The sequence below is a fragment of the Panthera pardus genome, unplaced genomic scaffold (genome assembly GCF_024362965.1).
Source record: "Panthera pardus isolate Hobbes unplaced genomic scaffold, ASM2436296v1 HiC_scaffold_6, whole genome shotgun sequence".
Lineage (NCBI taxonomy): Eukaryota > Metazoa > Chordata > Mammalia > Carnivora > Felidae > Panthera > Panthera pardus.
In genome coordinates this window covers 31,086,305-31,230,483 of record NW_026526991.1, presented here as the reverse complement: position 1 = coordinate 31,230,483, position 144,179 = coordinate 31,086,305, and the positions used below count along the sequence as shown (strand labels likewise).

Here is a 144,179-nt window from a genome sequence, read left to right as displayed (position 1 = left end):
CTTTCTCATGACTCAAATATCTCCTGTGCTTCTATCACCACACCTCTCTGTCTGCAGCTAGAAAGGTTCTCTGCTTTTAAGGACTGTAGTGATTACATTGGGCCCATCTAGATAATCCAGAATAATCTCTTCATCTCAAGGTCCATATTCTTAATTGTATCTGCAAAGTCCCTTTTGCTGTCTAAGGTAACATAGGTTGCAAGAATAAGAGTATGGCCATCTTTAGAAAGCCATTATTCTACCTACCACAGTGTTAATGCCCTGACAGCCTTCATTTCCATGAAGAAGTAAATGATTATGTCATCCCTGGAGAGCAAAGTAGGCAGTGGTGTAATATAAAGAGTAAGATTTAGAATAGCTATGATGAGGGGTAAGAATAGGAGTAAATTAGGAATTGTTAAAAAAAAAAAAAAAAACCTGTGGAGGGGATAAGGGATTAAATGAGGGCTAAGTACCTTTTGGCAACATGCCATGTAGAACCAGGAATCATGCAATTATTACACGTGCTGACCTGAGAAAGCATCATTAACTTAAAATTATATATACTTGCTCTTCTTAGGGAATTCATTCGTATCTGAGTAATTTGCATCATGAATTCTTAGTTTTTCTTAAATGGTCACACTCATTAACTTTCAATTAATACATAGCTATGGCTGGTGACGTACAGAAGTAATCCTATTTTCCATCTGATAACCAGAACATTGATTTTCAGCAGAAGGAGAAATAATACCAAGAGTCAGGGGAGAACATAAGGTGGAGTTAGAATCCTCTGAATCTCTAGGAGACTTACAAGGTTGAAAAATTGTGTTCAGTACATAGGTTAATATCATATTTTAAGAAAGGAAAAATGATTATAAAATTTAAAATATGGAATATAGACTGGAGAGCAATCGAGATTCTTACATTTATATAAAAAAAGATTTTTTTTAATTGAAAAACAGTGATTTAGAGAAGACCCTCTAGCTTTCATTAACTTTTGTTTATTTGGCTAGGAATGTACAGGTCTCTGTGTTGAGTCTGGATCAGCAGCCTAAGATCACCCTTTCCTGAAGTTTAGAGTGTGTGTGTGCATGTGGGTATATTTGCTCATTGCTACTGATTTTATTTTTTTTAATTTTCTGGAGCCACAGTCTTTTGTTTGGCCACAAGTCATAATCGGGCCTAACTTATGATTGCCTTTGTCCACCCCAACAGGTTTTCCTAAATTCAGACTGGCACAGTATACAGCTAATACTAGAAGTTTCTTTGATCTCAACTACCTTGTCCCAGTGGTTATAGTTTGATCAATAATAGCTGACTATGGAAAAAGTGAACTAAGAAGGGCAATACACTCAAAGTTCAATGTGATACACCATTGAAAACTGGGCAGGGACCCCAATCATCAGGTGCATATCATGGCAATGGAAAGGTGAAAATGCTGGAGTTGTCTAAAATAGCAACCCTATGTGATAGAAGCAATAGCTTTATAAGACAGTTCTCTCTTATTATACTCTATTAAAATATAAATTAAAGATGTTATAAATATGTTGAGAACTAAAAAAAATAAAACAGTGCTGCCATCATGGTAAGGAAAACAATGTAGACCCCCAAACTCTCCTCACTTCCCAGATCAGGATTAAAATGGTAACCTCAGTTTATTAAGCATATCTCAATATTACAAGTTGAATTTCTAGTTAGATTTTTATCTTTATTGGAGAAATAATCTCTCCTCCTTCATCTTCTCCTTCTCTTTCTTTCTCTTCCTGAAACGTTCAGTCCTAAAGCCATTAAGTGGGGTTGATCAAGATAGATGTTAATTGTTTATGCCAGAGTGAGGGGAGCTACAATGGCTCAGTATCAGAGTACAAGAAAATTGAGGAGGATTTCCTCATGGAGAGAGAGCCTGGTGCAAAGGGCCAGAGCCCAAGCAGGAGAGATTACATCACACAGGAGGGCATCCCAGAATAGGGTATCAGAGCATGGACAATTTGAGAAGGTGTCCATGTGGGGAGTGCTCAGGCATTTAATGCCAGAGGCTAGGTGGGAGTGTCAGACATGGTATAAGTGGTCAGAGCCTAGGTGGGATGAGGAAGGCATTCACATGGCAGAACAACTCAATTTAGGTGCATCAGAATTTGGGTGAGGTAAAAATTTTAAAAAAAGTTGTCTACTTGTGCAGGCAGCCTGGCATGGGGATATTGGAGCCAGCTGACATTATAGAGTGTCCATGCAGGTGTCAGGAGCAGACAGATCTGGTTTCAGGACCTAAGTAGGATGAGGGAATATCCTTACAGGAAAGTATTGCAGCCCAACAAGGTGAGGAAGCTTCCCTGATGAGAGGGGTGTCAGAACCCAGGTAGGTAAGCAGGGTGTCCATACAGGGATGGGGTCTGGTACAATGAATCAGAGCTCAAAAGGGGTGAAGAATGTATCCATGTGGGGAAGAGGGTAGAGGAGCAATGGGAGATATTACTTACTGAGGCACTGAACAAATAAGTAAATGCACGAAGATAATAGGAGCCACATTTCTCACCTTTGCAGAGGGGAATTCCAAGTATGGGGAAAAAAATAAACTAGAAGGAGCTCTGTCTTGTTGGCTTGGAATTTGATATATTAATGTGAACTCATGGTTTTCAACATATGTAGATAAAGAAATGCTTAGGTTTTAATGTGGGTGTGTGCATACATGCATGTTGCTAGGGCTGAGTAGCAACTCTATTTCATAGGCTCAAAGACACTTAGCAGCGGCATCTTGATTTCTAAATACCACCCTTCAGTATATGATTGACTCCAAAGCTGAGGCAGGGAAAAGAACAAAATAATTCTGGGACATCTGTTTGTGCCAGAAAGTGCTGACAGAGTGATGTGGGCACATTAAAAGGAGAGAAAAGCCAGTTTGAAGGGTCTCACACTGGGCAAATGGGGGACAATTTGAACATAAAATACCAGTTACAGTATACATCTTGAATAAAATAGGAAACCATGAATCCATACTCTTAGCTATCAACAGTCTCAAAGTAACTCTTCATAGAATGCCTATGAATGACAAAGGAAAAATTAGAAATTCTACAGTGGAGAATTCTGTAAGCTACCATTTTACCTAGGTGATCAGAGAACATGATCAGCAAGGTGACAAGTTGAATTGTATATCACCTGATAGGTTGCAATGAGAAGAACACAACATTTCTTTTTTACTATTCTTACCACTTACGCACAATCTGACTCTAATCGTAAGGAAACGCTGGAATAACCCAAACTCAGAGTAATTCTACAAAATACCTAACCCGTAATCTTCAAAAGTGTCAAAGTCATGAAAGTTGAGGAAAGGCTGAGGAGCTGTTCCAGATTTAGGAGTCAGGAAAAGTGACATTGAACTGCAAAGTGTGATTCTGAACTGGATCCTCTGCTCTTTAGGAGATTGTTAGGACAATCAGTGAAATTGAATGGATTAGCTGGCAATGGTGTATCATTGTTAATTGCCTGATTTTAATGGCTCTATTGTGATTTTGTAGAAGAATGTCCCTGTTTGTAAGAATTACACACCATATTAGTTTCCTAGGGTTGCTGAATCAAATTGTCATAAACTGGGTGGTGTAAAAAAATTTACTGGTGGTGTAAATTTATTCTTTCATGGTTTTGGAGGCCACAAGTCTGAAATCAGGATGTCAGTAGGATTGGTTCCTTCTGGAGATTCTGAAGAAGAATCCATTCCAAAGCCTCTCCCTTCAATTCCCATGGCTCCCGCAATCCTTGGCATCCCTTGGCTTATAGATGCATCACTCCAATCTCTACCTCCATCCTTACTTGGCTTTTGCCTGTGCCTCTCTTTTGTATCTGTGTCTCTCCAATCTTCCTGTCTCTTGTTTTATCATGAACACTATTCATGGAATTTAGGTTTCACCTTTAATCGAGAGTGATCCCATCTCAAGATCTTTTACTTAGTTATATCTGCAAAGACCCTATTTTTGAAGAAAGTCACATTCATGGGTACTAGAGGTTAAGACTGGACCAATTTTTTTGGAGGGGGTCACTATTCAAACCACTGACACACACTAAAGGATTAGGGGGTGATCAGGACATCATGTTGGCAAATTATTCTCAAATGGTTTGGGACAAAAGTTATTTGTATTGTACTTGTGATCTTTTTATAAGTTGAGGCTGCTGCAAAATTAGAAAAATTAGAAACAAAGTAGAGGAATAAACTCTCTTGAACTAGTTTAGTAACAAATAAGACTGATTATACTGAGTTTGTCTGGGTGTGAGCTCCACCATTTACTGTGTGAATTTGTGCAGGTCACTAAACCCATTTCAACTTCAGTTCTTTTGTCTACAATGGGAATAGTAGTACTTTATAGATTTGTGAGGATTGAGACAACGGTTGTAAATAGCTTAGCAAAGTGCTCACCACTTAGTAAACAGTTAATAAAAGTTAATATTATTACCTTTTTAACATCATAAATATCATTAGAATGATCTAACATTTTCTTTTATGCAATAACTGAAGGTCAGAGATGTGCTTTCAGCCTGATTAAAAATTCCTGAATTGAGTAGGTCGGTAAGACTTGTCCTTTCCATACTAGTTTACCAAAGCCATATATCCTTGCTCTCTGCTTGTAGTTGCAATCAATTGTGTCAAACTATTATGTGTTGAATTTGTGGGGTTTTGACCTTTAAACGTCTTAATATAGCCATTCAAAGATCCGGAAATTCTCAGAAGTCCAGCCTTATTATCATGGTTAAGTATCTCTGTCTGTGTTGGTTGTGGTGTCATTTAAGAGTACATTCAGCTACAAGGAACATAAAGCAAAAGCAGAGTTTGCTATAACCATTCATCTCAGATAACATGAGATAAAGAGGGAGGCAGCCCAAGGCAGCAAGACAGTTCACTGATGTCGGCAAGGACAATCACAGGCATATTAGCATCCATTCTTTACTGTCTTATTGTCACAAGATGGTTACAGGATGTTGAGGTTTTATATCACTACAAGCATGAAGAGAGGGGCACAGATCATAGAGCACACCAACTGAGTCTTTTTTTTTTTAAAGACAGCACAATTTCTCAGAAGCTTCTGTTCACCACACCATTCTTCTATCACTTTGATCAGAACTGAGTCACATGATGCCCCAGAAATAAATCACTGATGGGGCAGGAGAAGTGAGAAGAGGGATGGTATTACTGTAATTAATTCAGGTCATTTTTTATTCATCTTCCAAAACTGGGACAGGCACCAGCTTTCTCAGTAGGACCAACCATGTATGTTAGCTGAACACACCAGGGTTCTATTAGCAGGGAAGAGGAGGGAGGCATGTAGGTGTATAGACAGTGGATGGTTTCTGTCATAATTGGCCACAGCTGTTTGCCAATTACATTAAAATGTAACGTGTCAGTCTATCACCAGATCCTTCTGAAAATACCAACCTAAGATATACTAGTAAAATATAATTCTGACTTGCTTACCATTTAAGTGATTATGAGATACAGGTTTTTTATATATTAGCACATTTTTTTGGATATGAATATAAAGTAGGAGCACATAAAATCCCTTTTTTTTTAATTGAAGATGCAGTAAAATCTATTGTTAGTCCCAGATTGTTATTAAACACTCTCAATCTTGGAAAGCAGAAAGAGTTTTCCACTGCATGAGTCAGATGAAATTCAATATAAAATCCTTTTTTTAATTTTTTATTGTTTTATGTGTTTATTATTGAGAGAGAGAGTGTGTATCAGTGGGGGAGGAGCAGAGGGAGAGAGGGAGACACAAAATCCAAAGCAAGCAGTCTCCAGGCTCTGAGCTGTCAGCACAGAGACTGATGCAGGGCTGGAACCCTCAAACCATGAGATCAGGACCTGAGCTGAAGTTGGACACCTAATCTACTGAGCCATCCAGGCTTCCCTCAATATAACATCCTTAAGGAACACAGGGGATCGTGTTTCTGTCTTCATGATCTGGGAAAGACCTAAAATAAGTAGAATACAAATCCAAAAACTATGAATATGATCTTATAAAGATCATCTAGTCCTCCTCTTTGCAGTTATGAAAGGACTAGACCCAGAGGGAGAAGGTTAGGCATGTTGCCAGAGGTTCCTCAATTGTTAGGGGATGTGGAACTAGATCTCAGACCTCTTTACCCCAATCTAGTGTTCTTTTATCTGTATCCCTATGAGGCTGAGAAAGCCCAATAATCTGGAAAAAGTAATATGTAGTGAGTTGTCTTGATTTTTGTTGAGAAGAGACAGAAAATTAGAGAAATTTCCTGGATAGTCCAACCTCCTAGCTAGGAAGAGAGGACCAGAGCTGAAGGATTTTTACATCATAAACAGAGAGAGAAAGAACATAGATATGAATGTTTGGTTTTATGCAACCAGCAAGTCTGTTAAAATTCTAAACTTGTCTCTTCCCTCCCTCCCTCTCCCCACCTCCATGTATTTATTGAACACCTATTTTCTATCTGGCAAAATAGGGTATAAGACGAAGTCCTATCTTCTGTACAAACTAGGTTTTCAAATCTGCCTCAGGATTGTACCCATGATCACAAAGAATCAAAATTGTGGTTCACAGTCCACTAGGAATCAGTTGTATCACCATAGTCCAATGCAACTAGTTTTGCCTCCAAAACTAGAAGGAATTTTTGATTTCTCAGATTAGCGCTGGATGAAGTAGTTGTCTTTGGTTTACGGGCCATGGTTGTTAACAAATGCTATCTTTACAAACTCACATCATGCTCATTGTTGTGAAGCACATGCACAGTAAGACAGAAATCAAGGCATATTTTGAGGATTAAATACCAGCATCCAATCTCCCATATCAAATTCAATCTGAGGCCTGTGTTTATTGAAGAGAATAGTGTACAGAATCACTATTTTTTGGTCCTTTTTTCTTTGTAAATTCTTCTTAATAAAATATACATAGTTAAATGTGTATACATGCCACACTGCTAAATATAAACTAGTGTGTATGACTGAAAATATAACTCAATAGCTTGTGGGTTGCTAAAAACAAGTGTGAATTTAGATCTGGAATAAGAAAAGGTAATAAGCAATTAGTCAGTAAATGATTGCTTAGAGATCTATGGGAAGAGGTGATCATTTATTAGGAGAAGAGAACTAATGAGGTGCGTCTCCTCCCTGCCAAATGTTTTACAGATCTTTCTTCTTTTAAGCCTCATAAAAATTGCATGAAGTAACTTTTATTATCTCCAATGGAACAAAAATAGAACCAATTCAAGGAAATTCTCCAAGTTGGTAAGTGGTAGAGCCCAGATTTGAACCTAACTTTGTATGACTCCGAAATTTGTGTTCTTAAGACAACAGCACAGCATCCTATTCCCCAACAAGACAGTATAACTTAAGATCCAATGCACGAGATTTCCTTCTTTATGTACAGACATGGGAGAAATATCTTTCTTTGTCTCTAGCCAGGAATAACATTTTAAGAGCCTTCTGAGCAAATGGTATGTTTTAAATTGAGGATACTCTGAGTATATCTTCACATTCTGAGATTCCTGTTACAATCCTTAGCATCAAATTTGTGGACCATCAATAACAAGCTAGAAGATCTACTCTATGCAAATTTTTTATTCAAATCTCACTCCTGCCTTCATGTTAACTTTTCCTTTCCTCTGTGCTGTGTCCCACTTTCATATGCAATTATTTTATGGTGGTTTATTTTATTTCATTGTTATGGAATAATTGCTTTAAACTCTGCCTGTAACAAGGCATGAGCTCAAGAGTGAAATAAAAACCCAAATGTAAGATCATTAATAGGCAGAACATGACTTTAAGAATGAAGGAGTAATGTAACAATAAGCTCATAAAGTATAGAAGTGTATTTACCAACTTAATTTCCTGGCAATTTTCTTCATTGTTGTGATATTAACCAAAGCATGTCCCTGCTATGTGTTAGGAATGAGAGCACCACAAAGGAAGGATTTGCTTGTTTATAGAAATAAATATTCATTTTTTCCACCACCTATAATATGTACTATATGTCAGGCATCATGCTAGGCCTGAGAATAAAAAGACGAATAAGACATAGTCTTTCCCCTTAGTTATAGATAATTGCCATAAAGAGTGATTAGTGTTGTAATAGACACTGGTACAAAACCTTCTGAGATTAATGCAATAAAATTGACTAAAAGCTTAGCCTTTAAAGTCAGACAGACCTGGATTTAAGATAGTCCTTTACTGTAGTACTTTCCTAGGGCTTCTGTAAGAAATTACCACAAACTGGGAGACTTAAAACAAGATAAATTTATTCTTTCAGTCTGGAGGCCAGAAATCTGAAACCAAAGTATCAGCAAAGTTACTTCCTTCTGGAAGTTCTGAGCCTCTTCTAGTTTCTGTGCTCTAAAAATCTTTGATCTCTCTCGGCTTGTAGATGCCTCATTCCAATGTCTTCCTCTACCATCACTTGGCTTTATTCCCTTTGTGTCTCTGTGTCTTCATATGGCCTTCATCTAGGACACTAGTCATTGGATTCAGGGCCCACTCTAAAATTGCAACTGCAAAGACATTATTTGCAAATAAGGTCATATGCTAAGATTCGGAGTGGACATGAATTTTGGAGCAACACTGTTCAACCCAGTACGTTCAACTAGTTACATTAGTTTAAATAAAACTTCTCTATTCCTCATCTGTAAAATGGAGATGATAATAGCAACTATCTCCTAAATTGTTAGGGTATTTAAAAAAAAAAACTTACATAATATGTTCTGCATACTGCTTGGCACAAAATAATTGCTAAATAAGTGTTAGCTAGTAGTAATTTTGAGAACAGTTGAGTCCAGTTTTTCCTTGCAGCGGTAATGCTTTGTTAACTAGTTTTCAAGAAGTGAAACAAGTTTATTTTCCAAAGTCTATGATATCTACCCCATCAAATAACTCAGATTATTTCTAAAACTTTGCAGAGGAAAACTGTTGTATGTGAGCACAAGGTCTCTGAGGAGTATTGGTATGCCAAGAATTTTACAATCCTAAAGATTGGAAATATCCAAGTCATGTATCAAAACTGTGTACATTTGGAAATAGGTCATTTAAACTTAGAAAGGGTACAGCTATCTTCAATATCTCTAGTAAATTTTAATTTACTTAAGCAACAACTCTTTAAGTTGATAGGATAAGGTTATAGATAAGAAAGTCATTCTGATCTCTAAGATCCAATTTTTTATTAAATCAGGAAAATTACTTCCTGAATATTTTAGTCGGCCTTTTTGTTTGTTTTTTAATTGGCCTTATTTTTAGAGCAATTTAAGGTTAATATCAATATTGAGCAGAAGGTATGGAGATTTCTTGTATATTCCTACCCCGATGTATGCAATACCCCTCATCAACCTCACCCACTAAAGTGGTATATTTGTTACAAGTCATGAACCCACATTGAAACATTATCACCCAAAGTGTGTAGTTTACATTGGGGTTCACTCTTGGTGTTTTACATTCCATGGGTTTAGATAAATTTGTAATAACATATATCCACTGCTGTAGTATAAACATAGTGTCACTGCCCTAAAATTCCCCTGTGCTCTGCCTATTGATCTCTCCCTCTCCCCTAAAAGTGATGACAAACACTCATCTTTCTATTGTCTCCAAAATTTTTCTTTAATACCATATTTCAAATCACACAATATAGAGTTTTTTAGATTGAATTCCTTCACTTAGCAATATGCATTTTTCTCCATGTCTTTTACTGACTTGATAGCTCTTTTTTTTTTCTTTCAAGTGTTGAATAATATTCCATTGTCTGAATATACCACAGTTTATCCATTCACTTACTTAGGGACATGCTTGGTTGATTTGTCAATTATGAATAAGCTGTTATAAAACATCTGTGTGCCAATGTTTGTGTGGACATAAGTTTTCCTTTGGGTAGATACCAAGGGGCACAATTGATGGATTACTTGGTAAAATATGTTTAATGTTATAAGAAACCATCATGCTGTCTTCCAAAGTGGCTGTTCCATTTTGCATTCCCACCAATGATGAATGAGAGTTCCTACTGAGCCACATTCTCACCAGTATTTGGTGTTGTCAGTGTTCTGGATTTTAGCCATTCTAATAGGTATATTGTGGTATCTCATTGTTGTCTTAATTTGTATTCCTCTGATGACATATGATTGGAACATCTTTTCATATGCTTATTTACCATCTTTATATCTTCTTTGGTAAGGTGTCTGTTCATGTCTTGGGCCCTTTTTTGATAGTAACTCTTTCTCAGATGTGTCTTTTGCAAATATTTGCCCTCTGTGGCTTGTCTTCTCATTCTCTTGACATTGCATTTCACAGAGCAGAAGTTTTTATTTTTTAAAAAATGTTTATTTGTTTATTTTAAGAGAGAGAGAGAGAGGGAGGGAGGGGCAGAGAGAGAGGGAGAGAGAGAATCCCAAGCAGGCTTCATGCTGGCAGTGCAGAGCCTGACGTGGGGCTCGAACTCACGCACTGTGAGATCATGACCTGAGCTGAAAACAAGAGCCAGATGCTTAACTGACTAAGCCACGCAGGCACCATTGGAAGTTTTTAATTTTTTAAAAATTTCTTTTTAATGTTTATTCATTTTTGAGAGAGGCAGAGAGAGAGAGAGAGAGAGAGAGAGAGAGAGAGAGAGAGCATGTGCGTGCGCGCAAGCACATGTGAGGGGGGAGGGGCAGGAGAGAGGGAGACAGAGGATCTGAAGCAGAGAGCCTGATGTGGGTCTCAAACTCAGGAACCATGAAATCATCACCTGAGACGAAGTCAGACACTTGACCGACTGAGCCACCCAAGCATCCCTGGACATTTTTAATTTTCATGACATCTAGCTTACTAATTATTACTTTCATGGATCATAACTTTGGTGTTGTATTTTAAAAAATCATCACTATACCCAAGATCATCTAGGTTTTTTCCTATGTTATTTTCCAGAAGCCTTATAATTTTTGTGCTTTACATTTAGGTCTGTGGTCCATTTTGAGTTAATTTTTGCGAAGGGTTTAAGATCCACATTTGATTCATTTTTGCATGTGGATGATGAGTTATTCTGGCAACATTTGTTAGAAAAACAATCTTTAATCCATTGAACTGCCTTTGCTCCTTTGTCAAAGATCAGTTAGCTATATTTACGTGGGTCTATTTCTGGGCTCTCCATTCTGTTTCACTGATCTGATTTGTCTATTTTTTTTTACCAGTATCACATTGTCTTTATTACAGTAACTGTAGTGAATTCTGAAGTCGGGTACTGCCAGTCTTCCCATTTTGTTCTTCTCCTTCAATATTGAATTGGTTATTCTGGGCCTTGTGCCTTTCCATATAAACTTTGAATCAGTTTGTCCATATCTACAAAATAACTTGTGGGGATTTTATTGGATTGCATTGAGTCAAGTCAAATCAAGAAAAGACATCTTGATAACAATATTGAGTGTTCCTATATATGAACATGGAATACCTCTCCTTATTTAGTTTTTTTATTTCTTTCATCAGAGTTTTACATGCATTTTACACATGCATTGTTAGATTTATACCTAAGTATTTAATTTAGGGGTGGCTAATATAAATGTTATTGTGTTTTTATTGTCAAACTCTACCTGTTCATTGCTAGTGTATAGAAAAGTGATTAATTTTTGTATATCAGCCTGGTGCCAAAGATTGAACATTTGTGTCTCCTCAAAGTTCATATGTAAAGATCTAACTTCCACAGTGATTGGAATTAGGAGGCAGGGCCTTTGGAGGTGCTTAGATCATGATAATGGAGCCATAATGAAAGGGATTAGTATTCTTATAAGAGAGACCACAGAGACCTTCCTTGTACCTTCTAACGACAGAAGGAGAAGATGGCCATCTACCAGCCAGGAAGTGGACCCTCACCAGCCACTGAATCCGTTGGTGCTTTGATCTTGGACTTCCCAGCCTCTAGAACTATGAGAAATAAATCTCTGTTGTATATTAGCTATCTAGTCTGTGGTATTTTGTTATAGCAGCTGCAACAGACTAAGATGTGTTTTATCCTGTAATTTTGTTATAATAGCTTACTAGTTCCAGGAGGCTAGTTTGCTTTTGGAAATTGACATGATCTACATAAGCCCATTAAGAAAATAATAATAAATTAGAACTAATGTTTAATGAGTGTCTACTGTATGCATGGTGGTGTTCTAGGCACTAGGGAATATTTGATTAATAAAAATATACAAGTTCTCTACCCTCATGGTGCTTACCTTCTGGTGGAGAAGATAGATACATAAATAAACCTGTGATGTCTGGTAGTGATAAGTGTCATGAGGAGAAAAAAGCAGGGAAGGGAATGGGTAAGGAAGCAGGTATTCCCTTTTAGATAGTTGGGCCAGAGTTGGCCATCAAAGTATCTGGGAAAGAGCATTCCAGGAGAAGGGAAGAGCAAGATCGAATAGTCTCACAGGAGAATGTACTTTTATTGCTCTAGAAAAAATAAGGGACTGAAACAGAGTGAGCTAAGGCAGAGATGGGGTGGGGTGGGGTAGAATTGACTGGAGGAAATTACATTAGAGTCCGTCAGAACCATTTGAAGGGTCCTGACTTTTTGATGATAAAATTGTAGTACATGGTAAGAACTTCCATTGTCATACTTAGTATAATAGGAAGTCATTGGAAAGTTGAGAGCAAAAGAATGCTTTTATATAGTTTGCTATGTGAGGGTTTTACTCAATTCATAATATCCACTGAATTTACATTGGCCTGGAAAAATCTATGACTAGAGTATACTATGCAATATATACTATGACACAGATTTAACAATAATAAATAAAACGACTAAAGATATGACCATGGGTTGAATGGGCCAGGTTAAAAAAACTGCGGACAAAGTAAATTAGAAGATATTTTGGAAAATATGACGTGAAGATAGAAAAGCCGTAGGAATTGGAAACTCAAAGCTACTTAGAGCCACTTGGTTAAATTTTGGTTTTCAGCTATCATTTAACAAGAACTTATTATGTGCTCAGCACTTGCTCACATCCTGGACATATCTAATTAGGGAGGAATTGTTGGCCTTATTTTATATATAGATTAATTTACGTAACGAAGGAGTATTATTAGCTGTTTTAAAGATGATGAGACAGGCTCAGGAGGTAAGGAACTTGATCAAGGTCACATAATTGTTAAGTGGCAGAGCCAACATTTTAATTGAGTTTTTTTTCTGATTCTAAAATCCATGTTCTTTATTACTGTGAATCATCTTAAAAATTTATTTTTACAAATCACCTCTTCCCCATGAAACCTCCAAATTTTGCCTTCAAAATGCAATTACCCTTAACCTAGGCATCTCACCCAAATCTCTTGTCCTTTCATGTAGCTGCTGTGTCCAGCACCTTTGCTGCGCCTATCATGAGGTCTGTATTACCTTTGTCTGTGGCCATCTCTCAGGCCAGAGAACTCAGTGTCCTCCCCATTGTCTCCTAAGCATTTGGGGAGAAGGTTTGATGATGAAACTAGCCCTGTGGAAGGGACCTGTCTGTATGGAGGTTTATTTCTCTTCATGATGTTGTGAGTCTCATATGAGCAGGCACATTATTTCATTTCAGGTAGATAGGGTTGACCTGAAGATCCAGTAAAGGGAAGGAAAAACAGAGGACAGATACAGTTACTACAAAATCAGGATTCTTCTTACAATTCTTCGTACAATCCTTTTGTGCTAATAGTCTATATGCTATTCAGTTTCATTTTTCTCTTGGCTATTATCTCTCAATCTGTCCCTTCATCACTGACTAATCTATTAGTAACTTTTTCCCCCTTTTTTAATGCAGATGTTGACACTTTATTCACCCTTTCTTCTAATAATTTTCCAACAACCATAATTGATTTTTATGGTTATAGTTCATTTAATATCCCAGTTCCATTTCCTTGACCTTTACATTAATAATCTTCACTTCTAACAATTCACATGTCTGTCTACAGCTCTAATATTTTAAACCCTGAGATTTCTCTCTCTGAATGAGCACTCTGCCTCTTTTACTTCCTCAATTTCAGTAAGTTTGATTTTTGCTTTTGTTGTGATCTTCCCTATTCTCAATTTTTTTAACTTCAGTTTATTAATCTAAGTTTATTAATCTAAGCTTCATTCCCTGCTTATTGCTTTTCAACAAGAAGGTATGCCCCTGTTTCTTGATATTGTAAACATCCTCCAAGTTTGTTGGATCACACCATATCTCATTCTACTCTAATGCCCCAAGATTTCTGAATTTATCACTATTTTTCACATTTACAGCATTTTATTACTCTCTGGGATTGTGGTTCAGCGCTGCATTTAGGGTTATAATCATATTTTCCTCTTGGATCAAAGACTGGATTTTCCCTTGGTCTGTACTCTCTATAGGCATCTAGATAAATATCTTCCATGAAATTGTTCAATCTTGAATAGGCAAAGTTGTTAGTGATTCCACACATCCCCATGTATATGATCTAGGTACCTCCCTATACAGGCAGAATCCCAAGGTTCATCATGTCAAGTATATAATCATCAACCCTCTTCATTCTTTTACTCTCTTAACTTGTTTGTGGAGTTTATACATCAATGCCAAAATCTTGATGACCCTACCGATTCACATTGTCTAATTCCATTCCAAGATTTTTAAATAATGTTAAAGAAAATTGCATAATTATGTTGGTTAGCCTCCATTAGAATTTTTCATTTTTCAGCTTCAATGAGATAAGCAATTCTTTGAGTCATTCTTAGTCAATTCCTTACACATTCATTTTAATAACTATTCCAATAAGGAAGGAAGGAAGGAAGGAAGGAAGGAAGGAAGGAAGGAAGGAAGGAAGGAAGGAAAAGAAGAAAAAAGAAAACCCTTATAGTTCTTTTCAAGCCCCTGATTAAAATAATAATAATAATAATAATAATAATAATAATAATAATAGTAACCTAGCGGGGCACCTGGGTGACTCAGTTGGTTAAGCATCTGACTCTTGATTTCGGCTCAGGTCACAATCCCAAGGCTCTGCCCTGAGTGTGGAGCCTGCTTGGGATTCTCTATGCCCCACCCCTTCTGCCCATCTTCCCCTTCGTACTCTCTCTCTCTCTCTCTCTCTCTCAAATAAAAAAAAATTAAATTAAACTAACATAGTTCTATGGAACCTAGAATTTGTATGTCTTATAAGAACATCTTCAATTTCACTATCTATTCTTTCTAACATAGTATTCTTTTATCATCTTTCTCTCTCCCTTCTGTATCAGCTAAAGTTGTTTGACTAGGGTGACACAAATGGAGTCTCCTAAGGAAAAATAGAAAATTACCAGAAGGATATTGTCATATCATATGCCAGAACATAGTGTCAAAAGGAAGCTTAGAAATGTGGATTTGGAAATTTGTGAGAACCAAGGAAGCCCTGGAGGGAAGAATGGCAAAAATAGTTTGGTGTTCCAGGCCTGACCTCTGGGATGAATCCAGATGTTTCTAGTCTCTTGTTACTCTGCCAACTATTAAACTCCTGGGAAGAGAACATCCAAGTGGCTTAGCTTGGATTACAGAAGTTGTTTCTTGGCTAAGTGGAAGTAGGACCTTGAATTACACATCCATCTGACTGTAACCAGTGGAGAAGCAATACTTTCCCCAAAGGGAATTGGGATGCTATGAGGAAGGGAAGAGTGAATGCTAAACCATTAAAACACAACAGAAATCCACTATTCTTCCTTTCTCTGAGAAATAATTGGTTCTACATTTCCCAATTCTCCCACTGGGTTCTGATTCAATCCCTTGTAGGATTTAGTCATAACTTTCTTCTCCAATATACTCATTCTAATACTGGGTCCTCTTTTTATCTGTTGAAAACCATTATATGTGCACTTCCTCCAAATTTTAGATTTCAGAGTAATCTTTGTCTTTTTTCCTCTGAATTATCAACCATCATCAAACTAACTGATGTTAAAGTTTTATTGATATTATGTGAAAAATAGCTCTCCAATTAAGTTTCTTTCTCTTTGCCTCACCTGAAACTATCATAGACTATTATAATAATATAATATTTTTTTCCTTTTTTAAAGTTTTTTTCCTAAGTTCTTATTTATATTATAGTTATTTAACATATAGTAAAATTGGTTTCCGGTGTAGAATTTAGTGATTCAACACTTGCATGTAACACCCAGGGCTCATCACAACAAGTGCCCTCCTTAATACCTATCACCCATTTATCCCATCGTCTGCTTGCCTCCTTCCACTAACCCTCAGCTTTTTCTGTATCACTAAGAGACTCTTTTGGTTTGTTTCCCTTTCTCTTTGTTTTTTACCTTCTGCTATGTTCATCTGTTTTGTTTCTTAAATTCCACATGAGTGAAATCATATGTTATTTGTCCTTCTCTGATTTTGCTTAGCATAATATACTCTAGGTCCAACATGCCATTACAAATGACAAGATTTCATTCTTTTTGATGGCTGAGTAATATTCAATTGTGTGTATGTATGTATATATAGATGTATATATGTATATGTATGTATTCATTCATAAGTCAATGGACATTTGGGCTCTTTCCATAATTTGGCCATTGTTGATAATGCTGCTATAAACATCAGGGTGCCTGTACCCCTTTGAATCTGTATTTTTTTAATCCTTCAGGTAAATACCCAGTAGTGCAATTGCTGGGTCATAGGGTAGTTCTATTTTTAACATTTTGAGGAATCTCCATACTGTTTTCCAGAGTGGCTGAACCAGTTTGCATTCCCCTAGGCAGTATAAGAGTGTTCCCTTTCTCTGTATTCCTGCCAACATCTGTTATTTCCTGTGTTGTTAATTTTAGCCATTCTGACAGGTGTAAGGTGGTATCTCATTGTGGTTTTGATTTCTATTTCCCTAAGGTTAAGTGATGTTGAGCATCTTTTCATGTGCCTGTTAGCCATTTGTATGTCTTTTTTTGAGAAATGTCTATGTCTTCTGCCCATTTCTTAACTGGATTATTTGGTGGGGGGGGGGGGATGTTGACTTTGATAAGTTCTTTCTAGATTTTGGATACTAACCCTTTATCAGATATGTCATTTGCAAATATCTTCTCAAATTCCATAGGCCGAGTTTTAGTTTTTTTGATTGTTTCCTTTGTTGTGCAAAAGGTTTTTAACTTGAAGTCCAAATAGTTCATTTTTTCTTTGTTTCCCTTGCCTCTGGCAACATGTCTAGTCAGAAGTTGTTACAGCTGAGGTCAAAGAGGTTACTGCCTGTGTTCTCCTCTAGGATTTTGACGGTTTCCTGTCTCACATTTAGGTCTATCATCCATTTTGAATTTATTTTTGCGTATGGAGTAGAAAGTGGTCCAGTTTCATTTTTCTGTATGTTGCTGTCCAGTTTTCCCAACATGATTTTTTGAAGAGACTTTTTTCCATTGGATATTCTTCCCTGCTTTGTTGAAGATTAGTTAACCATATAGTAGTGGGTCCATTTCTGGGTTTTCTATTCTGTTGCATTTATCGGTGTGATTTCCTTTGGCCAATACCATACTGTCTTGATCACTATGGCTTTGTAACATAGCTTGAAGTTTGGAACGGTGATGCCTCTCTGCTTTTCTTATTCAAGATTGCTTTGGCTATTCAGAGTCTTTTGGGGTTCTATACAAATTTTAGGATTGTTTTCCCAGATCTGTGAAATATTCTGGTGGTATTTTGATAGGTATTTCATTAATTGTGGAGATTGCTTTGGGTAGTATAGACATTTTAACAATATTTGTTCTTCCAATCCATGAGCATGGTATGTTTTTCCATTTCTTTGTGTCCTCTTCAATTTCCTTCATAAATGTTCCATAGTTTTCAGAGTACAGATCTTTCACCTCTTTGGTTAGGTTTATTTCTAGGTATCTTGCTAATTTTGAGCATTTGTAAATGGGATCAATTTTCTTGATTTCTCTTCCTGTGCTTTATTATTGAATGAATATAGAAATGCAACAGATTTCTGTATGTTGATTTTGTATCCTGAAACTTTACTGAATTTGTGTATCAGTTCTAGCAATTTTTTGGTGGGGTCTTTCAGGTTTTCTACATAGAGTATCATGTCATCTGTGAAGAGTGAAAGTTTGACTTCTTCCTTGCCAATCTAGATGCCTTTTATTTCTTTTTGTTGAGGATAGGATTTCCAGTGCCATGTTAAATAACAGTGGCAAGGGTAGACAAGCTCTCAGTTTTTTCCCATTGAGGGGGATATTAGCTGTGGATGTTTCATATATCCCCTTTATGATGTTGAAGTATGTTCTCTCTATCCCTACTTTGTTGAGGGTTTTCAATCAAGGATGGATGCTGTGTTTTGTCAAATGCTTTTTCTGCATCTATTGAGTGGATCATATGGTTGTAATCATTTCTTTTATTAATGTGGTATATCAAGTTGATTGACTTGAGAATATTGAACCACCCTCACAACTCAGGAATAAATCCCACTTGATTATGGTGAATGATTCTTTTAAAAAAATTTTTTTTCAACGTTCATTTATTTTTGAGAGGAAGAGACAGAGTGTGAGTGGGAAAGGGGCAGAAAGAGAGAGGGAGACCAGAACCTGAAGCAGGCTCCAGGCTCTGAGCTGTCAGCACAGAACCTGATGCAGGGCTCAAACTCACAAGCCATGAGATCATGACCTGAGCTAAAGTCAGACACTTAACCAACTGATCCACCCAGGCAACCCTGAATGATTCTTTTATGTACTGTTGGATTCAATTTGCTAGTATTTTGTTGAGAACTTTTGTATACATGTTCATCAGGGATATTGGCCTGTAGTTCTCTTTTTAGAGGGGTCTTTGGTTTTAGAATCAAAGTAGTGCTGACCTCATAGAATGAGTTTGGTAGTTTTCTTTCCATTTATACTTTTTGGAATAGTTTGAGAAGAATAGGTATAAATTCTTCATGAAATGTTTGGTAGAATTCCCCTGGGAAGCCATCTGGCCCTAGACTCCTGTTTGTTGGGAGATTTTTGATTACTGATTCAATTTTTTTGCTGGTTATCAGTCTATTAAAGTTTTCTATTTCTTCCTATTGTAGTTTTGGTAGTTTATATATTTTTACAAGTTTTTTCCATTTATTTTAGATTGCCCAATTGGTTGGCATGTAATTTTCTATAGTATTCTTTTATAATTATTTGTATTTCTGTGGTGCTGGTTGTGATCTCTCCTCTTTCATTCATGATTTTATTTATTTGGGTACTTTCTATTTTCTTTTTGATATGTCTGACTGGAGTTTGTCAATTTTATTAATTATTTCGAAGAACCAGCTCCTAGTGTCATTGATCTGTTCTGATTTTTTGTTTGTTTGCTTGTTTCTTTCTATATCACTAATTTCTGCTCTAATCTTTATTATTTTCCTTCTGCTGGCTTTAGGCTTCATTTATTATTCTTTTTCTAGCTCCTTTAAATGTAACGTTAGGTTGTGTAATTGAGATTTTTTTCTTGCCTCTTGAGGTAGAACTGTATTGCTATATACTGCTCTTATGACTGCTTTTGCTGCTTCCCGAAGGTTTTGGACTGTTTTGTTTTTATTTTCATTTGCTTTCATGTATTTTTTAAATTTCTTCTTTAATTTCCTGGTTGATCCATTCATTATTTAGTAGGATGTTCTTTAGCCTCCATGTATTAATGGTCTTTTCAAATTTGTTTTTGTGGTTACTTCAAATTTCATAGCATTGTGATGAGAAAATATGCATGTTATGATCTCAATCATTTTGTACTTGTTGAGAGCTCATTTGTAAACCAGTATGTTATCTGTTCTGGAGAATGTTCCATGTGCACTCGAAAAGAATGTGTTTTCTGCTGTTTTCATATGAAATTTTCTGAATATATGTGTTAAGTCCATCTGGTCCAATGTGTCATTCAAAGCCATTGCTTCCTTGTTGAGTTGTTCTTCTGCTTAGATGATCTGTACATGGCTGTAAGTGGGGTGTTAAAGTCCCCTACTATTATTGTATTATTATCAGTGAATTTAAGTTTGTTTTTTTTATTAAAAAAAATTTTTTTTCATTTACATCCAAATTAGTTAGCATATAATACAACAATGATTTCAGTCTTTAAGTGTTATTAATTGATTTATATATTTGGGTGCTTCCAAGTTGGTAGTGTAAATATTTACAATTGTTCGATCTTCTTGTTGGATAAACCCCTTTATTATGGTCTATGTCCTTCCTCCTCTCTTATTAGAGTCTTAAATTACAGGTTTAAAATCTAGTTTGTCTGACTTAAGTATGGCTACTCTGGCTTTCTTTTGACATCCATTAAAATGATAAATGTTCTCCATCCCCTCACTTTCAATCTGCAGCTGTCTTTAGGTATAAAATAAGTCTTTTGTAAGAAGTATATAGATGGGGTCTTATTTTTTTAACCCATTTTGACACCCTATGTCTTTTGATTAGAGCATTTAGTCCATTTATATTCACAATGATTATTGATAGATATAAATTTAATGCCACTGTATTACTTGTAAAGCCATTGTTTCTGGAGATTTTCTTTGTTCCTTTTTATTCTTTGTTGCTTTTTGGTCTTTATTCCCAAAGACATCACTTTCATATTTCTGCAGGGCTGCTTTAGTAGTCATGAACTCCTTTAGTTTTTGTTTATCTAGAATACTCTTTATCTCTCCTTCAATTATGAACGTCAGTTTTGCTGGATAAAGTATTCTTTGCTTCATATTTTCCACATTCAGCATGTTGAATATATTATGCCAAGTTTCTGGCCTGTCAAGTTTCTGTGAAGAGATCTACTGCTAACCTTATTTGTCTTCCCTTGTAAGTTGGGGATTTCTTTTTTCTTACTACTTTCAGGACTTTTTCATTTCTGTATTTTGCAGATTTTTACTATGATATATCTTGGTATTGGCCTGCTTTTGTTGAATTTGATGGGAATTCTCTGTGCCTTCTGGATTTGGATGTCTGTTTTCTTTCCCAGATTAGGGAAGTTTTCAGCTATGATTTGCTCAAATAAACCCTCTGCACCATTTTCCCTCTCTTCTTCTGGAACTTCTAAGATAAATGTTATTACACTTTATGGAGTCACTGAGTTCCTTAAGTCTACCTTCATGATCCAATATTTTTCTTTCCGACTTCTTTTCAGCTTCATTATTTTCCATAATTTTATCTTCTATATCACTTATTCGTTCTGCTGTTTGTTCCATCCTTGTGGTCATTACAACCAACCAGTTTTGCATCTTGCTTATAGCGTTTATTTGGCTTTTTTTTTTTTTTTTTTTTTTTGGTCTTTTGTCTCTGCAGTAAGGGACTCCCTGGTGTCTTTTATGCTTTTCTCTAGCCCAACTAGTGTTCTTATGATTATTGTCTTAAATTCTGGTTCAGGCATATTATTTATATCTGTTTCGATTAGGTCCATGGCCATGACCTTTCCTTGTTCTTTCTTTTGGAATGAATTCTTTAGGCTTGCATTTTGTTTAGGTCTCTTCTGTGTGTAGGAAAGCCTGTTATGTTTCCTGTTCCTGAGAGTAATGGCTTTATAAAGAAGAGGTCATATACTGTCCAGGGCCTGGCGCTTCAGGAAGCATTTCTGGTGTATGCTACACGCACTCTGCTGTTATGTTTTGGCTACTCTTTCACACTGGTCAGTCCTCTGCAGAGTTCTCCTTGCCTGTAGTGGGAAGGGTTTGGACGTTGTCCACTGTGTGGCAAGTTTTAACTAGGTGTGTTTTGGTCAGCTTGTTAAAAGAGGCTAGATCCTATTGTGACTAAAGCTGAAGCTTTGCCACTTTCTATGGTTCGTAGACTTGGTGCATGTTGGGGTGGGTGTTGCTGGTCTTTTGGGGGAGGAGCCCTGCTACTCTGGCTCTCAGGCATATTTGCCCTAGTAGAAAAGTACCTATAGAGCACAAGAGGGTGGGGCTTGGTGTAAGTGGCTCCAGCCTCCAGTGAGGGTGCTGTATTGCTCACTGGAGTCTCCTCATGCTGCTGGGCAGGGGAGGGTGGGAGTGGGAAGGAAATGGTATCAGCTCATTCTCTAGTCTCTGGAGGAGGCAGTTTGTACCTGCTGCTGTTCAGGAAGCCCTCACAGAAGAGCAAACATTTTGTGATCCTGGCCTCCCCCAAATCCCTGCCTTCACCCTGTGTCCAGGCTGTCTGCCCACATGGCAATGTGGTGCTTTTGTGTTTTATCTCAGGTGCACCGACTGGTTTCAAAACTCCATGTTTTAGGGACCTGGTGCAGCATGGACCCACACTGATCCTTTGGGAGAGGGTCTCACCATGCTATGGCTGGTGTTGGTTTGTCCCAGAAGGTCAGTCACATGACTGTGCAGGGGCTTGAAGTTCATGGTAAAGTGCAGCAAAGAGACGGCATCTGAGCTAGCTGCCCTCAGCAGCTCCTACACTAATAAATCGCAGCAAAATGGTGTCCCCCAGCAATTTTGTCCCCAAAGGGTCAGTGCCACCTCTCCCACTCCAGGAAGAGGAATTGTCTCTCTCAGTGTGACCCAGAAGATCCTCAGACCATGCTGTCCATTCCTGGGCCTCTGCCCTCCTTCTTCACAGGATCACCACTACACCTGCCAGGCAGCATCCCAGCAATGATTTGGACTTCTAAAACTTCAGTCTTTGAGCTCCGCTGCTTGTAAGAACTTGTGATAATCAGCCCCTCTCATTTCCCCAGTCATTGGTTTTGGGGACATGTTTTTCTTGTGCAATCCCCTGCATGCTGCTCTCTCCCTCACTCTCTCTCCTGTCTGTCATCAGGGTTCCCTCCCCTCCAGAGCACTCGTGATTCTTTTTTTTTTAATTTTTTTTAATGTTTACTTATTATTGAGAGACAGAGAGACACAGAGCATGAGCAGGGGAAGGGTAGAGAGAGGGGGAGACACAGAATCTGAAATAGGCTCCAGGCTCTGAGCCGTCGGCACAGAGCCTGACGCAGGGCTCGAACTCACAAACTGTGAGATCATGACCTGAACCGAAGTTGGTCACCCAACCAACTGAGCCACCCAGGTGCCCCTCGTGATTCTTTTCTCCCACAAATCATGTCTCCACACCTCCTACCTTCTACCTTTTCTCCCTCTAGTTGTGCAATTTGTTCTCTCAGTCCTCAGATCAATTTATTGTGTGTTCCAAATGATGTGATATTTATCTAGCTCTTTTCAAGGGATAAGGCAAGCATAGAGTCCACCTACTACTCCATCATCTTAATTCTCTCTACCAGAATCTTTTATAGGCACTGAAAACACAGAAATAAGCAAGCTGACAGAAGTTTCAGCTCTTGAGAGCTTATATTCTAGGGTGGGGGCAAAACAAAAACTAACCACTAATAAAATGGTAAGGTGTAGACTGATATAAAGTATTATGGAGATAAATAAATTGTGGCAAAAGTGCTAAGGAGTGCTAGGAAATACTGGAATGTAAAATAGGGTGGGCAGGGAAAGTCTCACTAAAAAAGTGAAATTTGAGCAAAGATTTAAAAGAAGTAAGAAAATAAGTGTTTATCTGGAGGGAAAGTAAGACAGGAATGTATGTATCATGTTAAGTGACATTCTGTTATTGAAGAGCAAGTACACCAACATGGTGGGACAGGAGCCAAGAGGGGATGAGAGTGTGCAAATTAAAATAAAAGCCAGATCATACAAGGCTTTGTAAGCCATAAATCATTGACTCTGAGTAGACAGTTTGGGCAGAGAATTGCTGACTCCCCCAACTCCACCCCTTTCTCTCTCTCCAGTTAATATGTGTGTGGTTTCATTTTTTTTTAAATCAAAGTGTAGTTGACACACAATGTTACATTAGTTTCAGGTGTACAGTTTAGTAATTCAGTAAGTCTGTACATTATGCTATGCTCACCACAGGTGTAGCTACCATCTGTCACCATAGAACACTATTACGATTCCATCAACTATCTTCCCTATGCTTTGCCTGTCATCTCCGTGACTTATTAATACTTCCCTTTCTAAAAGCTCATCCTGGTTGCTGGACTGAGAACAGAGTTTTGGGAAACATTTATCACACCGTATAATTATAAATTGTTTATTCATCTTTAGGATCTCTTCTCCCTCTGAAAGCAAAAAATATATGTTGTTTATCTTACTATATTTGTGACTTGTAAGTGTTTGAGAGACTTAATGTGTAATCATATATTTGCTGCATTAGTTCCATTTCCTTCATCAGGCATAAGAGAAATGTTTATATTCAATTCAGTCTGAAAAGATTACATTAAATTTAATTACATAGAAAAGCAACACTAAATTGATAAAGGCAATAGAATGTGGAAAGGGAAAAAGAGAAGAGAATTAAATAAACCTATGCATAGGTAAATAAACATAGGGTGCAGTTTAAAATAAAGAACAATTTGTTTTTAGATTTTTAAATGGATTAAGAGCTAATGGAATGCAGAATTATAGCTTAACCAAATATATTAAACATCTAAAATGACACTGTGTAAACTATAATGGTATATGTCTCCAGTAAAATCAAAGTATTGGTGAAATGTTGGAACGTTAGTCATTTCCACATGGCTGTGTAACGGCAGCATAGACAAATCATCAGATAAATATCCCATAGTTAAATAAACTTATCCCCTGAATCTAAGTCAAATTATGTATTTGATGCATGTGTATTACTTCCAAATACAAATTTGCAACTTCATTCAGTTTTCAGGCAATTCCTAGGTTTCCCTGAATGTATTCTTTTGCACCATCATTTGTCTGGTATTTGAAAGGCTGTATTCACAAGTTCAGCTAGAAAATGTTTATAAGCCCTATGGTGCCAGGCATTGGCAAATGTCCTCTCTGGACATGTGCTGAAGGGAACAAGCCATATAACTGCTTCCCTCCCACATAATCCCTGTGGCTCATTGAAATTGGATGACCTTCCTGGGAACTCTTTACTGTGGCCTCCCTGGGTGCCAAAAGCCCAAGAAAGCTTGCTGGGTTGTTCTCATTCAAATACTGAGCTTGCTGGGTTTTCATTCAGGCATCTTTAGACACACTTCCTTCTTGCTCAGCGACACTGCTAATTGGCACGGGAAACATCCCAGCTTTGTCTATTTTCTATAGAAGTTGGAAATACTTCTAACTCACTGTGCTGGCAGAATTATATTTTCAATGGTATGAATGCCGCAGACATTTCAATGATAACTTTGGAGATAAAATAAAACACATAATACAGTTAGTTACTCTTAAACAGCCTCATGCCACAGAATAAGTGGTTACAAGCAAGAGTCCTCCAAAATCAGGAGCTAAAAAAAATGTGTGCTTGGGATATAGTTATTTAAATTTGATAAAAAACCGCACAGAGTGACTTTGTGTTGCTTTGCTCTTTACCTTAATTGTGCCATTTGCACAATTATACATTTAATCTGTTTGCCTCTAGTTATAAATAAGAGACTGCTGTGGTCAGTTTCCAAGGACTATTTTTCCATCAGTTCAAGAAAGCATGTTACATTTCCAAGAGTGAAGAAAATTGTCCTTGTATTTTTCATTGGCTAAGAGCCTATGTCTCCCATATATATATAAAGGAGCAAAATAAAAACAAAAACCTCTCTAATCTGTATTTTAGTTCTTGCCTGCTTGTAATGGACTTGTATACAGTGACAGGCAGAAAGGAGATATAATTAGTGGTGAGAGCACTTGTTGAAATTACTGAAACCTTTTTTAAGTCAGTCTTAACATTTTGTAAGTTTATGTCAAATTGCTGAAAGCTATTTTAAATTCTTTGCATATGTAAATATGTATATATGTCTTCTTTGAATTCAAGTAGATGCAACAAGGTTTTGTCAAGTCTTTTGAGGATAATGATGCTCTTTAGTTGTGAAATTCACATTAAATATATTGATATGAGCAAGGCCCACTCAAAAATATCGTTAAATAGATTATTAATGTTTTATTCTGTGTTTTTAATTCCATATTGTGAGGTTTTGGAATATTCACTAAGAATAAGATATCAATTCATTACATCACTGTTCTTGTGTTTAAAAGATCATGACAGGATAACTGACCAGGTTGCCAGTCATGTACAGGAAAATCCAGTCATTTCTAGTTTTTGCTTTATGTATAAAAAGTTCATTCATGGTGCCCTGTTTCCAGTGCTGGAAGGTATTTGATTCATTGAAATTCTGTGTGCCCACAAAATGTCCGGAACTGTAATAAATACTTGAATGGACAAAAAAGAAGTCTCCTGGAGAACTTTTGTTTAGGTCCTCTTTGAATTATGATTTCTAACTCTTGCCAAGTTGTGTGGTTGAAATCAGCTTTTGAATGGTTTCAAAGGATAATATTTTATGCCTCCCAAAATTAAAGATTCATTAGTTTGTGAAACAAAACTAAAAACAATTTTCAAGATCACAGTAAGTCAAAAGGTTGATGCTTGAGAAGGAACAAAATGATAGCTAAAATAGAGTTGACAGTTCTAGAAATAGAGCCAAAGTACACATAGGAATTTAGTGTGTGGCAATGCTGTTATTTCAAAGCAGTGTGGAAAGATCAATTATTTAATAGACAATGTTGAGGCAGCCATCTAGCCATTTGGAAGAAGATCAAGTTGGATCTCTACACTAGAGTCCTGATAATTTTTTAGTAAAATAATAATAATAGGAATCCTAATAAATTAGGAAAAAGTGGATATAACATTTTATTTATCTATTTATTTATTTATTTATTTATTTATTTATTTATTTAGGATGATGAAATGGGCAATGTCTGTTTAAACATAAAACATCACCTAAAGGCTATAAAGGAAAGGGAAGGATTGACTATATAAAAATTTAAACTATCAATGCAGCAAAAAGTACCATAAAAATGTCAAAAGAAAAACAAACTGGAAAAATATATGCTGAATATACAATAAGCAAAGGCTGATTTCCTAGATATGCAAAAAATACTCCTAAACCAAAAACAGCACCTGAAAGAAAATTGACAAAAATATAAAGTGTTCATAGAAAAACATAAATGGCCAATAATCATTTATGTCATAAATGTGTGCTGAAAACCTACATGGTCAGGATTATTCAAGGTGTTTATAATATATCAAAGAACAAAATAGACACAAAGTCTTATACTTCAGCTCATTCTATCATGAGGGATGGTGGTGGAGAAGACCATAAATAATACATTGAAAAAAGTATGTAATAAGGGGCACCAGTGACTGGGTGACTCAGTCAGTTGAGCATCTGACTCTTGATTTCAGCTCAGGTCATGATTGCATGTTCATTCATGTGATCTCATCAAGGAACCTACTTGGGAATCTCTCTCTCCCTCCCCCACTTACACATGCTTCCCCTCTTTCTCTCTCTTTCTCAAAATAAATAAATAAACATTAAAAAAATAGTTACATGGTAAGATCGACCCATGGTTTCCAAACTTTTGGAATTACAAAAGTTTAATGCAGGTTATCTAAATTTTTAAGGGAAGCATGGCAACATCTATCAGAAAATGTACAAATTACTAGCTGAGGTAGCTGAAAGTTTCAACATGAAATCGTGCTAAATTTCTTTTGGTGACATCATGTCTTTTTAAACTCAGCTTTTCAGTGGTTGCTGTAATAACAAATACTATTTACAAAAATCAGTGTGCATCAAGAAATGAGGATGGTGTTGTCCATTATGATTCCAAGTATTGACAAGCCATTCAAAGTCCAACAGGCACACACATCCTATTATTACTTTTTAAAATGAATAGTAAGTTGTTTGGACATAAATACTATTTAGTTGTTCGGACCTTTCTGTTTAATTAATGGAATTGTTAGATATTTGTTTTGGCTAGAGGTGCTGTGAACATTTTTTAATAAACTAAGGGAACCATGAACTGATGCAGTTTGGGAACCTCCATGCTAGAGGGTGATAAATGTTATGAAAAAAATGCCGAACACACTAAATTGGTCTAAGTGCTGAGGGTAGGAAGGGGGCAGGTTGCTTTTTGATATAGGGTGTATAGGATGAACTTCACTGAGAAGGTGACATTTGAACAAAGCCTTGAAGAGGTGAGGAAGTGAGCCATATGGATGGATACCTGAAAGGAGAATGTTCCAAGCAGAGAGTACAGCCAGTGCAAAAGCCCCAATATGGTAGAGAGCTTAGAACATCCAAAGAGTGCAGTGTAGCTAGGAGCAGAATGAGCCAGGGAAAATGGTAGAGGGAAAGGTCAAGTAGGGGTCAAGTAGGCATGTCATAGAGGCAATAATAGAACTTTGACTTTTGCTCGGAGAGAAATACAAAATGATTGCATTTTAATACGTGTTTTAACATATTTACATTCCAAAATAATAGTTTAGTTAAAAAATAAGTACTTATATTAGACTCTTCTGATATTTCAATAAACTCTACACCAGGTAGAGTTCAGGTACACAAAGTTTGAACCATTACTGTGCATATCTCACAATTCACATTTTTTTAAATAAATATACCTTTTGTCTTTAGAAACTTAGCTTTATATCTGAAGTGAATCACGTAATAACATTATTGCTTAGAATGTAAAAGTTGTCCTTCAGATTGTCAGAAGCTATAAACATCTCATTCCCCATCCCATTTTCTCCCACAAAAGAAACACTTCCAGCAGTTAAGCCCAGCAGTACCTAATCTTAAATTTAAAAACACTTATGCATAAAGAGTAGAGGGAGATAATTTATTTGATAGTTTTCACCATCAAACATCTAAGGACTTATAAATAGTTAATGAGTTATTTTTGAACAGTATTCTTTAAGGTTACACTATTTTCTGAAAGTCTTTAGAGGGAGGGTTATGCTAACACGTTTTAAAATATTTCAAATGATGGGGCACCTGGGTGGCTTAGTTGGTTAAGCCTCCGACCCTTGATTTTGGCTCATGCCTTGATCTTACGGTTCATGAGTTTGAGCCCTGCACTACCCATGCAGAGCCTGCTTGAGATTCTCTGTCTCCCTCTCTCTCTGCCTCTCCCTTGCTTGCTTTCTATCTCTCAAAATAAGTAAAGAATTTACAAAAAAAAAATGTTTAATGTTTTATTTATTTTTGAGACAGGGAGAGACAGAACATGAGCAGAAGAGGGGCAGAGACAGAGGGAGACACAGAATCCTTAGCAGGTTCCAGGCTCTGAGCTGTCAGCACAGAGCCTGACAGGGGGCTTGAACCCACAGACTGTGCGATTGTGACCTGAGCCGAAGTCAGATGCTTACCCGACTAAGCCACACAGGGGCCCCAATAAGTAAACATTTTTAAAAAATAAATAAATAAAATATTTCAAATGATAAATATATGAATATTACATGAATATATTTATTACATACATGGTTTTCTTCTGAGATTAAAATCCTAGAGAGTCTTTATGATCAAACATAAATACCATATTTGAGTGAATTTATTTCAGAATGAGAATTAGGGTATTTACAAAAAATAGGCACTAAAATCACTGCTTATATTCAGAGAACAATATACCTCCATGTATGAATGTACTTAAGTGGCAGCCAAGATATTATTTGTGTCAAAATTATCCTACTGAATAGTTTTTTACTATGGCAAGCAATCAATACTAGTCATTAAATAACCTCCAGTTAATAAACCTAAGGCATAATTTTTTAATATTTCTAAGACTTCATTTGGGTAATAGCTGCAAAGAACTCCTTCTAAAATGTCCAGTTAAGCAGAGCTTTTATGGGTTTTGTTTTGTGTTTGTATTTTTGCAGTCGGATCAGAAGTTCAGTTTGGGATGCCAAATTTGAGATTACACTCAGATGTCTAAGAGGAAAGGGATCTGGGCTGGAAAAATTAATTGGGTGTACTTGATGCATCTGTGTTACTTAAGGAGAGTGTACTGAAGGAGATCATTAAGAAACGCATGTGTTCTAACAGAAGAGGCCAGAGACTGAGCCATGGAATACTCCTTCAGTGACAGGATAGGAAGATGAAGAAGGAAGAGAGTAAGAAAGAGCAACAACAAAAGAAGCCAAAATAAGACTTTAAAAGTGTAGCAGGGAATGTACGGCAAATGAAGGTTCCAAAATGACCATTAGAATTCATTCCATAAAAAATCTTGATAAGAGTAGCTTCAGTGGAAATGAAGACCCCGGTGAGTTTAACAAAGAATGTAAGATAAGATAGAGGATTTCCATTCTAGTAACCCCATAAGTAAACCGAATCAACCCTCCAGATAAGGAAAGCAAACTTGAAAAAATGGCAAAAAAAAAAAAAAAAAAAAAAAAATTTAGGGTACTAGAGAGGAAACAACAACATCAAAAAACCTCAGAGAGATAGGCAAGGCATTCAGGGACACATTTTTCTTTCATTTTCAGGGATATCCACTGATAATGGAATGGCCAGCTAAAAGGTTCAGAAGTTGAGTAAAACTTCCAACCACTCTCAGGTCTGGTAGGCAAACATTGGACTCACTGCTTGCCAAGGAGTATGAGCCCTGGTTTAAAAAAAAATCCAAGCATTATATTGGGATCTTGAAGGTGTGAGAAGGAACAGATGGACTGTTCAGTGACCAAATTAGTGTCAAAAGATCTCAATTTCTGATTAGGTTAAGGCAATCAATGCGGGGGGAGGCTGATTTTACCCCTCCGACGATATTTGACCATATCTTAGACATTTTTATTGTTATCCTGGGGGATGCTGCTGGCATCTAGTGGGTAGAGGCCAAGGATGTTGCTAAAGATCCTAAAATGCACAGGCAGCTCCATAATAAAAGATTATTCAGTTAACAGTGTCATTAGTGCCTAGGTCCGGAAGCCCTGGATTAAGGACATCTGGAATTCCTAGTGCTCCTAGCTGTTCTAGGAGACTAACAAAACCCTCTCAGAAGAAAAATAATGCTATTCTGGGACTCAAGCTGTATCTATAATTGGTTTTATTTAACATCTAATGAGAGGTTGAAAATAATCAGGTACATGAGGAGGTTAGACAATGAGATCAAAATTAAAAGAAACATGACACAATGAAATTATCTGATGAATTTTTTATTTTTAATTTTCTTATGGAAAATTTCAAACATACAAAAAAAATTGAAAAAAATAGACATGATAGAAGGAAAAATGAACACCCTTCTAAATATCTCCCAGGGATAACAATCAATATTAATTCATAAACACTCTTTTGTTTTATCTATGCTGTTTACCACCACTGAATTCTTCTAAGAAATTGTCACAATTTTCACCTGTAAGTATTTCAGCATATATCTCTAAAAGATAATCTTTTTTTTTAAAATATGTCATGGACTGAATGTTTGTTTCCCCCCGCCCCATTCATATGTTGAAGCCCTAAATTCCAGTGTGATGGTATCTGAGATGAGGCCTTTGGAAGGTATTTACGGTTAGATGAGGTCATGAGGGTGCACATTCATGATGGGATTAGTGCCCTTCTAACAAGAGATACCAGGGAACTTGTTCTCTCTCTCTCCTCCCATGTAAACACAGAAAGAGGACACATGGGCATAGAGCAACATGACAGCTGTCTGCAAGCCAAAAAGAGAGCCTTCTCCAGAGTCTCACCATACTGGTACATCAGTTTCAAACTTTCAGCATCCAGAAATGTGAAAAAATAAATTTGTATTGTTCAAGCCATCCAGCCTATGGTATTTTGTTATGACAACATAAGACAAGGAATATAATATATACCAATAATACCATTATCACTCCATGAGGAAAAAAAAAAGACAACCCTAGAATCCATTTTCCAGCTTGAGTTTTACCTTCCTAAATTGCTTCAAAGACTTTTTCTCGTCAGATTGTGAACATTAGAACCCAAACATTAAAACATATCTATAAAACAAACATATTCAGAGAAGTTTAGCTTCTTGCTTTTTCCTTCCAAAAGAGGCAGGAACTCCTTTCCCCATAGGCAATTAATTTGTCTTATGATTTAGCATTCCATATTTTAAATATGAGCAAAGACACACATACTTATATTCATAATACCTTCCCATTTAAAAAGAAATTTAATTTTTTACATTTATTTAGTTTTGAGAGAGAGAGAGAGAGAGAGAGAGAGAGAGAGAGAGAGAGAGACCGCACATGCACGAACAGGGGAGGGGCAGAGAGACACAGAATCTGAAGCAGGCTCCAGGCTTTGAGCTGTCAGCACAGAGCCTGACATGGAGCTCGAACCCATGAACCATGAGATCATGACCTGAGCTGAAGTTGGACGCTCAACTGACTGAGCCACCCAGGTACCCCAATATCTTCCCATTTTTAAGATAAATAGTAGCATATTTACATTTTCTTCTACAGCTTTTGATGTAATATATTTTTGTTACAGTTTTATTCTTACCATCAGAGTAATTTAAATGTATTTCTTCACATCTTTATTGACTTTGTTTCATATGTATTTATTTTTTTTATTTAAATAGTTTTTCATTTTTATATTTATGTATAATTGGCACACAATGTTATATTAGTTTTAGGTGTGCAACATATTGATTTGGCAAGTCTGTATAATACTCACTGCTCATCACAAGAAATGTAGTCACTATCTGTCACCATACAGCATTACTACAATATCATTTACTATATTCCCTATGGCGTACTTTTCATCTCTATGACTTATTTATTTTATAACTGGAAGTTTGTGTCTCTTAATCCCCTTTATCTATTTCACCCATTCCAACCCACTTCCCCTCTGACAACGACCAGTTTATTCTCTGCATTTAATAATCTGTTTTTTGTTTTGTTTTCACATTCCACATGAGTGAAATCATATAGTATTTGTCTTTCTCTGTCTGACTTATTTCACTTAAAATAATAGTCTCTAGGTCCATCCATGTTGTTGCAAATGGCAGGATCTTATTCTTTTTATGGCTAACATTGTTTTATATATACATTTCACATCTTATCCATTCATCTATTGATGGACATTTACTTCCTTATCTTGACTATTATAAGTAATGTTGCCATAAACAAAGGGGTGCAGATATCTTTTTGAACTAGTGTTTTCATTTTCTTTGAGTAAATTATTGGATTTACAGTAGTGGAATTATTGGGTCATATGGTATTTCTATATTTAATTTTTTTGAGGAACCTTCTATACTGTCTTCCACAGTGATTGCACCAATTTACATTCTCACCAATAGTGCAAAAGGACCCAAACATTAAAACATATCTATAAAACAAACATATTCAGAGATCCATATCCTCCACATCCTCAAAAACACTTGTTATATATTGTCATTTTAATTCTAGACATTCTGACAGATGTGGTTTTGATTTGCATTTCCCTGACATATAGTGATGTTGAGCATCTTTTCATGTGTTTGTCGGCTAGCTGTATGTTTTCTTTGGTAAAATGTCTATGTAGGTCCTCTGCCATTTTTAATTGTGTTGTTTTTTGGTGTTGAGTTTGGTGTATAAGTTCTTTATGTATTTCAGATATTAACTTTTTATTGGATATATCACTTGCAAATAACTTCTCCCATTCAGTGGGTTGCCTTTTTGTTTTGTCAATGCTTTCCTTCACTGTTCAAAAGCTTTATATTTTGGTGTAGTCCCAATAGTTTATTTTTCCTTTTGTTTCCTATGCCTGAGGAGATATATCCATAAATATGTTGCTAAGGTAAATGTCCAAGAGATTTCTGCCTGTGTTCTCTTTTAAGAGTTTTATGGTCTCAGTTCTCACATTTAGGTATTTAATCCATTTTGAATTTATTTTTGTGTATTGTTTAAGAAAGCAGTCCAGTTTCATTCTTTTACATGTAGCTAGCCAGTTTTCCCAGAACCATTTATCGCAGACTGTCTTGTCCCCATTGTATATTCTTCTTTTTTATTAAAAAAATTTTTTTAACATTTATTTATTTTTGACAGAGAGAGAGAGTGCGAGCAAGGTAGGGACAGAGAGAGATGGAGACACAGAATCTGAAGCAAGCTTCAGGCTCTGAGCTGTCAGCACAGAACCCAATGCAGGGCTCGAACTCACAACCATGAGATCATGACCTGAGCCAAGGTTGGATGCTTAACTGACTGAGCCACCCAGGCACATGCCACCCCCACCCTCCCATTGACATAGTATATTCTTGCTTCTTTTGTCATAGATTAATTGACCTTGTAGGTGTGAGTTTATTTCTAGTCTCTCTATCCTGTTCCATTGATCTGTGTGTCTATTTTTTTGTGCCAGCACCATACTGTTTTGATGACTATAGATTTGTAGTATATCTTGAAATCTCAAGATTGCTTTGGCTATTTGGGAGTCTTCTGTCGTTCAGTACAAATTTTAGGTTCATTTGTCCTACTTCTGTGAAAAATGCTATTGGTATTTTGATAGGGATTGCATTGAATGTGTAGATTACTTTGGGTATTATGGACATTTTAAGAATATTAGTTCTTCCAATCCATGAGTGTGGAATATCTTTCCATTTGTTTGTGCCATCTTCAATTTCTTTCATTGATGTTTTACAGTTTTCAGAGTCTTTTACCACTTTGGTTAAATTTATTCCTAGGCATTTGATTCTTCTTGCTAGAATTGTAAATGGGGTTGTTATTTCTCTTTCGTCTACTTTATTGTTGATGTATATAAATGCAACATATTTCTGTATATTTTGTATCCTGAAACTTTTTGCATTGGAACTTTTCAGTTCTACTAGATTTATGGTGAAGTATTTAGGGTTTTACATATATATATATACATATACATATATATATATATACACTATACATATATACATATACACATGTATATATACTATATACATGTGCATATAGTATATATACATATATATGTATAGTATATATAGTATATATATGTATAGTATGTATAGTGTGTATATATGTATATAGTGTGTATATACATGTATACACATATATATATGTATATGTGTATATATACAGTATCATGTCAACTGCAAATAGTCACAGGTTTACTTCTTCCTTACCAGTTTAGATGCTTTTTACTTCGTTTTCTTCTCTGATTGCTGCAGCTAGGACTTTCTGTGTTGAATAAAAGTGGTGAGAATGGGCATCTTTGTCATGTGTCTGATCTTTGAGGATTTTTGAGGCAAAGCTTTCAGTTTGCACCATTGAGAATGATGTTAGCCATTGGTTTTTCCATATAGGTCCTTTATTAAGTTAAAGTATATTCCCTCTAAACTCACTTTGGTAAGAGTTTTTATCATGAATGGATACTGCATGAATTCCAAATGCTTTTTCTGCATCTCTTTAGGCGACCATATTACTTTTATGCTTCCTGTTGTTAATGTGATATATCATGATTGATTTGCAAATATTGAACTACACTTGTATCCCTGCAGTAAATCCCACTTGATTGTGGCAAATGATTTTTTTAAATTTATTGTTGGATTCAGTTTGCTAATACTTTGTTGAGGATTTTTGCAATTATGTTCATTAGAGGTATTGGCCTGTAGTTCTTTTTTTTTTTTTTTTTTTTACAGTGTCTTTGTTTGGTTTTGGTATCAGGGTAATTCTGGCCTTGTTGAATAAACGTGGAAGTTTTCCCTCCTTTTCTACTTTTTTGGAATAGTTTGAAAAGAATAGGCCTTAACTCTTCTTTAACTGTTTGGTAGAATTCATCTGTGAAGCCATCTGGACCTGCACTTTTGTTTGTTAGGAGTATTGTGATTATCAATTCAGTTTCATTACTAATAACTCATCTATTCACATTTTTTTTTATTTCTTCAGTTTTGGAAGACTATATGTTTGGAAGACTATTGATTCAGTTTTGGAAGACTCTATGTTTCTAGGAATTTATCCATTTCTTCTATCCATTCTTCCAATTTTTAATATGATTTTTATAATCTCTTATAATTCTTTGCATTTTTGTGGCGTTGGTTGTTATTTCTTCTCCATTTCTGATTTTTTTTAAAATATGAGTCTTCTCTTTTTTTCTTAATGAGTCTGACTAAAGATTTATGAGTTTTGTTTATCTTTTCAAAGAACCACCTTTTGGTTTCATCGATCTTTCTATTGTCTTTTTAGTCTCTATTTCATTTATTTCTGCTCTAATCTTTATTATTTCCTTCCTTCTACTAGCTTTGGGCTTTGTTCTTCTTTCTCTAGCTATGTTAGATGTAAGGTTATGTTGTTTGAGATTTTTCTTGTTTCTTGATGTAGGCCTGTATCACTATACATTTCCCTTTAGAACTGTTTTTACTGTATCAGATTTTAGTCCACATATTTTCATTTTCATTTGTCTCTATGTATTTTTTTTGTTTCTTTGTTGACTCATTGGTTTATGATAGCATGTTACTTAGCCTCCACGTGTTTCAGTTTTTTCCACCTTTTTTTGTAATTGATTTTGAGTTTTATACCATTATGGTCAAAAAAGATACTTCATATGTTTTTAATCTTCTTGCAATTAATAAGACTTTTTTTGTGGCGACACATGTGATTTATCCTGGAAAATTTTCCATGTGCCCTTGAAAAGAATGCATATTCTGGGGCTTCTGGTTGGCTCAGTAGGTTAAGTGTCCGACTCTTGATTTCAGCTCAGGTTATGATCTCCTGGTTCATGAGATCGAGCCCCACGGTGGGCTCTGTGCTGACAGTGTGAAGGCTGCTTAGAATTCTCTCTCCCTCTCTCTCTTTCATCCCTCCCTCCCCTGCTTGCACGTACACACACTTTCTCTCTCACAAAATAAATATTTTTTTAAAAGAAAAGAATTCATATTCTGCTGTTTGGGGATGGAATGTTCTGTGTATATCTGTTAGGCCTATCTGGTCTAATATGTCATCAGAGCCACTGTTTCCTTGTTGATTTTCTGTGTGGATGATCTATTCATTGATATAAGTAGGGTGTTAAAGTCTCCTACTCTTATTATATCACTGTCAATTTATCCCATTATGTATGTTAATACTTGCTTTATATATTTAGGTGCTCCTGTGTTGAATGCATATTTATAATTGTTATAAACTTTTGTTGGATTGAACCATTTATTATGTAATGTCCTTCTTTGTTTCTTGTTATGGTCTTTGTTTTAAATTCTCTTTTGTCTGATGTAAGTATTGCTAGCTCAGCTTCCTTTTTTTTGCTCTGTTTATATGGTTAATATTTTTCCACCCTCTCACTTTCAGTCTATATGTGTCTTTAGGTTTAAACTGAGTCACTTGTTAGGTAGCATATAGATGGCTCTTGTTTTTGTTTTGTTTTGTTTTTTATCCATACAGTCATCCTATATCGTTTGATTGGCTCATTTAGTCCATTTACATTTAAAGTAATTTTTTTTATGATTCAAGGATTTATTAAGTTATACATGCAAAACATACTGCTAATTGCATTAGCAAAAGATCAATGTAAAAACACTCCACAAGTCTGAAACTGTCAATTTAAAAAATTTTGTTCTAGTGGTTAAAAGGCCCAACCTTATATTCTTGCTGGTGGGTAAACTGTACAGAATTTGGTTAGCAGCAGCAGGGGCTTACAGAGCCGCACAGACCCAAAAGAACTTAGGCAGAGCAACAGGAAGGTTGTGTGTGTCTGGGGGGTGGGGGCAGGGGAGTAAGGTGAGGAGGAGGGTCAGCATTAGTCAAGGTACAGTACTGGTGATCTGGTGAGACAATGATGTTAAGAAAGTTCATAGTTTAGGAATATCTAAAATATTTCAAAAACTATAAAGCTGCAACACGTGATTTTTTTTTGCCTAATTACTAGAAAACTAAGGAAAACACTTATTAGCTTTGAATAAAGTAACAAGGGAACAGGAATGCACTTTTACTAATCTAAAAAATAATCTAATGCATTATCAGAAAGATTTTATAATACAAGGAGGCATATTGTTCATTATGAAGGGGTTCTAAAATAAAAGCACTAAGTTAGCAACTATGGGAATGACCAGTTCAAAGATGAACTAAATGCCCCATTTTAGGAGGGATGGCAGGTCTAAGAAAAAAATCTTAAAACACTTAGTGATGATACTGACCTCTCATCATTCACTGCATCTGACAGAAACTAACTTTTTAAGATTTTACTCATGACACTTTCACTCAGTTTAATAATGATGCGCACAGTGTCGTGTAAATTAACCTCCATATTTTGTGAGAATATTGTCTTGTCCTCTGATGGCCTCCCGTGAAGCACACACCCGCCCCCGTGTGCCCGCGACCACAGCGGAGCCTTCATCACAGGGAAGGGAGTCAGAGGGCGGTTCCAGATCTCAGCCAAAGCTAATACACTAACTTAAAGAAACAAAATCTCACTACAAAATAAAAAAGATTGATCCAGAGAGCTGAGTCATTACCCTCGATCCATGAGGATCTTAATCTGAGCAACTCTTAATCTGAGCAAGAGTAAGGGCTTTTGAAAAATAAGGCTTTAAGAAAGCTTGCCATTTTAGGGATACATTTTAATGTGAAAATTTGAAGTCTTAAACTTTAAACAAATAAATCCTAAAAATTACTGATTTGTTCAAAATGGTTTTATGGAAAAACTAATCTGTAACAAAAAGATGGCATTGAGTGTGAAGGCTCCACCATATTTGAGCAAAGTGTACAAAGGTTCCGAGGGGGACAGGGCAGGAGAGGGGCCCAGATATTTACAACAGCAGGCATTTTCTTTCCCTCCTCTTGACTGGAGGGGGCCAGAGAACTGCTCGACTAGCGTCATCAAACACTGTCTTGAGGCCTCTCTGCGTGACAGCCAGGCACTCTAGGTATTTTACAGCACCCATCTAACTTCGTTATGGCCAAACCCTGCTGGTAGGTGATGGGAGTCAGCTTCTTGTCTTTCAGTTGCCCAATCCTGTCTTTGTCATCCCTGAGGTCGAGTTTAGTTCCCACCAAGATGATGGGGGTGTTGGGACAGTGGTGTTGCACTTCAGGGTACCACTCTGCTCCAACATTTTCAAATGACACAGGACTCACAAAAGATAAAGCAAATTAAGAATACATCCGTTCGCTGAGAGGATAAGGGACGTAATCTGTCATAATCTTCTTGTCCAGCTGTATCCCATAAGCCCAGATTCACTGGTTTTCCATCCACCATAACATTGGCAGAATAGTTGTCAAAGACAGTGGGATATATTCTCCAGGAAATGCATTGGTTGTGTAACTGATCAGTAGGCACGTTTTACTACAACTCTGTAGTACTCCACCACACGTTTGATGGCCTGCATCTGGGCCTCTTGCTGGGCCTCAGCAGGCTCAGGAGAGGCAGGCAGGCAGGTGGGCGGGTGGCTGAGGGTGGCGGGGTGCGGGGTGCCAGGGCTGCTGTCCATGCTACCTCATCCTCCACCTACCGGAAGACAGAGCCCAGAAGTGGCCACCACCCAAAAGCTGGAGAAAACTCTAAAGTAATTATTGATGGGTGTGTACTTGGTGCCATTCTGTTAATTGTAGGTACTTTTTAAATTATAATTAACATACAGTGTTATATTAGTTTCAGATACGCAACATAATGTTTCAACAATTCTATACTAACACAGTGCTCATCACAATTAGTGTAGTCACCATCTGTCACCAAATAGTGTTATTATAATTTCATTGACTATATTCCCTATGCTGTACTTTTCATCCCTGTGACTTATTTATATTATAACTGAAAATTTCTACTTCTTAATGCCCATTCTTTTTGTTCTTCTCTGTTCTTTTTCTCTTGTTCTCTTCCTGTGTGGTTTGATGGCCTTCTTTAGTGTTATGCTTGTATTCCTTTCTCTTTGTTTTTTGTGTATTACAGATTTTTGACTTGTGGTTACTATGGGGTTCAATTATAACCTGTTATGTGTATAGTAGTCTATATTCAGTTGATGGTCTCTTAACTTTGAACACATCCAGAAGCACGAAAGTTTTACTGTCCACTTCACATTTTATGTATATAATGTCATATTTTACATCTTTTATTTTGTATATCCTTTGACTAATTTTTTGTAGATATAATTGATTTTACTAATTTTGTATTTTAACCTCCATACTGGCTTTATAAATGATTAATCTAGTACCTTTAATACAGGTTTGCTTTTACCTGTGAAATTTTTTCTGTTCATTATTTTCTTCTAGTTATGACCTTCTCTTTCGATTTAGAGAATTCTCTTTAACATTTCTTGTAAGGCTAGTTTAGTAGTGATAAACTCCTTTAACTTATGTTTGTCTGAGAAACCCTTTTTCTCTTCTATGATGAATGATAATCTTGCTGGGTAGAATATTCTTTGTTATAGGTGTTTTCTTTTCAGCACTTTGAATACCTTATGCCACTTCCTTCCGGCCCTCAAAGTTTCTGCTGAAAAATCAGTTGATACCCTTGTGAGATTTCCCTTCTATGAAACTGTTTTCTCTTGGTGCCTTTAAAATTCTCTCTTTATTATTACTTTTTGCCATTTTAATTATAATGTGTTTTGGTGTAGACATCTTTGGGTCCATATTTTTAGGGTCTCTCTGTGCTTGCTGGACCTGGATGTCTGTTTCTTTCTGCAGATTAGGATGTTTTCAGCTATTATTTCTTTACATAAGTTTTCTGCCTCCTCCTCTCTCTCTTCTCCTTCTGGGAGACCTATAATGCAAATGTTATTACACTTGATCTCACAGAGTTCCCTTAACCTATTCTCATTTTTTTTATTCTTTTTTTTTTCTTTTTGCTGTTCAGCTTGGTTACTGTCATTACCCTGTCATCCAGATTGCTAATATGTTCTTCTGCATTCTCTAATCCCCTGTTGATTCAATTGGTGTACTTGTTATTTCAAGTTATTGAATTCTTCAGCTCTGACTGGCTCTTTTTTATATTTTCTGTTTATTGAAATTCTCACTGAGTTCTTCCACTCTTAAGTCCAGTGACTATCTTTATGACCATTGTTTTGAATTCTTTATCAGTCATATTGCTTATCTCCACTTCATTTAGCTATAATTTTTATCTTGTTCTTTCATTTGGGACATGTTCTTCTGCCTCCTCATTTTTTTCTCTCTGTGCTTGTTTCTATATATTATGTAGGCCAGTTATGTCTTCTGGTCTTGAAAGTAGTGACCTTGCATAGAAGAGGTCCTGTAGCACAATGCCTTCTGGTCATCAGAACCAGGCACTCCAAGGGTGTCCCATGTGGGCTGAATGCACCCTCCTCTTGTGACTGAGCTGTGATTGCCTTTGGCCTAGCTGGTTGCAAGGATCTGTTTTGCTTGCTGTGGGCACACTGGGCAGGGTTTCTTCCCCATATTATTAAGGACCTTCTTTGTGGCCCACTTGGGCTTATTGGTGAGCAGGGCAGGTACTTACCCTAGCTCTCTGCAATTAGCCTCTCTGTCACAGCAGCAGGTGCACCAAAGGGCAGGGCACAGCTGCAGGACCTAGAGGTGCACTGGTGTGTGGGGTTATCTCCCACCAGCCTCACCAGGGCATGAGCCACTTTGGTGTGGTGCCAGTCATGGCTGGGGCTGCTCCAGGTGAGGTGGGTGCCTGTGGAAGCAGGCAGTTGGGATGCAGTGGGTTCACAGGGGAACGTTGGGGTAAGTCGTGCAGTTCTAACAAGATAAATGGAAGGTGTTAGCACTGGTTCCAGAAAAGTGTCTGGCTATCTAGGTTGGGGGATGGGAAAAGAAATGGCAGCCACCAGAACTTTTGTTCTAGGAGAAATCTCCTACAGATCCCTGTCCCTCTTACACACATTCTAAGATTATTCAATGAATCTCCTTCACATATACCCCAAACGCTTTTCAAACTGCTGCTTCTGATCTGTGTCTGGGGCCAAATTATTTAGAATGCTGACTTTTTAAGGGCAGGGTCTCAGTTTTCTACCACCCTCTGGCTCTCCTGAAGTTAAACCTATTGGTTTTTAAAGCTGCTGGAGTTAAGCCCCACTGATTTTTAAAGTTCTTGGAATAAAGTCCTGCTGGTTTTTAAAGCTAGATGCTATGGGAACGGTCTTCCCAGGGGAGGTCCCCAGTGCCAGAGATGCCCAGTGTGGTGTCTGATCCTCTTGCTTTTCCATACTTGTGATGTCCCTCCTGTTTCTGGTTAGTCTGACCAGGGGTTTGGTTCGCAACTATGTCTCTATCTCTTCTACCCTTTTCTATGATTAGCAGTGAAAAGTCTGTTCTGCCAGTCTTCAGGTGGTTTTTCAGAGTTAGTCGTATGGATGCAGCTGTTATCTTTGTATGTCCATGGGATGAGATGAGTTCAGGATCCTCCTACTCTGCCATCTTCTTAAAACTCCTAGGTCTTTAATAAATAAATACAATGATTACAGAAAGGGATCCTTTATATCGATTTTATATGTTTGAATTAGTTTATAATTTCTCAATTATTTTTATGAACGATTCCAAAACATCTTTCCAGACTGGAGTTAAATGTCTGAGTTTTATCTTTTTTCTTCTAATGTTTTGTTTGTTTTTGTTTGTTTGTTTGTTTGTTTGGAGTCTTTAAAACTATGTTAGAAGTCATTACAAGTTCCAAGTCCTTAAAATGTCATTATGTCCCAACAGCCTTATGTTAGGGAGACCATCTTGTTACACAAAAATTCTTTAGAAAGTTTTAAAATATGTTAAAAAATGCTTGAAGCTGCCCTATGAAAGACAATGTTAAGAGAATGAAAAGACAAGCCACAAACTAGCAAATATGTGTAGAACACATATCTGACAGAGGGTTTGCCTGTAAATATATACAAGAACCTTTTAAAATTCATCAGTAAGGAAACAAATAACCCAATTAAAAATGGACGAAAGATTTGAAAAGACACCTCACCAAAGAAGATAAACAGATGGCAAATAAGCTCATGAAAAAATCCTCACCATCATTTGTCATTAGGGAACTGCAAATTAAAACAATGATGATAAACCAGTACTCATCTATTAGAATGGCTAAAATCCAACAGACTGACCATAACAATTGCTAGTGAGTACGTGCAGCAGCAGAACTTTATATTCATAGCTGCTAGGAATGCAGAATGGCCCTGCCACTTTAGAAGACAGTTTTATGTTTTCTTACAAATCTACACATAGGTGTACCATACGGTCCAGAAATCATGCTCCTGGGCATTTACCCAACTGATTTGAAAACTTCTGTGTTCCAAAAACATGAACGTTTAGAGCAGCTTAATTCATAATCACCAAAAACCGGAAACAACCAAGATGTCCTTAATAGGTAAATAGATAAACGAAGTGTGACACATTCATACAAAGGGATATTATTCTAAGATAAAAAGAAATGGGCTATCCAAGCCATGAAAGACATAGATGAGTATTAAATGCATATTTCTAGGTGAAAGAAACTCGTCTGAAAAGGCTACACATTATGTAATTTCAATTATATGATACTCTGGAAAACATAGAAACTGTAACAACAATAAAAAAAATTACTGGTTTCTAGAGGTACAGGGGAATGGAAGAGATTTTGAATAGGTAAAGCACAAGGGATTTTTTTTTAGGGCAATTAAACAATTCTGTATGTTCTATAATAGTGGATATACAACACTACACATTTGTTGAGACCAGTGTATTGAGAAGCCGAAAACATGTTATCTCACATACGGATTTTCTGGTTCTATAAACACAGCAATTTTATTAAATTCTATTGTATTTCCTCACCACTAAGAGAAAAAAAAATGTATGGTTTTGTTTATAATTGTATACTCTGTACTACTGAGCATTTTGTGATTGGGGAAAGCTATTATTTTGACCAGGCATTAATGAAACCTTAGTCTTCCACTTACAGTTTTACATATCAGGAGACTGATGATTGTGAAAATTTCCCACAAACTGGATTCTGCCTCCATTCATTTCAAAACTCATTTCTCATCCATCACCCGCATACTTCTGGTGCCAGATCCATAAGACACATTCACTAGGGCATCATGATACAACCTCACATATACTTTTAGGTCATGGTGTCCTAGTAAATTGGCACAGTGTCCAGTGGGAGTGTTTCTGGAAGCCATTCCCACATGAGAGGTACTTTAATATCTTAAAGATAAATGCAAATGGCTGCAAATTTTACAAAAATATATTACTATATGAATACATTGCTAGCTCCTCTCTATGACATATAGAGGGCCTGTATAAGTGAGGACCAGAAACCTGAATTTCTTTAGCTTCACAGAAAATCAGCCTCCAGGCATTAGGGGTCTTTGGAAGTTCTATTCTTTCAGTCTGCAGGTAAAATAGCAATCAAGCTTATCGGCTAAGAGTGGGAATGAGGAATGTAATGGGTGGTTTGGAAGAGAAAATAATGTATGAAATAGCTATGAGAATGGAAAAGCAATGGACTAGAGAAATAGAATTGTTGAGCAGCATTAAGACCCACTTGATGGGAAGGAATCTACAGAGAAATTAGTAGGCATGATGGCGTGTTGTACACCAGACGTGTTTAGCCATACGAGTGCAGACAGAGAGTGCATAGAGAACTGGATTTGAGCAGGGTTGTCATTTAACAAGCAAATATTAGGAAATGAGAGGGATTAAATAGAAGGTATATGCAGGAGAGTGATTATTAATGCTGGATTGTGGGTTTTAACCTGTATAAGGAGAGAAGAGAGGACATCAAGTTTGACAATTAGTGGAAAATGGTAGAATCGATAGATTGACAGGCCCACTGGATCAAAGAGAATAAACTGGAAAGATACAAAGTGGTGGTCAGAGATGGAATACATGGAATTGAAGAGATGAATGGATTGCAATTAATGGCAATGACAAAGGCTACAGGAAGACCATCAAACTAGGGGACTAGGATGGTGTTGAGGACTGGTTCATTAGGAGAAAAGTTCGAGGACCTGAAGGGACAGGATGTTGAAAGGATCATTTATGTGCATATCAAAATCCCAAGAATGAAGACAGGAGTACAAATGAGTGACAGTGAACCAGATGCTAACACCATCAAGAAATGAGGCCGTAGAGCCTGGGAGTTATATATGGAAGGAACAGTGAGTGGCAGTGGAAAATCTAATGAGATTCAAATCTGGGAGGGAGGAGGGAGGAGAAAGTAATACAGAAGCGGTAAGAACAGATAACTCACTTCTGGACCCTGTGATTGTTATGGAGGAAACACAGCCACCAAATGAGAGGGCTGAAGAGATAGATACATCCTCAGAAGACAGACTCACTTTAATTTTGAGTAAGATGAAGGAAAAGTTTTGAAAATACATTGGATTTTGCAAAGTATCGGCTTTGGAATTCCAAAGGGCACACATTATATTACAGTCTCAGTGTCCATCTATAATTTCCTGGCTATTGTGGCACAGTGAATAGAGGTCTATTGAATGTTACACATTCTTCTAATAAATGAAAAATGTAAGGCTACAGAATAGCATTATATACATATATATGTGTATATATATATATATATATACACACACACACACACACACACACATATTCACATATATGTATATAGTTTGCTTATGCCAAAAAGTTCTCAAAGTTAACACAAAGTAATGGTGCTCATCTGTGTGTGTGTGTGGGGGGGATCTAAATACAATGAATGTTGAAGGGATACTTTTGCCTTTATTTTATAGCCTGCTGTAGTGCAATATTGAAATGTATAATGATGAGACAATTGAAATATGAATACTTACTGACTCTAATATTAAGGAATTGTTCATTTTTCTTAAGTGTGGCAAGTATATCAAGGTTTTTTTTTTAAATTTAGAAATACATATTTACAGATCAAATATTTTTGGGTATTGGCCTAAAAGTAATATGAAAGGGGGAGTGGATAAAGAGTATAGATAGGAGACTTAGATACAAGATCATTCTGTAGTTGAGTAAAGTTGAACCTAGGCTATGGTTACATGGGGTTACATTACACTACTGTATTTTTATACATATTTCAAACTGTTCATAATAAAATGTTATAGAAAATAACTTATCAGACATTACAATAGGTAGTATCTACTCAGTTAAAATTTTGTTTCATTACACACTTTATTATATTAAATTTGGGGAACATAGTGTTATAAATATTCATGGTCCTACCCCTCACATTGTTTATGGCTTAAAAGTAAAAACAATTAGCAATCTCCTCTCCTTCCCCCAAATTATGAGATGGACCAAGGAGGGCCTTGTAAGCCATGTTAAGGCATTTGGGTTTTCCTTTGAAAATAATGAGAAACGATTTAAGTGTTCCAACCAGAGAAAAATATCAGATGTCTCCATATTATTTGTTCTAACTTGAGGAACTGATTGAAAAAGGGCTAGGTATGTGTGATCAGTTAGGAGGTTATTAAAATTGTCTAGGCTTAAATTGGTGAAATTGCAATACAAAGGCTGAACAGAAAAGGCAGAATAAGCAAAGAAGTTGAAAAGAAATGGTGGGTGAATAAATATTATGTCATAAAGCTAGGGTATATGGTCCGAAAAGTCAAATACCGACCAGAGGTTAGCAGGATAATGATTTATTGCCTAAACCACATTAGCCACCATGGTGTTTGATCTTGCCATTCCTCTTCTCAGAAACACACAGTGGTTTCCCATGGCCCCTAAGAATGTCTACCCTCCTTGTTGTGACATTCGAGGTCATGCTCTCATCTCTCTGTGTATCTCTTTTTGCATTATATACTCTGGGCGCACTGATTTGATCTGATAGAATAAGAACTTGTATAGCTTCTTGCTTTGGAAGGTGCTGCTCAGACTGGGCCTAATTCTCCTCTGTCAAAATTTGTCTCACCCTTGTAAGTCTTATTAGCCCAAACACCCAACTCCTCCATAATCCCATGTAGTCTATATCCATTCCTCCTTTCTGCATGCTCTAAGGACATTAACTGGACCTCAGCTTTATACTTAGGTAATAACTTCAGTGTGTTTTTATAAATATTATAGTCGTTTTCAGATCTTCTCCCCAACCAAGTTAGAAACCTCTTGAGGTCAAACAGTGTTAACTTTATCTTCTTCGATTACCCTACCTATTTTAGTAACCGATAAATACGTCCATATTATAACAAAATCTAGATTTTAGCTTATATGCTCAACCATTTTTTAAATATGTGTGATAACCTTGATATCAAATGACAAGGCAAACTTATGAGAGTGCATAAAATTCTTTATTTAGAACAATAAAGTATATGTATATATATAATGTAATTTCAAATTCAAACCTGTATAAAAAAGGGTCAGGACATATACCTAGTTTAAAAAGTACACATATAGTATATACACATACACATCACATTTTACAACGTTTTTTATTTAATTACACTTCAGTCATAATAAACTAGAATAGTGTTGACATACATTTACATTACAATATGCAAACTCCAATCTATGAATGAACTAGCAATGTATCTATGCATCCATCTAAATGTTTGAATACTTTTCAAGTCCATCAATTTAAAAAATAGCAACAAATGGACACTATAATCACACATTAATCCTTAGAATATAGGATATTTTTATTGAAAAATTTTGAGCCTTATAGCTGAGAAATCAAGTAGTTGAAAATACTATGTTTTTAAAACAATTTTATTTTTAAAAACATCATAAGGATGTAGTTGGAGATGGCAGTTATAAATTTACAATGCTTAGGAAACATTTTAGGATTATGAATATCCACTTTAAATTATTTCTAAAACATCTTGTTAGGAAATAAAAGTACCATTACTTTATTTGTAACAAAGGCATTTCCAGACTTGTTAATGAAAAGCAGCAAAACCATAATTTGTGCAATAAAATATCATAAATTAACTAGTTAGAATTTCAATGTTTATATTTTAATGCCAATTTTACAAAATAATACTGTTTCAAAGACAAGCTGGCTTACTTTAAAATTCTTATCCCACCTTCTAATTTTAAAATGAAATTTATGGATGACCCCTTTCCAAATGGATTATAAATTATTTTTTGGCACTCAAAAACTTTAAGCATCTTACATTTCTGTTCTAAGCTTTTAATAAAATGACAGCATTTAAATGCTTAATTTGGTGCATTTCCAAATGTTGCACATATCTTACAGTATCTCTTCCTGACTAAAATGCACTTGTGGTTTTCATTCTTCAGAGGTGATCCAAAAATGTTTACTTAAGCAAAGGAAAAAGCCATCTCTTGTGTAAATGGTTACCCAATTCACCCTATAGGAGATTGAATTTTACTTTTACTAATGGATCCTATTTACATTACAAACAAGAATAGCAATGACTTTTCGTGTTCAAACTGATTATTCACAGATCAGAATGGAATATCTCATATGGAATAGTTTCAGATCTATTTTGTTGTCTTTGTCAGTCAGATATCAATAGGTTTCACACCTAAGGTGTGACCTCCAACTTCACCGTAAATAAAACATGGAGATCCAAAGAGAAGAGGTGACTTACCAATATCCGTTAACAGCAGAGAAGTTTCTCACAATTTTTTCCAACATCTGCCTCACTATGCGAAACTGTCTTTTGAAAAATTTCTAAGAATACGTGGGAAATGGCTAAAAGCCCCATATGGGAATTACATTTTGAAACCAAAGCCTAGCTGCAGAAAAATATTGAGATATCCATAAATCATGAATCATGAATGGATTTTTCTGTTAATTTCAAACCTCAGTTGAATTAGAATACCAAAATATGCCACAAAGTTTCCCCGAAGTACTTTCATACTCAATTAAATGTGTTAATTCTTACGAAAAGCAAACACTACATTAAAAAACACATGTTTTCATTCTTCATATACTTAATTCTTTTTAAAGAGAATAGGGTACTTATTCTATTATCATATTGAAAAAAAACTGAAATTTGTCTCTGACTCATTAAAAAATGGCAGTGTGGTAAGCACGTTAGATTATAATACAAAATCCGGCAACACTTTGATATTACTGGGCAGGCACCATTTATCACAGAGCCAGTTTCTTTATAGACTTGTGTTCTACCAAAGAGGTGCAAAGCTTTTAGTATAATTTAGAATCTGCAGACTTCTGAGATCATTTTAAAAGGCAATTTTGGAACATTACAAAAGATATCAGATACATGGCACCAATTTAAAAGGTGATTTCATGATTGATAATATCAGTTGTGAGTTTTCCATGATTTCTGAAGGATATTCAGCACACATATCAGATAAAATAAAGCAAATGTGTGTATGTGTGTGTGTGTATATATATATATACACACACACACATACACATACACACACACATATTCATCTCAAAGCAGATATGACATATAATTCCCAAGCAGCCAGCATCCAAAATCATGTTCAGCCTTTTTCTACTGTTCATGCATTTTACTGAACTTTAGTGTTTTAAAAATTGGTAATTCACGTAACTCTCAATGAACTAATACATTTAATTAGGTAGAATATATCACCCCTTGCCTATGATGCCAGATTTCATAACTTGCTGAATTTGTTATTTAACTCTATTGATTAGGACCATGTCCTTGAGCGTTAAAACCCAGCTCCTGCCTTTGAGAATAAAAGTGCATTTATTGTACTCTCAAGCTCATTAACAGCATTTTCTCATGGCTAAGAAAATCAAAACCATTGGTGAAATAAACTATTAAATTGAGAAGTATCAGTCTTCTCAATCTACACCTGACCTACACACATGACTCATACTAACTTATATCTAGTTTCTTCAAAAAAATCAAAGTCACACACTGAGAGTCAGGTCCTTTCAGCAATTAAACTGATCGCTGGTTTTATTACTAAACGTTTGATCCATGGGATATTTAAGGGCCTGAGTAAGTCAATGCAGCTTCCCAAAGCACCTGGGTTGTATCTTAGAGAAATGACTACCATCTGAGGAAGCCCAGCACTTTAGAGAAGGAAGGGATCGTAGAAATCATCTGGGCTTTTTGGTACAAAACGCAAAAGCCGCTTCACTGGGGTTGTATTTGGATCTTTTAACATGAAGTCCAACTATACTAGAAATTCTTGGACTTTTGAAATAAAGGAAAGCTAGCAGTTTTTCATGCCCTTTTGTATCACTACATTGAAAATGATCATCTGAGGGGGTAGAACATGACAATAATGTTATAACAAGAATTAAATTATAATAGAAAGCTTTGGATCCCTTCATCTGTATGTTCATGATCTACTGAAAGAATCTTAAACCACAAGAAACCATTTCTTTAGTCAGATCTTCGACTATTAAAAAAAATGTCAAGGGAAATTCACAAAATGTCTTACAAGTTTTAGTTTAAAAGCATGGTGTCCATCTTGAGAATTCTTACCAAATTCACTCTTAATACAACAAACGCTGTCACACATTTTAAACAGCAAACTGACATGCGTAACTACATAAAGCTCGCTATTTTAAATTCATAAATATTAATATAGAGTGCCTGATTTTAAATAAATGGATCCCTTAAACTGATAATGGTGATTATATGAGAAATAACTAAAATTTCCTGATTCCTTTCATTCTTATAAAAGCCAAGTAACCTAATTTTCAATACCCATATTACCATGTGGGTGTGGTTTTCTAATCTTAGATACTAAATATAATTTTTAGTTTCTCTCATGATGTAAATTGAAAATGAGACCTTCATACATTCAGCAATTTCTCTTAAGTCCCTTTACATAACTCTGTAATAGTTTTAGAATATAAACATTTCATAATATATTTTGCAAGCACAATTTATACACTCTATAAGTGGTAGGGGAAAGGGGTGCAAAATGTCCTCCTCAGTGACCATGCTGTTCAGTGTTCATGGCTTCTTTGGGCCATAACTCCTTTGGAGAGTCTCCTCTCTGCAAAGGCATCAATGTTTTTTTTAGGGGGTGGTTTGTTGTTGTTTTTTTTTTTTTTTTTTTTTTTTTTTTTACATTTTTATTCAACTTACTTAAACCAAAGCAAACCAAAACAAAAACAACCCAGTTCATCCATTTCTCCCAACCACCCCCATCCCTTGCAACTACCAATCTGTCCTTTGTATCTATGAGCTTGGTATTTTTAATTTTTTTACCTAAAAATTTTTTTTAGATTCCACATATAAGAGAGATCATATGGTATTTCTCATTCTGACCTATTTCACTTAGCATAATGCCCTCAAGTTCCATCCATGTTGTCACAAATGGCAAGATTTCATTTTTAGAGCGGAATCAACTGTATGTATAATACGTGTGTTATACACACACACATGTAACACATTTTCTTTATTCATCTATTGATGGACACTTACATTGTTTCCATATCTTGGCTATTATAAATAATAATGCAATGAACATAGGGCTTATACATCTTTTAGAATGTGTTTTCATTTTCCTCAAATACCCAGATGTGGAACTCCTGGATAACATGGCAGTTCTAATTTTTTTGAGGAAACTCAAAATTTCCCATAGCGACTGCACCAATATACAGTCCCACCAACAGTGCACAGGGTTCCCTTTTAATTCTTATCTTTTTGATAATAGCCATTCTAACGGGTATGAGGGATATCTCATTGTGGTTTTGATTTGTATTGCTCTGGTGATTGATGGTGAGCATCTTTTCATGTACCTGTTGGCCATTTGCAGGTCTTCTTTGGAAAAACATCTACTCAGATCTTCCCATTTTAAGTTAGAGATTTTTTTCTTTTCTTTTCTTTTTTTTTTTTTTTTTTGCTATTATTGTAGGAGTTCTTGGTAGGTTTAGCTATTAGCCCCTTATCAGATATTTGACTTGCAATTATTTTCTCCCATTCAGGTTTTTTTTTTTCCATTTTATTGATGTCATCACTGTTCTACTACAATACTGACTCCCAAGCATGGATAGATCCAGCTAACCATGTCCATTTGTCTAGTGGGAGATAGGTTTATGTCAAGAAGAGACCAAGATCAGACCCAGACCATTAATTAGCAGCTACAAGGCTGACATGTTGCCTACTCCAATCATTTTGTTCCTACTGCTTTCTAAATGTAGACTGGCTGATGCTGTTGAGTTTTTGTTTTTAACATTTTTTCTAGATTCATTTCAGAAAAATTATCCCCACTATACAGGATGAAATCTACTTGCAAAGACCAAGATTACTATGAACTGCAGGTTGTAACTGAAAATAAAGCTATGTGACTTTTCAGCAATTAGACACTTCTGGAGGCATGCAAAATGGTGCATGCAATCGGGGACACGTGCTTTCTCTCCCAACGTCAGTTGCAAGTTCTAAATGAGACCACCAGTCCCCCAGGTCTTTAAAATAGAGTCCTGCTCCATGCAAGGTCTTCTTTATAGATGATTAATTCAGTGCCAGTTTCACAGTAAAACACTTTGTTCCAACTTGTGAATCATCCATATAGAGTCATGGGTAGCAAGAACAGATAAAAATGCAGTCTGTTACTCCAGACAGAATATGAATTTGTTTAAAGCTGCTTCATTTATGAAGCAAACATGAACTGTTACCCGCCTAGAGAGGAAAGAAAAGAGAGAGATTATGGTGTATCTGCTTTCTGCCTTCTTTCCATTCTCAATAGCTGAATTCATAGGACTACAGAATGAGTAATATACTTAAAATACAAGCTTCACTTACACAAGCTACAAGAACTTGACAAATCTTTTCCTAGATGCAATGATTAGTCACTCTCCGTGACCTCCCTGGGAACATTTAACATTATCTGAATGATCTTACTCATTGTTTGACTCTCTCCTCTCATTAAAATGTAAGCTCCATGAGGACAGAGACCTTTGTCTATCTTTTTTCCTGCTGTACTCCAACACCTAGAATAATACCTGGCAGAGGAAATATTCAATAAATATTCCTGGAACATAAGGATGGATGAATGAATACCCAGTGGCCTTCACACCCATTTGCATACTATAGATTGTTTCCATTTGTGGTAAGAGGGTTATTTTGCAGCCTTGAATTTCTCTAGCCAGGCTATGAAAAGGTAGTATATACATAGTGAGGGGAGAGGGTTTTTGAAAGACAAAGACAGTGTCGAGAGAGAAATGCAGTAGCATTAAGGAGACATCAGTGGAGAAGCTAATAAGAGACCATCAACAAACAGCAGCCTTCTGGTCACTGAGCAATGCCAGTATCTTAACTGCTAAGCCATCACTTCTCCCAACTGAGGAAACAGCAGCAGCAAGAGGGCTTTCAATACTGTCAGCCAAGAAAAGGAAGAAATCCTCCATCACATCCGGACAAAGTCTCTGGGGAGGTTCATTTGGCCTTAACATAACTTATACTTGTTGAAACATTAAAGCCAGACATTGTTTCAGTTCTTCAGAGCGGGTGCTAATCCACTGAGCTTTGGACTCAGCTTTTAGATTTTCAACTTTCACATCAAGTCTCTCTACTTACTTAACTATTTTTTTCAAAGATCGTATCTTCACAATATCTTCAATCACCACCACTAAATAACCGCGTATGTTGCTTTTTCTTCCCTACTCAATACCCTTCGTCCTTATTTCCTGACTTCAAATATCTCAGTTTTTAAATATTTGACATCAACACAAAGGTTATATATAAACTGCATAACATTCCACAGTATAAATGGTAAGAAGTGCACTATTTTTTTCTGCTCTCTCTAAATGAATTTACTACAAATTGTACTATGACAAATTATCAAACAGAGAACTCCAGAAACTAGAGAACCTGCATCTGGGAAAAGGATAATTAAATCCCAAGAGGAAAATTAAGAAACAATTAAGAGAAAACTTCAGAAATCCAAAATATATAAGTAGATGATATTTTTTAAATAAGCCTTGATTAAAAAACCAAAAGGGAATCACACAGAATAAAAAAGGATATATTTTTTAAAAAAGGAATAGCTTGAAATTCTAAACTTAAGTAGAGAAGATTGGAAATCTATTTCTAGTTTTGTTCCCAGGTCTCTTAGCAAAGAAAATAAACTTGAAGGTTGACAACAGTTTTCCCATAAAACAAAACAACAATTTTTATAATGATACCCTGGGATCCTTGCAACCACCTCATGAAATAAGCAGGGTGAGTCTTATTATCCCCTTACTAGAACTTGAAAAAACAGGGGTTAAAAGACAACTGACCCATCCAATAACCTACAGCTTAACTATTTGCAGAGCCATGGCCTGAACCCAAGTCTGATCCCTTCTTATCCTCTATGTGTGTGTCCTCAGAAAGAGCTCAAAAGCAAATCCTCTGAAATTCTTAAGAAATATTTGGTAAAGAGTCAGAGATCTTTGGCAAATCCTGTGTGTGCCAAATGATAAAAATTTGACTCAACGTTACCCATATTCCAAATCTAGGATCTATTATCGCCTATCTTAGCCCAGATCTGCAGGAAATGTCCAGGTTGTGTTTCTTTTATGAATCTCTCCACCAGCCTACTTGTAATAAGTTTATTTGAGAGAGAAAGTGGGGGTAAGGGCAGAGAGAGAGAATCCCAGACTGCACTGGCAGCACGGAGCCTCATGCAGGGCTCAAACCCATGACCCATGAGATCATGACCTGAGATGAAATCAAGAGTCGGATGCCCAACTGACTGAGCCACCCAGGACCTCCCAAAATTACTTTCAACACTTACCATGCTGGGGTGTCTCAATAACACTGACAAATGAGTGTCTACAAACTCATGTTATTTACTGTCAACCAAACAGGGCCTTCTCAGTGATGCAGTCCTTCTTCCAAGGTCTCAATTAAAATTCTTTGTAGATGACTCCCAAACCCCAAATCTATTACCTCCAGCCCTGACTGTTCTTTGAATTTCCAGTCTAAGACATTTGCCCCCATCAATATTTATTAACAACTCCTTCTCTTATTTCCTTTTAATGGCACCGCCATCTGGTTAGTCTCATAGGCTCCAAATTATCCTTGAGTACTACCTGTGATGTCAAGCCTCACATTCCATCAGTAACTAGAATGTGTTGATTATTTCACTGCATATCTCCAAACAGATCCATGCTTTCCTATTTCCATGGCCCTCACCCCAGTTTACGTCATCATTCTCTCACATCTATTTGGAAGATTGGCCTCCTAGGTGGACTGCCTGACTCCAGTTCACTGCTTCCATCCATCCGGCCACACCAACATTTCATTACTTTCATAATACTCGGTTTTGAATATATTACTCACATCTTTTTTGAAGCCCTCCCATAGCTCCTTACATTACTCAATAGAGTACACGTCCTGTATTTGTAATTTTTTCAAACTGATGCCCACATCCTTGCTTCTCAGCATTTCAGCCCTTCATGTGTGACCTCCCACTGTAGTCCAACTGTACAAATGGACTCGAACACTTTCTCTGTACTTTTGGCCTCTCTTAGTTTATACCAATTGCAGTGTCTGGATTTCCCCTTCCCTATTGCTATTAAAATGTTACCAGTCATCCAAGATCTAGCTCAGTATAAATGCCACCTCCATCACCTACATGATGAAGCCTTTCTCCTATTGCTAGTGATTTCTTTCTCCTTTCAGATAAAGCAACTGTTTATGGGTGTGCATACTACAGTTCTAAGAGGTCTGTCCATACATATCACCATCTATATCTCTGAGTCAAGGACACATCCTGTACAACCATAATCAGTGCCTTTGATCTCTTATTGCATTTTCCTTGTAAGCTCCTTTCATTGTTTTAACTTTGCAAACTTCTAGTTTGCTTTTAAAAATAGGTTATTATGCATATGTCTTACTTCCTTTGGTAGGCTATAGGCAATTTAAGGACACAAGTAGGCTATATTAAGCTTTGCATCCAACAATGTATCTACTAGAGTGTGCTGAAATCACATCTGTGGGAAGAATTAAGAGTGAAATTTTCCTATAATATACTCTTTTCTTTCTTTCTCAAACTGCTACACACAAGCTAATAAATGAAAAATTCTTGTGGAATGCCACTTATGAATACTTGGCATCAGCTAGTCAACTAAGTCGATTTTAAACTGTTTATATAGATTAGTATATTTTCTCTTAGCACCGGTTTCTTTTGTTTCTAGTTCATTACCTTATATTCCATGTTATTTCCTTGTTTTCAAAATATCAAACCTTTCCTCTTTTCACTTTCCAATTACAGGTTATTTCATTTGAAGAACTAATTATTCCGTTTTTTGTTCTAGTATTCCAATATTTGTCTTCATTTTTTTTTAGCTGGTGAAACTTCCACTTGAGGGAGAAATCCTTGCAATAAATCTGAGTCATTCCCTGTAATTTCCCCTTCCTTGTTAACCAAGAAAATGACTATAATCCAAATCATATCTAATATTTAAAATATATAACAACAACTGCATATTACATTTCTATCTTGGTACTTTTTACTACGGCTTTCTTATTTCTCAGAAAATTTCCTCTTACTGCATCCTATTCTGCTCTCCCAAACCTTTTCCTTCACCACAATCCTCTCCCCAAATTACAAAGTTCTTCATCAGGCCTTAAACCTCTGTTGGTATAGGGACAAGCAAAAGGCTTTTACTCTACACAGTGGGTACTCAGTAAATGGTAACAAATGATACCTACATATTCACACTTTGGAGTCTGCAGATTCATGATGAAACCTGGCTCTTTTGTCTTCCTTTTTCCTATCCTTTCCAGGTCTATTTTTGTTTTTATTTTCATAAATTTTATTCTCATATTATTGCAATTTTCTGAGATTCTCATCTTCTCCATTTGTCCTCCAACAAATATTTATTCATTACTGTATGCACAAAGTAGATGTTATAGAGTTTGGTGGGATTCCAAAATGAAACTCAGAAACAAACCTTGCCCTGTAAGAGCTTATGGTTTAGCAGTGGACACAAAATAACTATAAAAGTAACTGTGAAGTCCTATTAATGTGTTAATATTACATGAGTATTACATGTCATATGACATAGGATTAGAAGGCTATAAATTTGGGAAGTCAGCTTTTTGGAGGTGGTGGTATCTGAGTCTTGGAGAGATTTGCACACCTGATGAGTAAGATATTTATGAAGGAGAATGCCAGTTCATTCCTTATCCATTTCACATTGACTACTCAATAATGTGTGAGGAGTTTATTTCTAAATGATCCAGAGCTTCTTTTTAAACCTAATGTGATTGAATGTATACATGAATAACATTTTACATTTTAAGAAAAATAGTCATTTCTCATGACTATATTTCCCCTTTGGACGCTTTACTTTCCTATTGACCCAAATCAATAAGTTAAATACACACGCACACACACACCTACATGATAAAAATAAGTCCTACTTCACCTTCTTAAAGATTTTTAAAAATTTATTTTATTGAGGTACGAACACTTAATGTGAGATCTATCCTCTTACCACATATTTAAGTACACAATGTAGCATTGTTAACTAGGGGCATAATGTTTTATAGCAGGTCTCTACAATTTACTCATCTTGCACATAAAAAACCCTACTTCAGAAGAACTATCTTCCTTACCAGTGGTTAAACTTTCATTCAGGATTTATTCACTCTGTCATTCAACAAGTATTTGGTTTGAGTCTACAACACATAGGCAACAAGCTGAGTTGCTATGAGGAGATACAGAAAAACAGGCTCAATTCCTATCCCTGAATGTTCCCTGACTAGCAGACATATGCAGAAATTGCTTGACCATGGTTGTTTTCAAATGCCATTTTTTCCCTCCTAAACAGGTGCCCTGGGTTTTCCCATCATAATCCATTCTCCAAACGTCATAGGGCAAATACCACAATTAAAAACCGCATGATTAAAGACCTGTGTGCCAAAACAGGATCCCAGCGATGCAATCCAAAACCAACCAGGACATTACTTGAGCCTTTAAGACTCAATTAACTATTTAATGTGTGGTTTCTGGATGTCTAGCTTAAGGGAACTGAAATGGCAGACAGGAAAGCAACAGTCAGGCTCATGTTGGGGTTGAAGGGCAGAGGAATTATTTTTCTTAGAAAGCTAGGATTTCAACTTGGAGAGTACTGCTCCAGAAAATAAAAAGTATTGAATGAAAGGTCTATTCATTATTTGACAGAAAACATGACCTTAGAGAGGAGGTAAGATCGTGAGCAGGGGGGGGGGAAAGTGCTATTTATGGTTTGGATATGGTGATCCAGAGCACGATTAAAGGCTGAAATGAAGTCTGTGTAATAGCAGGGTTAAAATGTTAGAGAAATAGGCGACATTGTTATTGTATCATCTTATTTGGGACTGTTGGAAAATGTTTTCCAACTATCAGAGTGAGCTCCTGGAGAAGGCAAAAAGCTCTCTGGAGAGAAATCTCTGAATCTGGGACAGAAATGAAACTGGAAGGACAGTGATCTACAAAGAAAAGGCGAAGCTCACCACAGACCATGTATCTCATAACCCCGGAGAGTGGGTGATCTTCTGACCATGAGGGAGGGCAGGGAAAGAACTGAAGACTCAGGAGGATGAGAGGACATTCATACACCACTGTGATCAATGTGTTGCGATCCGGTGGCCGTAACAAAACTAACAGCCAGTTAGCACAAATAGAAATGAGAAGGGCAGAACTGACGTTGGCTCAGGTGGGTGCCATTCAGGGTGCCCTCCCCCTCCCCCACACTAATCCAGGGTCTGCCACTCAGCAGCTGTGAAAGTAGACAGGAGAGGAGGTATGAACATCAGGTATCTGTTTCTGGTGTAGGTTTACTGCATCCTGGCTCTGGACAGTCATGGGGCAGGTGGCCCTTTACCTTGACAACTTTCTTCTCCTGATTTACAAGCTATTTTGATCATTTATCCTTTTCCTTAAGATAGCAAGGAAAGATTTGTGGCATGCACTTGTTTACAGCATCTAACAAATGAGTTGCTTTTTTCTATTACGTTATGGTAGTCACGCCTAACTGAAATTAGTCTTATTTTTACTTCCTCTATTAATATTATCTTATTTTAGCCCTAATTTGTTCTATTTCCCTTGGTTAACTTATTTTCTGGCCTCAAAAATAGTAAACACTTGGCTGTTAATTTTTTGTATCCCTTCCACACAGGATGAATCCAGTAATCAGAACGACTAATCACTGTTTGCCTTTCAAAATGTAAGAACACACATGACTGCATTGTGCACATCTAATTCATTGTAACAGCTTCAGTTACCACACCAACATCAGTTTAATAGTCAACTTAATAAATTTTGTTTCTAAATTTTGGCATCTAAGATTCTGTAGGGTTCTTGCTTAATCTTTCAGCTTAAATTCTAAAAACTTACCAAGGCACAAAAGTAACAGTGTTGATATAAGCCACAATTACACCTCTTGAAACTCTCTCTCTTTTTCTTGCAGCATACTGAAAAACAACAAGAAAAATGCTTATTTGCTTTTGGACAGAGATTCTGAGGTACACCATGATCTGGGCATTGTAAAAGGCAGTTTTTTTTTTTTTTCTGTAAATACAGTAACAAAAGATGGCAAAACCGAGTGGAAAGTTTATCTTCATCAGTAATTCTAAAGGGAAGAAGGAAGACCTCAACACAGTCTTCCCCAAGTTGTTTAAAAAAATTCTCTCTCGCATATGCAAATACACATACTAAACATGCCTATCTGTACTTCATAGGTGTATCTGTATACACGAAGGCATGATACAAGAGAAAGTAACATGCCAAATGAAAACTATAAACGGGGGGTAAATCAAAGTACTAGTGCTGGAGCAATATGGGGTAAGGGAAGTCAAATACATGAAGTATGCAAGAGAAAAGTCACTCAAGTATCCTGACAGTATGCAAGAGAAAAGTCACTCAAGTATCCTGACTAGGAAGTAACCTTATGAACCAGGGTTGCAGGTGGAGTTTAGAAGGGCGAAGGGGAAGATTCTGCCGCAGCTCAGTCAAGACATCATAAAGGGGTGGATGAAGAGGATGACGGTTTCCAAAGCGCTAAGAGACAGACAGAGGAATGAGCGTGTCCTGGTTGCTAGTGTGGAGATGGAGATTATGCACAAGTGTGCCTCCAGAGCCCCATGACGGGCAGTTTAAGCAAGATTCTGCTGAGTACAGAAATAGAGCTGAGACAGCCACTATTGATACCTTAAGAGGAGTCACGAAGACGACGTGAAGGTATATTCTATAGGGAAGCAGAGATGTAGGACTGAAGCAAGTGTGAGAGGTAGGAAGTGTGGATAAAGACTACAGATATGCATTGGGAGCTACCACTGAGAGCAAACAACTTGTTAAAAGATGTATAAGCACGTGCAGGGCAAGTGAAATGGCAATGTCAAGCCTACTTATGCACATATTTAGCAAAACAAAATACCTTATCTCATTATCCTCTTCGTTAATCTGTATATTTTCAACTGTCCTTGTGAGATTCGGTTGTTTCTTCTGGGAAAAGAACAAGGACATAGATTGTAGAAACATCAACGGACAGTATAATATTCAAGAGGTAAATGGTCTCTACTTTGATCTTTATGTCAATAACTCCAACATCAGGGTTTTGTTTCCCAGCATGTAGCATGTAAAATATTTCTACAATAAAAAGTTATGAAAAATGCACCGTATTAGCGACTTAACATTTTCAGGGTGCTGGAGGTGAAAAAGCAACGAAGAAACAGAAAGATTTAAATGGTAATCAAATTCAAAAGACATTTCAAAAAGTTGAGTCGTAATGATTTAGCACATTTTAAAATCTGAGACAGGTTTCTGTAAGAAGAGAACAAAAGAAGACAAATCCAAAATAGCAGATAATACAAATGACATTTCTGTTTGGCTTTAAGTGCATCATATGTTTTTCAGTCTATTTCTTCCTTTTTACGTTTAGTTCAAGCTATTAAAACCAGTTATCATTTCTTAGGTGTACATTTAAAAACAATTTTTTTAACATTTCTTTATTCTTGAGAGAGAGAGAAAGAGAGAGAGGGAGGGAGGGAGGGAGGGAGGGGCAGAGAGGCAGAGTGTGAACAGGGGAGGAGCAGAAAGACAGAGAGAGGGACACAGAATCCTAAGCAGGCTCCAGGCTCTGAGCTGTCAGTACAGAGTCCGACGCGGGGCTCGAACTCAAGGGCCATGAGATCACGACCTGAGCCAAAGTCGGATGTTTTACCGACTGAGCCACACAGGAGCCCTTTAGATATACATTTTCAGATAGAGGGGTTTTCTCCAAAGCATGATAAGGAATGAGGGCAAAGCCTTAAGATTTAGATTTTATTGAGACTAAATTAAGGTAGGATCTTTTCTCAGAAAAGGGGTGGCTTGTTAATCATTTATGTAAATGTAGTATGAGCAAATACACATCTGAAGTTAAGTTTTGATCAAGAAATAAAAAGAGTAGCAACCCTTACCTTCCAGTAGAAGGCTCCAAAAGCAAATCCAATTACAAGAGAAAAGCACGCTGGTAATGCCATGACTGCCCATTGTATGCTGGAGTCTTCTATGGGATTTGTGGCCTTCCCTGTAAGGAAAACAGTACAGTGGTGAACACGGCATATCCATGCTAGTGGTTTGCTCTCATGCTGTGTGTGGTTGACCCCACCTGTTGCCATAACGTACTCTTGACCTATCTCTGTTTGGAATATTTGGAAAACTGGTTTTTCTGCTGAGCCTTGTTTTGGGACAGCAATACAAGTCCGTGTCGTCTCCAAAATACGTACGAGGAAAAAGAAAAGAAAACCCACAGAAGGTTATCTGACTTGGTTAATGTTGACACATATGGACCACAGACGACATTTTCCTAAAAATTATTTATACTATCAAGGAAATCTAAAACCTTTTCACTTTTTCACTCGTGACATCTTGCCAAGAAATTTTAGAGGACGTGTTGCATTCTGGATCAAGGTCGGTATGCATTATGCTGTTTGGCCTGCTGCATATATTAAGTCATTAAATATACTTTGTGGTTAGGGTCCTTTTAGGTACCTCACCCTCAGAGTCATGGCATTGCCTCACCACATCTCCGGTATACATTTACTGCACGCCAGAGAATGCCCAACACGGTGCTAAGGACTAAAGGTTTAATTTTTCAGACTTACATTGGAAAGCCCCAGAGTACCAAACACTAAGAATGGTTGAAAGAACCAGTGTCCTCTCATTGCTTACTCTAAATAAAGTAACAGCGCGAGAGAGAAAACGTGTGAGATTAAATTGGTCCTCCTCGGCTTTGATCCTGCTTGGCAGAATGATCGATGAATTAAACAAAACACATCTCCCACAAGGGTCTCTTCTCCTGTATCTCCTTACAAGGAACAGCTTAGCTGTTAGAACACACGGACACACATGCCAACTGGTGAGAGTCAAACCTGAAAAGTTTTATACATTTTCAGCAATTATAAGAACAAAATGTAAACTAATCCAAGGTAAAGTGACCATTTGGGGCTATAATATTGCGCAAGATCTGGGTTACTGGGTCAGCCTACGGTCACCTATTTAACATATTAAGTACCTAAAGTATATAATGTAAAAGAACCAAACCACTGTTACGTGTATAAACATTTATAAGGAGAAAATGAACTTACAGATTTAACCTGAGAGGCAAGAAACAAATGCGATCTACTGCAGGGAGAACAGGAATTGCCCATTTCCCCACCATTTGTAAACTGGGAGCAGGAAGTTCAATTCTAGGATTCCTGTTTCCCAAAGGCTCTAATAGGAAGTTCGTGTGTGTGTGTGTGTGTGTGTGTGTGTGTGTGTGTTAAGGGGAGGGTTAGTGAGTCATGGGTACCCCTTACACATAAGGAACAGGGAGACTATCTGGATAGGGAAGTGGGGTCATCCATCCTGAATCACTTCCTTAAGACTCAACTACTGTATCTTCTGGCCCATCCCCCATCCTACAGCCCCATGGGAAAGAAGTTTCAGGAGTTTTAAAGTGGAGTTCAACATGAATTCTTTCAGCAAAGTAAGCCAGAGTTACAAAATGGGATTTGGTAGAATTGAAGTAGTACTACTGTCATTATGATAATATAGCTATTTTAAGGGTTACAGAAGATTATGTGTACTAGTCTGGGATTTGACTACCATTTATAAAAGAGTTTTCTCTCAGAAAATGGATTCAGAGTTATAAGCAATTTTTGCCATTTTAGGCATTTTAATATCACTGTCTGTAAATAACTTGGCTATTTGTGGTTGCATTCCAGTAACAAGTTTGATTTCTCCCAGGGGGCCACTCTGCTATGGCCCACAGTGTCTATTGGGACTGCTGTGTAGTTATGACAGATTTGACAAGGTGACGTCCTGGAGGGATCCCCTAATGAAGGTATACAGAGAGAACAGAGGAAGCTTCTGATATTTTTGTCCCCCGACTCCAATGGAAAACTAATGAGCCAGGATGGTGCTATGGAAAATTCCATTACGTATGTTTGGGTAGCCAGATGCCCTGGAATCAAGGCAGCCAAACACCCTGTTTTTCCCCTTCTTTCAAAAAGCCGAATCTTGAATTGAGCCCTTCAGAGCACAGGAAGGACCAGGCCCACTACAGCAACAAGCAGAAGCAGGCTACTAGAGAAAGAGGCATCCTGGGATTCCCCACTCACAATCTTTCTCAGGTAGGACGGCCCCTAAAGAAGGTGTTCCAAACAAAGCCATGCTGGAGGAGAGATCTAATTAAAGAGAACTCACCTCACGCTTCCAGAGTATTGTGACTTTTTAACCATTTTAAAAGTCCTTCCCCTCCCTGCTCCAGGACTTTGGCCCCAAAGTCTTATCATCTAAGACATAGAAGCAATCCACTTGCCGGAGGGAGGGGCCTGGTAAAGACCGGGAGGAGAAAGGGACCAGGAGAACTGAGAGCTTCACCTTCTTATGGGGTCAATGTTACCTTGCTTTTGTTATTTCTCATTAATGCAAAGAGCTTAAGAGCCAGCCTTTGGTTCTCTCCATTGATACTGCCATCCCTCTTGCAGAGAAAGAAAAAGGATGTTGTAAGAAAAGGCTTGTTCACACCTTCATAGTTTGGCTCCCAAGAATTTCTATTGCTGCTATCTATGTGGGATCAATGAGATTTGAACTGTCTGCCTCAAGGCCCATATGGTGGGTGTCTGGGGTCAAAGCCCAAGCTAGTAACAAGGCTTTGCTTTTAGTAAAGATTGTTCCAGAAAACTTGTGAGGTAAGGGGGCTCATCTGGACAGGATTTGAGTAATCCCAAATCCCTGGGTTGTTGTTATAATGGTTCTCTCGTTATTATGAAAAGGGTCCATTGTCCAAAATTTATGGGAACTGATTTGTTTGGTTTGACTAATAACACACAACATCTGTTCAAACACAGGACACAAAAAACTGCGCTACAATTTTGCTGAACTACTATTTCGAATGATTCTGCTTATGGGCATCACCATGTCTGTGAACATGGATCTCTTGGTGCTTAGAAAACCTGTAGCTCAGTCTCCCTCCATGATTCAGATTCAAAGCTCACTGTAGGCTTGCCACATTTACTGACCCACAGGCTTGGTGTATCTGACAATTCTAACAATTAATGATGAACACATACATAAGGCATTGTGAGAAATAAGCCCACTGGCCCAATCAAAGGAGGGACATGGAGACTCGGAGCATAGTGAAGTGAGGCTTTAATCAACGTTCTTGCAAGACTGGGTGTCTGAGGGACAGGCACGCTCAGGGAAGTTGCGGCAAACCATTTTTTTCCTAGCATGCAAGTCCTTCCTCTGGTTCCTCATTGGCTGAGTAATAGAGGTTACCGCCTGGGACACAGACAATGCCTATGGCCCATGTCAAGCAGAAAGCAGTCTGACTGGAACAAATGTACATTCCCTGAGGTGACACAGAGACTTTCAGTCCCTCCTCCCTTTGCTCTTTGGCACATGCTCATTGCAAAGCCTGAAAAACAGAGAGGGTAAGAAGAACCAGGAAGTGAAATGTCTAAGGGTTTGGGTTTCCATTGTGTGTGTGTGTGGGGGGGGGGGGTCCGTACTTATTTCCAATAGGTTGTAAACCTGTTAACTAGAGAGCACAGCTTTTTTTTTTTTTTTTTTTAATGTTTATTTATTTTTGAGAGAGACAGAGACAGAATGAGAGTGGGTTAGGGACAGAGAGAGAGAGAGAGAGAGGGAGACACAGAATCTGAAGCAGGCCCAGGCTCTGAGCTGTCAGCAGAGCCTGATGCGAGGCTTGAACTCACGAGCTGTGAGATCAAGACTTGAGCCACCTAGGCGCCCCATGCATAGATAGCACAGCTTTTATTTGGTACTTCTGAAAATACTGCCCTTACTTCTCACAGGCAAGGCTCCAAGTTCATGTGTCTTAACACATTTAAAACCTCACAGAAACCTTCTGAAGGAGGTATTATTATCCTTCATTTGACTGGCAAGTCCAGAGAAATTAAGTAACTCACCCAAGGTCACACAGTTATCCAAGGGCTAATGCTGGGATATAAGCCCAGGAGGTCTGACTCAAAGACTCTCTTTTTAGAAGATGTATAAGGTAATGTCAAAGTAAGAATTTCTTCCAATATTCTTCTCAAATACTGTCTGCAAGGATCTTAAACATCCTTTTAGCTTGGTATATAAAGTTAATTACTTTTACTGTGAAAACCCAATTCCTTTTGGGTAACTTGAACACTTTTATAAGGGAGAATCATGGGATAATACAAGATATGAGAGGACACTCATCTCTCAGGACTCCTTCATAGACTTTGGTCTTCCGGCTAGCATGGCCACTTTTTGATTCTTATCCTGAAAACTAGTGTGATCACTTCAAATTTCTCTGGCCATATTCCCCCCAAAAGTCTTACCTCCTTTATGCTACAACTAAAAACATTTACATACTTCTATTATGATACATATTGTAATCCATACATGGTATATATGATAAAATACTATGAGTATTTTATGTATGTATGTGTCTTTTAGAAAGATGTAAGCTCTACAAGAGCTAGTCTTTGTGCATGGCTATCTAAGTGCTATATTGATGAGTGACATCTGACAGCAGCAAATTATGCAAGATCCATATTTTTTACAAAAAAGAAAAAAGAAAAAGAAAAACAAAAAAGAACACTGACCATTCATTCTGTAATTTAAAAAATACCTTCAGACTCAGAGGCACAGGACTGAATAGGTGTTTTATATTCAGTTGTTTTTTGAGGTAAGTAGAAAAGACTTTTGTTTCCAACCATGATAATAGCAGATTAGCCCTCCCAACCTAAATAGTTATTATCATAGACAGATTATAGGCGGCAGTTACTTTCAGACATTAGCCAACAGATAGCACAAGAATGTATTCCCTAAGAGAGTAAAAGCACACATGGTGAGTCCCACGATTGTCTTCATTTTCTAGCTAGGAGGTATGGAAGATAGAGCCCAAGGAAAGTTCAACGGTCTCACTTGAGATAGGGTATCAGAGACTGAAGTTCAGGGATGCAGTGGCCACAGTTTGTGGGGCAGGTTTATTTGTGGGAAAGGAGCGGGGCTGAAAAGAAATCTCTGGAGGAATCTCCTTAAGTCACCAGTTAAGAAATAAACTGTACATGGACAGAAAGAGACTTCACAAAACCTGGCAATAAACAACACCTGGGAAGCTATGACCTTGGCATTCAGAGACAAAGGAGCTCTGACAAGCAAGAATGGAGAGATTTTCTAAGCACTCAATATCTCAGAAATTTCACGCCTTAGAAATAAGGCTACTCTCCCTCTTTCCTCCATGAAAGCTTAAAAACAAGACTGACAAGGAAAATAGTCTGCCAGTAATTGAACTGCCTACCTGAACAAAACTCAAAAGTCTCTAAAGGAATGAAACAAAATCTGCTTTCTCAAAAACATAGTATCCATAATATCCAGCATATATTAAAAAAATTACTAGTTATTTAAAGGGAAATGTGACCCATAATCAGGAGAAAAAAGCAGTCAATATACAATAACCCTGAGATGACCTACATGGTGAGATTAGGAGACAAGAACTTTTAGAGCTTTATTAACTACAGTTGGCACTTGAACAATGTGGGGGTAGGGGCATGACCCCCTTGCACAGTTGAAATCTATATATAACTTTTGACTCCCCCAAAACTTAACTACTAATAGCCTGCTAACTGGAAGCCTTACCAATAACAAACAATCGATTAACACATATTTTGTATATCTATCCTGTATTCTCACAATAAAGTAATCCAGAGAAAAAATATTAAGAAAATCATAAGAGAAAATACATTTATAGTTCTGTAAAAAATCCATGTATAAGTGGACCCATGTGGTTCAACCCCATCCTGTTCCATGGTTCCAGGGGCCAAAAAAGAAAATATTATTATAATGAATATGCAGAATGCAAATCTCAGCAGGAAAATAAGAATCAAATGGAAATTCTAGAATGCAAAATACAGACTTAGAAATGAAAAAAATGCACTAGATCCAAACGCAAAGAATATACAGCACCAAGAGTGAACCCTATGTAAAATATGCACTTCCAATGATTATGATGTGTCCATGTAAGTTCATCAGTTGTAACAAAGTTACCTCTGGTGGGGGGGGGGGGGGATGCTGATAATAGAGGCTGCACATGTGTGGGGGCAGGGAGGGTGTGGGAAATCTCTGTACCTTCTCCTCAATTTTGTATGAATTAAACTTCTATAAAAAAATTAAAAATAGCAAAAAATAAAAATGTACTGGATGAAAAATTTAGCAGCTTACAAATGGCAGAAGAGTCAGGGAACATGAAAACAGGTAAGTAGAAATTATACATTTTGATGAATAGAGAAAAGAGATCGGGGCAAGGGAAAACAATGAACAAAACCTCTAACATCTGAGATAATATTAAACTACCTAATATATGTGTTATTGGCACGTGTGTGATTAAATATACTATGTAGCACAAAAGATATTTCTCCTATTTTTTTCTTGGTGCTCCAATATTAACTAAGTAGAACATTTCAAGTTAAGATATATATTGTAACTCCTAAAACAACCACAAAATAATAAATTTTAAATTTTATTGAAAACAAAATAATTAAAAAAAATTAACCCAAAATCAACCTGGAAAGGAGAAATAAAGAAATGAGGCAAATAGGAAACAAAATGGTAGACCCAAATCCAACCATATGTTGATATGATGATAATAATAATAATATAATAACTGTATTAAATATAAATGGATTAAACACTCCAATTAAAAGTCAAAGACTTGCTAAAATAGCAAGGCCCAACTATATACTGTCTACCAGAGATGTACTTTAAAAATAAAGACAATAGATTGGAAAGAAAAAAATATACCATGAAAAAAGTAAGGATAAGAAAAACTGGCTCTACTAATGCAGATAAAATACACTTCAAGACAGAATACTAGCAGAGGTAATGAGGAATATTTCAGTAACAATATAAAGGTCTGTTAATCAGGGAACCCATAATAATAATCAATATAACCACCTAATAATACAGCTTCAAAATATATGAAGTGAAAAACTCATAACCAAAAGGACAAATGGCCAAATCCACAATCTTAAGATTTTTAATACCCCTCAGTAATTGATAAAAAATTAGACAAAAAAATGTAATAAAGATATTGAAGATCTGAACACTATAACCATTTTGATCAAATTTGAGAATGCTACACTCCGTATTTGAATGATACACATAAAATAAGTCTCAATAAATTTTGAAAGATTACAGTGTATGTTTTCTGACAACAGAATTTAGAAACCAGTAAGGTACCCAGAAGAACCACATATGTTTAGACATCAAGCAACCATTTTAATATTACCCATTAATCAAAGAATAAATCACATGGATAATTAAAAAATATTTTTGAGGAAATGATGGAAACACAATATATCAAAGTGTATGGGATGCAACTAAAGTTGTTTACAAGAAAACTTATACCTTTAAGTGCTTATATTAGAAAATTAGAATGGTTTAAAAATCAATGATTAGATTTTTCTACTTGAAGAAAACTAGAAGTAAGCTGAAAAAACTCAACCCCAAGTAAAAGGAAATAAGAAAGATTAGAAATCAATGAAATAGGGGCGCCTGGGTGGCTCAGTCGGTGGAGCATCTGACTTCGGCACAGGTCATGATCTCACGGTTCATGGGTTCGAGCCCCGCATCAGGCTCTGTGCTGACAGCTCAGCCTGGAGCTTGCTTCGGATTCTGTGTCTCCCTCTCTCTCTGTCCCTCCCCCACTCGTGCTCTCTCTCTCAAAAATAAACATTAAAAAAATTTAAAAAAAAATGACATAATATAAACTAAGAAGCTAAAAGTTGCATCTTTGAAAAGATTAATAAAATTGGTAGTAGAGATCTTAACCCATGTAGTCCGTTCTTAAAACTTTTCAGATCTGACGTGTTATGTAATTCAAAATTTCAGATTTTACAAAGTTCTGTCTTACAAATATTGTATATAATATCCTCATTGAGGTCTGGGTAGCACACTGTAATCAAACACAGTATTTCTGTAGTGAAATCAAGAAATATTCACTTTTGGAAGGAAAAATACTATATATAAGTAGGCTTATCACGGGTCAGGTCCAGTTTTGGTGGCCAAAATTCCTAAACAAATGGATTTTAGAGGTTTTTAAAATTTTTCTGAATTGCAGATTTGTTATGGTGGATTGGTACTAAATTGATTACTCTTATTTACAGGTAGTTCTTCTATGTCCCTGATCATATGACAGTGCCCCATTACGAAGTTTTGAGGGATGATTTTCTTAGCTAAGATCACAGGATGAAGTTCTTCCTCCTACAGCTTCCATGAAACTAGAGGATCAGAATATTTAGTAAAACCCAATGATCTTTATAATGACCTTGCCTGTATTTGAAAAGAGGACATTAGACTTGCACAAAATTGGGTTCTTGGTTAAAAGGAAAGAAATTTCAGGCAAAGCAGCATATTCTCCTCTAAAATAATTTTATAGTAAAATAAAATCATCAAATGTACAAACACACAATAGTAAATACTGTGAATAGTAAATATAAACAAAACTGAAAATATCCTTGGAATTCTATATAACCAACATTTGTACTTTCAATTTTTAAATTCCATTTTTGTCAGGCAAATTTCACATAAAAATGTAAGTTGACAATGAATAAAGCTTAAAAGTATCTAAAATTAATTACATGCCTTATGTAAAATAATTTTAGAAGATTTTGACACAATTCTCTAAAAATTATTTCCAGTTATAGGGAAACCCACTTATACAAGCCTAATATTTAATTCTGAGGAAGACCATAACAGGAAGAACAGTAACAGAACAGTATTAATAGTAGTAATTGCAGAAATTTCCTTTAAAGCCCATGCAATACTCCTATAGATGCTAACTGGAGTCATGCATGCATTAAATCAGATATATGTACTTACTATTACTGCTACTGCTGTCATTCCTAAGGGAGCTGGCTGCAACAGGGGGTAACATAAATGGTTTTGTGACACTGACCCTGGAATCTAAATAGAAAGCAATAATGTGTCAGTGTTGCATGGCGATTTAATGAATTACAGAGTCCGCAAAAGCCTGAAGTGCAATACCAGAATATTTTCTAGGTCTGCTTCCCAAATCTTGATTATTAAGATCCTATTTATTTCATACCGAGTCCTGTTCTATTTTTATTAAATGCACCACAATCACGTTATAGAACAAGGATTCATTGCTTACATAGGTTAATAAGTATGAGTAACACAAATTGTTGGTAATTGGTCTTCAAAACAAAACAAAACAAAACAAAACAAAACAGAAAAAGCAATGAAATTAGATTTTGTAATACTGGGACCCAGTGGGAAAAAAGGTTCTTAATACAGAGTAACTACTGAAGATCAGAATTCATGACCCAGAGGCAGACCTTAAGGAAAAGATTTGAAAAGGGTACATTAAGAAGAGTGGAGGTGAAGAATAATATACTTGCACAATGCTAGCAAAGACCAGATAAAAAATATGAGTGACTAATTCCTATATTGTTTACTCACACACAATTCTTATATTTGAAAATGAGGAGTGTTGCTGTGGCTTGAAAACAAACAAATTAACTGATCATTTCTTTCATGCCATTGATATAGGTCTTTGTATTACACATATACACATACATCTTTCTCTAGCTACACATATATTTGAGTCAGAAGTAGATTCTTACCTAAACATTCAAGATTCAAGCTTGCTTTTGACATTTAAATTAGAAATGCTTACATGTCTTACCTTTTTCGGGACTTAATGTTGAAGAAACCACACATTCACTAGTTTTAGATGCCACCATCTCCAAGTCCTTGAAGGCATCAATGGATCTATTAAAAATTCTAAAGAATTCTTCAGGAGTAAAAAGCCTGGGTTCTGGGCTCTTAGATGATTTTTTTACATTCTAGAAGAATAAAAAAAAGGATTGTGTTTTTCAGATAATTTACAGATTTAACTGACGTCAAGGTAATAGATTATAAACATGTCCTCCAAAAACTCAAGTAAAATTGATACTTTTAGACAACTGCTTTAACACACATAATTCAATTGGTACTGCAAGGTAGTGATCCCATCCAGTTAGGTCTGGGGCTCAACTCCAGATAAAAGGAATGGGGTGCTGGTGGGGATGAGTAAGGTGACTAGACATGCTTTAAAATAATTATTCCTCAAAAAAAAAATACCCTTACATAACACATTCTCCAAATAGCCCAAAATTAACAATTCTGATGATACTAAATATTGCCAAGAATATGGAACAAAGGGGACCCATACACTGGTGGAATGATGTAAACTGGCACATTGGATATCCTCTGGTAAAGTAGGACATGTGTCCACTTTGTAACCCAGCAATTCTACTTCTAGGTGAATACTGTAGTGAAGTTCTTGCACATATGCACCAGGAGACATATAAGAAAGTTCTTAGCAGCAGTATTCTATAACCCTTACATCAAACAACAGAAGAGTGGTTTAATAAATATTGGTATATTGAATCAACTCTATAAGCAGGAAAAAAACTGAGTTTCAGCTGTATGCATCAAAGTGAATATAAGTTATAAACAATGCTAAGTGAAAGAACCAAGTTATGAAAGAATAAAGAGTATGATTAATTTCTAGAAGTTCCCCAAGAAAGCAAACCAACACTATAGTTTAGGAATTTGTAAATGCATGATTACCTATAAAGAAAAGCAGGTAATAACAACACCTATGTAGCACTTGCTATATACCACTCTAAGTGCTTTATATAGATTAACTCAATCGCCAAAAAAATTGAGAAATACCAGCTGGGTTCTTGCCAAAGTGCCATGATTAGTAAGTGTACATTCTCCAGTGTTTGGGGTACTCTTCTCGACATCACCATTTACCTAGCACCTAACTCCCATCTTTCAAGCTCCAATGGGAGCTTATTTCCTCCGTGACACTGTTCCTGATATGCCCTACTTTTGGGGTCCTTGACCTTGTATCATTGACCTCAGAACACTATTTGTACTAACAATATGAAAAGACACGTTAACTCTAAGAGGCTATAGATTTTAAGACACACTATTCAGAAATTAGAAAGTAAAGCATAGAAGTGATGAAATACAGTGAGGAGGCTATTAGTATGGTAAGAACTCTCAGTTTGAAACACAAATGGGACTGACATTGGGTCTTGAAGAGTGACTGGAAGATGGATGAGAAGGTAGTATTTGAGTTTTACAGTACAGAACCATGTTTAAAACCTTAGATTTAAGCATCTAGAAGGCCTGTAGGATAAACCCTGAACTGTAAACTCTATGCCAAAGCAGGCCTCCCAAGACCTATCTTATTATAGATGAGGTGTTCTCAAATAAGAATAAGAAATATTTATTAGGATTTATTTTGCCAGACATGGTACTAAGGCATTAATCAGAAATCATCCAATGTCAATTCCGTGAGATGCATCCTGTCATTGTCCTCATTTTAGGCATAAAGAAAGTGAGCACAGGGAGGTTAAGTTCACAAAGCTAATTAGTGACAGAGTCAGGATTTGAACCCTAACACCTCATTTTTAATCTCTGTACTCTGCCTCTTCAATATACTTAGATCTGAAAACACTGCCATGACCACATTCTGAGGCTGGTGACAACGAATCATCAAATGCCCTGGACTGGAGATGTGAAAATGCACTTCATTATTGTGACAGGATTACTATGGATAAAAGGTTAAGTAAGAGTGTTCATTATAGGTAATTTTCCATTTAAAGATAAATGAACATTTGTAACCTAATAGGTAGGTTAGAAGGACTTCACTACCTTCTGAAATAAAGGTGTTTTTTTTTTTCTTACGTTGAGGTGTGAATAAATTTTATTTTTATGTTAAGTAACAACTTTTAAGCCTTAATGTAGATTTCAGCATTGCAGGGTAACTACAAACACCTATTCACTGTGCTCATCTGAAAAGAATTTTTAATTAAAAGTCTTTAAATTAAAAACTTCACAAATAGAGACAACCCCACTCTTGCCACTGCCAAAGGGCATAGGTTTTGGAGAAAAGTAGTAAAAAAGGAATCCCAGGGAATACAAAGTTACCTCAGATGAGTGTCCTTCCACGCACTCCACAAGGTCATCCACTATTTTCACAAGTTTGTCTATGATAGAATAATTACTCAAGCCTTCAGAAATATTTGAAAACTTGTCCAGAAGATCAGTCAAGCTGACTGACAACTGTTCCACCATCACGCTTATCCAACAATGACTAGGCTGAAAGAAATTGAAAGAAAGGAAGATAAAATCTCTATGGTCAGTCACCCCTCAAAGACATCAATGTTTTAGTCACTGCGGGATAAAGAATTTCCTTATATCAGAACAGGTCAGATGTTTTGTTTACCTCAGATTTAACATCGGTTTCAAAATTTGCAAATTAATAAAGATCAGAGCCAATATTGATGATGAACAATATTGCTCTCGTATGGAAGTAAACTAAGACAGAGCCAAGTCTTACCCTTGACAAGTTTACTCACTGTTCTTAGAAAAGCTTTAGCACAGAAGGAGTTAAAAAAAAAAAAAACAAAACTGTAGGAGAGAGCCCTAGCCTTCAAGGAACTTGCAGTCTTTTGGTGAACTGAAATAATAAGCAATGGATTAAAAATAGCCTGTTTTTCCAAACTGCTTGATAGATTTCAAGGTTTCTCTACACATAAATTCATGTGGGTCTTTAAAAATCAAACAACAATCATGGCAGGAATGTGGTCTGAGAGAGAAGCACTTTTGCCTTAGCAGTAGGACCAGCCACATAACTTGTGGGTCCAAGGACAAAATGAAAATACATTTATTGTTCAAAAAGTTGTTCAAAGCTGACTAATTACAAGATGGTGACAGTAAAGCATTAAACCAAGCACAGAGTCCTGCCCATGATGCTAGCTCTGCCCATTGGTTAGAAGCTCAAATCTTAAGAGTCAGGTATAACTGGGTTTGTTTTGGGCTGAGAAACTCCAGGCAAGCCACGTAAATTCTCTGAACCTCTCTTGGATGGGAATGGGAATAATGGAACAAGGTAGTTATGGGGAGATAATGTACATAATTTGTAAGTTTTATGAAGGCAGTTTTTTTTTTTTTTTATAAAAGCTTGTTCCCCATGGTGTCCCTATGGCCTAGAACTGTGTCTGGCATGTGAAAGTTGCTCAGAAATTATTTGCTGAACAGATGCATGAGTGAAGAAAAAAATACATGAGAAAAAAATTACTCTGTCAGGGATCTATACTTTATGTAAAGAGCCAGATAATATGTTAGACTTGGCATGCTAAGAGGCAAAAATAAAGGATATTATGCAGGTACATATATAGAAAGAAAATTTCTACAAAACTTTTATTACAGAAAATATAATTGAATATAATTTCTTTTGCATAATAACCAAATTTAATCTTTTTTAGTACAGGTCTACCAATAAAATTAATGGAATTCTTTATTTTGGGTCAGCATTTGGTGTGGTTGGGCCTCACAGCATTCTCTATTATCAAACAGACCACAAATGTCCATCTGTAAAAACTAATCTCAGTTAGCTGGCCATATAAAACCAGGTACAGACTGGATCTGACCTACAGGGCATAGTTTCCCAACCTTGGCTATGAATGGTTCTGGGCCAGTAGAGGTTTAGATTATTAGGAAAAAACCTCCTTGATACATTAAAATGGATTTCAGGATTTTTTAAATTAGTGCGGCATTACTTAAAATAATTACTTAAGTTCATATATATTCTGTATTTTAATGTTATGTTTTCTCACAAGGATCTTTTAAGTAGAAGCTCTGATTTTTTTTCTTTAATCTGCTAAAATGTAACAAGTGAGGGAAAAAAGATTGGGAATGGCTACAATTGCCATAGCTTATGTGATCCTAAATTATTTAAAATAACTTCTGCTGTAATAAATATATTATAATCACAGGGAGTAACTGATGCCACATAAAATGAATCAAACCACTAAATCCGATTTCTACCAGCAGAATATCTCTAAGGGAAGGCCAAGTAATTTATCCTAAATTAGGATATTTGGGGGCCATCTATTCATTTAACAGAACAGTTTTAATTAATAGAACACAGCTAAAAAGGAGACTGGTTTATCTACAGAATGGTAAGCCCCAATTCCTGGAAGCACTAAATGACATTCAAAACTTTCAGGAGTGTTGGCTCTGGCTTCAGAAAAGTAGAATAAACAAACCCCCAAATGGGAATTAGTTCAATTAGGCCATTTCACTCAACTCATCAACCAAGTTCTCAAAGACTATGTGTTTCCAAAGTATGTTCAGAATGGATTCTTTGTTTTGTTTACTCAGTGCTTATCCCAAGCACATGCAAGTTCACATTCACATCATTCGCACGTCTTTTTCCAAGATGTCAGTCTTTCCTACAGGGCTTAATCACTCTCCAAGTCTCCCACCATTTAGGCAGTGATAATTCCCTTTTAGATAGCCAGCCCTATCAGCAAGGGGCACATTTCCTAGGATACAGGACACAGCATATCCTGGAAATACTGTTTGAAGGGTATTTATAGGGCAGGGAAGCCTTCCCCAATTAGTTCATTCTGTTGTAATTGTGCAAATTTTACTGTGGCAAGAAGATTTTAGGTGTTGGGTCTCTTCAAACTCTGTCATTATTCCGCTTTATAAATATTCTTGCCTATCCTTCCCCTCAGATCTTCTGATGTGGAAGAACCAAAATCAAGTTCCCTTAATCTGAAATAAGGTATTCATTTAGTTTCTGCAATCTTTGCCTTAAGTGAGGTTTTTTCTTTTTTGTGGTTAAAGTAGAAAAAAAAATTGTTTATAGGTTTCTTATATTTAAACCTGGGAACTCTGGGGGTGCTTATTGCTACCACTTCTGTTTATCTCTATTTTCAGCTGAACTCTAGGTTTGCATTATGCATTCAAGTTCTCATTTAGCTATGACGACTCCCTCATGGCCACCCACGTTCTGTCCACATACCTAATCAACAGCTGAGGCAATCAACTTTTTCCAGGAAAATCCTCAAGCCTAAACTTGTAATTTCTTACAGTGAAATCATGGCAATCCAACAATCTAATCTTAGCCAAATCTGCCCCTTTAACATGAATTCATCAATAGCCAATACGAAATTTCTGTACTACACTGCTGAAAAACACATCTCTAAACATCTTATAAGTTGTATTTCATTCATTATTCATTCTTGCAATAATTTTCTTGGAAAAAACTGTACAATTCAGACTTCTATCTTTTCATTAATTTGTTCAAAGAGTTACATGTTAGGATTTTAGGATTCTTGGACTTATTTTTTTTATTTAAAAAAAATTTAATGTTTATTTTTGAGAGAGAGAGACTGAGACAGAGTGTGAGTGGGGGAGGGCCTGAGAGAGGGAGACACAGAATTGGAAGCAAGCTCCAGGCTCTGAGCTATCAGCACAGAGCCCAATGTGCGGCTCAAACCACAAACCACGAGCCGTGAAAACATGACCTGAGCCAAAGTCGGACACCTAACTGACTGAGCCACCCAGGCACCCCAGGATTCTTGGACTTATTAAAGATAGATCTGAGGTTAAAAAAAATATATCAAATATCGGCCAGTTTTGACCTGTCTCCCTGCAAAAAAGAAAACCAGTTCTGACTATATCATCAAGCAGTTCCATATTTTCTTTTTAATTAAATATAGTCAATGATTTGCAAAAGAGAACAAAATACAGTAAGCTAATATTTCATTTGTGAGATGACAGACCTGTTTTTTTTTTTTTTTTGACTGATTCCAAGATTATGATTAGGAAATGGATGATTTAAGGCTATGGGGCTCCCAAATGTAATCTTTTCCTTTGCCTTAATAACAGGCATTATTGTCACACTTTCTTAGCCTTCAGAGACAATTTTAAGCTCAAACAGTTCCATATAAATATTAACTCACAACATGCATTAGAAGAATGTAAGATATAAATAATGTTCTCTATTTTACTAACAGAAGAATGTGAAGAATTAGGAAAGTTGATAAAGCCACAGAGGAGTTCAATGAAGTGATGTAAAAAGTACCTTTCAAATTCTTAAAGTACATATAACTTAATGTTCGACTCACCCATATACATACAAAAAGAAATACAATCCTTGCTTTGAAAGGGAAAATCCAGGGCTGCCTGGGTGGCTCAGTCAGTTAAGTGATTGACTTCGGCTCAGGTCATGATCTCACAGTTCATGGGTTTGAGCCCCGCAAGGAGCTTTGTGCTGACAGCTCTGAGCCTGGAACCTGCTTCAGATTCTGTGTCTCCCTCTCCCTCTGCCCCTCCCCCACTTGTAGTCTGCCTCTATCAAAAAAAAAAAAAAAAATTAAAAAAATAATAAATAAAATAAAAATGAAAGGGAAAATCTATCTGGGTTTTCCTTAACTCCATACTCTCAATTTCTTATCTTCTTTCTTGGTAGCTTCCATCTTACATTTTCTGGGTTAATTACAGCAACTCTGGATAAAACCACTGGAAAGATATGCTTTCAATTCCTATATAACACATATCATTCTAGAATGCTAAGTTAGTCTATGATAATGCATCAATATCCTTAACGGGCTACCACGCCCCTACCCTTGAAGATTTGCTTAAAACTGTGAACCTCCTGTAAGTGATTTTTTTTTTTAAGTTTAAAGTGTGTGAGCTGGGGAGAGGGGCAGAGGAAGGGAGGGACAGGGAGAGGGAGAGAGGGGGGTAGAGAGAGAGAGAAAAGTCCTAAGCAGGCTCCATGCTCAGCACGGAGCCAGATGTGGGGCTCCATCCCACAACTCTGGGATCACAACAGTAGCTGAAATCAAGAGTGGGGTGCTCAACCAAGCCATCTGGGTACCCCTAAGGGATTTTAAAGTTTATAGCATCATGACTAAGTTGATGATTTAACTAAATGATTAAATGAAAGATATAAAAACTATTATACTTAAAAACATTCTAAACATAACTAGGAATACTACTGCTTCTAAAGATCAATAATGAAAAAATCCATGCACATTCTAAAACCACACATATTTAAAATACATAATATACGAATATATGAAATAGATAACATATGATATGTGATATAACACCTCTGCAATCCCAGAACTGATACATTTGAGACCCTGGCTGAAATTGTGTGTTTTAAAAACATCCTAGTGGGTGCCTGGGTGGCTCAGTCGGTTGAGCATCGACGTGGGCTGAGGTCATGATCTCACCGTTCATGAGTTGAGCCCCAGATAGGGCTTTCTGCTGTCAGCACAGAGCCTGCTTCAGATCCTGTTCCCCACCCTCTCTCTGCCCTTTCCCAACTTGCAGATGAGCTCTCTCTCAAAAATAAACATTAAAAAAATAAAAATTTAAAAAACAAACATCCTGGGGACTTACTGAGTCTGCCATACTTTCTCTTCTCTGTCCTCTGCTTCATTCAAGAAATTGTTCTGCTTTGTTAGCTGAAAGAACTTGACACATTATTCTGCATCAATCTTGGATGCAGAGGGAGTCTCTAAGAGCAGTCACCATTAGCTTTATAGAATCAGAAGGTGAAAGTGGACACAATGTACTGTAAATTTCTTCATGCAAGCACTTGGCGCTTCTTTCCATTTGGTAGCTATTTGAAGACAGATACCTGTGTGCTTCCTTACTGGGTCTAAGGTTGGTATCTGCGTTGTGAGAGTTCCTGACAAAGGAGCTGGGGTAATGTATCTGTTAGGATTCTTACAGAGAAACAGCACTGGCTCATAACCATGAGCCCTCTGAGGAATATTCACAAGAAGCATGCACTCAGTCTTCTATTCCAACTAATCTAATTACTAGCATTACCGCCCACTTAGATTGTTTTTGTTTTCTTTTCTTTAATGTGTGTGTGCCAGTATTAGAGGTATGAATGCCCAAGGCACAAAGCATTCCTTTGTTTCCTCTCCTGTTTAAAGCATTTCCCTTCTGAGAAATCAAAAGAACCTAGAGCCACGCCATTAGAATCACAATAGTTTGGATCTGGAAGGAATACCGAAGACCACCTGGTCCAGCCCCATAATTTCACAGATGGGAATGCCAAGACTTAGAGCAATGACGTGATTTGTCCAAGGTTGTACAATAAATTTAAAACAGAAACATTACAAAACCGAGACTCCCAAGCACTCACTTAGTTCTTTTGTCAGTGATACAAAGCACATACAGCTGCAGCATTTCTTCTGCCAGGTTGTCTATGAGTCTTGTGGTCTCACATCTAGACCAGACTATACTGGCCCTTGGACTCAATTAAGACATCTCTTGGGAACGGAAATGGTTCCGTCTCATTTCAATGAATTCAGAGTCTACTGATGAAAATAAATTTCTCCGAGCCAATGGTCACAACCAAACGGCAAATGCCAATTGCCTTTAGTGGCCTTTCCTTATCCTCCTTCTGGTATTTACTCTTAAAGGCTAGAGAACTGACACTCCCCTGCTACCCACAAACATTCCACAGCAGGCAAATTTCAAACATTTCTATAAAAGCACTTTGCAAAAGCAGTGTGTGCTCACATTAGTAGTGTGGAATCTCTAAAATCTTAACTCCCTTTTGGAGGAGCCGGGTTTTGTCAGGATTTATTTTGGTCTTCTCCCTAAACAATTTGGGTCTTCGGTATTTACTTTAGGCATCTAACTTTGCATTTTCTTGCTTGAATTAAAGTGATGTAGCAACTTTAACCTGATTAAGATGGTAATCAGCCCACATACTATAAATATGTGTTGTTTCCCATGGCCTATAAATGGTCCCTGAGCCAGACACAAAATAGCACAGTGAGGAAGGAACAGCACAGAGAGGTGAGGGCAGAAAGGATGAACGAGAGGTTCGGTGTTTAGTCTTAACTGTTAACACACTTTGTGATTTCAGTCAAGTCACTTCGTCTATTCAGAGCTTCAATTTCTCCATAGACTAAAGGGGTCATAAAATACAGGGGCTATTAGCCACCTGTGGCTACTGATCGCTCAAAATGTGGCTAGTATAAAGCACTAACATTTCATTTTACTTACTTTTAATTTGTTTACATTTAAAAATCAATACTTGATTCAATGACTGAAAAATTTTTAAGTATATTTAGAAAATCTTAGGTTTGTGAATCTGCACTTTCAACTGTAAACTTTATAAAAATCTAAACATGGAGTAAATATTTCTGATGAAAATTTAACGTCTGCACTGAAATGTGCTGTAGCTATGAAATACACTGTGGATTTTGAATAACATGAAAAAATGTAAAATTCCATTAATTTATATTGATAGGGTAAAATGATATTTTGGATATATCGTAGTAAAGAGAGAGAGAGAGAGAGAGAGAGAGAGAGATAGAGAGAGAGAGAGAGAGAGAGAGAAGCCTAAGTAGGCTCCACGCTCAGCACGAACCCAATGAGGGGCTCCATACCACGACCTTGGGATCATGACCTGAGCTGAAATCAAGACTCAGCCGCTCAACTGACTGAGCCATCCAGGTGCCCCATGTCCCCCCCCTTTAACTTTTTAAAATGTGGCTACTGAACAATTTTTAAGATTATATATATAGCTTTCATTATGTTTCTACTAGACAGCAGTGGTCTAGATATTCTGAACAGCATCTTAACATAATCACTAAAGATGGACGCTGCCTGTAGTTTGAGTACACAAAAGAGCCACTTAAAAATAGTTTTGGGATGCCTGGGTGGCTCCAGAGTCAGCTGAGCCTGCTTAAGATTCTTTCCACCCCCCCCCCCTTACTTATGTGCTCTCTCTAAAAATAAATAAAAATAAATTAAAAAAAAGACAATCTTCTTAGAATTAGTATTTAATGTTATGTTTTATTCATTTGATTAACATTTTATACCTATTCTTTTTAAATAAATACTTATTCTATGGGAGATAGAAGTAGATAACTACAGTGTCTGCTTGGCTGATTTCATCTATTTCTACAGGAAGTACTTCTAACCATAGGGTTGCCCCTCAGGAATCATACTCACAACTAGTGAAGTTGCTCTGTGGCCATAACTGATTGGACAACTGGCTGGAGTCCCTTCATGAAGCCTGGCTGCATCCTTGCCCTTTAACTTGGAATGCTACTCTTCAGTATCCTTATAACCGGAACTTTTTCTTTCTTTCTTTCCTCTTTAGAATTAAGTTTGAATTCATTACTGTTAGTGAGAACCAAAGAACTCTAAACAAATGAAGATGGACCTTTCAAGATTTGGAAATCAAGACATTTTTTTGCCACAGTTAAATGCTAACTGGTAAGCAGTTTCTGAGTAACTACTATCTGCTTGAAAGGTGAGGAAATATAAAGGAGTGAAAGATTTGATCCCTAATCATTAGACAAATAAAATACAGTAAAAATAGAAAACATAAGAAAATAATAATGATAGCATCTGACAATGTATATAGATCTTATATCTTGGGCTTTTCCTATCTTAATTATTTCTCACAACACTTTGAGACAAATATATAACACATACAATTTTAAATAGCTAGGTGAGAAATAATATGATCAGGTACCCAAAATAAGTTGTTTTTGGACAAGTTCTATAAAAATTCAGAGATGATGAACTAAAAGGTAAAGTCTACAGATCAGACACCATCTTGGTATTCCTGACCACTGCATCCCCCGAGGCAAGCAGAGTAGGGGTGAAGCCAGTTTTACTGGATGATGCAGGGAAGAGAGCATGGAACAGTAGGAACTAGCCCTGGTGAGAAAGGTAGATCTCACCCTGATCTTGGACAAGAGGCCATGGAGAAGATGCTTTTAGCTGCGAGACACTGCAGGATTCTACAGGTAGAATTGGGATGGCTGGATGGAAGGGGAAAGGACATCCCTGGCCAAGGGAAGTAGCACTGAGCAAAGTCAGAGTTGAGACTAAGCAACGTAATTTTAGGAGGCAGGGATGCATCTAGCTGGGGTGGCTGGTTTGTGTTGGGCAAAAATAGGTATTAAGATGAGGTGGTTAGGAGGAGGCAAGATTATGAAGATTATGAACATTAGATTCAGGAATTTGGCTTTCAGCCTTTAGTTACTGGGAACAGTGAGAATGTTCTTGAATATGGAAATGACTCAGTGAAAGCGGTTGGACAGAAGCCTCAAGAAAACCATGATTCCTAAAAATTGCATAATACGTGGGGTGGCTCAGTTGGTTGAGTGTCCGACTCAGCTCAGGTCGTGATCTCATAGTTCGTGAGGTTGAGCTCCTTGTCAGGCTCTGTGCTGACAGCTTGGAGCCTGGGGCCTGCGGTCTGCTTCAGATTCTGTGTCTCCCTCTCTCCCCACCCCTCCTTCACTCACATTCTCTCTCTCCCTCTCTCTCAAAAATAAACGTAAAAAAACCCTTAAAAATTGAATACCTCATATCTAAGATTTTTAATAAAATACACATATCTAAAAAAAAGACAGCAATAATATTGAAGTGCAGGTATTGTGTGAGGAGTTACAGGCACTCAACACAATAATCTCATGTACTCTACTCAGGTCAAATTTGCTCCTTAGAGAAATTACATGAGATGACATGGGAACTTCTTCCTTCGTCACTTTCAGCAGAGATTTATTAAGTGCCTATTGTTCATCACGCACTGAAGACATAAGAGCAAACATCGACAGATTCCTGCCTTACAGATGTTTACAGGCGTTAAGTAGAAGGTTATCAATTAAATAAATCTGCAGATAAATGGAAAACTGCTATTTTGAAGGATGTTACAAAAAGAGTTTCCAACAGGAGGACTTGGCTTCTTCGAGGAAGAAGGGGAAGGCTCCCTTAAAGAAGTGAAATTGAAAGCAAGAGTCAGAAGTTGCCGGAATCAAAGGACTACTCAGGTACACAGAAAGCCGTGTGCAGAGGAACAGTGGCAACAGAAAACACGTGAGGATGTGCGGCTAAAAGAGGACTTGGAAAGGGGCCAGATCATGAGAATCTTGAAGGTGTTATTTAAGGAGCTCCTTTTTCTGTTTCCTAAGAGCAACAGGCACACAGACATCAAAGTGTATGAAGAAGGAGGGGTAAAATAATCAGGTGTGTTTGTTTTTTTTTAATTACTCTGTCTACTCAAGAAGAGTCAAAACCTCAAATGAGAAGTCCTGAAATGGCAAGGGAGATGGGAAGAGCCCAGAGGCCGCAGGGCCGGGTAGAGAAAGGTGGGGAGAATTGAGAATGGGAATCCTGGACACGAGGGTGAAGGTGCTAAAGGGAAGGTGGCCTGCAGGCTTATTGTTACATATTGCCAAGGGCTTCTTTGTTTAACCCTGCCTTTGAAAATAGAAACTGATGTGGCAAAGACTGGTTTAGGTAAGAATCGTCAATACATACTCAATTTATGGGATAAACTTTGATGAAGAACCGTACATGGTCTTAAAACATCTCCCCAAATATTGCTTCTGAGTTGCTCATGAGTAAACACACAGAAACAGTGTAACACCTTAATCAGGTGATCCAAACAGCGCCACGAAGGGGGAAGATGGACACTGTGTGCCTCCGGGTATGATAACCTGAGGATGCTTCATCACTTATATAGCATTCACGGCTTGGAACACATAACCTGAATATAACAGTCATCAAGAAACACGAATCAAGTGTCTCAGAGACACACGTTTTACTTAAAGAGGAGGGCTGTGTTACTCAAAAATCTCAGTGTCATAAAGACAAAAGAAAGGCTGAGGAACTCTTAAAGCAGACTGGTGGGCTTAAAACAGTACAAATTTATGATGTTACAATTGTTGAGGTCAGATCCAACTCCAGGCTGTTTAGGCTCAAATCAAGGTGTGCACGTGGGCTGGTTTATTCAAAGGGGCTCTTCAGGAGAATTATTTTCCTTGCCCTTTTCAGCCTTTGGAGGCCACCACCTGTGTCCCTTGGCCCGTGGCCCCTTCCCCATCTTCAAAGCCAATGGCGTAACATCTTCTAATCACTCTCTCTGGCTCTGATGCTTCTGCCTTCCTCATATAAGGATTCATGTGATTAGAATAGAACAATCTGGATAATTTCAGATAGCTTAAGGACTTAGAGATGGGGCATTTAATTATATCTGCAAAATCCCTTTTTACATGTAAGGTGATATGGTCACAGCATGGGACATCTTTGGGAGACATTTGGCCGTCTCACACCTGATGTAAAAATGCAAGCCATTATCCTAGCCTGGATCTTGTACTAGAGGAAAATACTAAAAAGATACAGCCAATAGATTTAAGTATTTTAGTTATTGCTAAATTTACTGAAGTTGACAACCATACTGTGGTTACAAAGGAGAAAAGCCTTTACTTAGGAAACACACACTGAAGTATGTAGTGGTAAACATCCCTTATATATACAAGTGATTCGATGAGTTCAGAAAAACAATAACACGCACGCTTGCACATTTACTTTAGTAAAGTAAATGAGGCAAAATGTTAAAAGTAGATGAATATGCATTAAAGAGTTTGTGAGTGTATTTGGAATACTCACAACTTTTCTGTAAGTTTGGAATTATTTCTAAATAAAAAGTTAAAGCTGATAAATCTATAATTAAAAATGGATAAATCTTCTTTTTACTCAAATACCATAAGCAAGTCATAATATATATCATTTTATAAACATTGGGATAACAGCAGATGTGTGGCACAAATTCAGCAATCCAATTTTTGGTCTTTCTGCAATAATGTCACTGGTAAATGAAAGGATCAGAAATGTTTAGGATTTTTAAGGTTAGTGACTTAAAATCCTAACAGTCTGGCAATATTACAGTTTCAAGAGCTTAAGACAGAATTGGTGATTATCATCAGGTTTAAATACCAACTGGCTGGTAGCACCCTGCTATTTGTGAGAAGGAAACTCCTAGGTAATTTTCTAAGAGGTCCCTTAGAAAAGTACCTCCCCTCCCCCCACCATTTTCAGGAGTACTTAGCAGAATTTTAAAGCAAAACTACAACAATAAAGCGTATTCTATTCTAGAGCCACCTTCTGCCCGGTGCTTCAAGACGGAATTTTATCGCCGTGGCCCCAGACAATCTTTCTGGTGCTCATTCTGATTCCTACTCCACCCTTTATTGTTTAAAGACAAAATATAACGCAGCTGGGTCTCTGACCACTGACAAATAATCACTGGCCTCTCCACTGGGAAACTCCTCTGGTCTTGGCAGAAACTAACATTTTAAAATAAAGGTAAAACAAAGTGTAAGACCCCGTTTCTACCCAAAGCCTTATGCACGAGCTTATTTTTCTTGCCAACTGTGGTAGCCAAGAACAAAGTTTCTCCAGTTGTGCCAGGACGGTGTGCCAAGATCAAATAATAGTGGACTTTTCTCAATTACAGAAACAAGAAAAAAAAAACAAAACGTGGCAACGAATCAGCTTTATTTTTGCAAGTTTGACTCTTGCTACCACAGCCCATACTAAAATGTGTGACTGAGCACAACCTAGGATTTTATCAGCACAAAGTAATCTATTTTGTTATTTTCAATTTAACATGAAAAGCTGCATGATTTGAGTTTGGCAATCGCAGACCTAAATGCTTCTGTCAGGAGCAGGGTGCACCTTTATTACTTACGTGTTTCACTTAGGATACCCTCCCTTGCTATTGATGACTAGAGGTTTCCTTTTAAGACTGTCACTTTTTAGTTGGATAACCCTGGGCAAATGCTTATAAACCTCAGTGTGTCATTTGTAAAACAAGAACCCATACAAATCACAGAAGCTGTCTTGCCTTCCTTGAAGGGTTTTTCTAACCATCTAAAGAAATAAATATGTGAAATCATTATGAAAGTTTAAAAAAAAAGCATTATGAAAAGGCCAGATAGTCCCCCTCACCTAGTTATTAAATTTTTTGCACATAAAGCTAATTGATGTGTTTATTCCTTAAAATGTCTGCCAAAGGGCAAATGTCCAGAACTTTTCCTAACAAATACTGTACCTGCTGCCTGAGTGATCGACTGAATAGATGAATTAACTTTCAAGCTGCTATGATTTTACATTCCTATTTGAAAAGAACTCCCCCTAATTCAGTGGAACAGACACTAACCTAAACTTGAGGATATCTGGTTCAACATGAAGAAACACATTCGAAGGAGTTCTAAGGAACTTTAGACAGCTCGTGATAAAATGTTTACTTTCTTAATGAAAATTGGCCTTTGACATTCTCTTGAAAATAACCTTATAGTCTTTGAATGACTTTTTAAGCACAAGCACTTAGTGATGTAACACACTTAAAATGGTCATCATTTTGATTGACTAAGCCACAAAAAGTATTCAAAGCCTAAGACAACTTGCACAGGGTGGATTTATAATAAGCATTTCATAAATCGTGGAAAGATGTTTACTTGCAGAGTAACCCAAATGATTTTAAATTAAGTCAAGGAACACAATCCAGTAGTTAAAATGAATCATCGTGGATCGGCACATTATTGGTCAAAGGCATGTCACAAAATATAGGCAAGTTGCAAAGTGGTATATGTACTACAGTGCAATTAACAAATATGAAAATATGCAAAAAATACAGTATCTTCTGTATGGGTGCATAGTTTGCTGTAAATATGAAAGAGCAGGCAGAGTTACTATGCACTGTTGCACTGAAACAACTCCTCAGGCCATGACTTGAAAACACATGGTAGAATGAAAGATTCCAGCTCAAAATACTTGTTCCTAAGAGTCAAATTGCCTGTATGAGACAAAGTGGGGACCACTGGAGATAGGAAAGAGGCATGGTAGTATTTATAATGTTTCATTAAAAATACACATTTATGGAGCGCCTGGGTGGCTCAGTCAGTCAAGTGCCCAACTCTTGATTTCAGCTCAGGTCATGATCTCATGGTTCATGGGTTTGAGCCCCACACTGGGCTCTTTGCTGACAGCATAGAGGCTGCTTGGGATTCTCTCTCTTTGGCCCTCCTCTGCTCTCGCTTGCTCAAAAAAAAAAAAAAAAAAAAAAAAAAAAAAAAAAAAAAAAAAGAAAGCCAAAAACAAAACTATGCAAGTCAAATTCCAAAAATACCTTCTTCAAATACAATCAGTAAACTCCTAAATGGTAGATAATTTCCTGTCTCAATAGAATGTTCTCATCTCTTTTGTCAGCTCTGAAAAAGAAACGCAGAAATGTACAGTTTACATACCAAAACATCCATCCCGGGGACATATTTGAGGGCTATCTTATAGTCTTTTGGAAGATTTGCCACCTACAGAGACCAGAAGAAAAACAAAGAAGGAAAAAAAATCCATGAGAAAATTCATATATATCAATTAATCATTATTTTTAATGGTTTGGAGGAAAACACATACACACGTGTGATATCGTTGTTAAGTTACCACTGAATTTCAATATTTACATAGTGATTTTCCTTTCTTGATTTCCCTTTGTAATCACAGGCACTCTCAAAAAAAAAAAAAAAAAAAAAAAGGAAGTGACCATACAAGTCTTTTGGACTCCAAATTCAATAATGAGTGGCTAAGTATAATCCATTGAATTTTGGAAACCTCTAAATTTCAATTTTTACCTGTGGTCTTGGAATTCCCTCCCAGGACTAGTTTCCTACTGTTTCACCAAAGAATCAATAATATGATGTGTCTTCTTTGTTTTGGGTTCTTTTGCCAGTGGTTTTCAAAGCGATGTGTCAACATCACCAGGGAACCTGCTAGACATGTAACTTCTCAGACCACATCAGACCTACTGAATCTTACTTAACAAATTCTCTAGATGACTTTGATGCAAGTTTGAGAATTTATTGATCCTAGAAAAAAATGTCAGTGAAACTTCCAAAGAACTACTACTTATGAGATCCAAGTGCTTTCTAACCTAACTTGTAAAGATTCAGTTCTGTGAGAGAGCTTAATCTGCTTCCCCAGGACTTAAGAAAGGTCTCAAATGTTTACCTAGCTTCTTTCACAGGCTTTTAAAAAATATCTCACACGTTTTTATCAGTCATTGTGGCATATGTTGACCAAACATCTGATCTGGAACCAAAGCTAAATTCTGTACTTTGGTTTCTCTCATCTATAAAATGGAGATAAAAGTACCCATGCCCAAATAGTCAATGTATGAACTAACTGAATGTGCCAAACACATCATAAACACAATCTAGATTCTTTACTGAGAGATATATTGGCAACTGACTTCTAGAATATATATCCTGGTGTCTTAGAGTTCTAGATTCCCTGATCTCCTTTCCTACAAACAGTACTAGCTCGGCCATGCCACCACTATTACCATTTCCAGCTGAATACAGCCAACAACTGATTCAGACCATGGAGTCTTAAGACAACATATGGTGGAAAAGTGTGGTTTTACACTATTACATCTTCAATACATCCCAAAACTTTGCTCTTCCCCACATTAAGCTAGGATCTTGCTCACGTTTGCTGGACTGGGTCACCTCTGACAAGTCTCCTGTAACACAATCTGTATGTTTCTTCCTGGCCATGCCAATAGCTTCTAGAATCTGAGAAAAATTTGGTGAGAAAAGAATCTAGGCACAGGCATAAGTAGTCAGAAGGGAGCCAAGGGAGCGACTGCTCCCTTGTGCTTACCACCATTCTACCTCCAAGGGTACATCTTACTCATCTTACACTCACCTTAGTCTGGAGCCTAACCTTCTCTGAATATGTAGTATGTGCCAGGCACTGTGGTCATGAAGGGCTTATGTTGCCTCATCACATCTAGTCTTCCAATCCCTGTGACACATTATCTCTATTTAACAGATGGAGAACTTGAGGCTCAAAGAGGTCACACAGCTACGACGTGAGGAGTATGGACGAGAACTAGAACTCAGATCTTGGACAGCAGTGCCTCCCTTTCCTCTTTGTTCTACTACACATTTCATCTACTATCTGCACATTTGTCCTGGGTACGTTCTTCCTCTCAAATTTCTCCCCATGCTTCCATGATTTCTTCTGTCTTTTGGATCTTCATCCCCATGTTTGAAAGGCAAAAGTACCCAGTCATTTTATGTAAGCCCTGCTGGCAAAGAAACAGTGGACACTTCCACATGTGTAAAAACTGGAATTAGACTAAGCAACAACATTCTATTATGTTATGAACCAACCTTGTAAATGAAAGCCATTCCAGATGGAAAAACTGGACAAGAAGTGGCAGGTGTTCCGAACACAACCTGCCAGCCCCTTCTTCGGGATAATTTACATTATCTATTTCCATCCATCTTTATAAAATTGACAGAATTCGTATTCAGCAAATTTAGGACCTGAGTATATATATACATACTCCTAACAAGCAGGAAGAAATATAAGGGATATGGTCAATTAATTTTATTATTAATTTATATATATAAATTGGTTCAAAGAAGTCAAAGAAACCTTACAAGAAGTTCTCTGACCAACACACTGAAATCTCTATGCCTTATTACTTGGGGGGGAAGGGGTATATAATAATAAATTCTGCATTAAACTGATTTGCTGATATTTAATTTCTGATAGGATGAAAAGTAATAGTATTTCTAAAAATGCTTCATAATCCATAACAAATTTTATATACAGTCTGCCACAACTTCATGAGACATATATTATTAGGTCTATTTTATAGATGAAGACATGGAGGCCCAGAGGGGTTAATTGGCGTCTCCAGGTAGCAGAGCTCAAGAGTTCCAGATGCAGGAAGGATACAAACCTGGCCCCACGTGCTGGGCTCAGTAAGTCATCTATAGGGCAGTCTCCCTTTATTATTTTCTCAGCTTACATTGGTTCCTTTCCAATTATATTTGGAAGAGAACTTAGGGAGAACTTAGGGAGTCAAGTTGTAGATAGTTATGGTTGCTTCATGAGTTACTGTATTACTTTCCAAGCACACAAGAGTGTGTTAAAAAGCACTCAGCACAGATAACCTTGTGATAAATTCAGCTTGATATACATGGATTATTATAGGAAGTGTGACAGTATAGAGGGAGCCTTGGGCCCGGAGTTTAGATGTTCCTTTGAGTTAGTCTGATGTAGGAGTCACTGAACAGGTGCTGGGAATATGCCGTTCGGGTTGGATCCAGGCCCTCAGCCTGGTAACTCAGAGATCTCGGGCAAGTTCCTTAATCTACTTTAGCCTCAATTTTTTCCTACCTAGAGGAGAGGTCGTATGCAAAGACAAAGAAATGGGAAAGCACAAGGTGTGTTTGGGAAATCGTGGACAGATAAATCAAGCTCCAGCAGGTAAGAGGTAGGAAATATGCCAGGAAAGCCACATGAGAGAAGGACTTGACTGTTGGGTGAAGGCAGCCCACTAGGAGACAGTGAGGTTCGGTAAGACACGTTTTACCAGAACCCTACAGCAAGTCACTTCTTCCTTAGACACATTGTTTCTTCTCTATAGAACCTCTATTTGTCTCTAAAATAAAGGGAACAAACTAGTTACTGAAAATTGAGTCTGATCTAACTTTCTCACAGAAGAAGTGGTGCTGCATTAAATGTCTAAGCAGGGAGGGATGGGATAGTAAATTCAGAAAGATTGGTCTGCAAGGATGGATTACAGCAAGGACAGAAGAGAGACCAGGAACAGTTTAGAAGACCACTAGGAAAGTGTTCAACATGTATTAAATATTCCTGTAGAGACTGGAAGCTGAAAACAAAATAAAACAAAACAAAAACAAAACCCAGGAACGAGGTTTAGAATCTAGGGAAGTAGCCTGTTGGTAGGGTCAAACAGATAAGTAATCAAAACTGTAGATTCTGAAAACAAATCTATTCTAGTTTCTAAAATAAGTTCAGGGCAAAATATAAAATAATGAAATGGAACTTAACTGATTAAAAATTTTCCTGAACGCCAAATTATCCCAGTGAGCTTTGTGATTTGGAGTATGAGGATGTCAGTACTATGCCAGATTGTAAAATGCATAAAACAGCAACACAAGTCACTTTATGATGGGCCCACTCTACTAGATGGGCCCCTTTGGCTGTATTTTTTGGATGTCTTGAGGACTGACTATACTCAGTGACACTGGGAAGAACAAAGAAAAAAATGCATAAGGGGCAGCATGCAGAAATCCTGAAAACTCAGCCAAGAAAAAGTTTTTTTTATGCCAAATTGTCACTGGCTGCATAGCAGGCCCTAAAGGTGTTTGGACTCAGGAGAAAAAGAACTCAAGGTTAGAACATTTAATGCCCTCTCTAGATCGCTAATCTAAAATCTTTGGAACTCATAATTCAAATGTCGTTGAGGTCTCTAAATCTTATGAAATAGTGGCTTCTTAAATGTCTTTGCTGAGACACATACTTGTCTCCATTGTTCTCCCCAAGTTCAAGGCAACAATCAAAATACAGGAGTGGTAACTCACGGTTCCCTTGACACTGTACATAAAATGTTGCACATAACAAAGCCTCTGGGAAAAGAGTCCACAGTTTCCAGAGTTTCAGACCCAGAGAAGTTAAAGAGTTGCTGCTGTAGAGGGGGGAAAAAATCTATGCTCATATTTAAATATCACAGCCTACTCATGTACAGCTTAGTGTAATGCTGATTTTCAGAAATAACACAGGAGGAAGCTTTTTGCTTTTCAAATTTTCCCTTGTTAAGTCATCTCCTGTTAATACTAACAATCTAATTCACCAGGACAACTGTCTTCGGTTTTCACAGGTATTTGTTTTTTGATAATAACTCAATTAGCAACTAAAACAAAGTTAAGATGGCAATTTTACAAGACTTTTCTGAGTCATCGTTTCTCAGTGAAGAATACCTAAAAGTTAGAGGACTCTTCTCCCTCCAAAAACAAAAACGAGAGAGAAAGAGAGAGAGATTAAAAGAACATCTAGATTATATTCACTCCCTCATCATGTGACTACTACTTAGGAAGTAAAATTCAAGAGGTTACAATGATAGTTCTTAAAACTGCAGTTGACATTTACATCTTTTTTTTTTAAATTTATTTTTATTTTTAATATGAAACTTATTGTCAAACTGGTTTCCATACAACACCCAGTGCTCATCCCAACAGGTACCCTCCTCAATGCTCATCACCCACTTTCCCCTCCCTCTCACCCCCCCATCAACCCTCAGTTTATTGACATTTACAGCTTAAATTAAGACATCATACATTATTAACTAGGTTCTTGTGTTCCAGAAACAGTTACAGGTTCAAACCTCTCCACTCAGCTTCCTATTTCCAGATAAGGATGATCAGGTCACTTATCACTAGGTCTCAGCTTCCTAATCAATAAACAGGGGGTAAAAATAATTACTTCCTAGGGTTGTAATGATTAAAGGGGACAATGTGCTTTGCATGGTACCTGGATACTCACGCAGTAACTACTGCTTTAAAAAGTCAAGGAGTAGGAGACATAGTACCTAAGTGGGTCATCCTGCAAAGGAAAAAATATTTTTTTTTTTCTTCACAGTAAGTTGGACATGCTTGGTAATATAGCGGGCCACATACTTGTTAGTTTTACAAATATTATTTCTAATATACTTCTGTCCTTTCTTTGAATACTGAAAGTCCAAAATTTAGTTTTAAGTGGAAAAGAAGATTTCTACTGACCACAGGAGAAGAAATTAAAATGCTAAATATAGCAAACTAATAAAATTTAAAAACTATCCAGTTGTCAAACCACTGTTTTTCAAAGCTCCAAAAAAACAAAAACCTATGCGGCGAGAATTCTATTTGAAGAACACTGCATTTGAAGAATAAAAATCAGAATTATTCAAAACTGTCCGAAGTGAAATTTATCTAAGATATTTTATGATCTCCCATTATGCTGAACTCCTATTATGTTAAAGTAAGTGCCTATCACAAGACCAGGAAAACCATAAATTCCTGTGTTTTAATTCTATTACACTGATTTGTAAACTGACCTTGAAAGAGTAATTTCACCTTTATAAGATGGGGCTGGGACTGCAGCCTGCCTTAAACATTATTCAAAAGATATTTTAAAATAAATAGGGTTTTAAAAAGCAACATGGTCACATTTAATCAAATACCCCCAAATGGAAGAACACTATGATCACAAATGAAAGAAACAGTAGGAAGAACAAAAGGAGAAACTAATTTGAACTATTTCAATATTTGTATGCCTCCTTATATTAACACAACTGTTAAAAGCTGTAGCCTAATTGTCCCACAGATACAAGTTTTTAAAGTTTGATTCATCCTCTTCCCAGACACTTGACCTTTTCTTTAGGTAGGTCTGAGTCTGCCATTTAAAACAAGTCTTGCAACATTTTTTAGAAACAAAGCAAAATGTTCTGTAAATAGATGAACTATTATGCTGAGCAAACATGCCAGAAGGATTTCAAATGAAAACCATAGGGACTGTAGGGACAGCACAAAGGATCCAAGAAGAAATAAAAAAAAGCCAAAAAAAAATGACACTAAGGTCGTAAATCACGTGCTTCTGTGACATGAGAATCACCCCAAGCAAACAGACTTCAGGTTGGTGGGCCCCAGTGCAAGTTGCCACCTAATGCCGAGGCAGAATCGGTAGAGACTGTGAAGAAATGAGTTCAGTCAAAAGAAATTACTGTGAGCAAAGGTAAAAAGGTACTGTCAACCTACTTTATTTCTCCCAAATAGAATATACCAAGGTTATGCCTGCAGAACAATTACCTCTTGTTCTAGGCAACCTCCTGGAGTCCAGGCATTACTGAATTATTCTGAAAGGTGCAACCGCACAAAGTATCATTATGGAATGAAAGAATTGCAGAGCTGAAAAGGGCTTCCAAGAAGATTTGTTGTGCTTCTCTTTGGGGGGAGGGGTATCACAGGCTTCTCTGGGAAATTAAAAGTATATACCTTCTTCCCAGAAATGTGCATAAAGCGTACAGAGGCACAGTCTGGAGCTCCACTTGTAAGAGTTCGAAGTTTATGAATCCTAGACTCAGAACTACTGATCATGTCCTTGTTCCTCGTTTTAAAATCCAGAAACTGAATCCCGGATTTATTTGTCCAAGATCACACAGCAAAGTAACAGCAGAGCTGACGCTTAAACAAGCCAGTATGCCTGACTTCAAGATGCTCCGCCCCACTCTACTTTAGAGTGAGGCTGTGATTATCTGTATCCATACAACTCTGAAGTCACTCATGTTGCTGTCTGAATTAGTGAAATTCATGAGTAAGGATGAGAACACTTTCTCCCCCTCACCCCCCAAAGATGAAAAAAACCCAACCTTAACAAGTATTATGGCTTCAGCAGTCCTGGCACCCTATCACCTAGGCTGCTACTTGGCAACATTACCGTTCCTACACCCCATCTCCACCAGCTGAGACTCCCTATTTCTGCAGTAGAGCCCTGATAGCTGTACTTTCAATAAGTACCCTAAAAAAGTATGATTGAATGATGCTCAGATGATATCCTACAAATGCTGGTTTACAGCAGTGACTTTCCAACATTTTTTTCAGAAGCTCAATTCTTTGTTTTTCCAATCAAGTCTTATTTGGGAGTCCAGATACACAAAAGCAGAGTGGCTGAGCAGGCTCTAGGAGCCAGTTTGAAAATCAATGTTGTAGAAGGCACATCACTGGTAAATGGGGCCAGGAGCTGTGCTTCCCCGCTCCTGGGTCTCAGTTTCTTTATTTATGAAACAGTTTGTCTAGATTATCTCTTAAGTTCTCTTTCAGCTCCAGTATCCTATGATCCCACAACACCACAACTACCACTAATAGCTAATAGCTACCACTAATAGCTAATATTTAGCAGGTGCTTGCTGTGTTCCTAACACTGTTCTACTAACTGATTCAATCCTTAAAAATCACTCTGTGAAGTACTATTAATCTTAATACTGATGAGGAAACTGAGGCCCAAAGAAGTTATCTGACAATAACTATATTTAAAAATCTGTACATACGTTCTCTCTTATTTAATCTATAAGACAAAATTGGGAAATAGAAACTGAGATTTAGAAAGGTAGTTAGTTACTCATCTAAGGTCAAAAAACTGGGATTTAAGTTCAGGTCTACCGGGGCGTCTGGGTGGCTCAGTTGGTTAAGGGGCTGACTCTTGATTTTAGCTCAGGTCATGATATCACGATTCCTGAGATGGAGCCCAGTGTTGGGCTCCACACTGACAGCATGAAGCCTGCTTGGGATGCTCTCTCTCTGCCCCTCCCCTCCTTGCTCACTCTGACACACACACACTCTAAATAAATAAATAAACAAAACAAACTTATAAAAAAAAATTCAGGTCTACCACCAATTCCAAAATCCATTCCTTAACCAATATATCAGCACAGGTTGGTACATCACAAAATAAATTATATCTATTTAGATTTTATTTTTAGCTAATCTCTATACCCGACATGGGGCTTGAACTCACAACCCCCAGATCAAGAGTCTCACGCGCTACTGAGTCAGCCAGGTGTTCCTACCACGAAATCTTTTAAATGGCATCCATGCATGTCTTATTATTGGGTATTAATGATATGTATTCATATTTTTATGGAGATGATTTATCTCCCAAACTAGATTATGAACATTTTGAGGTCAAGGATTATTTTTCTACTTCCTACGCTATGAAATATGGGCTGTGAATCATGTCAATCTTTACTTAGTTAGGAGTAATCTGAGTCCAAGTTTTTATTAACTTGATTTTTTTTCATTAATCCAAAGTAAACACACTAATTTCACTAAATCAACTCTTCAAATTAAAATATTTCCCAAGTCAGTTGCTGGAAGGGGTTAAAAACAAGACAAAACAAAACAAAACAAACAAACACCTTTTTTCAGTCTTAGGATTTCACATTTGCCCTTGGGGTGAGGAACTATATTTTAGTGTCAACATTAACAAGTTATCCCTTTTCCAGGTACTTCTTTCTCAGTAATGCTTCTTGCCATTTTTCATTGTATCACCTGACAGGTAACAGACGGAGAATAAGCAGATGTTTAAAGACAAGGATGGAAAATCCTGGAAGGTGCTTATAATACCTACTTAGGCCACTTCAAAATACTAGTTTGACATTTCACAGGAAATAGTGCTTAGTGAGTAGTATTCCTTAAACGCTTAGCAAGTAATAATGCTTAGTAATTTTCCTTGAATATCATGTTAATCTCGGACATGCTTGGCCTATGGTCAAATATACAATCATCTTCCAACTATGATTCATTGCCAATATACTTGACATTTGTCCCTTAAGACCACTGCAGGTCTCCATTGCTTATCCCCAGCTCCACGGTCATACCAGCATCCCCAGGAGAACTGTAATTTCCCAGCTATGAACTACTTTAAGCATGTTTTTGAGACTCATGTTAATCTGACATCCATATAAATTCACATAACACAGATAAAGCTAGTCATAGTAAGAATTGGGACATACTAGGATCAAGACACTTTGGTTTCCAAATGTTGACTGAACAGATCATCTAGGACAGGAGTTCTTAAATCTTTCAGAAATTTCTTTAAAATATAGACGCCTGGAGCCCTTCCTCAGACTGATCATTGTATCAGTTTTTTGGAGTGCTGCCCAGACCCCTGTAATTTTAATAAGCACCACAGGTGATCACGATGCTTATCACAGCAAAACTCATCAGGTCTTCATTCACTGAACAAACATTTAATGAGTGCCTTCTGTTGATATAAAATTTAGAATATAAGCATATATTTTCTTTTTAGTATAGTTTCTTGGATCACAAATTAACAAGTAACTTGAGGAATAGGTCCATGCTCTATGTTCTTTAAAAAACAAAATCAACTTTCCTTACCACATCTTTATACCCAATATCTAGCAGGGCAGATAGCAGGAAAACGGTGCACTGCTTTGATCACCAGCCCCTTGAATAAAGTGTGTTGATATATCTTCAGGTATTGCATCAGAGAATACTTTTTAAGCCTGGACCCCAGGGCATCTTTCTAAGGAATCCACATAAATTGCGTGTGTGTGTGTTATTAATTCTGCATTGAGCCTAAGCCAGAAAGACTCTGACCCTAGTATTAAACTTTTTTTTTGAAGTTTGGCTATGAACCCCAAATAAAATATAAACCAGGAAACGTATATAAAGAGTAGGGAAGTATCTCAACAAATAGCACTTTCTTTCCTCCATATCACAACCCTTATCTCTTCCTTATTCTCGCATCATCTCTGTTCTCTAGACAGTTTTCAAGTAACAGAATGCCACTTGGCTATTTTGAACCAGGAATTTGTGAAAACGCTTCTCAAAGTCTGTTCATCCTGAAATCACATACTGCCGCTCAAGTGGGCACATAAAATCTCCCCTACATCAGGAGAGTTGGGAAGAATCCATTCCAGATGCTATATTATCTCCCTCTCTGTGGTGTGCATTTTAAGAGAATGGTGGCATGAAACTGGCAGTGACCAAGGGGCACCAGTGTGAAATTGCTTTTGCTGAGAGAAGAGTTCCCATGTGGCAAATGTGGGAGAGAAGTCGTTCAACATTTGGGTAACAAACCACTCCTCCAGCTATGTTTTCACACGGGTCACCCACCCACCCACCCACATGTGACAGGGTCTTTGTGTTGTTGGAAAGGGGAGAATGGCCATCTCAGATCTTTTTTGCTAGGCTTGTTAGAGAATAGTAGGAAGGCATGTGGAGGGGGATAAGACACACTGTGGAACCCACAAAAGAGAAAATGGGGAACAAGCTGGTGCTGCCACATCAGCACAAAGAGAACTCTTCGGTGTCCTTCACTGCCTGTGATGGAGATGAAAAAATGAGCAAAGAAACAAAGTCACTGCAGTGATGTACCAATTTTACCCACAGATTCTCCATGACCTTAAATATCTCCCTACCTGCTCTCTATAAACCCTTCAGAATAACTCCAGGATTTCTCTCCTTGTCTTAGAAAAATACTAACTTGGGACAGGAAAAAAATGAAGTCTTTTTCAAAAACCACAAGAAACAAAAATTCACAGCTATCAAAAGCATTCCTTACTTACCAATTTTGTAACGTCTTTCACATCATCAGTCACACGGTTCCTGCAGAGCCCTTTAGTTTTGACCAGAGGGTTAAATAGGAGCAGCTGAAGATAAATGCAAGTGACAATCCAAGTCTAGATGAAAACAGAAAAACTGATGGTGATGACCAGTGAAAAACTGTAATCACTCAAACGATTGCATCTTATACCTTCAGGTGGAAAGGACAATCTATATTAAAAAAAAAAAAAAAGCAAAAAAACCAAACAAACAAAAAACTACTGCCTTAAATATAACTTAAATGCTGAGTGTTCAAAATATGCTGACCAAATTTTTAAAAAATTGACTGTTAAAATGTGGTTTGGATTTTCATTTCAATGACATTATTGTTAACTCTTGTCAAAAGCTTTCTAAGGCCAATTTCCTAATGGCAATTAGGAATGAACATGTAGCAACTTATAAAGGATCTACCACTAAAGGTGTTTTCTTTTTTAAACTAGGAATGTATGAAATTCATACCTTAAGGCACCAAAAAAGGCTTTCTATACTTTAAGTGTAGACTGTCTGGCAAGTAGCAGCAACCCCTGAGCAGTGCTTTAAATCCGATAGTATATGATAGTACTCCAAGTGAGGGAGAGAGATGTATTTTTAGATCTGGGACAGAATTTAACCTCATTTAAGAGACATCAAAAGAATCATCGTTTTTAATCACAGCTTTTAAACCACTTAATAAGGAAAAACATTTCCTTAGTGAAGAGGAAGACATTCCTGAACCCTAGCATGATCTCTCTCTCTCTCTCTCTCTCTCTCTCTCTCTCTCTCTCTCTCTCTCACACACACACTCACACACACACACACACACACACACACACACACCACATGTGTGCTCACACACACTTCTCCTTGAAAATCCCACCATGTTTTGTAGTTACTTTTATGCAGGACTTATTTTTTCTTACTACACTAGATTCTAGGTTTTTAAGAACCTGGGCACCCGATTCTCTCTCTCTTTTTTTTTTTTTTATTTTTTTTATCCTTATAACACACAACACAGCACCTTGCACATTAAGAGCTCTTTATGTAAATATTGGCTGGATGAATCAGCGACCAAAGTAAAAACTGTCTAATGCTTCAAATTCAAATCCAATTTACTGAGCACATATTATGAAACAGGGACTGTGCCAGTCACTAGAGAAACAAAGGTGATGAAGATGCCCTTGAAACTCAGAGGCAGGTGCATAAAGAACACACACAATCTATGACAAATGCTTTGAGAACACAAAGAAGGAAGCAATTAATCAATTAACCTTAAAGGAGGAGAACCCCTTGGCAGGAAGACAGTGCCAAGAAAAGCCAGGAAAAAAAAAATGGGACTCTGGCTGGCTTTTGGAGGACAAGGAGGAGCTTGCAAGAGTGGACAAAGAAGGGACACGCATTCCAGGAAAAATAAACAGCATGAGCAAAGGCATGGATATCTGAAGACATTTTAAAATGTGACGGTAATCTTTTAGGAGTTAACATTTGTCTATGGCATCTTACAATTACACGAAGTCCATCTGCACACGACTAGAAACCTTCCCTATTTATGTAGCTAGCCAGGTACTTTTTAAAAACACTGGATTATTTTCAACTAATATCTGCACACTAACTAGGTGTCACACTGGACCAAGTGAACATCAGCATTTACAAAATTTCTGAGAGTACAACGCTACCTACATAGATAAGAGTGGCTTGTAAACAAAACCTAAGCCTTCTCATTGTTTTAGCATCGTGACCTATTCTAGCAGTAATCCTGTTTAAGTTTGGTTAAGGCTACTTTGAACACTGAGGGGTCATTCTGTTCATAGCACTGTCTCCCTTGGATTGAAATGAAGACTAAATTGTGCAAATGATTTCCTGAAAGCAACCAGGATGTTGTTCAGCAGGTGGATAAACTGTGGCATATCAGACAACGGTATATTTTTATTAAAATATTAATTAATATTAATCACTAATCATTAAAAAGAAATGAGCTATCCAGCCATGAAAAAACATGGAGGAAACTTAAATTTATATTATTAAATGAAGGAAGCCAATCCAAAGAGGCTACCTACATACTGTATGATTCCAACTATTAGGACGTTCTGGAAAAGGCAAAACTATGGAAACAGTAAAAGGATCAGCGGTTGCCAGAGGTTGTAGGGGGAGGGATGAATAGGTGGAACACAGGATTTTTAGGGTAGTGGAAATACTCCGTATGACACTATAATGGTAGATATTGGCCATTGTACATTTGTCCAAACTCACAGAATGTAACATTAAGACTGAACCCTAACATGAACTATGGACTCTGGATGATTAAGAGGTGTCAATGCAGGTTTATCAGTTGTAATAAACATACCACTCTGTGCATGTGTAGGGGCAGGGAGCATATGGGAAATCTCTGTACTTTCCTCTCAATTTTGCTGTGAATCTCAAACTGTTCAAAGAAAGAAAAAAAAGTCATTAAAAAAAATCACTTCACTGTGGTGAGAACAAACTTTAGGGTAGCAATAGGTAGAAGAAACAGACCACTTAAGGGCTATCGTTATCACCCAAGCAAGAAAGGGCTGTAGCAATGCACTGACCAGAATTGGTTTGATTCTGGATGTCTCCTGCGGGCTCAGCCAATAAGATTTCCTGATAGCTGGGGTGTGATTTGAAAGAGTCAAAGGTGACTCCAAGGTTTCTGGCTTGAGCAAATGAAAACATAGTACTACCATCAACTGAAGTGGGAAGGCTGATGGTGGGAAGGTCTGGAGGTCAGATTAGGAGTCAAATTTTGAGCGTGTGAAGTTTGAAATGTCTTTGAGATATCTTACTGATGATACCAGGTCATGATATTTGAATCTGGGTTTAGGAGGTAAGTTTGGGCTAGATACATAAATGACAGCCTCTGATGTATAAATGGAATTTTAAGCAAAGAGTGGCTGAGTCCATCCAGGGAATAAGTACAAATGGAAAAAAAAAAAAGAACAAAGGACTGGGTCCTACAGTGCTCTAACTGTAAAAGGTCTGGCAGAAGATTTAGAAAGCACAAAAGAATCTCAGGGAGAAGCCAAAGGAGTAGGAGGAAGCCGAGTTTAAAAAAAGAAAAGTTAGGTTAAGGAGAATGAGGTCGAACTACGTCAAATACTCATAACAGGTCAAGTAAGATGAGAACTGAGCACTGACCACTGGATTTGGCAGAGTTCAGGTCACTGGTGACATTATCAAAAACGGTTTTACTGAGGCAGGTGCAGGAAAAAGCCAGTGGGGTGTGGGTTTCAAAGAACATGAGGGAGTAATTAGGGACGGTGAATGTAGACGGCTCTTTTAAAGAGCTGTCCTTCAAAGGGGAGCCAATAAGCAAATGAATAAATAAAAACAAGTGGGGTAGTAATTGGCAAGGACTTGAGGGAGGGGAGAGTTTTCTCTGCAAGTTGGTAGGAGCACTGGGAAGTGTGTATGCCCCTGGGGCTGATCCAGCAGGAAGGTGCAACTGGGCGACGTAGGTCAGAAGAGAGGCAACTAATTGCTATGTTCTTGAGAAGGCAAGAAGCGGGGAGATCTAGGCGTCAAGCACAGGGGCTGGCCTTACGTAAGAGTACATACAGTTTATCAGTGCTATCAGACAGAATGTCCGAAAATGTGAGTGCAGATGTGGGTGATTTTTCAACAATACGGTGAATGACAGCTACCCTCTATGTGTGCCAAGCATTTTGTGTATCTGATCATAAACAAACTTCAAGTTTCATATATTCTAATTCTAATGATGGAGAAATTGAGCTACAGAGAGATTTGGTGACTTCTAAGTGGTAAAAACCCAGGCCTGTCCACAATTCTAAATCCTGTGCTCTTCACCACCCAATACTGTCACAGTACTCCCACAAAGCTGTCACATCATTGGTGAGAATTCCAAATAGCACAGTTCTAAAATAGTCATAATTTTTAAAATATTGAGCATATCAAGACAAGCATGTTCCATAATCCATGTCAGTTGAATATGTTTTTCAGATTACCGTAATTTTTAATATGTTCTATTAGTTTTTAAAAATATACTAATACAGACTTCTATAACAATTGCAAAATAATGTCACCAAGGCAGCGTCAAAATATTTTTTTTGCATCAGTTATACACAAATACCAGTGAAGATAGATTCCTGTAAAATGAGCAAAAGCCTATTTGGTCAGGGCTAAAATTAAATCTGTTAATACATTCACACATCTCTGACAAACTTGTATTTCTTGAAGCACTTTATTTTAAAGCTGTTAAATAAACTTATGTTGTAATTTAACTTTGTATATACTTAGCTAGTAGTAAGGAATAGTCACCTTTTGTTGAATTCAACAGTTCACTCTGGCAAAACTAGACATTACAATAGAGGAAAAATCATAGAGAAATGTCCCTCATCAGTGTTCTCGTGAGAGCGCTGAAATGCAAAGCCTATTTCTTTGCATGGAAAAGTAATTTTTCAGTATTATTCTATAGAGAATACAGACATTTTTCTAACATATAGTACACGCACTTCCTTGACTTCTTAAACAGTGGGAAGAAGTACTAAGCTTTACTTTTTTTTGATGGTTCAGGTTCATCAAATAAAAGAGAGACTAAGTGAAATAAGCCAGACATAGACAAATATGATATGATCTCACTTACATGCAGAATCTAAGAAAGAAAAAATAATAATGGTAACGGAGTAAAATAGAGTGGTGGTTATCAGACACTGGGGGATATCTAGATCAAAGGATACAAACTTTCCAGTTATAAAATGAGTAAATTCTGCGGATCTAATGTACAGTAAGGGGACTGTAGTTAATACTATATTGTAAAGGATAACTATGAGGGGATAGTTTGCTGTCATTTCATGATGTATGCTTATATCAAAGCCATCACATTGTACACCTTAAATATATACGATTTTTATTTGTCAGTTATACCTCAATAAAGGTGAGGAGAAAAAACATTCCAGGTATGCAGTTGTGACGACCTTTGCCTAACTAGCTCCAAATTACTGTATTTGACTGAATGACTGTTTTTAAAATGTTATTTTAGTTTTTGTCGGCTGGCTTCCCAGTTTACCAGTTTCTCCCAGTCTGTCAGGTCATTACTTGCAACATAGTTTACTGCTAGTATGCCTGTTTCTAGCCTCCTGCAGTCTCAATGGCAAAACACAACACACGGACCACAGTGTGTGCCTATGGTAGTCAGAACTCTGGCAAAAAGATGGCCATGCCCTAATTCTTGGAGCTTGTGAATTTTTTGCTTTGTATGGCAGAATGGACTTTACAGATGTGATTAAACTAGGAACCTTGAGATGGAGAGCCTACCCCGTATCTTCTGGGTCCAAGAGAGTGCTACAGCTCCTCATAAACTAAGAATGTTTTCCAGCTCTGGTGAGAGAACCGCAATAAAGGAAGAGGCGGAAGATGTGACATGGTAAGGACTTTACTTGCCATTTCTGGAAATGGGCCAGGAGTCAAAGAATACCAGTGGCTTCTAGAAGCTGAAAGAGCAAGGAACAAAGTCGACCTCAGAGCCTTCAGGAAGGAACATAGTGGCCCTGACACCTGGACTTTAGCTCAGTAAGTCCACCAAGTTTGGATTTCTGAATCTACAGAACTGTGACATAATAAGTTTGTATAGTTTTAAGTGGCTAAGTTTGTGATCATTTGTTATAGCAGCAACAGAAAAAAAAAATCAGAGCTTAAGAAACTCACTTTTTGAATGAATCAATGCATGAATGGTATAGTGTTGCAATGCCCAAGCTTTTCTGGTAAGGAAAATAAACTGCCTCTGTCAGTATTCTGGGCCCCCAACCCCTGCTTCAAGCAAAGCAGCTCAGCTTTTTTCCTGCTTTATTTGTTCATGCTTCTGGGTAAGATTTTGTTTAAACAAAGGTTTCCAAGGGTAAGAGAGAGAGAAAAAAAACACACACAAAAAAACACATGCTTTTGAAAACTGGTGGTGTGATGGCAGAGAACAGAACATGAATCCAGAAAACCTCTCAACTCCTTTACCGTGTGACCTCAAGTAAGCCAGTTAGTCCTTCCAAATGTCTGTAGTGTATAAGAGGACAATAATTTTTGCCTCACGCACTTCATGGAGCGATGGTGAGGGGATCAAATAAAAACTTTTCCAACTGCAGGTGCTGTGCAATTATTTGCTGTGCGGTTTGTAGGTTTTAGATAGTCAAGGAAACCAGGGAAAGAAGGGCTGCACACTGAACACTCAGGGAAAGGACTTTACATAGTCAATCTTTCATGAACAAAGAACAGGACCTTTGGTATGGATATTTTGACACTGGTACTGGTTTCACATGCGTGTTTCAATGTATTTCTTAGTTCTCAACTGTGTTGAGAGTAGCTTCAGTTAACCCTGCACTTCCAATCAAGTGAGGTATTTCCCCATCTTTGGTTTCACACTCTTCCTCTTTCTCTAATTTCTGGGAACCCTAACAAAGGTACAGGGGTACCTAAATGTGGGGGTGTGCACGCACACACACACACACCCTATTGGAGATAGAATGCTGAAGCAAAATGTCCCTGTGTTTGTGACTTCTGCTCTAAAATGTATCTTTTCACTTTCGGCAATCATCTCACTGGTTTTTTGTTTTGTTTTGTTTTTCCTGTAACATTCTCTACTTCTGCGGACGACATTTTTCTTTGGCTACTTTGTTTTAGCATCCTACAACTTTTCTCTCTAGGTCACACTCATTGTGTGATAACCTCTCATTTCATGATAACCTTTCATTGCACAGACACATTAAACTAATCTTATTGTCGGCAGTTCTAGATTTTTTATTTGGAGGCATGCGTCAAAAGTGTCCCCCACATACTCCCCACATCACGCAGAATTCCAATAACCCTTTCATTGCTAATAGTTGCCTTGAAATTATTTACATGATTAAAAAAAATGAGAAATCTGTATGTACTGTTAGAACTAAGCCATACAATAGAAATAGTTCTGGTAGAGGGAAATATAGGGAATTAACATTCATAATTATGAATGACAGAAAAGCAGATCTTTTTCTGGGGAGTTTTTATAGTGGCAGATCATACTGAAAAGATCCTTTGAAGAAGAGGGGGAAAGTTACAGGAAGAGGCCAGAGACCCCGAAGACCTGAGACCGATGTCTCATTTTTGTTGAGAACCAGTTTCAGTAGATCCCAGTGGGACATTCATCTGCTCGTTAATTCTTCCTGAACATAAGAACCTTCCTTACAATAAAAAGCCACATGCCAGGAAAAGGAGCTGCAAAATCCCCCTAAAGCAAACTATTTACTTGATCTGAACATGTGTTATGACACAGAAGTCGCTTTGCAAACTTCTTTCCTTTGGTAGAAACTAACATGATTGCAGCCCAAGAACATCAGGGGAACATATGCTGTTTGAGAAATCAGAAGATTCATAGCTTCTAAACTTAAAGAAAAAAAAAAAATCCCGCAAACTTTTCTATGAACTTGAGAAGCGATTTTAAAATAAGTGTTGCCAGGGCCCACGTTACAGACTTCTCAAAGTCAAAAAGGTAGTGCAGTGTCTGCGTAGCTCGTTTTCTTTATGCACAGACCTACAAAGTGGTATTGGGTCTGCCCCGAACAAAACAGCAGCTGCTGCCAAAAACAACATTCATCTTCTCTTTAATCTGGAATGCCAGCTAGCGAAGCAGGCAGTTCCCTTGTAGCCCAAATGTGCTTTGGAAACAAGCCAACTGGCTTAGCTACCCAGAGCCAGGAAAGCAAGTTACCAAGATACAGGTATAGTAATTAGTCCTGAGTTCAGGTCTTTTGAGGTCATATGAACCATATCCTTCAAAAATAATCGTAATGTAAACTACCAACAGATTCTGGTTCAGTGAATAACCATTTAATTCTACAGAATTTCTTCCTTCAGATTTAAAAAAAAATTTTTTTTTCATGTATATTTTTGAGAGACAGAGCATGAGTAGGGGAGGGGCAGAGAGAGAGGGAGACACAAAATCTGATGTGGGCTCCAGGCTCCCAGCTGTCAGCACAGAGTCGACGTGGGGTTTGAACTCACGAACTATGAGATCAAGACCTGAGCTGAAGTTGGATACTTAACCGACTGAGCCACCCAGGTGCCCCTTGATTTCTAATCTTTAAGTAATATACCACTAAACATTCTAGAGAAAATACCGAATCATCCTACACAAATTCTTCTCTAGTGATCATCCAGTAAGCTCAAGGGGCAAAGTAAACACTGAGTACAAGCCTCTCAGGAAAGCAGATGTTAACAGGGTAGCTAAGTGAAACTCAAGCCAGCTTCAAGTCCAGATTGGTGCACTAGAATCTTGTGAAGATCTACTTCCATATCTCTCCGTGCAGATGCTTTTGTGAAGAAGTGAAATAAAAATACTCTAGGGACACCTGGGTGGCTCAGTCGGTTGAGTGTCTGACCTCGGCTCAAGTCATGATCTCATAGTTCTGGGAGTTCAAGCCCCACATGGGCTAGCTGCTGTCAAGCACAGAGCCCATTTCTGGTCCCCCGTTCCCTTCTCTTTGCCCCTTCACCGCTTGCAGTCTCTCAAAATTAAAAAAACACTAAAAAAGATCCTAAAGTATTGGTGATCGCTAAAACATGTTAATATGCTCTACTAACAAAAACTGAACAACCTAGAAATGAATTTTTTAATATGAAAAGACAATGGCTTTAATGTAAACAGGGAATTTAAGGATTTCAGTAGATTCAATATATGGAAAAAAATGAGAAAAGTCACTATTGATAGTCCTTACTCTAAATGTAAATGCTATTTAAAGAGGAAATGACTCACATATATAGACTTCTACTAAGGGCCACACACAGGAGGAACAGTTTGCAGATATTACATATAACCTTCCCACCAACCAGATTTTACAGGTTAGTAAAACATGCTTCAGTGAGATTAAGTAACTTGTTTATGGCCACTCTGCTAGTAAACCCCTGAGCTGGGTTTAAACCAGTATCTACACTATACTAGGAAGGAAAATCCTGGGCTAGTCACATAATAAAACTGATTTCATTTATATTTAATGAACTATTCAATTTTTTCGAAAATACCTACGCTGTGGATGGTGTATAGGTCCATTTAGCTGAATCAGTTTTTGATTGAAGCCACCATATCAAATTATTACTAGGCTGGGTAAACAAGTAGTACAGGTAAATCAAGTTACACTTCACTGTAGGTTTTTAAAAAATTGCATAGCTAGAGGGACGGGAAAAAAAAAACAAAGTGATAAGTTGTTCCTTCTGATAAAAACAAAATTAAGTGCTTTCAGACTTCTAAGAGCTACCTATTCATTTAACAAACATGTATGGGAGTGCCTGGGTGGTTCAGTTGGTTAAGCGTCTGGCTTTGGCTCAGGTCATGATCTCGTGGTTCTGGAGTTCGAGCCCCGCGATGGGCTCTGTGCTGACAGCTCAGAGCCTGGAGCCTGCTTCACATTCTCCGTTTCCCTTTCTCTCTGCCCCTCTCCCTCTTGTGTTCTCTTTCAAAAATAAATAAACATTTAAAAAAAACGTATGGCGTACCTGATAAGTATGTAAGATAAAGAGACAGCAGATGTCTTCTTTGGCCCAGGAGGGACAGCTAAATCTGACTTTGGGGGAACTGAAGGAGCCAGATCAAAGAAAGCAGGGGTGAAGACACCTGGCAGAGGAAGTAGGAAGTGCCCATAGAATTGAGAAAACAGGGCATTTTCATGGAACTTCACATTGATGACATGACTGGAAAGTGAATTTCAAGGAATAAATAATAAAACAGAGGAAGCTAGAGAGATAGGCAGAGGTCCTCCCAATTTTGCTAACTGGTGTGGATTTTATCTTAGAGACATGGGGGGCTCTTTATCTTAGAGCAGGGGAGGATCAAGATCTGATTTTAGAAAGGCTTATCAGGCATCAGAATGAAGGATAGACTGGGGCTTGTGGAGGTCACTGAAGTCATCAACTAGGACAGACGCAGTGGGAGTGAAGAGAGATGGACGAGTTCAAGAGGATATGAAGTTGAATGGGACTTGGGTGATGGGCAGTAAGTGTGTGGGATAAAAGGAGGAGGAGTCACAAATGACCTCCAGTTCCAGTTTAGGTGACGGGGTAAAAAGTAGAGCTATTCACCGAGCCAGGATATGTAGGAGAAGTGGTAGCTGGAGATTATTGGAAGTTATCACCGAAAACCTTGGGGGATAACCCCTCTAAGGGGGAGAAGAACTGTCTGCATAGTAGAGGAGAGAATGAGAAGCGGAGCACGAGAGGCAAGTCTGTTGATTGTGGGATCTGCAATCACTGTAAAAAGAAAGCACAAGAGGGCAAGTGTGAGCAATAAAACAAGCACTGAAAGAGGTCAACCTGATGGTTGCTGAAAAATACCTAATGGGGTTGACGCTGCTAAGGATAGTTTCCACGGAGTGACAGAGCTAGGAATCAAACCACAGTGGTAAATGAGCCAGGGGGAAATTTCAAGGTGATATACCACAACAGCTTGAAAAGGAAGGAGAACAGGTAATCTGGAAAGGCCAGAGAGTTCACTTTAACTTTTATTTATTTTTGAGACAGAGAGAGACAGAGAGAGACAGAGCATGAACGGGGGAGGGTCACAGAGAGAGGGAGACACAGAATCTGAAACAGGCTCCAGGCTCTGAGCTGTCAGCACAGAGCCTGACGTGGGGCTTGAACTCACAGACCGCGAGATCGTGACCTGAGCCGAAGTCGGAGGCTTAACCGACTGAGCCACCCAGGCACCCCTAGAGAGTTCACTTTAGTCTGGGTAGAAGCAAAGACAGCTTGGAAAGAATGGAGCCGTAATGATGCACTAAGCTTTCTTCTTTCTTAAAGGGTCTGTGCCTGGGAACAACTCCCCTGTGGTCCATGACAGCCAGGTGAACTGCGAGGCTTGGCCACTGTGGAAATCCCTGCAAAGAACTTCTACCTCAGGCTAGAATCTAGGGCCTAGGTGTTCAAATTTTGCTGTTACTATTTTGGAATAGACATGTACAAGGCAGAAGCATTTGTGCCCGCAGTAGACATTACGTCATTAGAAACAATGGTAATGTAAGTCATTAGCTATTCATAAATACAGCAGTTATATAAAAACGGAAGGAAAGAATTCCCCCAAGCAGTATAATCTGCCGTATTTTAGGGAAATGCTGGTTGATGACTAATTCTAATCAATTTTATGAGGATGATATGTAACAAACCAAACTACGCTAGAAAATTGCCAGGTGCTAGTTTAATGTTGAACCTAGATGTACATATTTGTTGCCAGATTTTTTTTTTTTTGATATAAGTATACATTTTCAAAGAAATAAGAGACAGGCCCCCAAATTGGCAAAAGTATAGGAACATAGAAAAAAAATTTAGGGCAGTTTTGAAATTCAGATATTCACCTTCAAACACTCCACAGGCACAGGACCTTGTTCACTATTATGTCAATTAGCTGCTCTTAAAATTAAACAACAATATGCACTCCCAGTGTCGTAGCTTTCCAACAAACAGCTACAAAAACGCAAATTGTAATTTATACTCTCTCAACTATGTGACTCACTTCTGAAAGTGGGATCGCATGTAAATCAAAAGCTCTGCAATTTTTGAAAACTTGTAAAATCTTTTGCACTCCCAACAACTGAGAGATGGAAAATGAATGCAGATTCCAGCTGCTATCTGATCCCATGCGCTGAATTTGGACTGAATGACTCCCCTATAGAACTTCTTGTGTTTTGTTTTGTCCTATGGTTGCAATTAAATGGGCTCAGATATCTTGTCAGATCAGCTACCAGGAGTCTTACAAGTTGGGTCTCTAAGGGACTTTTAATCTTTTAATTTTTAAGAACTTAATCTGAGGAAGCAGCTCAGAAAATCTCTGAAGGTCTTCTCACCTGGGCTTTTTTTTTTTTTTTTTTTTACCACATTAAAATAAACTAAATCTTTATACTCTGCTTTAACTGTTTCCAACAGCATCAAAACCAGTGGGAGTTAAAGGCATAAACTCAAAGAACACTCACAATCTTGATCATTTTCTCCATCACATCAGATGATAAGCCCAGTTTGCAAAGGTCACGGCATAAGCATTCCTGATCATGCAACGTGTGCTAGATACACCAACTGCTTTGGTTGAGTTGAATAAACTGTTCAAATGTTCCCTGCTTTCACTGAAGGTGCCCTAACCGGAAACGGGGCGGGGGGGGGGGGGGGGCGGGGAATTGGTTGTCTTACCTTTAGAAGAAAATGTAATCATCGGGGCGTTTATGAAGATTTCAGATTCCTAAGCATCATACAGAATCAAAATTTCTGAGGGTGCATCACAGAGATGTGCACTTATGACAAGCCCTCCATGTGATTTTTAGGTGTTCTTTAAAATCTGAGACATGCTATTTTAGGCTGTACTAGCTCATGGGTGCTATATCATTACAGAAAACAAAAAGGTCTAAAAAGGTAAATGAGGTTACATTTGGTTCAAGGGCTACATATTAGATGCTCTGGATTTAGAGCAACTTGAAAAAAGGAAAGCTAAATGTAACGAACAGTGTAGGAGTAGTGAGCGTAGAGGATACTACGGATTGGCTCTTTCAATTCCTACTCCATCTCTCTCCTAGCATATTCTCCTACACTGTGGTGGCTGCAAAACTTCCATTCCTTTGTAGTCAGCTACAATTGCAGATGTGACTTAGGTTCTGGCAATCAGGCACAACTCTGCAAGACTGATGTGGGAAGGAAATTCTTGAGAAAAGAAGCTGGGTGTTGGGCATGCATTTTGCTCCCTTGGGGGGTAATGCGGGCAGAAACTCCCTGCCATCAGTAGCAGTAAGAGCTTCCTGCACTAGCTGTCACAGTTTTACAGACAGTGGTGGATTTAACTGGCAACCAGAGTATTCTGGAAGCTGAGACTCCTCTTCTAGCCCTCCCAGTGGTTTTATAAGCCATCAAATACATTTCATTATATGCCCCACTCTGTTTAGCTGGAACGATTTATCCCATCTGCAACTAAACCCTAAGCAATACTTGGAGAAAAAGAACCCAAGTTATTAAGCACTTCTTATGAAGGTTAGTCTAAACTTTCCATAGGAATTTTCCATTAGTGTTTCAAAATTGAAACTGTAAGATAAGGATCACTTTAAAATTTAAGAAAACAAAAAAAAAAAAAAAGAGAAATTTTTGATGGTCAACCCCGGAGAATGTTAATGTAATTCTACCACCTAAAGCACAGCAAAGCATCCATCTCTGACATGCCCGGGACATGTTCCTTTGGTAACACTTCATCAGCAAGTTCATTGTTGATGCAGGCGATAATGTTTAGAACAGAAGAACATCAGCAAAGTAAGACATGGATTCAAATCCTGATTCTGTCACTGACATGCTATAACCTTGAACCAATTATGTAACTTCTCTGAGCCTCAGTTTTCTCATGGGGCGGGGAGGGAATAGCATTTCTTTAGATTTTTGAAAAGATTAATTAAGACAGTATTATGTAAAGCACTGACAAGAGGCCTGGAACAGATCATGACATGACTGCCAATGCTATAGGTATTTTATCATTATTACTACTCCTTTAGATGCTGAATTCAAAACTAACAGTTGTACTAATAGTGAATTTCACATTCCATTTATGTTCTGCTTCCCTGTAGATTAAAGATCAGCACAGGGAGATGATAAAGAGTTTGTGAAACTGCCCTGGGTTTGGATTTGGATCAGCTCTCCCAAAGCAGGTGGCCATCTTGACCTCGTGTAAAAGTGAGGCTGAACTGTTTGGGCCATGGGTGAATGTTAATCTAGACAACAGAGTTTCAAAAGTCAGCTTGAGCTCCAGCAATAAATAAATTCAAGACCGCTTTCGAAAACAGAATGTGTGTACTCATGCACAGAGAAGCAGTGTGGAGTAGGGCCTGGGGGACAGTGATTCAGACTACCAAGGGGCACCTACGTGGCTCAGTTAAGTGGGTGTCCGAGCCTTGACTTCGGCTCAGGTCATGATCTCATGTCATGGGGTCAAGCCCCGCATCAGTCTCTCCACTGAGCATGGAGCCTGCTTGGTGTCTCTCCCTCTCTATAAATAAATATAAAGTGCCCCTTCCCCACTCTATAAATAAACAAATTTTAAAATCAGACTGCCCAACTTTGAATCCCCACTCTGCCACTGACCTGCCTTGTGGCCTATGGAAAGTTTATCTTTCTGTGCTTTAGTCTTCTTACCTGTACCATGGGCCTAATAGAACCCACTTTCCAGGCCTGTTGAGGACTAATATGCAAAGCACTTGGTACGGTACCGGACAGGAGGCACACCCCTGTAAAAGTTACCATTGTTAACAACGACACTTAGAACAAGCATCCCGGATAATGTTATTTCCAAACTTCAAGCCAAAACTCTGGGCACCATCCTTGATTCTTCCCCTATTTCCATATCCAGTCTCTTATGCCCTGTTAGTTCTACCAGCAAAATAAATCTTGCAACATTCACTTCTCTCCGTCTCATCTTGTACGGCTACAGTACAGGCTCCACGCTTGCCCAGAAGCCTTCAAAGGCCTCTAAATAGCCTTCTCTGCTTTCACGCTTGCTACTTACAACAGTGTGGCCCTTTGGGAATACACGACAGTACTCACTGCTTGCTTCGAATCTCTGCATACCTTTCCGTTCCATTTACAACAACATGTGAGCTGCTGACCAAGGCCTAAAAGGCTCTGTTTAACATAAACTTGCCTACCTCCATGTTCCCATCTTAGCATGCCCTCTCTCCCCACCATACTCACCACAACCCCACCGGCCTCCTTTTTGTTCCGGAAACACCTGAAATGTATTCCTGCCATAAGCCCTTTGCACTCGCTGCCGTGAGCTTTCTCCTCTTGGGCCCTGCAAAGGCAAGTCCTTCTTGTCACTCAGGATTCAGTTCAAATACCACCTGCTCAGAGAAGCCTTCCCAAAGTGACCTGTCTTCAGCAGCTCCAAACCTTCTCCTATCACAGTTTTATTTCCACGGAATCACTTTTCATCAGAAAGTTCTCCTGCTTACCCAGTTAGTTTACTTGTTTATCACCTGTCCCTACTGACAAGCATGTCAATGGTGTGAAGATGAGAAGTCTATTGTTCTTGCTCTTCACTCTTACCTCCAGCACCTGGAGCTGCTCCTCACTCACAGCACAGGCTCCTTATGTGTGCGTTGCACACGGTGCAACCTGCTACTGAAGTATCCACAAAAAGCAAACCTTCTCTTATACGGGACAGACCACGATGGTTAGAGTGCAAACGCGGGTTTACGAACTGGGGTACAGATGAAGTCTGGATAACGCAGGCTTCAATTCTCAGCAGCCAGTGTCCAGATTCACACAACTGAATTGCAACATCATCCACCAGTTTTGCTTATAATCTGTCTCTTGCACTGGGGTCTGAGCACCACCGGCCAGTATTTGCGGTGTCTCACCATTTTGTCCAGAATGGATAGAGCCCACTGGGAAGCCTCTCGTGAATATTTTTTAAATGAATGAACACAGGATAAACAGAAGAGTTTTGCTCATCAGTTGGCCATAAACCATTGTCCTACTTCTCACTCGAGGGTCCGGTAAGTGCTAAATCCTAATGACATATATAAGTAATATTCCACATTCTCTTAATTATTCAAAGTGTGACATTAGCTAACTGCTTTTCGGTTTGAACTTCTAACCATTATCTCTGTACCTTTAAGTACTTTTCTAGCTCCATGAAAATAGTAAATTGGGATATAAAACCAGGGGTAGACTGTAAGCTCCATGAAGCACAGCAATGAGGTGATTTTTTTCACTACAGTATTTCTAGCCATTAGCACAGTGCCTTACAGTAAATTCTACAGAAACAACTAATGAATAAAGAACTACTAGAAAATGCCTTTCCTGGCAGATGTGGCCAAGGCACAATAATAAGCCAAGGTGCTGACCTGCCTGTAAAATCCTCAGAATTCTTTTTTTTTTTTTAAGTTTATTTTGAGAGACAGAAAGTGTGCACATACATACAGCATAAGCAAGGGAGGGGCAGAGACAGAGAGGGAGAAAGAGAATCCTAAGCAAGCTTTGCACTGTCAGCACATAGAGCCTGATGCGGGGCTCGATCCCACAAACCAGGAGATCAAGACCCAAGCCGAAATCAAGATGGATGCCCAACCAACTGAGCCATCCAGGCACCCCCCTCAGAATTCCCTTTCTAAAGAACCTAGATTAAGTATAATTTTGGAGTTACTTTCCTTTATTGACCCAACAGGAGCATATTAAAACAAAAACAACAATAAAAACCCCACAGATCTGGAATGCAGACACTTTCCTATGGTAAGTTCAGGGGAAATCTCTGAGAATCCTAAAATTCTGCACTTCATTTAGAATTCAGAATACAACAACTGTAAATTTCTCCCTGTCTCCCCAGTGAGCTGCAATCCATCAAGATTTCTCAAGCAGTCAAAAAAAAAAAAAAAAAAATTACTCATGGTGCGTCTGCACTGGGAACACTTGCAGAGACTAGGACTTCACTTGGGAGCAGATATGTTCAGAAGCAATGACACAGGTTAAGCTTTTAAATGCTAATCTTATCTCTTCCCAAAGCATGGGTTGACTTATCTCTAGGTCATCCCTAGAGACCTACTACAGCAGGCAAAAACAAGCTCTTAGAGCTATTATATTTTTTGTCATCCAGACCTATTCCTAGTATGACTGAAGACATAAAAAGCTCCCTTTTCTTCAAGAGAGTAACACAAGCATACTTTAACTGCTGCCCTCTCCCTTGACTTGTATGCAAGAAATAAAACAGCATAAGCATAAGCAAACTGGAAAACTCATGCCCAACTCAAATGACACTCTCTGCCCCACTCCCATAGGCTTCAGTCATGCCTAACAGTAGGAAAATGCAATAGTAAGTGGTCAGCCCTTTTATTCCAATTTTTCACCATGATATTCATGAAGTTATACTTAGCATTCTCCATGATATCACTTATGGAGGAGAAGACTCCAAATTCAGTACAGAAGAAGACTTAACAACAGAAATTAAAAGGCCGAGCTTTTACAGTGTATCAGGATACCAGTACAGGCATCACAGGTTTTTAAAATTTTTAAAAAGATTCTGAGTTAACAGTCTTCAAAGTAAATGTAAACTATTTTGTGTTCTGAAATTCTTTCTCAAGTTGGACTTGGAAGCTTACTTGATAATATTCCCTGGTTTAAAAAACAAAAGAAGATGAAAAATGTACTTTAAAACCCTCAAGTTCTTACTCTAAGTCCGGGAGGAAAAAAACAAAAAACGAACTTTCTTCTTGAGTCAGGAAAGAGGGTGAGTGGGTAGCCATGCAAGATAATCCTTGCGGGGGGGCGGGGGGGGGGGGCGAGAGTTTCTTTTCAAAGCAGCTGCTTTGCTGAGGAATTAAAGGAAGCTGGAGGGAATAAATGTAAACAGGGAGACTGCCTGGGTAGCATAGAGGCTCTCTCACCATAGCTGGGAGAATGGGGATCTACTTCCTCGGGACGTGGAGAGAGGCCTGTGTGGGCAGCACCTCCAGTTAAGTGAAATTTAAAAGATATGCTTCAGCTGCTCTATGATTTAGGTGCCAAATCCGCACAGATAATTATACACATCTACTTCATGGTTTCATTTTTGTAGGTTATCTCCTCTTCTCATTTATGGTACTTTTTGGAGCTTTCATTTTCCAATCAGGGCAGGAGGTAGACTTTGCTCTTTTTGAGGTAATAATTATTTAATATCTGAGAAGTTTTATGGGTTCCAGAAATGTTAACATTTTAGTTCTACACCCCAAATGGAGCTTACCTGATTAAGAAAAATAGACAGACCATGCTACAAGGTTGCCTAACTTTAAAATTTCAGAACTTTGGGGCACCTGGGTGGCCTCAGTCAATTGAGCATCTGACTCTTGATTTCTGCTCAGGTCATGATCTCATGGTTTCTGAGTGTGAGCCCAGCATCGGTCTCCACACTGACAGCACGGAGCCTGCTTGGGATTCATTCTCTCTCTCTCTCTCTCTCTCTCTCTCTCTCTCTCTCTCTCTCTGCCCCTCTCACACTCTCTCTCAAAGTAAACTTTGAAAAAAAGTTCAGAACTTTGAAAACTTGGCATCCAAAGAGTTTTATGAATTTTTTAAAGTATACGAATCCTATACTATATTGTTACTCTAGCACTGTATGGTAAAGCAGCATTATTACTTCCCCGAGTCACTAACATGGTGTATTCTAATCACAGATGAAACTTGAAAACATCACTTATTAATCCTCCTCTAACCTTCTTCCTCTGCATGTAAATAGATCTTTGATCTTAAGTACTGAAACATCATTTTTTGCTAAATTCTTTAACCACATCGGTCTTAAATTCTTAACCGTCACTCAAATTGAGCCATCTAATACTTCTCATATTGTCATATTTCTGTCTCTTATCACTTTCCAGACAGGGATTATACACATCAGTATCAGAATGTATAGAACACCCTGTCTCTGTCTACTGCACTGGCTAACTATTAAGTAACGCAAACTATGAAAAGAAAATCTAAAAGGAAGCATCTTGAATGTAGGTAAGCTGTGGAGTAAGAACCTACTTTACTTACAACAATCGTATTCATTATATTATATATGATTATTAATTGTATATCAAGGAAAACACGCTATCCAGGCAATACAAGAAGATGACAAATACCAGTACAAAGCAAAGGCTTAGGAGCAAACAGATCAGGTCTGAAGACTGACTAGATAGAAGATGCGAAGTCACTTGCTCAACCTCCCCAAGCCCACATTCCTCTTCTGTCAAAAGGAACATCCACAGTACCACTCTCACAGATGGAGACAGGGGAGATAAAGCATGTATTTTTTTTTTTTCATCAGCAACAGTATTATGCCTCAAATCTTTTTTGACTCTTAAACCTTCTATACATCTTAGTTAGCAACACTGCTGGCACCTGATATTCGACCTATTGTATTATTTCCTTAAGGATGGCCAGTAACTTGGGGTGCCTGGGTGGCTCAGTCAGTTAAGCATTTGACTCTTGATTTCCGTTCAGTTCATGATCTCACAGCTCATGGGTTCAAGCCCTGTGTCGGGCTCCTTGCCAATGGTGCAGAGCCTGCTTGGGATTCTGTCTGCTGTTCAGTCTGCCCCTCCCCTCTTCGTGCACACGGTTTCTCATGTGTACACGCTTTCTCGCTCAAAATGAATAAACTTAAAAAAAAAAAAAAAGATGGCCAGAACTTTCCCACCCTCCTCTCTGTTTTAATCCATGGTCTCCATTCTCTTCTACAAGCCCAACTGGCCCATTTCTCTCTCCAAACAGAGTTATGTTTGAACAACGTACGTTTGTGTGGGCCAGTGTTATCTGCATGGTTATACGTACTTCTTACTGATACCAATGCAGAATAGTACTATTCTAAAGTGATCTTCTTACCTCCTAACTAAATCACTCTCCTTAGTGCCAACCCATATATCAACTGAGGTCAGCAGGCATAAAAATGATAAATACCCAGATCCAAGTTTAGAATGCGGCATCTGATCAGAGTTTGGTTCGGAAAATCTTTACCAAGATTCTGGTGCTGGGCCACTAACTTGAGATACCAACATGAGGCAATTTAGACAGGCAGACAGGTAAGAAGATAATTTCAGTACATTGTTTTCATTCTATGATTTTTTGCTTTGGTTTTGTTTTGTTTTGTTTGAGAGTGAGATAGCATGAGTGGGGGAGGGGCAGAGAGAGACAGAGAGAGAATCCCAAGCGGGCTTTGCACTATTGGTGCAGAGCCCGACGTGGGGCTCCAACTCATGAATCGTGAGATCATGACCTGAATGGAAATCAAGAGTCGGACATTTAAACGACTGAGACAACAGGGTGCTCCTATGTGATTTTTTTTTTTTTTTTTAATGCTACGGAAGCACAGGGTAGATCCGGGGAGTACGGATGAAGAATAAGAGCAAACAAACATCACAGAGGCCTTCTTGGAAGAGGAAGTAACTCAGAGGATGGAGAAGGGCTGACAGGGCCAGAAGACCAATCTGGTGTGCTAGGTGCATCACTACACCTTTATTACAGTGTCAGATGACACCATAATAAAATTTACCACTCAGGGAGCAGAGGAAATAAGCAACAGCCAACAGAGAACCCTGTATAGTGTGCTGAGGGTTTGGACTTTATCCTGCGGATAATGAAAAGGCAGGGGAGGATTTTAAACCAGGATAGTTACACAGTGAGACTCCCTCTAATCACTCTAGATTGTGTGCACTAGACTCTTTCAAACTACAGAAATCACCATTTGTTTTGTTGGATAATGAAATGGACACCCTTGGAAAGACTAAAACATCAAGACCACATAACCGTATTCAGGACATGGATCTCCTGTGTGGGCAAATTCTTGTTCTGACATTCCTGCAGAACCCTTCAAATGTCAGGACACAAATTTTTGGGAAGAGATGCAAAACTAAGCTCCCTTGTACTCCAACTCTCCTCCTAGACCACTAACAAAAATAATATGTGACGATGTTCCATCCCATTCTCCTTTGGGTCTGAAAATAACGGACTTATACTTTTTTCCCCCCTTACCATTTAAAAGAAATTTCGCTTCTTGGTTTCACAGTCTTGGTTCATTTTTTTTTGTTGTTGTTAAATCTACTCTGAACTGAACCCAAAAATCACATCGTACATTTCTAGGTTGGTAATTTAATCACTGAGGTAGCAATGGTAAGAGATTCAGTCAAGAAACCTCTAGAAAGGCTCTTTAGATTATACAATGTCAGGAAACAGGAGCTGTTTTCTTTCACAAGTGCTTTGAACCAGTCAGCACTCCATCAAAAGGAACACAACAGTTTAATGTTCCGTCAAAGAATGGAATGCTTGTTTACCTGAAGTAACAGACTGATAAAAGTAGCTTGTTTGATTGATACAAACTTACTTGAAGATTAACCTGGACAATCAAGCCCTCACACTCTAAACACAATTACCTTCAGGAAAATAGAACCTGAATTCACAAGGAAAACACTACCATATTATTGATCCCTACACACTTATTAAATTTAGTACTTGCAAAATAATTAAGTCAAGTTAAAAAAACTTAAAAAAGCTTTGAAAGCAAAAACACACTTTGCTTAAAAGCACCTAGAATTTATTGCAGGTACTGGCTCATTTAATCATGACAACCACCTGAGGAATTAGAACTGTTGTAAACCTCGTTTTACAAATCAGAAAAATCAGAATATTGTGACTCAAGGTCATCCTTCTGAAGAGATGACTCCAGATTTAGGAATCTCCAAAGCTATCAATATATACTACACATAAGGTTGTTTGAGGCTCATTTTTGGAAGACATTAATACAAAGCATTTGTATATTTAGAAAGTTTGAATTTTTTAATCACTCAAGAGTTAGAATAACATGACCTAGACCCCTGAGTGGAACAGCATGGTCTACAGAGCACTCACTGCTCAATTATCTTCTCTCTCTCTCTCTCTCTCTCTCTCTCTCTCTCTCTCTCACACACACACACACACACACACACACACACACACACAGCTTGTGAGGTAGCCAAGACGTATGTCAGCATCCTTAGTTACAAAGGAGGATGTGGATCCTGAGCCAGACCCCTTACTCATCTCCAATTACCATACACAATCCCATTTCCCACATCACCCATAACCTCTGCCTTTTAACAACAACAGATTTTAAATTATTATAGCCATCACACAAATGGAACAAACCCACAGAGTACACAGTCTGGCATATACTGATCTTATCTTTGCTGGTAAAATATAGCCCCAAAGATTAGAGATACCACTTATCAAACATCGGTTTCGCATCAGCCAACTTCCATAGATTATGTCATTTAATCTTCGTATTCTTCCAATTGTGTACTATTACCTATATTAACCCATTATACACATGAGAACATCAAGGCCTAGAGAAAGAATGTTAACAACATGCACACGGTCTTGGTGAGTAACAGAGCTAGGACTTGGGCCTCCTTCTAACCCCAAAGTCCATTCTCCTTCAAGTGTCTTTGAGGCCAATGAGTCAAGCACTTTCCACAAACATATAATTTTGTGTTTAACAGTATAGTAGGAAAATATGTGTTAAGCCTGACAATTATTTTTTATAGTAGTGTAATTCCATGAGTGACAATCACAAAGCAGGTACATAGGATACTCTTTCTCGGTTAAAAAAAAAAGGGGGGGAAACAAGGAAAAGAAGGGGGGGTGGAGGGAGGAAAAGGGAGGAAAGAGGAAGAAAGGGAAGAAAGCCTCTAAGTATTCTTATTTTATTTTATGGAGGAGGAAATTTGGGGCACCTGCTTGGCTCAGTCGGTTAAGCGTCCGACTTCAGCTCAGGTCATGATCTCGCGGTTTGTGAGTTCGAGCCCTACGTCAGGCTCTGTGCTGACAGCTCGGAGCCTGGAGCCTGCTTGGGATTCTGTGTCTCCCTCTCTCTCTGCCCCTCCCCTGCTTATGCTCTCTATCAAAAATAAATAAAATGTAAAAAAAAAAAATTTTTAAATGGAGGAGGAAATTCCAGGTAAGAAAAGGTTAAGCAGAGTTAAATAACTTGTATAAGATCCCTTGGCAAGCTGGAGTCAAGAGCTGGAGGGAAGGCCTAGGTCCTCTAGCGCAAACGCTCTTCCCATTCTCCCTGGACAGGTGGCTGTATTTCTGCTGATGCTGAAAATGACTTCTCCTTCTGGACGGGGAAAAGTAGGAAACCACTCACCAATTCAGGGGAAGGACTCCTACTCCGTGCCTCCAGCTCCAAGCACAGAGTTTAGGAATAGAGACTCTGGTTCTGAACTGGCTGGTTCGTGAAGCAGCTCTACCTCGGATTAGCTCTGTGGCCTTGGGCACACGACAGAAAGAAGTAATTGCTCCTAGGTAAACTATCTTGCGATTATAAATCATGCACATTTAGCCCTTTTTCAGTTTTTGTTAAAGTAGGGAATGAAAACAATCAAATTATTCAGGACTAAAGGGAGTCTGAAGCCTGAGTTATCTGGGTGAACTGCTTCAACTCTCCCTTTCATTCTGACAGTCGAGACCTGACAATTAAAGTCACTTTAAGACAGAAGTCATTGACACTGATAAACTTACCACGTCTTTAATGCTCACGATAACAGCAAACATGTATTATTGCCAATGTGCCAGGCACTGGATTAAGGGCTTTTTGTGGATTTCATGTAATCTTCATTACCACCCTGGGTAAATGCACTATTGGTCCCCTTGTTTGGCAGATGGGGAAACTGAGGCTCAAGATGATGTGCTTAGCCAACCAAAGTAGGCCATCTATTTGGTGTCTGTTTGGTTCATCACACCCCTGTTCTGTTCCCTTCACCTGTACTCAAATGATTCCTTCTAGTTAACACTTTCATTTCCAATAAAGTGCTGCTAGGTTACATACTGATGCTGCTGATAAAGGTATTGTGACTGTCATTTATTTAAACAATCCTAACATCAATGCAGAAAATAAATTTTTACTACTCCTGCACTTGGGCAAAGAATGACAATGCAAAGGTCACAACTTAAATGGCTGGTAGTTTTAAAAGCCAGACATAATAAGCATAAGGGCATTATTATGAAATAGTTTTCTAGTATCATCAGAGCCACTTAAAACTGTCTTCAAAAATAGCACGAAAGAAGGTCAGAGCAAATTGATTAAAGTAATCCCTGAAGCCTCCCTGTTCCTCCAAGAAGTTTTTGAAACACAATTTTAAAATATTTTAAAATTTCCCTCTGCCAAAAAAACCCCACAAAAAAACAAAAACAAAAACAATTTTCTTTGAAAGACACCAAGGATTTGGCAGTACTTCTTAATTCTGTAAGTAAAAGGCATTTTTACAGTTTCTAAGGGGGCCTCCCTTATAACAGATGAGGGATGCATCTGATGGCTAAGGAGATGGGGGCGGGGGCTGGGGGTGGGGGGAGAGGCTGGGGACCAAGCCCAGGCTCCTGTTGGCCTTCACAACTATTTATACTCCTGGGTCAAAAGCAGCAGGTCACTTAAGCAGAAACTCAGCCCCACCTGCTCTCAGTCTTGCCCACATTAGATTAAAAGGCATAATCTACACACACACACACACACACACACACACACACACACAAGTCCTCTGGACCACATGTGTGTATACATACTTAAAATACAGGTGCATTCTACTGCAGCGGTTAGGAGGAATCTAGTCTTTGTAATTAAACAGGCTTGTCTTGCAAACCAAGGTCTTCCACTTACTTGTATTTTTTTCCTCTTAATCTTGGGAAAATTTTCTTAATCTCTCTGAACTTTAGTTTCCTTGTTTTTACAAAAAAACATCACTATCTCCTTAAATTTTCTCTCCCTGCCCCAAGAATCCAATGAGATCCACCTGTGCAGTTTGTGGCACGGTGCCTCATCCACGGTACATAATCAACACTATTAACTTACTAACTAGTCTTACTTCCATATTCTATTAGCTGCTGTCTCTCTTCTTAACCAGCTTGTCTTTTGGCCTATTTATACAACTGTTTCCTTTCTAAGAAAGGGGAGGAAGGTAAAAGATAAAATTGGGGGGGGGGGAATTTTGCTGAATTTGCTAAGAGTACTTGAGTATTAAAGAAGGTAGATGATAGGGGCACCTGGGTGGCTCAGTCGGTTAAGCGTCCGACTTCAGCTCAGGTCATGATCTCGCGGTCCGTGAGTTCGAGCCCCGCGTCGGGCTCTGGGCTGATGGCTCAGAGTCTGGTGCCTGCTTCTGATTCTGTGTCTCCCTCTCTCTCTGCCCCTCCCCCGTTCATGCTCTGTCTCTCTCGGTCTCAAAAATAAATAAAACGTTAAAAAAAAAAAAGAAGGTAGATGATATATAAAAAAGGTAGTTAAGGAATTAATCTGTAAGGATTATTGTAATTCATTTATTCATTCAAGCCCTATAGCCAAAACCAGGTATTGCTAATAATGAATTTATTTCTTATAGAATGTGGGTTTGCTGTAATGTTCTGTGATTCACTATTCTAGCAGAGAATCAGAAGATTATTTAGTAAGTACAAGTCACTGTGCCCTTAGACATGATCTCACTTAATCATTACCTCTTCAGTAGTATAATAGGCAGTTATTTTAAAATTGGGAAAGTAAAGTTCAGAGAGAAACACTAAAAGTCATATAAATAATAAGTGGCAGAACCAATAACAATCTGAGCTATAACTCAATCCAATGTTTTCTATTTTCTTGCATGGTCTCCAGTTTTGGTTAGTAAATTATATTGCATATATACTGAAAATTAATGCTGTAAATGGTGAACAGAGTAACCCTTCCAATCATCAACCAAACACATGTGTTTGTATAATAGACTCAATATAGTAGTTAAAATTTGCCTTCTGTTAAAAAAAACAAAAAAAAATTCTTAAAAATATATCAGTACCTAACAACCTGAATCAGGTATCTATTCATTCCACAACATTTGATATGTATTTATTAAGCATCTAGTATAAACCACTCGGTTAGGGAACTAGAATCACGCAATTTTTGTTGTTCAAATTAGTATCACTGGCAGCTGTTTTAATATCTGAATTGCAATTGTTTTTGGATTCAATGTTCCTATAACAGAATATGCATCTTTGAGGTACTGAATTAGCCTCACGAATGCACTGTGGTTGTGCCAACTAAACATCTTTGGGTGTTAGTGTTGGCAATCAACACTTGGAGTTGGCAGAGAAAAGACCTTATCTTAATTTCCTCATCTGTGAAATGGGATTTGGAAAAAAAAAACAACAACAAACAGCACCTACCTCCCAGAAGAAAAATTCTATGAATTAATTAATCTTGGATCAGTGTTCTACTAAGTGTCATTTTGGCATGATCTTAGTATCAGGATGATTTGATTTTATAAAAAACAATGATGGCAGCTATTTAAAATGGCTACACATTTAAATGTCAAACATTTAACACTTAACTACAGTAAATTTCCTTTTTATTTTCCCCCAAGATGAATCATTTATGTGTGACATTTGTACAGAGGTACAAACAATGGTCAAATCAGTTTGGGATTTAAAAGCGCATAGAATTGTTCAGAAGTAAAAAAGATCTAAGTTTCAAATGGGAGAAGAAAAGCCCACTTTCTGAATGTTGTTAAGACACAGCACTATGGCCATGGAACATTATAGACAAACACGTACTAAAGTTTAAAAACGATTTTCCTGGGCAGGGGTTAAGAAATAAAAAGTTTTAAAAATGAAAAAAACAAGCCTGTTACAATTGTTGTGAAGACAAAGATTATATAAACCCTATTTTGCAGCTCTGTGCTTTTCTACATAGAATTTATTTCATCTAATATTAAACACATTATGCTAATAACCTCCTATTCATTTTTCATGAATGTTTTCTAGCTCCTCTTTTATCCTTGGCATTTTGGTGTCCACTTTGGACCACCTGGAGGCTGAAAACACCAGCCAACTCCCCTGTACTGTGATAATTTATCTAACAAACAATAGAATAACATATGTTAGGCCTCTGCATAATGGAACACATCAGAGATGTCTGGGCAGGGCCAGATAAATAAAGCAGTTTTCTAAAATCACCAGAAGATCCCAACTAAAGCAATCACAGGAGGTTTTAGTTGGTCATGAAAAACGTAAATCCCTAATGTGTTGACTGTTTCAGAAGCGTTAAATTGCAGGTTTACACAGAACCATAAATAATGATGTGTGACTGCCAAGGTTTGTTTCGCAATCCTTGGGTTTTCAAAATCACATTTCATATGAAACCTCTCCACCCTGCTCCCCATCTGAAGTTCTGCAGTGAATATAAATTTTGAGAGCCATCCGTATGGACAGCACATCCCAGGAGGGGGTTCAAGACCTTTATAACACAACCCGCTTTCTCTGCAACACTCTTCTTGGAAATCAAGGAATCTGTGTTTTCACAAGGCAGTTGCCTGGGAGGGCTTTAGAAAGGGACCCCAAGGAAACAGTGGAAAACTCAGCAGAAGAGAGACCCTCACAATAGACAGCTACTATTAAATTGTCATTTCTATCAGTGCCCTGGTTTACAACCATTCAAATGCGTGCATTAAGGAGAAACAAGCCAATTAGGAGAGGAGTTGTGGTCCTGGAGTTTAGTCAAGGCACTTCAATGGAAAGGTCATTGGCTTCAGAGATTTTATGTCAAGGTGAAAAAGAGGCGAAAGTTCTCAGCACCCACAGGGCTTTTGTTCAGAAGATAAACTTCTGTTCCTCAAAGAGCAACAGCATGTGTATAGTATACAAGACAAACACAAGGCCCTGCTCTGGGCTGTGCTCTTTCCTCCCAGGTCCACAGGGGAGGCCTATTATGCAGTGGGGATGCCCTTTCCTCAAAGATGAAACAGAGGGAGGCTTGCTCTTTCAAGTGAGCACTGATGGTGGGTTTGCTCTTGCTCTCGCCCTTTACGCCCTTTTCCATGGGAGCAAGGCATTCTTTGCAAGGCAACTGCGGGATTTTTGAGCTGCCATCTATGCACCAGGAACACAGAAAAGGCACCCTAACTGCCCCTGTTAAGACCACATTCTAATCCACGGTATTCAAGGCCTCAAGGCAACCTGCAAAGTCAAGTACTGAATTCCTGCATCCAGGTAACTGCTAGTTTAACTGTCTGGATCACTCAATTTTGACTTTGTTTTCATGGGTAGCACATTTGACTCTGCGGGCGTTTTGAGAAGAGCATTACCATCATTGTCTCGGCTCTATTTTCTGAGGCATCCACGTTCTCTCGCTGGAGGAGAGGTCCAACTGACCTTTGACTAAGAATGTGGTCAACAAGAAGAATAGGAGAATTCATGCCAACAATAAGAAAAAAAGGCAGCCATGGCTTCTGACTGCTAAGGAAAACCGACTGCCTGTTACTGGGCTTGCCCCAACTCTCAGCTAGTATCAGTCCTTAAGGAAAGCTAAGGAAAGGAGATAGGTGAGAGGTGTTCCAGAAACTGAGACCACATTAGAACTGCAAAAAAGCCAGGGCAAGGAGAGACTCTGCCACTCCAAGTGTCCTATGTGTTATCCGCAGGAAAGGTCTCTTCCCTGCGGCAAAAGGGTTATTCCCTCTTTTTTCCAGCTTCAGTGCCTCCAGCTACAGGTCTCCACTTCATGATCTTCTCAGGATTAACTCTGAGTGAGATGCACAGATACTACTACCACTCAGAGACTTGCCCGTGACTTGCCCATGATTTGCCAATGACTTGCCCCTGACTTGCCCAAGACTTGCCCAAGACTACTAAGATTCAGTGATGGGCAGTGGAACAAGCGTGAACATTGGACCCATTCCTCTGATTCTGCCCTCTCAATGCTCCTTCTACTCCACTCCCTGCACACAGATGTGGGGGGCTGCAGAGGCAGCAAAGAGAAGCAAATAAATACTGGGAGGCCTTCATTACCTTTTGTAAATTTACCTCTTCTGGCTGTCTGACCTTGCCTTAGGATTCTTCTTCACTTGGAGAATTTAAAGATTAGAAGCGAAAAAAAAAAAACCTCGTCAACTGTGGATATTGCTAAAACAGGAAAAGTGTAAATACCATTATTATTATTATAGAGAAATTGCATGTAGTAGGTGAAATGGCTAAAAGTAGAACAGTCTATACTTAAACCTTCATTTCTCCCCATTGGCTAGTTCATAATCATAAACCAATGGTTATAATTTGTATTCACACCAAACCAAAGCAATGGTTACATAAATCTCAGAATCAAAGCTCAAAAGTCATGTGGTTCAAACCTTTATTTTACTAGGATCTTAGAAATAGAGAATTTTAGAACTAGAAGGCACTTAGAAATCACCTAGTCCTGGGCACCTGGGTGGCTTAGTCGGTTAAGCCTCTGACTCTTGATTTCATCTCAGATCATCATCTCTTGGTTCATGGGTTTGAGCCCCGTATCCTGCTCTGCACTGACAGTGTGGAGCCTCCTTGGGATTCTCAGCCTTTCCCTCTCTGCCCCCCCCCCCATGCTCATGCTTTCGCTCTCAAAACAAAAAATAAAAATAAATAAACTTAAAAACAAATCACCTAGTCCTACTTTCTCACTTTACAGTTGAGGAAACCAAGGTTCAAAGAGACTAAAATACCTTCCCAAAGCCATACAACTTCTATCTGGGCTAATAAGAGAACTCTATCCCCTAATATCCAAGTCAATGTGGCAGCCTAGAAACATAGTAAAATGTAGCCAAAAGAGAAAGAGAACTACATAAAGAACAGTCTTTCTTTAGATGACACACATTGTGATTTTAAAAAAAGAACCATGAGACCTAATTATAAGAAAATCACCACCCCCGCCCATCTCCTTTTTTTTCTGCGCAGAAGGAAATAGGTAGAGATGAAATGACAGTTTCTCAATCTCCTGGCCCTTGCAAACAGTTTTTAGTATACCCATAATTAAGTGAAAAGGCAAAAACATCTTGTTGCATCTACAAATTAGTAAGGGTATAGTCAATGGTTTCTATGAGACAAAGTCTACACAAAATAACTGAAAACAGCATTTATTATAAAAGCATCCCAGTGTTCCCTCCATTTGTTTTATAAATTGGTCTAACTACGCAGGTGACAAACACCAAAAAAGGGTCTCCTGCAGCTGCTCATGATTCATGTAGTAGAAAACAAAGATAAAAGATCATTCCTCAGATTTATATCCAAATGCTTTACACCCTTATTTACAAAAGGGAACATTAAGGTAATCGAGAAAAGGGGGAGGGGGAAGTCTCACAAACTTGCATAATGGGAAAAAAAAAAAAAAAGTCACTGCATGTTGCCCGGTAAAGACATTCTGCAGAAATGAATGCATGGCCTCCCTCAGGAGAGCAAGTGCAAGAAAGAACATCAAGGATAGGAAGCTGACCAAGTATATTCAGTCTACAGTAAACTCTCAGAATCTTACCAGGGGAACTCAGAAAGTAAGTGAAATATGGATATGAATCAGATATGGTAATAATACTTCCAGTTTCTATTTTTATTTTCAATTCTAATTCCCTCATTCAGGTTTACCTTTAAAAGAAACAATTTATTTTTATTTTTTTTAATGTTTATGGCTTTACTCTTGGGAAAGAGAGAGGAGAGAGAGAGAACGCACAGCAGAAGAGGGACAGAGAGGGAGACACAGAATCTAAAGCAGGCTCCAGGCTCTGAACTGTCAGCTCAGAGCCCAACACGGGCGGGGCTCGAACTCACAGACTGCAAGATCGTGCCCTGGGCTGAAGTTGGATGCTTAACCGACTGAGCCACCCAGGTAGCCCTAAAGAAAAATTCCAAAGAATTTAACATCTCTCATGCCACATAGAGCCTCTGTCTTCACACATTCCTATTTGAGGTGTATTAATTACAGTCTATAAAAATATAACCATGTATAATGAGAGGCACTGAATCCACAGATCCAAATTTATAAAATTTTCGTCTGTCTGCTTTGTTGGATAAGCATCATTTAGCTGCAATAGCCAGTTTTTCTTTGGTTTTTAAGTTGCCAGCAAGGCAATTCTCTTCTGGGGGATAATAAATTCTGACTGTAACTATAGGAAGTCACAGTACTGGGATAAAGACCTATATAAAATTTTGTTTAGCCCTTTACAATGATCAGGAAAAGAATCTTTATAACTAGTTTATCATCATACAGATTATAAAACAGAAATCCTAAGAAGTTTAACCATTTGCCTAAAGTCATTTGTCTTACCAGTGGTAAAACAGAAATCAGAGTTTAAGTCTTCAAAAGCAAGATCCTAGGATCTTTCCATTATAGTTGAGGCACTCCCCAGACATGGATGGAGAAGGCACATGCAGTGGGGTTCAATGGACCACGCAATAAAATATCCTCCAATATTTAGACCAGCTATTTGGGCAGGGATTTTTTTTTTTCTCCAATGTTATTTATGGTGATGGAAGAATTTCAACCACTTATCATTAAAGAAAAAATGTAACTCACAATTGCTATCTTCAAATCAGTAGTTAGACATAAAATTTAGCAATTTTAATTGGTTTGGCTCAGGCCTTCAGATTTCCATATGGTTTCTTTCCTTGTTTTATATTAAATGTAATTGACTTAGCACTTGACTTTTAAAGTCTTGGCAGAATCTATCAATTAAAAGCTATCTAAATTAGAATTATTCAAAGCACGCAATCCAAATTGAGCGATTTTAAAGACAAAATTTTAAAATGCTCTCTTCATAAATGCTATTTTCTATAAACTTGCATTAGCACCCAGATGCAAACTTCATACAAACAAAAGAGGATTATTTTTTTTGGAATAACATAAGCTAACAAGAATTCTATTTGTTTCTTTTCAGAGAACTAACATGTGCCTAAAATGGCCTTTCTACACTGTTTGCAAGATGAATTTTTCCTATGTTACGATTTCTAAAACTGACAGCAGTCATAAAAACTCTCACAAACCATCTCAAAACTAAAATACAAGTACAACATCGATAAACATGGGACCAGGCCCATTAAACTGACAGCACTCTTCTAATTGGTCTTACCAAATATGCTGCACAATTGTTATTCAATATACCAGTATAACAGAGCATTACGTTGAAAAAAAATGATTACACATTGAAATAGATGTTCTTTCTCAGCCAGAGCCACCATTCTCTTCAGAAACTGTAAAAACCACACAAATACAATCAGAAATAGGAAAAATGCAAAGTGCATTCATTTCTATAGGCTGATTGAATTTGTTACAATTGTTCCTAAGGACTACTGCCCGTGTAATTATTTTCCAAATACTAAAGTCTTATCACACATGCTAAATGACAGAATAATTTATCAAACCCCAAGTGGTTGTTGATGGAATTTCCACACTTATTTGGTGTGAGTGAAAAGCCAGAATGCCTGGTGTCCCTGGGATTCTTGGAGAGCTTGTAATTCAAGTTAAAACTATTACAATTAATAAGTTATCATTTTAGGTATTGGGTAATGGAAACATATAGAACCATATGCCTTAGAACTCTGGTATCGAGATGCCATCTTTATAAATGATCATTTAAACTGTTAAGCATTAATAGATATTCCTCCCTGGCAAGAACATTAGATGACCTTACATCTATGGTATCTATTAGACATCTATTAGATGACCTTACAGAACAAATGACCTTACATATTAATGTCTAATTTCCTTATACTATTCTCCATCCTCATACAGTTGCACAGAAAACTTCTAACTTTTGGATTAGGAAATTTAACAATATGAAGGAGAATCTAACTCCCCTCCCCCATTTCCACGGATTATTTTATCGATTTCCTGCTATTTCCAAGTGTCTTCTTTTTTAGTGGCAAGAATGTGGAATTGCTAGAAGTATCCTTAAAGGAAACCTTGAAGGTCATCAAATCCCTGGCAATGAATGCCTTCATTCAACAAAGGGCACTGCCCTCCTTTGCCTGCAAACCCTTTAACATCAGCAAGATCCCCAGAGGGCTTGCACTTTAACTTGGTTGGAGCAGGTCACATTTCTAAAATATTTAGCCCTCTCAAATGTCCCTGGTCGGCAGCACTGAGTCACTGACGCCGCAGCGTTTCAGCCTAGATCGACCTCTTTCAGGTTTTCAATGGAATTATTCCATGTAATCCGATTTACACAGCCATTTAATCAAAGTGAGAAAGGAGATTACAGAGCTCACGTTTGTTTTGCAAAGCAAGGGTGCAAGGATCATCAATCCTACTGACTCTCAAAGTGACAGGATAGTACATCGTCTCCCTTTGGAGTGTTGGTCATTAACCTGATCTGTCTCCTGTGTTGTTTAAATAGGAAAGTTTAGGCTTTTTTTTTTTCTTTCTGAACTAGAAGGTAACGGTTTCTCCACCAGATCCCACCACTACTATCCACCTGAAGAGATGCTACTATAACAAGGAATTGGTCCTCACCCCCCCCCCGCCCCCCCCCCACCGCCCTTACATTCCACAAAGCAGAAGGCTTGTACAAGTCAAATAATTACATTATAACTTTTGTTGTCAGTCTTTAACATTTGCATTTCAACATCACAGTGTGCAGATCTCAGGTGTGGCGGCGTTCAATGCTCTGCCTATGAACCTGCTTTCGAGAGGAACCCGCGCTCCGCTTAGTCTTGGGCGGCTGCCCTGGAGACTGCACAAACCTCCTTTCTGCCAGGCAGCATCCCTTCCCCCCGCCCCCTGCCGACCTTTCCACACCTGTGCACTAAGCTCAATTCTTCCTACTTCCTTCTGAATGTGTACATTTCCCAGGCCTACATATCAATTTAAAGTAGGATACAAAGCAACTCATTCAGTAAAGCATTTTCTGCTCACGGATGCCTTCATTCTAAACTGACGATGTGGACACATTCTCAATTTCCTTTTTTCCCCACCACTTCCACCCCTTGGACACATTTCAGATAGTGCAGTCTCTGAGAGATCCTCTTGGGGGTGAAAGGGCAGTTTTACCCAACTCGCGGCAGTTACGCAGATAGATTCCTAAGGGGAGAAGTGAGAAGAGGTAAGAACCATAATGCAGAACGAACTGTGGGTGGGAGTACCTCGGCAGTCCTTTCCAAACGATAAGTCAAATATTTGCTTCAAGGGAAAAAAAAAAAAAAGTCTAATTGTACCCCTGGGCGGTGCTTTACCCACAGTGTTTATGTATAATGCACAACTGAGCAGCACTGGGAATTACCTCAATAACTATCATTAGAGGTGCCTATTAAAAACAAAACAAACGAACAACAAAAAAAAAACCCCTTCTCCTCTTTAATGGAAGAAGGTGGGTGCAGTGTGGTGGTATTACCCCATCTGTGGCTCTCTGGAAACTCACCCAGAGCCGCAAACCTGGCAAACGCCTCGCAGAGCGAAGTTTCCCGGGCTGGCCGGGCAGGGCAGGTTCTCCGCCCCGCCGAGCGCAGCTGCTAAGGAGCTCCCGTTGGCTTCGCTCCCGCGGCTGCACCCGAGTCCACACGAGCCCCACGCCCACTTGGGGGGCTGCACAAAAACCTGGGTTCGAGAGCGAGCGTGGTGCGCTGGGAGCTGTTTTGCAATCTCCCGGAATCCACGGGAAAACATCTCCCGTGCAAAGAAATGCCTTCTCGTTATAACTTAAAAAAACAAAAAACAAAAAACAAAACCCTCTCCGGCCAAAGAGCAGATCCTTCCATTTTACAGGAACTGCGGTTCCCGACTGACAGCTCCAAACTTAACGGCTGCGGCTCCAAACTTGACACCAGCTCTCTCTCATCGCTCCCACTCCTCCTCTCTCTGGCTCACCCGGCCACAGCCGCTCGGACGCGCACGCCACGCCCGCCTCCCTCGCACCCTCCTGGCTCGTGCGGCGGGCAGAGCCCCACTCGCCCCGGCAGCCGGTGCCGAGACAAGCCGGCCTCCCGCGAGCTCCGGGCGCGATTTCCTGGGAGACCCGGCGAGCTCCCGGCGCGCCCTACTCACTTGTGTCTTCTTCATAAGGAAAGGCAGCGCTGTGATCCAGTCCAGGCAGCGGTATGGCGACTCCGTTTAGATGTTCTGGAGCTCCAGCATATTGCACGAGCAGCGGCTGCAGATAGTCCACGCATTGGGTAGCCCGAGCGCAGCGTCCTCTCCCCGGCCCGTGCTTTCCCGCAGCGCTCCCAGTCCCGGCGCAAGGCGGCGAGTGAAGCCCCGGCCGGCGCGCCGCCAGCACTTTTATACAGGTCCCTCCCGCCTGCTCCGGACACGCCTCCTTCCCTTCCGGAGCCCCGGGGAAGCAAGACGGGGCAGGGGCGCGGCGGGGAGACCCGGGAGGGAGGCCGGAGCGCAGCGAATGCCCCCGAAGTTGAACAGGCAAGGCGCTTCCCCTGGCGTGGCAGCCGCGGGCGCACACCAAAGGGAAGCCGTGAGGGCGCTTCCCTCCGCGAGCTTAACAACCTGCAGCCGCCGCTCGCGCCGCGTGCCTGGCGCGGCGAGTCCCAGCTCGGCCTCTCTGCTCCGCCGGGGCTCACCTGGCACCGCCTGGGGGTAGACGCGCGCTGGAGAGAGCTGGGAGGCCCCCCTTTTACACAGACGGTTCAAGAGGAGTTCGCTGGGTGCCTAGCAAAGAATTCACCCCCCTCCCCGCCCCGCCTCGCCTTAGGGAAATTTAAAAAAAAGCTTAATTGGGATCTGTAGCAGGCCATTGTCTTACCTTCTATTTGCTTTAACAATTTCTTCAGTGAATGAATGAATATTTATAATTAAAAAAAATTTGTTGACTCAGGGTTAAGTATTGCTAAGGGAGATGCTATTTTCAGGATGGTTTGCTGTTGTTTCTTTAGAAATCAAAAAATAAACATAAGAAAATAAATTAACATTAAAAGAGAAGGGATAGATTATTAAATGTGCGGGTCTCTAATAGCAAGTGTTTGAAAAGCTGTACTTTTTGAAAGCTGTTAGGGAAAGTTTTGAAGTAGGAAAAATAATGCAAAAACAGTGATAATAGCTAACACCATTATGTAATGCACTTAATTATATACCGGGTGCCATGCTAAGGACTTTTTGTAGATTATCTTGTTAAATCTTTTCTCAAACCTATTGTGTAGGTCCTGTCATTTTTATTCCCATTTTATAGGTGATGAAACAGAGGCTTAGGTCAATTTTCCCAAACCACATCTAGTAAATTGTACAGGTTAATTGGAATCCAGAGCCTTCTGGCTATATAGCCTTTAAAAAAAATACTTAGAACAAATATTTTATTGCCTCTCCAAAACCCTTCTATATTTGTTCTTATAACTGGAGACCATTAAAAAGCATTTTATTAATTTTTTAAAAGAAAATGATAACCAGACATAACACCAACAGTTTTTTGGAACAAGAATAATGTATAAATTTAGGAATTAGGTATTTTAATGAGAGGATTCCAAATTTGCATTAATTAGTTCAGTGTACTTTTGTTAAAAAATGAATATGCCAAACTTATAACCATTAGAGATCAAGAAACTAGGTAAAAGTTGAAGCTCACAGGGTGCCTGGGTGGCTCCGTTGGTTAAGATCTGACTTTGGCTCAGGTCACGATTTCGTAGTTTGTAAGTTCAAGCCCTATGTCTGGCTCTGTGCTGACAGCCTGGAGCCTGCTTCAGATTCTGTCTCCCTTGCTCTCTGCCCTCCCCACTCACATTCTGTCTCTCTCTCTCTCAAAAATAAATAAACATTAAACAAAATTTTTAAAAAAGTTGAGGCTCACTGTGTTGGTTTTCTATGGATGCTGTAACAACCACAAGTTTAATGGCTTGAAGCAACACAAATTTATTATCTTACACATTTAAGGTCAGAAGTCCAAGATGGATTCCACTGGGCTAAGTGTTGGCAATGCTGCATTCCTTACAGAAGCTCTAGGGGAGAATCCCTTGTCTTGCCTTTTTTGGCTTCTAGAAGCTGTCCACATCCTTTGGCTCATAGCCTCCTTCATCTTCATCGGTAAAGGTGAGTTGAGTTTTCACATCAAACCACTCTGACTTTCCCTTTGGACTCTCCTACTTCCAAAGACCTTGTGCTTACATTATGTCCACCAGAATACTCTAGGAAAATCTTCCTATTTTAAAGTTAGCTGATTAACAACATTAATACTCTTTGCAATGTTAATTCCCCTTTGCCATGTAATATAACATATGCACACGTTCCAGGAATTAGGATTTGACATCTTTGGGGGGGTCATTATTCTGACTACTGCATTCACTTAATGGCAAAGGACTCTGGGGACTTGGAAATGTGAACTTCGTATGTCATTATGCAGCCTTCAGCAAGTGCTTTGCTCCAGGAGGCTAGAGCTCCCACGGAGAAGACTACTTACCCCTCCATAATTATGAAAATAAATGTTTGAAAAAAAGGACACAAGAAAAGTTCACAGTATTAAATGACCATTTTTACTTTCAATCAGAATAGTGCTGCAAATCATTTTAAGCAGAAGTGGAAAGAAGCCTGAAAACAGAAGCAAGTATGACAGTACTAGACAATCATTTAATTGTTGACTCCTCCCTGGTAATCCCAATCTTAACACAACCAGCCCTTCGGGGTAATTTTGCTATGCCAAAAAATCTTCCAAACACTTGCATATATATTATGTCTAAAGGATCTACACTCCTGAAATGTATTATTATACTCTAATGGAAAGGAGTATGAGCAAGGTTGTTTCAGATTGTGCTGCAGGCTATATGACCTTGTCTCAAATCATATAACAGTGTAACATGCATAACTGTAAAGGTTCCCAGGATGGTACACAGATTAGTATTTTTATTTTATCAGAGGAGTATGAATCAAAATGTATACATTTTAAATGTGTATATATATAATACACATATATATCACATCAGATGACCCTAAGTAGTTTCTTAGTAAAAAAATGTGAAGGGTCAATTTAAAGACAGTTTAATGTATAATATTAAATAAATAATAACTAGTACTAAAGGAGGGTGTTTGTGACAAAAATTATGAAGTTGGTAGAATTACAAAAGCTCAGTAAACATCAATCTAACCATATTAATTTTATGAAATCAATAGGAAGGAAAGGCTAATAAATTAGACCAGGTTTAAGGAACCCAGGGGGTAAAACTCTCAGAAATTCAGGTCAATTTTTTTTTTTTATTATTCAACTAAGTCATTCATCTCAGTACTCAATACATTCATCTCCTATAGTGTACACTCTCACCCGCTCTCTCCCTCCCTCCTTCCCTTCTTTTCCCTCTCCATTCTGTCTCCTCCTCCCACCTGCACAGCCCAATCAATGGCCCTAGCTACATTAATATCGTCACTGACTTTCTTATCCATAACTGTATTTTTTGTTTCCTTCATATTGCTGCATCACAGTTTTGCTGTAGAATCATGTTATTTGAAATCAGGTCAAGAGAATAAAAAAGCATATCTCAAAGAGATTAGGAAGAGCTCATATAAAATTTGAAGATTCTCCATCAAGCTCATGAGGTAGTCCAAAGTGGGCCAGAAAGATGGAGGTCTTCCTTTAAGGTAGGCCTTTGGAGGAGACACAGGCCAGTATCCAGTCCCTTAGCAGAAGAAAACTAGGAGCTACTTAAAAGTGAACAAGAGGCAGGGCTATGCTTCAAGTGGAAAAGGAGACATGGGGAATATTTTCTTGTGGAAATAGTAGCTTCCCATTACAGGGTTCAGGGAGTTCAACTTCGGTACGTTGGGAAGAAAGTCTCTCCATGATGATCTCATCTATGCTTGCATTCTTTCACTGCTACTTTGTCCATCATGCTGTTTCTGATTAATTGTTGGAAACAGTTTTTGGTTTTGAGCTTAACACTTGTTGTTAAGAAACAACTTTCATTTAGCAAGTAAGTCTTGTAAATCTTGTCTCATGCGTGTAAAACATCTCTTGTTCATTCACCATTTTGTGACTGCCCTGTGTTAGACACACATGTTATTTTCAGTACCTTTCTTTACAAAAATGGCACCCCAAACTAAAATCTCTTTGTTTGACCAGGCTGGACCAGAGGGTTTCCATCCATTCCCATCTTTGGGGGAGGTGGAAATGGAGAAGGATTAGAATTGTTCTTTGATCATGCAACTTCCTCTGCTGAAAACTCTTTGGTGATTTTCCATTGCTCTTGGGATAAAGCAGTACATACCTTAGCAAAGACTTCATGGTTTCCAGGGTTTGGCCCCTTGCTACCTCTCCAAAGTCCATTCATTTTGTGCTCCCCTGCTCCAGAGGCAAGGGCCTTCTCTCTGTTCCTCATAGTTCCTTACCCTTTCAGAGCCTCTGCATATCTCCTTCCTTTAGACTCCACTTGCATCGCTTTGCTCAACCCTTTCCTCTTTGCCTAAATAACTTTTCATTCTCATTAGATCTCAATTCAATACCCTCTATATTCTCTTCCTTAGGCAGGCTTTCCTTAACTTCTGATTTAGTTAGCTCTGCTTTTATTATAAACTCAAGTGTGAATTCCTTCTCTTCTGTAGCACTTACAAAGTAGCTGCAGTTTAACATTTGTCTGTATGATTATTTGATTAAAGTCACCGACTATGACTGTCCTCACTCATTTTTTTATCTTCAGTGTCAAGTATAGTGAGCAGAACATAGTGAATCTCTGTTCTAATTAAGTTGCTGATGCCAGGCTTGAGGCAGGGACTGTGCCAGGCTCTTAGCTTATACTATGTCACTAACTTCTCACAACAATCATGTAAGGGAGATAATTTTTCGATTTGATAAATAAGGAAACTGAGGACAACAAGATAAAGTAGTTTCTTAAAAGGTCCCTCAATCAGTAAGTAGAAAAAACATTGATCTAATCCAGGCATGTGGACTATGGTAAGCATGTTTTATCTGCCCAGCACACCTTGCTATTCCTCTTCTGCTACCAGCACCCTACTTTCTTTTGTAGAATTCACATGGATTCCATGTCTTTCAGGATGGATTGTAATTCACAAGGCTCTGTTTCCCTCATCTGCAACCCCACTGTAGGGGTGAGTTTATGACACAGGCCTGTCCAATCCCCAGATTGGTGAGGTTGGGATACATCGCCTCAGGTGGACCAATCAGAATCCACTGTGAGACTTAGCTGCTAAAGTTAATTGAAAAGATCAACTCTTTCCTGTGGAGTTGCCAAGCTACAAAAATGTAAATCCTCCTTTATCCTTCTAGGTGTATGATTTTACCAGCCCTAAAAATGATGAAAAGCATCAGTTAATGGAGTATTCTTTGAGTAACCCTATTTTTTAGTATTCAGGGAATATCATCAAACCCATTTGTTTAGTTCATTGTTTTTCTTGGTTATAGAACAAAGATTAGCAAATATTGCCAAAGATACTAAATACTTAAATTATTGGTAGTTGGATTTTTTCCCTTTACATTGTGCCTAAAAATGAATCATAGGTCCAATTTAAAAATTAACAGTAAATAATTACATTCCTGAAAAGAGTTGAGCCTGGGTAATATCAAATCAGAGGGATGTTAAAAAAAATGTTTAAACTCTTGGGGCACCTGGGTGGCTCAGTAGGTAAAATGTCCCACTTCAGCTCAGGTCATGATCTTGCAGTTCCCACCCGGCATCAGGCTCTGTGCTGATGGCTCAGAGCCTGGAGCCTGCTTTGTATTCTGTGTCTCCCTCTCTCTCTGCCACTCCCTCATTCATTCTCTTCTCTCTCTCTCTCTCACACACAAAATGAATGAAACATAAAAAAAATTGTTTAAACTCTTGTGAAATTCTAGAAATGTTTATAATATTAACTCAGAATGTTCTGTTTAATGTTGTCAATAAAAATTGATCATATATCAAATGGAGTTTGAAATTGACAAAATAAAAGAATTAGTGTTTCATGGAGATAATTATAATAAAGATAGATCATTATTCTCTACATTTATCAAGTAATCAAGAAGCTATTAACCATATGATTCAAAGAAAAATTGAGATTATCAAGAAATATTTTTAAGTTTATTTATTTATTTTGAAAGAGAGAGAACATGAGCAGGGGAGGGACAGAGAGGAAGAGAGAGAATCCCAAGCAGGCTCCATGTTGTCAGCACAGACCCTGGCACGGGGCTTGAACCCACAAACCATGAGATCATGACCCGAGCTGAAATCAAGAGTCTGACGCTTAACTGACTGAGCCATCCAGGTGCCCCAAGAAATTCTAAAGTTATAAACTTATTCAAACATTCTGTTACGAATATGAGAGAAAAGAAATCCAATGGATCCTAGAGAAGGAATTTCCTGGCATATTTAAAATTGTTAAATTTTATGGAGATAACTCATATCATTTATTCATGTGTACTATTCATTAATCAATTTAACAAATATTTTTGAATACCTCCAAATGACTAATAATTTTCTTTAAAACATATTATCTATTTCTGTTATCTACTGCCCTACTTCAGAGTCTCAAGAATTTCACTTAAATTATTTCAACAGATACACCAATGGTCTTCCTTGTTTTTGTTTTTTCCAGTCCATTTCAAATTCAGCGCCAACATTTCAGTAGCATCTGTAATAATCTGGTCATATCACCTCACTGTCTATAAATGTATGTTGATTCTCAGTATCTAGAGAATGAAATCCAAAGTTCCTCACAGTTTGGCCACAATATTTATAGCTCCCTACGCTCATCTATTGTATGAGCCACTTCTGTCCATCTAGCCATGTTGGACTTAACATTTTCTCTGACACCTTTGTTCCTGTGTTCACATTATTCCTTGATCATGGAGTAGCTTTTTTCCTATTTTCTGCCTGAAATCTCCTTTTCATCATTCAAATCCTGGTGCAAATAACACTTCCTCTTTGAAGCAGAGTGTCATTCATTCTTTATAACCTTAATTACATTTACAATTAATGGGAAAATTAATTTGTAATACATGAGTCCTCACTCAGTGAAAGGGAAAAGGATATTGGTCACAATGTGATGAGTAAAAGAGTAAAGTAAGCTGTGGGAATTTGATGGAACATTCTTGGGAAAGAATATGAAAAAAGGGCTGATAAAAGTTAACAATGTTTTCATGTCATTATATTGGGTACTAAAAGTTTAACAAATATTTTTTTGACTCAAATTTATTTTTTAATAAAAGAGGAAAACTTATTTCAATTAACTTATATCAACATTTTGCTTGTCATTTTCTAATTCTGAGAGATTACAGAAGCTGTTATTTCATGAACACATTGTTTTTAATTTTTTTTAATGTTTATTTATTTTTGACAGAGAGACAAAGTGCGAGCAAGGGAGGGGCAAAGAGAGAAGGAGACACAGAATCTGAAACAGGCTCCAGGCTCTGAGCTGTCAACACAGAGCCCAACGCAAGGCTCAAACCCATGAGCCACGAGATCATGACCTCAGCCGAAGTCGGATACTCAACTGACTGAGCCACCCAGGCGCCCCGTGGACACATAGTTTTTAAAACTATAAGGCAATTTTGATAAATGTAGTTTACACAGTTAATCTACAGATGAAGAAACTGAGGCCACAAAGGGCTAATTTGAAGGAGGGGGTAGACTCCATATCTCCAGAACTGACTTATGAAACACTTTATGGCTGGTCCAAAAGCACTACTTCTAAGGAATCAAGATCAAAGAGTAAATATTCCACTTTTGTTTATAGTAAAGAGTGATTTATTATCAGGGCACCTGGGTGGCTCAGTCAGTTAAGCATCCAACCCTTGATTTCCACTCAGGTCATGATCTCATGGCTTGTGAGTTCAAGTGTCTGTGCTAACAATGCGGAGCCTACTTGGGATTCTTTCTCTTTCTCTCTTTCTGCCCCTCCCCTGCTCGTGCTCTCTCTCTCTTGAAATAAATAAATAATCTTTAAAAATATGAAAAAAAGTGATTTTTTGAAGAGTGATTTATTATTAATAAGCAAATGATTTAAAGATTATTCAGAGAAGGATTTCTAGAGAAGAAGAAAAGTTGAAATTGATTTTTTAAATGATATGTGTGTTATACGTATTCTATGTATATAGGGGTCTACTGAATATATATATATATATTTTTTTTAATTTTTTTTTTTAACGTTTATTTATTTTTGAGACAGAGAGAGACAGAGCATGAACGGGGGAGGGTCACAGAGAGAGGGAGACACAGGATCCGAAACAGGCTCCAGGCTCTGCGCGGTCAGCACAGAGCCCGACACGGGGCTCGAACTCACGGACAGCGAGATCATGACCTGAGCCGAAGTCGGCCGCCCAACCGACTGAGCCACCCAGGCGCCCCTGAATATATATATATTTTAGATGCTTAAATACCATGAGATATTACCTACCAACTTGAAATATTTTGCCAGAGATCCCTCTTCTCCATGACATTTAAAAAATATATCATCTAATTGTACATTTTTGCATACTTTTCCTGGTTATGACTTTCATATGTGTCTCATAACTGTTATGTGTATAAGAAAAATTAATTTACATTGTGTTTTTGGCAGTGACGCTATCATTTTCAGTTATCTGATTTTAAAAGAGATTCATGGCTCCAGTTGTGGCAATATTTTTTTTTATATTGTTCTTTTGAAATGTGTGTTCTTTCACAAATCACTTAAATGAGAAGTTTTGAACATGGCTTATTTCCTAATTGACAAGTGTTTTCTGTACAACTCTTGAATGGCACAGTTAATAGAGTGTAGAGAAATAGATAAATATACTACTTTGCAAAGCTCTATGGCAAGATGTAATTCAATTCCCCTGGCTATTTCTTTCTATAAAAACTAGAAACAGGGAATATTGGAGAAACTCGCATATTTGGAATTTTTTTTCTTTCTTTCTTTTTTGAAGGAGTGGTAGGTGATAAAGGATGAGTTTGACATTAAGATGGCTAGGCAACAGAAAACTTTACTATTGTGGGTTCCACAGTCTGAAATAAGCATTGTAGATACTTTTTTTCCTTTTTTTTTTTTTTTAGTGGATGTGCAACTTAATTAGACAAGTAGCAGATTTTTCATGTCTCTCTCAGCGTCATCAGACCATTTATCAAAGACCATTTATCAAGTTTGGATAAAAGACATTTGTTCACAATGTACCTCATTGTCCGTGTTTTCCCTCAATTAGAAACTGTTTGCAATGACCCTATCTGTAGAGGTTATGGGGATCTTGACCAGTTTTCAACCTATGCTTCAGAGGCCTCGAGGAAAGAGAGGGCTTTCAAAATTTAGAGATTCAACCTTAAAATGGCTACTAAGCCCTAGACATTGTCATCATTAGCCACATACACCAGCCACCCTCACTCACCTTCCTTTGCTTTATTCTGTTTCTATTCAAAGCTGCCATTCCATGTTATGGAGGCTCTCATGGCAAATCCCAGATAGCATCTTTCTTATTCTGAAAACTAAACTCTAGGTGAGACAGTGTGAGACAGTAGATAAAAGTAAGATGATTGTTGTCATAACAATTGATTTTTAAATATGTACTTTATTTTTCATTTATAAAGAAGGCATGCTTAAATTGGACTGATTATTTCTATGATACCTTTCCTTTGCCTTAAAATATGTAGGATGATATTGTGTGTGTTGTATCATTGAAAGTGCATCCCCCAGGTGCTGTAAGTATTCTATTTAAGAATTTCAGTCCAGGGCTGGCCGGCTAGCTTTCTAACTAGAAGTTACATGCTCTAGAAGATATCAATGCCAGTACTTCTATTATCTATATCTATACGATCCACATTTACCTTATTCATAGATGTTGGAAATATGTTAGAAATAAGAATGTCGGATATCACTCATTAATAGCATACTATATGGCAAAATAGGCAGGAAAATGTTTGCTTATTGACTTACACCATTAATGTAAGAAAGGCTCACTGGTAAAATTAAAGCTCTTCAGGATACGTGGTTTGGATAAAATTGCTTTAGAGGCATGGACAGGAATAGGGTATAAGAATTCAAGGAAGTCTGAAGCGTTTGGCAGTAGAAATGAGGCGTGAGACTTGAGCCGTAAACAGACTGATTCCAGTTACCGGTGTGGGAGGATTTCTAATGACGTGTTTGTCTTGAGTAAATATTTCATGCAAGATGTTAATGAGAGCACTTAACTGTACAAAAAGCTAGGACTTTATCAAACTTTAAAGAATATTTTATATGACCTGAGTTGTGTCTATTTGTCAATATAGTGGTCTATATGTGTTACAAAATTTGGTTTGTAATTCGCTTTCAGTATGATCTGGTGGCCACATAATATACCACAAAGAACCTAAAAGCTGTGCATATTAAATTGGCTTGAGGTCAGTTCATGATTATCTATGGAGCACTTACCAAATGCTAAGTACTCTGCATATATTATTTAATCTTCATAGTAATCTATACAACACTCCTCGCAATACTCCTAACACAATTGTTACTTTTTGGTTGGTAAACCATCTATGCATAGGGTGTTGCTAATCATTGCCATTATTTGGAGAAAGAGAATCAAGATGATCAAATCCAGCTAAAGATGGGTACAATTACCCTGTTTTACAGATTAGGAAATTAAGCCACAGGGAGTTAAGTGACTACTCAAGGTCACAGAGCTCGAAAGTGACCAATTTTGGATTTAATTTGTGCCTGAGTAACTCTAAAAACCCATCCTTCTAATTATGATGATTTACTGCATCTGTTAATGATTCTTTGCTGTTAAAAAGAATTTAGGGACTAAGAAGTAAGTTAATTTCTGATACTACAGTATTTACACTGTAGAGTTTTCTTGTGTGGTCAAAAGGTGGAAAATAACTTGTCAAATCCTAGGGCATGCTGGGTAGCTGTCAGGACTATAGGATAATTAGATACCTTTCAAAGGGGTACGCCCAGCATGGAAAATGTCCTTAAGGACTCTGGTTCAAATGACTGATTTCATGACAATGAAGGACTCTGAAAGCGGAACAAGGTTCTTTTATGTAGACCAAAGGAAATAGTTAGGTTAGCATTGAGTCTTTTCAGGGCAAACATTGGAAGCCGAAGATTATCTGCGCTGATTTTTACCCTAATCCCCGTTACTGGGTTTCTGGTTACCTGACCTTAGTATAGGTTGTACAATATCATCTCTGTAACCTTTGTGTTTGTCAGTTTATCTTGATCAACTATCAGTGCAAAGTGAGAAGCTGTCTTTCATCTGGTTTCCAAGGGTGCTAACTAGAAAAGGAGAAACTAAAAAGTTTACATTGAGCAGAAATAAAGTAGCCAAGGTATTAAAGCACCTAACATTGAATCGAAAGAAGGTATTTGAAGAAGGAAGACTTCCTAGGGAGAAGGTTCACTAAAGGATATTGGCACCATAGGACATTGCGAACAAAGAGGGTTGGCTAAAATCTTGATTTGCAATGGTACAAAGTTTTCCTATCTGAACTACAATAAAGAGTTTTTGTCAATTCATCCTTATGCTGAAGCAGTTCTCCTAAATCTAATGCATCAAAGATCTGGCATCATTAAGGAAGATAATCCTAAGAACTGTTAGCAATATAAGCAGAGCTGGCAAAAAAAAAAAGTGTAATGCTACATAAGCTTTCCTCTCTGGAAAGAAAATAGCACAGGTTTGACTTTTGGAGACCAGCTAAATCAGATGGATGAGCAGAGAGAGGCTTTGTAGCCAAGGAGGTAGGGGAAAGTGAACAAGAGAGCTGTAAAACACAAAATGATTTATTTACAGCTGTTTATTAGATGAAAGGAAGAGGCACATATCACTTATCTAACATGTTTCATTTTTTAGTGGAAAGAATATTAACTTTTCAGTAAACAGACCTGGGTTTAAAGCTGGCTCTACCATTTTCCACCTGGGAAGTTTAGAGCACATTCTTTAACCTCTCTGGGCCTCACTTTCTCCAGAGGTTAAATGGAGCTTCCAGTATCTGTCTGTGTTGGAGTCTGTATTTGTCACTAGCTGTCTGTTTTTGACTCCGGGCAAATCACCCTACTGAGTGTCAGAAGCCCCTCTTTAAAAAGGGAATAATAATGCTCCCTGGTCCCACTAGAGAACTTTTTCCCATACATGTGGACCAAACATACAGGACTGATGCCCTTGGTGGCTTTTGTTCTGTCAAACCAGAATAATAATGACTACCTAGTAGTGGCATTTTAAAGATTATGCAGTAATTTCTTTCAGATTTCTAGTTTATGATAGCCAGGCTATAAATGGTGCATAGTAGGTATGCAGTAAATATTAGAACTACATTATTAAATTTATACAAGGTCTATAGGTATACAAGGTCTATAGGCATTGGCTTACTCAAAACTTGCTTTCACAGAAAAAAATGAATGCCATAGTAGATGACATATGAGATAAAAATTTCTCATATTTAAATTGTGTTCTCCATTTTTTTCCAAAGCATAATCATATCCTCCTAGAGAAGGACACACATATATCATACCCCTTATTTTCCAGAAAGGAAGGCTGAGATCCAGAGAAATTTAGCAATACTTACCAGAGATGATGTGACTTTACGTAGGAAGTTAGGCTTGGATTCTGAATTCCTGAATTCTATCCCA

The 144,179-nt window shown here is 38.0% G+C and overlaps 1 protein-coding gene and 1 pseudogene across 5 annotated transcripts; both read right to left on the bottom strand.

Moving 5' to 3' along the window:
- Positions 1–38,171: 38,171 nt before the first annotated feature.
- Positions 38,172–38,866, bottom strand: LOC109265209 (ras-related C3 botulinum toxin substrate 1-like; annotated as a pseudogene).
- A 7,814-nt stretch (positions 38,867–46,680) lies between these two features.
- Positions 46,681–132,239, bottom strand: KITLG (KIT ligand). 5 transcript variants are annotated; one of them, XM_019446391.2, is made up of 11 exons: positions 131,730–132,227; positions 106,476–106,616; positions 97,441–97,554; positions 86,747–86,809; positions 72,789–72,959; positions 70,486–70,645; positions 69,660–69,743; positions 60,716–60,825; positions 59,692–59,759; positions 58,653–58,729; positions 46,681–50,333 (listed from the first exon to the last, which is right to left on the bottom strand). In XM_019446391.2, the coding sequence occupies exons 2-10, from the start codon at positions 106,497–106,499 to the stop codon at positions 58,690–58,692; spliced, it is 834 nt and encodes a 277-aa protein (XP_019301936.1). In that variant the 5' UTR covers positions 106,500–106,616; positions 131,730–132,227; the 3' UTR covers positions 46,681–50,333; positions 58,653–58,689. The 5 variants fall into 5 exon arrangements, with proteins under 5 accessions (XP_019301936.1, XP_019301935.1, XP_053752027.1 ...); XM_019446390.2 differs by having other exon boundaries at positions 46,681–51,961; positions 131,730–132,226; XM_053896052.1 differs by lacking the exon at positions 86,747–86,809 and having other exon boundaries at positions 46,681–51,961; positions 131,730–132,239.
- Between the last annotated feature and the right edge of the window lie 11,940 nt (positions 132,240–144,179).

Bases quoted from the DNA above. Each gene is read 5' to 3' on its own strand.
- KITLG (XM_019446391.2), bottom strand. From the start codon at position 106,499: ATGGACCTATACACCATCCACAGC. The intron at 97,555-106,475 runs GTAGGTATTTTC...GTTTTCATCTAG, and splicing joins ACCTATACACCATCCACAGC to ACTTGGATTGTCACTTGCAT. The intron at 86,810-97,440 runs GTAAGTAAGGAA...TGGTCTCTGTAG, and splicing joins TGAAAGACGTTACAAAATTG to GTGGCAAATCTTCCAAAAGA.